The 119,469-nt window shown below is 47.1% G+C and overlaps 1 protein-coding gene and 1 long non-coding RNA gene across 2 annotated transcripts; one reads left to right on the top strand and one right to left on the bottom strand.

The window, feature by feature from the left end:
• Positions 1–8,482: 8,482 nt before the first annotated feature.
• LOC142313158 (uncharacterized) lies at positions 8,483–101,338 on the bottom strand. Its single transcript, XM_075352146.1, has 8 exons — positions 101,243–101,338; positions 100,968–101,058; positions 91,646–92,571; positions 63,950–64,147; positions 63,663–63,753; positions 60,264–61,390; positions 56,277–56,298; positions 8,483–9,157 (listed from the first exon to the last, which is right to left on the bottom strand). The coding sequence occupies exons 3-8, from the start codon at positions 92,537–92,539 to the stop codon at positions 8,808–8,810; spliced, it is 2,682 nt and encodes an 893-aa protein (XP_075208261.1). The 5' UTR covers positions 92,540–92,571; positions 100,968–101,058; positions 101,243–101,338; the 3' UTR covers positions 8,483–8,807.
• On the top strand, positions 30,239–33,427 carry LOC142312487 (uncharacterized). Its single transcript, XR_012754392.1, has 2 exons — positions 30,239–30,323; positions 32,568–33,427. It is a non-coding gene; the product is annotated as an uncharacterized LOC142312487 (long non-coding RNA).
• Positions 101,339–119,469: the final 18,131 nt, after the last annotated feature.

The raw sequence follows: 119,469 nt of genomic DNA, 5'->3' as shown, positions 1-119,469 counted from the left end.
AATGAACACAATTTTGATATTTGTTGATATAAAATCATAGAACATAAACATGTAATTTTTCAAAAACAAATGTGTTATTTCCACACAAATTCTTCAAATAAAAAAAAAAAAATGCCACTCGCAGAACAAAGTTAGCCTTTTTTTCTATTAGTATGCACACACATAATGCTCAACAACATTTCTTAGCTACATCATTTACCATATTGACTAATTTGTGTTCAACATATTTTTATAAATGGTAAAAGTAAAAAAAAAAAATATATCCTTTAGATTAAAATGAAATTTTTAATGCATAATATTAATTTGCATATTATGTTGCAATAATACAAATAATTTACACCTTTAGTTTTCAATTATTTATATTATTAGAAAGTAACTTTAGGAAATGTTCTGTCTAATAACATTTTTTCTTTTTTTTTTTTATTTTAAAAACAAATATAAAAAAAACCAAAAACTAATCAATTAAGTCCTCTAGACTTTCAACTGTATCCTGTGCTGATGGAATATTCGAATCATGTTCTGAGATTGCTTGGACAATTAATGTACTGGTATTAGTTTTAGTGGCGCATGTTGCTATATTGGGTTCCTGAGTAGCTGTAGTTTGTAAAATGTTTGATGAAGATGCATACATGGCTTGTGGGATAGCTTGTGAAAACATTAGTGGCTGCTGCATTTGTGGCTGATGTGAATATGATATATTTGTTGGATAATGTTGAGCTTGTAGAAACGGTTGATTGGCATTTTGGGCAAAAATGACAGATTGTGGGTATGTTTGTAATTGGCTAACTGGCTGTCTTGTTTGAAAGGTTGAGGTATTGATGAAATTTTGGCCTTGTGATGGTTGTTGTATGTAATTTATTGGGATATTTTGACTTGGATGTTGAGACATCATGTTGTCGATTTGTCCTGACACTATATTTGGAATTGTTGTGATAGGTCTATTAATGATGTTGGTTGTGTCAATATTTTGTGCAGTTTGGTGGGCAATGTTGGTTACAACTGATGATGATGTCTGGTTTGTCATATGTTGGGTTATGTTGGGTAATGAAGCATCAGTATTAGAAGCATTGTAGTTTGTCCTCCACTGTTCGATTGTTAATAGTACGTGGTTTGGCAATGGGCGTGTTTGGCAAGCTGAGATTAAAGTGAGTATGGCTGCCCTTAAGCGTTCCTGGTGGTCGGAATCAACTTTGGCCAAACATGGTGCTAGTGAGCGACAGAATCTTTCTATGTCATTTTCCGGCAATAAGGAATTCATAATTGACATGACTCTTGTGTCAATAATTTCTGGCAGTGATCTTAAATCTTCAGGACGTCTTATCCGACATGCCCGATATGTGTTGGTTTGAAAACGTTGGCCAGAATTCGATAGAGATGATGGTTGGACATTAACAGATGAAGATTGTGTTTGGGTTTGTGTTGGATTTGTTATTGTCTCAGTATCAGCCTCACTGGATACCTGTTCTGTATGTTCATTTTGTGTTTGTGGTATTTCTGCAGTGGGATGTGGCTGGTCCACCTCAGAAGCAGAAGTTGCAGGAGCTGATTGTGCAGCTGATGGGTTTTCATCTGATTCATCCATGTTGTCGTCAGTCCTGGTTTTTTTTTTTAAAAAAAAGGATAAAAAAAAATAACATTTCAGAATAAAACAAAACTCAAAAACAATGTCATTAGTATAATTAACAAATTATACTTACTGAGTCACCTCCATAATTGGTCATAGGAATTCTAGTTTTTCAAAATAAACATATCTTCTCTTTCATGGATTTGCTGATGTTGATGGAATTGGGTTGAACTCGCGTCTATACTGATCCCGGGCAGATCTCCATCGGCGTCGTACTAAATCAACTATTTTTTTTGTTGTTTTTATGTTTTATAATAAAAAAAAAGAAAACAAAATGAAAAAAATGAAAAAAAAAAAACTCACAATGCTATTTTTTTAATGTTTACAATAATTTAATTAAAATTTAATATTTAAAAAATTACTATGAAAAAAAAAAAAATTGTAAGGAAATTAAGTTCCATTTTCAATTAAATTTTTAGTTTGATGAATAAGTTATATTTTTTAATTAACAAATAAATCATAATGCCTTAGTATTTATTTGTTTATTTTTAACATATAAAATAATATTTATTAAAAAAAAAAAAAAAAAAAATTTAAAAAATAAAACACTCACCAAATCGTGTTTTTTTTTCCCTGGTGAACAACGGTCCCATCCATTGTTGGGGTAAAGTTCTGCAGCAACAACCTTCCATGTTCTGTCAACAATTGCCCGATCACGGTAGCCTTCAGATCGAGTGTCCCATAATTCTGGGTGACACTCAACCACAGAAATTATTTTCTCAGTATCAACACGTGGACCCATGGATCAAAAAGATTAGAATCCAAATGGGAACAAAAATCCAGCAGAGAATTAGGTAAACACTCCTTCCAACACTGGGTGTGGGCAGCTAAATGAACGGTAATAACAGCAAGTATCACATTACAGCCACCTGTTTCCAACTGAAGCAATCGCTGCCATAAATGATTAAAAAACGGACACGGACAACACGGAGATGCATCCGTGACACGTACGTGTACTCACGGACCCATAGACTTACATTGGGTGCGTGTATGCGTGATCCGTGAAGAAAACGGACATGCATCCGTGAGATACGCAGACACATACGTATCACGCACACGGACACACGGACCGTATGGAAAAACGCACGTGTAACTGCAAGCATTGAATAACATTGGTGCACGTTTGTCCGTGTCTTCGGTATATACGGAAACGGACCAAACACGCACGTGTTTCACGGACGTGTGAAGGGGGCCTTACAGAAACTTTGGGTAGATGGCCAAAACAATATGCCCCCAGTCCACGAGATCACAAACCGGGACGTTAGTTCAACTGCCACGATACCACGAGACTTACTGTCTCCCAACTTTTGGTTGGCCCACAGCTTTTGCGTCTCCCACCGGTAAGGTCTGCAGTCACAGCCTATGCTCCTCCACATGATGGATATCACAATTGTAGCGAGTATATCCAGCTTCAGCCGGCAACAACCGCCCATACTCTCGTCTGTGTCCTAAGTACCTTAAGGTTCCCCTCGGGGGCGAGCCCAGTCCCTGGGAAACACCCTCCCCAATTCCCTGAGACTGAGCCCCTCTCCGGGCACTGTATCACATGGACTCCACTCTACATCCATTAGTCCAATACTTTTTAGCATGCAGCCAGCTCCTCACAACCTCCACCTGGTCCTATGTGCAAAAGTAATTTCTCCCTTAGGTGCTGGACGACTAGTTAGGTAAGTTCAGCTGACAATTGGGTTCAGTTTCACTAGGACTTCAAGCCATGATTACTGCCAAACTTGATGAATATAAACAAGACTAAAATAGTAACTTTTTGGCAATGAGAATGAGATTGCAAGGTCTATATGAAGCCCACAGATATGATGCCACTTTCTAAAGAAAACTGAAATACAGATGCCAAATGAGGTCATTGAAATCTTTCTGCCTGGAAGGGGGGGGAATCATTCTCAAATGAGTAAAACTCAGATCCGTGGTCAACTTGTGTGGCCAGCCTACCAAAATTTCACCAAAAACACATTGATGCTTTATCTAGGTCTACACAACGGTCTCATCTTCTGGATTAGACTCCACTACTTTCTTCTATTGACATGCTAGGTACGGGGAAGTATCGAGCGAAAGGGAAACCCTGTGTCTAAGGAAAGGGGAGATGGTGACCCCTGAACAAACCTACCGCTAGTCCCTGGAGTCCCTCATCACCCTGGATAGGTTCTGCACCTATGCGCTGAGCTGGGTACCTGACCCAAGGTATTCCTAGTGTTGGACTCTAAATAGCGAACAGGTGGGATGAGCTTTTCGTCAATCCCACTAAACACTAGAGAAGACACAAGGAGGACTCACAGGGGCAAGTCACCTGCTGCAAACAGCGCTTGAATGACCTGAATAATATCACCAGCACATGTCCAGGGAGATGGCAGTATTTAATCACAAGGGGAATACTGATAATCAGTAGCTGTACAGAAGAGCTCCTCTGGGTCCCAAAGGGGAAGAGATAAAAACCCAGTTGTAAAGCTACCTAGTACAATAAATACTGACAGCAGGAACAATAGAAAGTCAAGAAGCATTTTGCACAGCTCAACGCTGTGACCTTCTATTGCCAGAAACCACATGACTGTCACTCGTTACTCATCCGTGACATCTATGGTCACCGGTGTTTGTTATGCTCCAAGTAAGATGCTTGGTGTGCCCCAATTACATAGTCATTAAAAAGCGTTTAAGGTGCATTTTAACACTTAGGTATTGAGTCAGTGGAGTGTGATCAGTTGCCATGTGTCTTTGACTGGACAACATCCAAGTTCCTTAAGCTGCATCTTCACCGCAAACTACTTTTGTGGCCTACTGGTTAACCTATCATTTGCTGTAAGCACACTGTTCGTATTACACTGCAATGAACACTGCAGACGCCTTTGATTTCTGCAACTTACATGTGTGTATTTCTTCAGATTTGCCATTTTCTTCATCATCTGCTCTCCTATCTTCATCTGCATTCCTTTTTCTGTGACTTTTGGTGTGTCCTGCCTCACTAGTATGTTTGCCACCCAGCATCACCTTTAGTCCATTTCCTCACTATTCAATGATCCTTTCAGCCTTCTATGCCAATGTGCTTGGTCGGCATTGCATATCCAGTGATAGAAGGTCCAGGAGATCACGTACCTGTAAAAAAAGATAACCAGCCTTAGGGGCACTTTGCACACTGCGACATCGCAGGCCGATGCTGCGATGCCGAGTGCGATAGTCCCCGCCCCTGTCGCAGCAGCGATATGTGGTGATAGCTGGCGTAGCGAAAATTATCGCTACGCCAGCTTCACACACACACTCACCTACCGTGCGACGTCCCTGTGGCCGGCGACCCGCCTCCTTGTTAAGGGGGCGGGTCGTGCGGCGTCACTGCGACGTCACACGGCAGGCGGCCAATCGGAGCGGAGGGGCGGAGATGAGCAGGATGTAAACATCCTGCCCACCTCCTTCCTTCCGCATATCCTACGGAAGCCGCGGTGACGCCTGTAGGAGATGTTCCTCGCTCCTGCGGCTTCACACACAGCGATGTGTGCTGCCGCAGGAGCGAGGAACAACATCGGACCGTCGCGTCAGCGTAATTATGAATTACGCCGACGCTGCACCGATGATACGATTACGACGCTTTTGCGCTCGTTAATCGTATCATCTAGGCTTTACACACTGCGATGTCGCATGCGATGCCGGATGTGCGTTACTTTCAATTTGACCCCACCGACATCGCACCTGCGATGTCGCAGTGTGCAAAGTGCCCCTAAGCTGTTTGTACAGCCTGCAATCCACTGAGTAGATGCTCTCAGACGGACATAATCCTCCCAGATGTATTGGTGATCCAGGGTGGTGAAAAAGTGAGCTTCCTGCTCTTAAATAGTTTGAAACCAGGCCAAGAGATGGCGTGTGGAAGTGATGCTGCGGCACTAAATAAATATCGCATCAGTCACTACATACACTCGCATACTCAGAAGTAATGTGGTTGGAACACCCCTTGCGTTCGTTTCACCAGAATATATGAATAGGTCTACGGAAGACGTACCTAAAGGATATACAGTGTGTCCACCTATATCCTGTCCACCGCCATTAACTTGAGAACGGCGGCAGCGATAGGCATAGAAGTGGTGTCTAGGTATAGTAAAGTAGCCATGCGCTACACAATGAAATCACCTATAGCGCCACCTGGTGGAAAATAACGGAGTTAGCATTCTTATCTCGTAAACGGAACGAGATAGAGAAAAAAAGTGAGTTACAAAGTTGTAGGACATCATCAATTCAATACGAATCGACAACTTGCATACAGAAATGCTATGAGTAGAACGTGTAAAACTCACAAGGCTGTGGACGTGAAGCGATACCTCATGGAGACCTTCCTACAAGTCATTGGGTATGGTGGCTGTGTGGAGTGGCCTCCACGCTCACCTGATCTGACCCCATTGGACTTCTTTCTGTGAGGTCACATCAAACAGCAGGTGTATGCGACCCCTCCTCCAACATTGCAGGACCTACGACGACGTATCACAGATTCTTGTGCAAACGTGTCACCTACGTGCAACAAGCAAACAAACGTGTCACCTACGTGTCACCAAACGTGTCACAACGTGCAGCAAGATACAGTATGCTGTCCAGAGTCCAGATGTGCATTGCAGCTGACGGGGGCCACTTTGAGCATCAGACTTAAATGAGCGACATATGCGTGACCAGCATTCAATGTTTTGGGGGGTCAAGTGTTTCAGATCATAGCATTTCTGTATGCAAGATGTCGATTCGTATTGAATTGATGATGCCCTACAACTTTGTAATTCATTGTTTTTCTCTATCTCATTCCGTTTTCGAGATAAAAATGCTAACTCCGTTGTTTTCCACCAGGTGGCGCTATAGGTGATTTCATTGCGTAGCGCATGGCTATTTTACTATACCTAGACACCACTTCTATGCCTATAGCTGCCGCCGTTCTCAAGTTAATGGCGGTAGAAAGGATATGGGTGGACACACTGTATAGATGCTATCCGAGGGTGATGTCGGTAAAGCACCTCCCTCATACATCTATCAGGGATGTTCTACCCTGGGCACGTCATAGTGAATAACGTGTACCGGAAGTGACGATAGGGAAACAGAAATGAGGCACCTCTATCTAATTGACATAGGTTCCTGCCTTATTGGTTCCACGCGCAATATCATGGGCTGGACATAGATCTCTATGAGAATCTCACTCCAGCTGAGCTAATTATAAATGAGTAAGAGCCTTACCAGTGTGAGACATGTAAATCAGGACAGCAGACTGTCAGTCTTTACACGTCTCACACTAATAAAGAAAGTGGCTTCTGCTGTGCGCATATTTCCCAAATGTCACAGATTGAGGGGAACAGTTCTGCTTTCGGGAAGATGTCCCACAGTCCTGGGTGGTCAAGGCTATGTCCTGATTTCACTCACTATTTCTGTGATGTCTCTTGCTAAAGGCTGCTTTACACGCTGCGACATCGCTAAAGCGATGTCGTTGGGGTCACGGAATTCGTGACGCACATCGGGCCGCGTTAGCGATGTCGTTGCATGTGACACCTACGTGAGATCGAAAATCGTTGCAAACACGTGCAAAATCGCTAATCGTTGACATGCTCCCCTATTCCCAATTATCGTTGCTGCTGCAGGTACGATGTTGTTCGTAGTTCCTGCGGCAGCACACATCGCTATGTGTGACACCGCAGGAACGAGGAACCTCACCTTAGCTGTGGCCGCCAGCAATGAGGAAGGAGGTGGGCGGGATGTTCGGCTCACTCATCTCCGCCCCTCCGCTTTGATTGGGTGGCCGCTTAGTGACGTTGCGGTCATGCCGAACGAACTGCCCCCTTAGAAAGGAGGCAGTTCGCCGGTCACAGCGACGTCGCTAGGCAGGTTAGTGTGACGGGTCCGAACGATTTTGTGCGCCACGGGCAGCGAATTGCCCGTGACACACAAACGATGGGGGCGGGTATGCACGCTAGCGAGATCGCAGTGTGTAAAGCGGCCTTTAGAGTTGAGCAAGTACCTAGCTATTCATATTTGCTATACTCATAACGAGTACTGTCTACTTCTCGCGTATTCATTCCGAATAGCATGTGCAATGCAAATCAATGGGGAAAAACTCGCAATGTAACGAGTAACCCGAATTCCGCTCTATTCGCTATGCGCACGAATGTTGCGGCATTCGGGTTACTCTTTACTTTGCGAGATTTCCCCATTGACTTGCATTGCACACGCTATTCGGAATGAATACATGAGTAGTAGACAGTACTCGTCATGAGTATAGTGAGTATAAATAATTAGGTACTCGCTCAACTCTACTCTTGCTGTGTTGGCTTCACTTTGTTCTGAGTAATTCTTCTCCTTTCCTGAAATCTGATCTCCCCTGGATTCGAACTCCCAACGTACAACATTGGAGGAAGCAGCAAAACCCTTGCCCAACAAGCTGCACTGTCAAGGAGAATTTTCTATACTTGAATGCAGAATATACTGGTCTATAGAGATACATCTCTATATTCCAGTGCATTTCTTTGTGCCTGTATATTAGGAGGTTAAATTTAAATTCTGAGATTTTTTTTTCCATTCCTTTAAATTTAGTACAAAATAATGTAAAAAATGACAAATTACAATTTTGAATGCACTTTTTTAAAAAAAAAAAAAATAAACATCACAAATCAGCAAATAACATGGACATAATTGGAATTTCTGTAATTGTAACAAAACATACAACACATTGAACAGATAATTTATGGTGATTGGTAAATGTGGTAAAAAAAAAAAGTGTGATTTGATTTGGTATTTAAAAATACAACGGTTTTTTAGATGATTTTTTTCCAGCTCCCAATACTAGCTATAGTATAGTATATATAAAAAAAAAAAAAAAAAAAAAAAAAAAAAAAAAAAAAAAAAAAAAATCGCACAGTTCAACAGCATCTTCATACATACTGTAGGCGGATATTTTGCATGACATCACATCCAATCCTGAATACAGCCTCAGATTTCAGTCTACTAACTGCAGTCTTGGGCATCTGCTGAATGTCCCCCACTGCCACCGCCCCTCTGACATCTCCTCCTACCAGAGTAGAAAGAAATGGCTGAGCAAGACAAGTTTTTGCCCCTATTTTGCTTCTGTAAAGGATGGGTGGTATGAAGGTGTGAGATTTTTAATGATTATTAAGACGCGATACCTTGGTAAAACATTTCCCACATTCTTGGCATGAAAATGGTTTCACTGCTTGTGAATTTTTAGATGTCTAACTAGATCTGATTTCTGGCTAAAACATTTTCCACATTGTGAACAGGAGAATGGCTTTAGCCCCGTGTGAATTTTACTATGTTTACCAAGTGTTGATTTCTGCCTAAAACATTTTCCGCATTCTGAACATGAATACGGTTTCTCCCCTGTGTGAATTCTTTGGTGTTTAAAAAGAACTGATTTTTCCCTAAAACATTTCCCACATTCTTCACAGGAAAATGGCTTCTCTCCTGTGTGACTTCTTTTATGTTTAATAAGTGTTGATTTCCAGACAAAACATTTCCCACACTCTGGACATGAATATGGCTTCTCCACTGTGTGATCTATTTGAGTTGGGACACCTTTTCCATGGTGGATATTTTTCTTAACTTCCTGTGATGAATCAGAAGTTAGGATATGTTTGAAAGGATCAGATGATAGATCTTGTCTATGAAGGGTTATAGTTGGTATTACAGTATGCTCTTCACACGCATCTTGTGTGATACCACCATCGTCTGCTTTACAATGTAAAGACATCCAATGTCCCTCTGAGATTCTGGAATAGCCATCTGCCAAGAATAAAACCAATTGTATTACTTAAAATAATATCACTTGAAATTTATACTAAATGTTATATGACATTTATATATAAAAACATCCACACAAATTACAAGGCATACAGCAACCTTTTTTTGTACTAAGACAGTGATGAAAAACTGATTCACAATCTAACAATAGATCTCAAAAGAAACATTATGCTGTCCTGTACAGTGGAGAAAATAATTATTTGATACACTGCTGATTTTGCATATTTTGCACACACTCAATTAATTACACTCCAACCTCTACACCATGGCCAAGACCAAAGAGCTGTCTAAGTACACCAGGGTCAAAATTCTACACCTGCACAAAATTGGGTGGGCTACAGGACAATAGCCAAGCAGCTTGGTGAGAAGGCAACAACTGTTGGTGCAATTATTAGAAAATGGAAGAAGCATAGAGTGACTGTTAATCTTACTTAGAGTAGGGTTTCTTGCCCGATCTCACCTTGTGGGGTAAGGATTTTTCTGAGAAAGGCCAAGAATAAGCCCAGAGCTACACAGGAGGACCTGGCCAATGTCCTGAAGAGAACTGGGACCACAGTCTCAAAGATCACCATTAGTAATAAACTACACCTTCATGGATTAAAATCCTTCAGGGCAGGCAAGGTCCCCCTGCTCATGCCCAGTGTGATGAAGTTTGTCAATGACCATCTGGATGATCCAGAGGAGGCATGGGAAAAGCTCATGTGGTCTGTTGAGACCAAAATAGACCTTTTTAGTATCAATGTTTGGAGAAGGATGAGTACAACCCCAAGAACACCGTCCCAACTGTGAAGCATGGAAATGGAAACATCATACTTACAATTGCACATTTTGCTTTTCTACCCATTTAATTCTTCCCTTTTCCATTAGGTCTATGACATCACGTGATTAAAAAAAGGCTAGATCTATCTGTCTAAGCTCTATGTAGTAACAGGAAGTCTCGATTTAACCAGTATGAGCCACGCACAGAAATCTCTAAACTTACAGTCTGGCCTCTATGAGTGAAGTAATTAATAATTGTCTAAGGAATTTTTTGCAAGGACTAATGCACTTGGGCAAATAATCAGGAACCGCTGCTGGCAGCTCCTGTGTAATCATCGACCAATGACGTCACCTATGTGCTCTATGGAGACAAGTCCCGAGATGCTGCAGCCATGGGAGCATGTTTAGGTTGCAAGCGACATGAAGCCTGGTGTCGTTTTGAAAACTAGTTACTGGGCCTTTTTTGAGATATAGTTGTAGCAATGCTTCCTTGTCCAAATCAATGTATTGCTGATTTAGCAGTGCACCTGATATGAAGACTTCAGAGGTATGGCTATTTTTCATCATGTTAACCCAAATGAAAGTTCTGAGAATAGGATAATTTCCTCGTGAAGGGTTAATGGCATTGCCAACATGATCTCCAGGCCACTCTCTGGCTATGATTGAGTCCATGACAAAAGCGGACTCATCACTGATGAGGACAGAGCTCTACTTCATCTGGCTCTGCAGCATAATAGCCTTTGAAATGTGGTGGTGTAAAGTCAATGGATGATGGACGTCAGCGTCTGGCTCTCAGCCCAATGTTGTGCAAATGCCGTCTGATAGTTTGTGTAGATAGTTTCATGACTTAACCTTGGTGGGTGTGTGATGAATACTTCTAATTTGACGATACGTCTGTGCACAGGTTGTCATTGCAGTTTATCATCGTTCTTCCAACCACTGGGACATGCAACGTTTAACTTTATTACATCTTGGTCTGTGATAAACTAAGATCGCTCAATTCAAGAATTCTGTCCCTCTCAGTTTCTGATAAATGGTAATTAATGACATGTTGTCAAATAGGAGGCACCACAAAATCAACCAAGTTTGCTTTCAATCTGTCTATTATGGTCTTCTCACATGCCACAATGCAATTTCAATGTTGAGAAGTGTATATTCCCAAGAGAAGAATCTGTGACCTCTCTGCATTTAGTGGTCACTACTCACCTGAGTAGTCATAGGTAGAAATCGCCTCTTTACACCACTCATCACCCCTCACATATGTCTCTGTAGTATTAATATGGGTCAGATCTTCCCCCTGAAACAAATATTGTAAAAGTCACAGACAGATGGAGAAGTCCCATCTATGATCAGCTCTAATCCTGCCATCTCCACCGCTCTCATTACACAAGTATAACACATATAATACTGGAGGATAAAACAAGACTGAGCACAAGACCTTCACAGCCGTCTACACATCATAGGGAAATTTCATGGCTCCTTCTCTCCATCTACCTGATGATCCTGAGGAACATCGGGAGCTTCTTGTTTACAGTCCTGTGGGAGAAGATGATGGAGACATCTCTCTGGTGTTGTCCTCTTACTGGATAGAACTGAAGGAAACACATCCTGAGGAACATCGGCACCTTCTTGTTTACAGTCCTGTGGGAGAAGAGGACGGGGACATCTCTCTGGTGTTGTCCTCTTACTGGATAGAACTGGAGGAAACACATCCTGAGGAACATCGGGGTCTTCTTGTTTACAGTCCTGTGGGAGAAGAGGACGGGGACATCTCTCTGGTGTTGTCCTCTTACTGGATAGAACTGGAGGAGACACATACAGGGACTGAATTCATGCCTTACATACAGATAATTATAGGCCGTGTGTATTTAGTCCTGTCTATTACCTGGTGATGTGAGGGGCTGGGGATCCTCCATCATGGCGTCCTTGTACAGATCTTTGTGTCCTTCTAAATACTCCCACTCCTCCATGGAGAAATAGACGGTGACGTCCTGACACCTTATAGGAACCTGACACATACAATGATACCGTCACCCCCGATCCCTTCATAGCGTTACTGTATAATGTCCCAGCATTCCCAGCAGTGTCACCTCTCCAGTCAGCAGCTCAATCATCTTGTAGGTGAGTTCTAGGATCTTCTGGTCATTGATGTCCTCATGTATCGGGGAGTGAGGTGGAGGCCCCGTGATTGGGCTCAGGGGTCTTCCCCATCCATCAGACACAGGGGCCTTATAGCGCTCACTAGAGGTCTTCACTACTATGTAATCCTGGTTATGGAGAGACACAGTAATAAATCTCACTCCAGACATTTCCAGAGTCCTCACCTCTCCAGTTCTGTCCATCTGTTATTCCCATAGATAAGAATGATGTAATGTGACGTCATCAGAATCTCTCACCTCTCCAGTAAGCCGGAAGAGGATCTCTAGGGTGAGGTGTAATATCCTCTCCGCCATCTTGTCCCTGTCTCTAGCCATCCTCAAAGGGTCAGTCCAGAAAATTCTCTTATTTAGAAGATCTCCACTGAGACGATCAGATACTATAGTAACCTGAATTTAAAAAAAAAGATGAGTCGGTGTTAAAAAGTGCAAAATACCATGTAAAATATACAATTCCTAGAGCTATGATGCTGGTACAAAGCAGTAATGTGTTAGCACACTCTCGGATACACCCTGGAAAACTGGCTTTTGTTCCCGCATTGTCGTTTCACTGAGTGTCCATGGACCAGTTAGTGCCGGCATTCGGCGCAATAATCCTTTGCAGGCCGATTCCCCTGTTGCAGTGAATGGATTTTAGACTCAGCTAAAGATGATTTGTCTAGATCCTCTAGAAACCTCATGCTTTTCGATCCACACTCGAGTGCGAGATTACAATTCCCACCCGCTGTGCCTCACTACCATAGGAGTGGGACGTAAACTGAAGTACAATTTACATGCTTCTCTAAAAGCAACAAACCTGCTGTTACGCTTCGGGGTTCTCCTGAGTCTTGAACCGCACGTGCCAGGCCTCCATCCCCTTCCCTGGTTCCTGCAGACTCTCCCGGGCCACCTGTTTGCCACTCCAGGCGCCTGGCTGCTGTGCATCAGGTGTCCAGGGTCTCTGTGTCTGTTGCGGTTAAAGTCCCTGAATTGCCCTACCGCGCTACTGCGCATGCTCGTGATGTCACCGATGACACAGCGGTCTCTGATTGGCTGCCGCTTACGTCACCAGTGATGTGGCTGTCTCTGATTGGTCGCTGCCAGCGCCATTGCTATCTGGCGCCGGACCTAGGGGCAGGATTTAGCCTTAAAAGGACACTGGATGACGCACATGGCTGCGCATGCATTATTGCTGCTCTACTGAGTGCTTCGGAGCTGTGTAGGATTGAGTACCAGGTCAGGGCTAGGCGTCGAAGGACAGACGGTTAACTGACCATGTGGGCACCCTCAGTAAGCTGTTGGTTCCAAGGGGCACGCCACAAGCGGTCTGTACCTTCATAGGGTTAGAGCTAGCCGGGTAGGCAGTTTTGGTTCTCTCTATTAGGGCCTTCCCTGTGTTCCTTTCCTGTGCGTGCGGATAGCACAATAGTCACTTGCATACTGTGCATGCCAAATACCACCTTCTGTGAGGTAACAGAGGCTCAGGCAGTTCAGTGGCATTAACTGAGCTGTATCTCCTTTCCAGGAGTGCCCCGTTCGTGAACGGGCAGTCACCTGCAGGATCCTCTCTGTGCAATTAACAAGAGAGGTCTTGTTTGCTGCGTGTGTGACATTAACACCGCCTAGTGTGTTTTGTGTTCTCTGAAGCTGTGTCTTTCCGTTTGTCCATCTGTAGCCTTACCACCTGCTCAGTGGAACTTGGAAGACATTTGAACTTTTACTATTATTTTTCTCAAACCGTCCTCCCGCGTAACACCGGCTGCGCTCCAACGAAAATCCTTCCAATATATGCAGTTTGGATTGGGATGATCCAGCGACCAGAACAGATTGCGCCGATGTGGCAGACTGCGCTTGTTGCTGTACCGCAACCTTTAATTCATCCTCCCGGAGAGACAACAGGGTCCATTCTGGGCTATAACTTCGGGCCAGCCATAATGTCACAATTACTTTGAGATAGCGGGGAACCCGGACTCCTAAGCTGTCCCTCAAGCTAGGTGACCCTATGCCAGTGATGACTACGGTAACCTATGACATGATGAGCCATTTTTGCTGACATGCAGGTGGCCGCATCCCGATTTATAAGACAAGCTGCGGCCACCGGTGATTTAACTAAAACCGCATGTGCGGCTAAACTGCGTCGAAACTGTTCCAAAATGACCGGCCAGGGGGGAAGGGGGCCGCACATGCAGTTCTAGTTACAGACCTGGTCTTTATCCCCCTCTGCTCAATCTCTTACTTTGACAACTCACCTCTTCCCCCTCTCTGACCACAACATCCTCTCCTTCAAGCTCACAAACCCTCATCTACCCCAGCACACTCCCACCTATCACACATTTAGAAACCTACAGGCCATTGACTCTCAAACACTTACAGACTCTCTACACTCATCACTGTCCCCTATCTCCTCACTTTCCTGTCCTGATCTGGCTGTAAACCACTACAATGACACACTCAAAAGAACTGTGGACCAAGTAGCACCCCTCACCCTCAGAACCTTCAAACACAGAGTAAAACAGCCTTGGCCCACATCCCAAACTCGATTTCTCCAGCGATGCTCTAGGAGTGCTGAATGCCTATGGAGGAAAACCCGCACACCAGAAAACTTCATCCACTACAAGTTCATGTTAAGAACCTACAACTCTTCCCTTCACCTCGCCAAACAGACCTTATTCACCACCCTTATCTCCTCACTAGCCAACAATCCAAAAAAGCTCTTTGTAACCTTTCACTCCCTCCTCGGTCCCAAAGTACAGACCCCTATCACAGACCTTCATGCTGATGACCTGGCCTCGTATTTCACAGAGAAAATAGAAAACATCCACCGAGAGATCAGCTCCCAGTTATCAAGCGTTGTGAATCCGATCCCTCCCCTTATCCCATCCAGCTCACTTTCCACATTTGACCCAGTCACAGAGGAGGAAGTCTTCAGGCTCCTCTCTTCTTCTTGTGCTACCACTTGCCCTATCGATCCCTTCCTCACACCTACTCCAGTCCCTCTCTTCAGTTGTCACCACTCACCTAACCAAAATCTTCAATCTCTCTCTCTCTCTTCTGGTATCTTCCCTTCCTCCCTCAAACACTCTATCATTACTCCATTATTAAAAAAAACCTTCTCTTGATCCATCCTGCACAAGCAACTACAGACCAGTCTCCAATCTCCCCTTCATCTCCAAACTCTTGGAGCGCCTTGTTTATTCTCGCCTTACCCGCTACCTCTCCACTCACTCTCTTCTAGATACTTTAGTCTGGCTTCCACCCTTTACACTCAACAGAAACGAACCCTTGTCAAAGTGACCAATGACCTATTGACAGCAAAACATAACGGTGACCACTCTCTGCTTATCCTTCTTGACCTCTCTGCCGCCTTCGACACTGTTGACCACCATTTCCTTCTCTCTATGCTCCATTCTCTCGGCCTAAAGAACACTGTTCTTTCCTGGTTTTCTTCCTATCTTTCTGGCCGCTCGTTCAGTGTATCATTTGCTGGCTCCACATCTTCTCTTCCTCTCACTGTTGGGGTTCCTCAAGGTTCCGTCCTCGGCCCTCTTCTTTTCTCCCTCTACACTGCCCCAATTGGACAGACCATCAGCAGATTTGGCTTTCAGTACCATCTCTATGCTGATGACACACAGCTATACACCTCATCCCCTGAGCTCACCCCCACTGTACTACAGAACACAAGTTACTGCCTGACTGCAGTTTGCAACATCATGTCTGCTCTCTATCTGAAACTTAACCTTTCCAAAACGGAACTTCTGCTTTTCCCTCCGTCTTCTAACCTTCCTAAACCTGACATCTCCCTCTCTGTGTGTGGCACAACGATAAATCCTAGGCAGCAGGCCCGCTGTCTGGGGGTTATACTTGACACCGATCTCTCCTTCACCTCCCACATACACTCTCTTGCCCGCTCCTGCCGCTTCCACCTCAAGAACATAGCTAGAATCCGCCCCTTTCTCACAATGGAAACGACAAAAACCCTCACCATGGCCCTGATCCACTCGCCTTGACTACTGTAACTCTCTATTAATTGGTCTCCCCCTAACTAGACTCTCTCCTCTACAGTCCATCCTTAAAGCAGCAGCCAGGGTCACCTATCTGGCTAACCGCTACTCGGATGCCTCTGCTCTGTGCCAGTCATTGCACTGGCTGCCCATATATCACAGGATCCAATTCAAACTGCTTGTTCTCACCCACAAAGCCCTCCACAGTGCGGCACCCCCTACATCTCCACCCTCATCTCTATCACCACAAAGCCCTCCACAGTGCGGCACCCCCTACACCTCCGTCCTCATCTCTGTCTGTTACCCCACCCATTCTCTTAGCTATGCAAATGACTTTTGACTATCATCCACACTAATTCAAACCTCCCACTCCTGGATCCAAGACTTCTTCCGAGCTGCACCAATCCTCTGGAGCATGCTACCCCAAGAAGTTTGGACGAATCACAACTTACTCAGCTTCAGACGCACGCTAAAAACGCATCTTTTTAGGGCGGCCTATCACACTCCCTAGCTGAACTAAATTCACAAAGTCCCTCCACGCCTCCTCAGAACATAACCCCAAGTCAAACTCCATGGCACCCAAATGCATCTCAAGGTTCTGGCCAACTGGTCCAGGAAGCCATTATCTATGCCCCATTTCCTTGAGATGGCTGGATTGTCATTGTAAATAAGCTCTTGTACTATAACTGTTACTTGTGTATATATGATCCTACTGAATTGTAAAGCGCTGCGGAATATGTTGGCGCTATAGAAATAAAGATTATTATTATTACCATCACCAGCGGCCGCAGCTTCTCTTAAAGATCAGGATGCGATCGCCGGTGATTTTTGTTCTGTACCTTTAATCAGGGTCCTGAGTAAGGGGTGCTTACGTACCATGCAGTATGTAACACGCCTCTCTCTAACCCAGGATTCTCAAACATGCAGCCGGCAGGCCCCTGACGAACGCAGCCCTATGCCGGGGGCCGCAGCCATCAGCGCTTTACTTTAGATGATTGTCGCCGCCGCACACAGTCACGAACTCTCTGCTGAACTTCATCAAAGTTAGACATCGGCCAATTAGAGGCCAGCAGGTGACGTCGTAGTATGACGTCACCTGCTGGCCTCTAATTGGTCGGCGACTACCATTGGTAACGCCTGGCAGAGAGTTCTCCTGTGCTGCGCTGGATATCATCTGATGTAAAGCACAAATGGCTGCGATCCCCGCATAGGGCCGCAATCGTCAGGGTGCTGTGGGCCACAAGAAGCAGAAAAGAGGACACAGAGGACAGGTAAGAAGAATCTTTTTTTTTAATGTGTGTATGTGAAAACGGCATTGTGTGGCATAAATAGGGGACATTACTGCAGGAAGGATGGGATATTAATAAAAGAAGGGGACAAGGATGGCACAAAAATGCACACATTACTGCAAGGATAACAAGATGGGCACATTACTACAGGGAACAAAGATGGACACATTACTACAGGATGGGGACAAGATGGGCACAAGAATGTATACATTACTACAGGATGGGGACAAGAAGGGCATATTACTACAGAAAGGGGACAAGATGGGCACTTTACTACAGGAAGGGGACAAGATGGGTACATTATTACAGGAAGGGGACAAGATGGATACAAGAATGGATACATTACTACAGGATAGGGACAAGATGGGCACATTACTACAGAGGACAAGATGGGCATATTACTACAGAGAACAAGATGGGCACATTACTACAGGATGGGGACAAAGATGGGCACATTACTACAGTGGACAAGATAGGCAGATTACTACAGGAGACAGTGATGAACAGATTACTACAGGATGGGGATAAGGATGGGAACAGTACAACATGATGGGGACTAGATAAGCACATTACTACAGGATGGGGACAAGATGGGCACATTACTACAGGATGGGGACAAGATGGGCACATTACTACAAGAAGGGGACCAGGATGGGCACATTTCTACAGGATTGGGACAAGGATAGGCACATTACTACAGGATGGGGACATAGATGGGAACATTACTACAGGATGGGGACAAAATAAGCACATTACTACAGAGGACAAAGGATGGGCACATTACTGCAGTATGGGGACATGGATGGGCACATTACTACATGATGGGGACAAGATAGGCACATTACCACATGATGGGGACAAGATCGGCACATTACTACAAAGGACAAGGATGGGCACATTACTACAGAAGACAAAATGGGCACTTTATTAACAGGATGGGGACGAGGATAGACACATTACTAAAGAAAACAAAATGGGCACATTACTACAGGATGGGGACAAGGATGGTCACATTACTACAGAGGACAAGGATGGACACATTACTATAGAGGACAAGGATGGGCACATTACTACAGGATGGGGACATGGATGGGCACATTACCCCATCTTATAGTAATGTGCCCATCAATTAACCCATCTTGTAGTAATGTGCCCATCCATGGCCCATCTTGTAGTAATGGATGGGCACGTTACTACAGGATGGGCACATTACTCCAGGATGGAGACAAGGATGGACACATTAATACAGAAAACAAGATAGCCAGATTACTACAGGAGACACAGATGGGCAGATTACTACAGGATGGGGACAAGTATGGAAACATTACTACAGGATAAGGACAGGATGGGCACATTACTACACGAAGGGGACCAGGATGGGCACATTTCTACAGGATGGGGACAAGGATGGACACATTAATACAGAGGACAAGATAGGCAGATTACTATGGGAGACAAAGATGGGCAGATTACTACAGGATGGGGACATAACTACAGGATGGGAACACGGATGGGAACATTTCTACAGGATGGAGACAATATTAGCACATTACAGGATGGGGACAAGGATGGGAACATTACAACAGGATGGGGACAAGATAAGAACATTACTACAGAGGACAAAGGATGGGCACATTACTGCAGGATGGGGACATGGATGAGCACATTACTACAGGGGACATGGATGGGCGCATTACTACAGAGGAGTTTTGACACACCAAGCTCAAAAGGTTAGCCTAGCCATCACTGCCCTATGCTATCCTTATTCTCCGGGATACTCCTAATGGTGGAAAGGCCCAAGTCTCCTTCCTGGCCCTACTTCTGAGCAGTCCTGATCTAATTCCCCCTCCACCAGGGAGGGTCGTGACAGGAGTGTATTTAAACCACAGAAAAAGATAGACTAGGGAAAAACTAAAACTCTGTCACACAGCATGCACATACACAGGATAGAACAATAAGAGATTTAGGAGGAAAACAAGAGCAGGAAGGAAGCTACAAAACAACAAGGCTAAACTCCACAACTGCACCAAGCAAAAAGCACAACTGTCACCAGAGAGTCTGGGACACCACACCTCACAGACCATCACAGAATAAACTATAGCTGGGTTGAGTAGAAGGAAGCCAACAGTTTAAATAATATGCAGTCATATGTATGCCGACACACACAATAGAGAAAATGAAAAAATTAAGTTTTCTGTCTTCTCCGCACATGTTATATGAATCTCTTATGCGAGAGAATCGGATCACAGTAAACTGACACCAGGTTCAAATTGTGATCTGTTTAAACCAAGATAGGCACATATGACTGTGTCCTTGTCTGTTTGGATCTCTGTTCAGAATGGTCTGGGACTGGTCTTGTGCCTAGTCAACCGCAAATAACGGCTGTCAAATATGATCTAGCAGAAATGGAAAGGTATCATTCACTAAAACATGGAAATCGAGTATTTGTGGAAAAAACCATGAGGAAAAGGATCATTCCAAATCCAATTAGCTGCCAGAACCTTGGTTAAACTGGAAGGAAAGCCTACTGAAGGTACTGTGATTGGCCAGCCACATTGCGTCACCAGCTCTTATATGAGACCCAGAGGCATGATGCTGTTGAGGAGAGCCATAAGATGAAATACTTAAAAGGAGTTGTCCGACATTAGCTTACCAACAAATTTTGAGTTTATCTGTGCTGTATTGTCACATAAAACACTTCTACATTGTTATTTTTTGTTTTCTATCTTTTGTTCCTCTTGAATTATCCCTTTATTCTCTGCAGCTCTTTGTTTACATTCAGCTCCAGCAAACTGACCACTTCCTGTGCAAAACCTCACAGTCAGAGCTGGCACCGCCCGGCCTTACTGTCCAGCCTCGCCCCCTGCCCGCCCTCACTGTCCAGCCTTGCCCCCTGCCCACCCTCACTGTCCAGCCTTGCCCCCTGCCCGCCATCACTGTCCAGCCTCGCCCCCTGCCCGCCCTCACTGTCCAGCCTCGCCCCCTGCCCGCCCTGACTGTCCAGCCTCGCCCCCTGCCCACCCTCACTGTCCAGCCTCGCCCCCTGCCCGCCCTCACTGTCCAGCCTCGCCCCCTGCCCGCCCTCCCTGTCCAGCCTCGCCCCCTGCCCGCCCTCACTGTCCAGCCTCGCCCCCTGCCCGCCCTCACTGTCCAGCCTCGCCCCCTGCCCGTCCTCACTGTCCAGCCTCGCCCCCTGCCCGCCCTCACTGTCCAGCCTCGCCCCCTGCCCGCCCTCACTGTCCAGCCTCGCCCCCTGCCCGCCCTCACTGTCCAGCCTCGCCCCCTGCCCGCCATCACTGTCCAGCCTCGCCCCCTGCCCGCCATCACTGTCCAGCCTCGCCCCCTGCCCGCCATCACTGTCCAGCCTCGCCCCCTGCCTGCCCTCACTGTCCAGCCTCGCCCCCTTGCCGCCCTCTGCCCACCCCCTGCACACACATTCCCTGTCAGTTTTCTGCCCAGCACCTGACCTGTTATTACTCTAGCAATGGAAATAACAGCCCCACATCGGGCTCTGCACCACACACACACACACATTGAACTCTGCACCCCACATCACATCAGGCTCTGCAACCCTCCCCCCACCCACACAAACACACACACGGCGCTCTGTACCGACCCCCCCCCCCCCCTCACCATCGTTCTGTACCGACCCCTACCCCCATAGGGAACACATGTGGGCTACATTCACATGACTGTTCCGTTTTTGCGGTCCGCAAAAAACGGTCCATTTTTTCACAGATGCATCCGTGTCTCATCCATGTACCTTCCGTTTTTTTTGCGGACCGCAAAAAACGGAAGCAGCAAGAAACATAAATAGATGAGTAGATATAGAGATGAATAGATAGATACAGAGACAAAGATAGAGGGATGAATGAATGAATGAATGAATAGAGGGATAGATAGACAGATAAATAATGAATAGATGAATAGATAGATGAAAAAGACATATAATGTCCTACCCCCCTGCATATTCTAAGCTGGAACCCTTTAGTGACTTTCATGTGGCACTAAAGGGTGCTTAGCCTTGTATTTAGCCAAAAAAAAAATAATAATTAAAAAAAAAAGAAACGACATGGGGTCCCCCCTATCTTTTGTAGCCAGCTAGGGTAAAGCAGACGGCTGCAGCCTGCAGACCACAGCTGGCAGCTTCACCTTGGCTGATAATCCAAAACAGAGGGCATCCCACGCTATTTTAAATTAAATAAATAATTTAATACAAAAAACATGGGGTCCCCCCCAAATTGGATCATCAGCCGAGGTAAAGCAGACAGTTGGGGTCTGGTAATCTCAGACTAGGGAGGTCCACTGTTATTGGACACTCCCCAGCCTAAAAATAGCAGGCCGCAGCCGCCCCAGAAGTGGCGCATCGCTTTTCCCCAACTCATCCCATTGGCCTGGTGCGGTGGCAAACGGGGTAATATATGGGGTTGATGTCAGATGTGTAATGTCACCTGGCATCAAGCCCTGGGGTTAGTGATGTCACGCATTATCAGATACCCGACATCACCAACCCAGTCACTAATAAAAAAAATAGACAACAAAAAAAGTTTTATTTGAAAAAACACTCCCCACATTTCCTCTTTCACCAATTTATTGAAAAGAACAATTAAAATCTGGGTCCGGCGTAATCCAATAAGGGGGACACATGACTAACCATACCATAGTCACTGTCCCAGTCAATGAAGAACAGAATGTTCCCCATTGGCTGGGAGAGCAATGCAGTGACCTGAGCTAACATCAATAGGTCAGCTCAGGTCACTGCAGGGGATGACGAGCGCTGCCAGGAGGCAGATGAGATCATTACCTGTGGTGACGATCTTCCCTTCACTCCTGTCAGTGATGTCACTGCCGCCTATGCCCGCCGCGTTCTCAGCAGTATCGCCCGTGATGTCACCGCTAGTGACGTGAGAACGCAGCGGGCATAGGCGGCAGTGACCGCGCTGACAGGAGTGAAGAGGAGATCGTCACAGCAGGTAATGATGTCATCTAACCTCCTGGCAGCAGCGTTCGTCAGCCCCGCGGCAGCCAGCACTGCAGGGTGAGAATCTGCATGCGGGCAGACACACACTGCAATGAAGGCTGGAGCGGGACACAGACTGCACGGGCACTCCTACAATCCTGAGCAGGGGCCCTGGTGCTGGCGGTGACACCGTGGGCGGGGAGAGTACGGGGTGCGGGGGAATGTGTGGGAGGGTGCAGAGTAGGGGGGCGGTGACTCCACGCACTGTAGCCGCCCAGCAGGGCGGCAACAAGCTGTTCCAGATTTGCATGTCAACATGGTAATGCCCATGTTGACATGAAATGACCGTAAGCAGCAAAATCGCGGCAGGAGCAGTCACATGACCGCTCTAAGCCGGGGGAGAGAGGCTGACAGCAGGGCAGGTAAGTGGTCTCTATCTACTTACCTGCCCCAATGTAGCCTAATAGTGTAATAATAAAAAAAAGTCAAAATAAGCCGGATAACCCCTTTAATTAACCTCTGGACATAGAGCACTGTGAGAATTGTGTTCAATTAAATGAATTCTCTATACATAAGCCAGTCACTCTTCAGAGGAACCCAAGATGGCCCCCGATGACATCACAGACCCTACCATCAGCATGGATCCACCAGATGACGTCCCTCCCATCACCATGGATTCATCCACCGAAGTCAGACCCGCCCATCAACAGCAACACAGATCTCCCCATTGGCTAGCCCATGAACTGTCCACTAAATGGGCATATCTGAACTTGTGTACGCCCCTAGCCTATATCAAGAGGACGCATGCTCTGTGCTCTCTCTGTTCGGTGCCATCTTTACTGTGATCAAGAAGAGATTTCACATCCGACTTTGTCTGGCGTGAATTCTTTACGCATGAACTTGGTCCACACCAATTAGGCCAGGCAGTAGGCAACTAGTGATCTCTGGTTAAGAGTTCACCCTAACAATGATTCAAAACTGTCCTCTCGAAGAAGTTCAGGGAGAGTTGATGTAGGAGGGAGAATTTAGAACAGGCGTATACGATGTGTTGTACTGTCATGCGTTGTCCAGATCTGCACTTGTGGATGACAGCAATGGCGTCGGACCCTGTTCACATTGCAGACTTGGACAGGTAACCTGGTTTCTCTTTTATGTTCAGCTCTGCCGGGTGTCGGCTGAGTTGAGTCCATTGCTCCCAGCCATGTAGGAGTTAATCCTTCTCTGAGTCAGGTTACTGATTACCATCCACAGCTATTTAAGGCTGGGGAGTTTGTTAGGAGGTCGCTGAAGATAGCATCTGCTTGTAAACTTGCGAACAGCCGGTGCCCTTGGCAATACTCTTTGGTGACCTGCAATCTGCCGCTAGTGTGGTGTGTAAGTATTCCTTGGTGTGCATTACTTCCTCCCCTATATTTTATTCCCCCTTTATTGTCTTCCCTTTGTGGTTGTTTGCAAAGTGAACAAGTTTCTGTTCTTTCCCCTGTCCAAGTCTTTTGGGAGGGGTTTATCTTGGTGTGTCCTGCCCACCCCGGGGGTTAGGTCAGGCAATGAACAAGAGACAGGGACACATGGGGTCCCCCTTATTTTTGATAATTAGCCAAGGTAAAACCTATAGCTGCAAGCTGGCATTACCATGCTGGGAATGCCCATGGTTATTTGGCATTTACTAGCATAAAAATGGCAGCCTGAAGCTGCTCCAGAATTGGTGCATCCCTTTGTTGCACCAATTGTGGTACTTTGCCACTGCTCTTCCCGGTTACCCCTGTGTGGTCGTAATCAGATTTGTATTATTGGGGGTTGATATCAGCTGGCGTCAAGCCAAAGGGTTAGTAATGGAGAGACGTCTATCAGACACCCCCACTACTAACCCTTAAAGTGAACAAAAACAAGACAAACAGGGAAAAAAAATCGCTTATTTGAAGAAAGCCCCCCCCCCCCCCCCAACTATCCCTCGTTCACCAATTTATTATTTTAACAAATCCCCAAAAGTCCATGTTTTTTTCACTTTACACATACGGGGTTAGTAATAGCGGTGTCTGATAGACAACTATCTATTACTAATCGCTGGGCTTGATGCCATTTCACATTACACAGCTCGAATCAACACAAAAAATCTGACATTGATTGCCCCCGCACCAGGTTGATTGGGATGAGCTGGGTCGAACTAATATGGTCTCTGGCCCTATACCCAGATCTAGCAGTAAAAAGGTGACCCTTCCAGCAGCAGAACGGGCGACCCTTCCAGCAGTAGAACGGGCGACCCTTCCAGCAGTAGAACGGGCGACCCTTCCAGCAGTAGAACGGGCGACCCTTCCAGCAGTAGAACGGGCGACCCTTCCAGCAGTAGAACGGGCGACCCTTCCAGCAGTGGAACAGTCGACTCCGTAATCGTACCCAGACAGTCCAGCAGTGCTCGGCTATTTCCTGTGCTTCCATAGATAATGAATGTAGTGGAGGCCGCGCACAAACCTCCGATACATCCAGGACCAGCGGCCAGAAAAGGAGATATATACTAGATATATAATACCCTGCACCTACCTCCACCTGCAGAGCCGCACACTAGATATATAATACCCTGCACCTACCTCCTCCTGCAGAGCCGCACACTAGATATATAATACCCTGCACCTACCTCCACCTGCAGAGCCGCACACAGATATATAATACCCTGCACCTACCTCCACCTGCAGAGCCGCACACTAGATATATAATACCCTGCACCTACCTCCACCTGCAGAGCCGCACACTAGATATGTAATACCCTGCACCTACCTCCACCTGCAGAGCCGCACACTAGATATGTAATACCCTGCACCTACCTCCACCTGCAGAGCCGCACACTAGATATATAATACCCTGCACCTACCTCCACCTGCAGAGCCGCACACTAGATATATAATACCCTGCACCTACCTCCACCTGCAGAGCCGCACACTAGATATATAATACCCTGCACCTACCTCCACCTGCAGAGCCGCACACTAGATATATAATACCCTGCACCTACCTCCACCTGCAGAGCCGCACACTAGATATATAATACCCTGCACCTACCTCCACCTGCAGAGCCGCACACTAGATATATAATACCCTGCACCTACCTCCACCTGCAGAGCCGCACACTAGATATATAATACCCTGCACCTACCTCCACCTGCAGAGCCGCACACTAGATATATAATAACCTGCACCTACCTCCACCTGCAGAGCCGCACACTAGATATATAATACCCTGCCCCTACCTCCACCTGCAGAGCCGCACACTAGATATATAATACCCTGCACCTACCTCCACCTGCAGAGCCGCACACTAGATATATAATACCCTGCACCTACCTCCACCTGCAGAGCCGCACACTAGATATATAATAACCTGCACCTACCTCCACCTGCAGAGCCGCACACTAGATATATAATACCCTGCACCTACCTCCACCTGCAGAGCCGCACACTAGATATATAATACCCTGCACCTACCTCCACCTGCAGAGCCGCACACTAGATATATAATACCCTGCACCTACCTCCACCTGCAGAGCCGCACACTAGATATAATACCCTGCACCTACCTCCACCTGCAGAGCCGCACACTAGATATATAATACCCTGCACCTACCTCCACCTGCAGAGCCGCACACTAGATATATAATACCCTGCACCTACCTCCACCTGCAGAGCCGCACACTAGATATATAATACCCTGCACCTACCTCCACCTGCAGAGCCGCACACTAGATATATAATACCCTGCACCTACCTCCACCTGCAGAGCCGCACACTAGATATATAATACCCTGCACCTACCTCCACCTGCAGAGCCGCACACTAGATATATAATACCCTGCACCTACCTCCTCCTGCAGAGCCGCACACTAGATATATAATACCCTGCACCTACCTCCACCTGCAGAGCCGCACACTAGATATATAATACCCTGCACCTACCTCCACCTGCAGAGCCGCACACTAGATATATAATACCCTGCACCTACCTCCACCTGCAGAGCCGCACACTAGATATATAATACCCTGCACCTACCTCCACCTGCAGAGCCGCACACTAGATATATAATACCCTGCACCTACCTCCACCTGCAGAGCCGCACACTAGATATATAATACCCTGCACCTACCTCCACCTGCAGAGCCGCACACTAGATATATAATACCCTGCACCTACCTCCACCTGCAGAGCCGCACACTAGATATATAATACCCTGCACCTACCTCCACCTGCAGAGCCGCACACTAGATATATAATACCCTGCACCTACCTCCACCTGCAGAGCCGCACACTAGATATATAATACCCTGCACCTACCTCCACCTGCAGAGCCGCACACTAGATATATAATACCCTGCACCTACCTCCACCTGCAGAGCCGCACACTAGATATATAATAACCCTGCACCTACCTCCACCTGCAGAGCCGCACACTAGATATATAATACCCTGCACCTACCTCCACCTGCAGAGCCGCACACTAGATATATAATATCCTGCACCTACCTCCACCTGCAGAGCCGCACACTAGATATATAATACCCTGCACCTACCTCCACCTGCAGAGCCGCACACTAGATATATAATACCCTGCACCTACCTCCACCTGCAGAGCCGCACACAGATATATAATACCCTGCACCTACCTCCACCTGCAGAGCCGCACACAGATATATAATACCCTGCACCTACCTCCACCTGCAGAGCCGCACACTAGATATATAATACCCTGCACCTACCTCCACCTGCAGAGCCGCACACTAGATATATAATACCCTGCACCTACCTCCACCTGCAGAGCCGCACACTAGATATATAATACCCTGCACCTACCTCCACCTGCAGAGCCGCACACTAGATATATAATACCCTGCACCTACCTCCACCTGCAGAGCCGCACACTAGATATATAATAACCCTGCACCTACCTCCACCTGCAGAGCCGCACACTAGATATATAATACCCTGCACCTACCTCCACCTGCAGAGCCGCACACTAGATATATAATACCCTGCACCTACCTCCACCTGCAGAGCCGCACACTAGATATATAATACCCTGCACCTACCTCCACCTGCAGAGCCGCACACTAGATATATAATACCCTGCACCTACCTCCACCTGCAGAGCCGCACACTAGATATATAATACCCTGCACCTACCTCCACCTGCAGAGCCGCACACTAGATATATAATACCCTGCACCTACCTCCACCTGCAGAGCCGCACACTAGATATATAATAACCTGCACCTACCTCCACCTGCAGAGCCGCACACTAGATATATAATACCCTGCCCCTACCTCCACCTGCAGAGCCGCACACTAGATATATAATACCCTGCCCCTACCTCCACCTGCAGAGCCGCACACTAGATATATAATACCCTGCACCTACCTCCACCTGCAGAGCCGCACACTAGATATATAATAACCTGCACCTACCTCCACCTGCAGAGCCGCACACTAGATATATAATACCCTGCACCTACCTCCACCTGCAGAGCCGCACACTAGATATATAATACCCTGCACCTACCTCCACCTGCAGAGCCGCACACTAGATATATAATACCCTGCACCTACCTCCACCTGCAGAGCCGCCACACTAGATATAATACCCTGCACCTACCTCCACCTGCAGAGCCGCACACTAGATATATAATACCCTGCACCTACCTCCACCTGCAGAGCCGCACACTAGATATATAATACCCTGCACCTACCTCCACCTGCAGAGCCGCGCACACTAGATATATAATACCCTGCACCTACCTCCACCTGCAGAGCCGCACACTAGATATATAATACCCTGCACCTACCTCCACCTGCAGAGCCGCACACTAGATATATAATACCCTGCACCTACCTCCACCTGCAGAGCCGCACACTAGATATATAATACCCTGCACCTACCTCCTCCTGCAGAGCCGCACACTAGATATATAATACCCTGCACCTACCTCCACCTGCAGAGCCGCACACTAGATATATAATACCCTGCACCTACCTCCACCTGCAGAGCCGCACACTAGATATATAATACCCTGCACCTACCTCCACCTGCAGAGCCGCACACTAGATATATAATACCCTGCACCTACCTCCACCTGCAGAGCCGCACACTAGATATATAATACCCTGCACCTTACCTCCACCTGCAGAGCCGCACACTAGATATATAATACCCTGCACCTACCTCCACCTGCAGAGCCGCACACTAGATATATAATACCCTGCACCTACCTCCACCTGCAGAGCCGCACACTAGATATATAATACCCTGCACCTACCTCCACCTGCAGAGCCGCACACTAGATATATAATACCCTGCACCTACCTCCACCTGCAGAGCCGCACACTAGATATATAATACCCTGCACCTACCTCCACCTGCAGAGCCGCACACTAGATATATAATACCCTGCACCTACCTCCACCTGCAGAGCCGCACACTAGATATATAATAACCTGCACCTACCTCCACCTGCAGAGCCGCACACTAGATATATAATACCCTGCACCTACCTCCACCTGCAGAGCCGCACACTAGATATATAATATCCTGCACCTACCTCCACCTGCAGAGCCGCACACTAGATATATAATACCCTGCACCTACCTCCACCTGCAGAGCCGCACACTAGATATATAATACCCTGCACCTACCTCCACCTGCAGAGCCGCACACAGATATAATACCCTGCACCTACCTCCACCTGCAGAGCCGCACACTAGATATATAATACCCTGCACCTACCTCCACCTGCAGAGCCGCACACTAGATATATTAATACCCTTCACCTACCTCCACCTGCAGAGCGCACACTAGATATATAATACCCTGCACCTACCTCACACCTGCAGAGCCGCACACTAGATATATAATACCCTGCACCTACTCCACCTGCAGAGCCGCACACTAGATATATAATAACCTGCACCTACCTCCACCTGCAGAGCCGCACACTAGATATATAATACCCTGCACCTACCTCCACCTGCAGAGACCGCCACACTAGATATATAATACCCTGCACCTACCTCCACCTGCAGAGCCGCACCTAGATATATAATACCCTGCACCTACCTCCACCTGCAGAGCCGCACACTAGATATATAATACCCTGCACCTACCTCCACCTGCAGAGCCGCACACTAGATATATAATACCCTGCACCTACCTCCACCTGCAGAGCCGCACACTAGATATATAATACCCCCTGCACCATACCCTCCACCTGCAGAGCCGCACACTAGATATATAATACCCTGCACCTACCTCCACCTGCAGAGCCGCACACTAGATATATAATACCCTGCACCTAATCCCCTGCAGAGCCGCACTAGATATATAATACCCTGCACCTACCTCCCACCTGCAGAGCCGCACACTAGATATATAATACCCTGCACCTACCTCCACCTGCAGAGCCGCACACAGATATATAATACCCTGCACCTACCTCCACCTGCAGAGCCGCACACTAGATATATAATACCCTGCACCTACCTCCACCTGCAGAGCCGCACACTAGATATATAATACCCTGCACCTACCTCCACCTGCAGAGCCGCACACTAGATATATGGTCGAGTCTAGATCCCAGTGGCCAGAAGGACCTCTGCTGACGTCACGCCCATGTGACCGGCCTCTTGTGTGGGAGGAGCCTGTAGTTCCCGGCAGTCAGTGCGCAGTTGCTGTACAAGCAGCAGGATGTTTCCCCTCTTCCCTGTTTCTGCTGTTTCCAGCCCTGGGTGTGATGTAACAGGAGGTAATATCTGATGGAGCTTATCATGTATGAGCCTCAGGGGGAAATAAAAAAGGGATTGTAGGTCACCGTCTCTGGGTGCAATAGTCTGCAGCAGTAGGTGCGATGCTCTGCCTGGGGGAAGGGGGGGAGAGAGAGGGTGCGATGCTCTGCCTGGGGGAAGGGGGGGAGAGAGAGGGTGCGATGCTCTGCCTGGGGGAATTGGGAGAGAGAGGGTGCGATGCTCTGCCTGTGGGAAGGGGGGGAGAGAGAGGGTGCGATGCTCTGCCTGGGGGAAGGGGGGGACAGAGGGTGCGATGCTCTGCCTGGGGGAAGGGGGGGACAGAGGGTGCGATGCTCTGCCTGGGGGAAGGGGGGGGATTGAGAGAGGGTGCGATGCTCTGCCTGTGGGAAGGGGGATAGAGAGAGGGTGCGATGCTCTGCCTGGGGGAAGGGGGGGGAGAGAGGGTGCGATGCACTGCCTGGGGGAAGGGGGGGAGAGAGAGGGTGCGATGCTCTGCCTGGGGGAAGGGGGGGAGAGAGGGTGCGATGCACTGCCTGGGGGAAGGGGGGGAGAGAGAGAGGGTGCGATGCTCTGCCTGGGGGAAGGGGGGGGAGAGAGAGGGTGCGATGCTCTGCCTGGGGGAATTGGGGAGAGAGAGGGTGCGATGCTCTGCCTGGGGGAAGGGGGGGAGAGAGAGGGTGCGATGCTCTGCCTGGGAGAAGGGGGGGACAGAGGGTGCGATGCTCTGCCTGGGGGAAGGGGGGGGGAGAGAGAGGGTGCGATGCTCTGCCTGGGGGAAGGGGGATAGAGAGAGGGTGCGATGCTCTGCCTGGGGGAAGGGGGGGGACAGAGGGTGCGATGCTCTGCCTGGGGGAAGGGGGGGAGAGAGAGGGTGCGATACTCTGCCTGGGGGAAGGGGGGGAGAGAGAGGGTGAGATGCTCTGCCTGGGGGAAGGGGGGGAGAGAGAGGGTGAGATGCTCTGCCTGGGGGAAGGGGGGGAGAGAGAGGGTGAGATGCTCTGCCTGGGGGAAGGGGGGGAGAGAGAGGGTGAGATGCTCTGCCTGGGGGAAGGGGGGGGAGAGAGAGGGTGAGATGCTCTGCCTGGGGGAAGGGGGGGAGAGAGAGGGTGAGATGCTCTGCCTGGGGGAAGGGGGGGGGAGAGAGAGGGTGCGATGCTCTGCCTGGGGGAAGGGGGGGGAGAGAGAGGGTGCGATGCTCTGCCTGGGGGAAGGGGGGGGGGGGAGAGAGGGTGTGATGCTCTGCCTGGGGGAAGGGGGGGGAGAGAGGGTGCGATGCTCTGCCTGTGGGAAGGGGGGGAGAGAGAGGGTGCTATGCTCTGCCTGTGGGAAGGGGGGGAGAGGAGAGGGTGCGATGCTCTGCCTGGGGGAAGGGGGGGAGAGAGAGGGTGCGATGCTCTGCCTGGGGGAAGGGGGGGGAGAGAGAGGGTGCGATGCTCTGCCTGGGGGAAGGGGGGGGGGAAGAGAGGGTGCGATGCTCTGCCTGGGGGAAGGGGGGGGGGGAAGAGAGGGTGCGATGCTCTGCCTGGGGGAAGGGGGGGGGGGAAGAGAGGGTGCGATGCTCTGCCTGGGGGAAGGGGGGGGAGAGAGAGGGTGCGATGCTCTGCCTGGGGGAAGGGGGGGGAGAGAGAGGGTGCGATGCTCTGCCTGGGGGAAGGGGGGGGAGAGAGAGGGTGCGATGCTCTGCCTGGGGGAAGGGGGGGGAGAGAGAGGGTGCGATGCTCTGCCTGGGGGGGAGAGAGAGGGTGCGATGCTCTGCTGGGGGGAAGGGGGGGAGAGGGAGAGAGAGGGTGCGATGCTCTGCCTGGGGGAAGGGGGGGAGAGGGAGAGAGAGGGTGCGATGCTCTGCCTGGGGGAAGGGGGGGAGAGGGAGAGAGAGGGTGCGATGCTCTGCCTGGGGGAAGGGGGGGGAATGCAATGCTCTGTCTGTGGGGGAGTCGCAGAGCAGCACCCGGTGTCCCTTTCCTCTTTTCCTGTTAGAGGCATGGAGCGGGGGGATAGATCCAGGAGGAGGGGATTGGAGCAGTCGCTGTATATAAGGGAAGCCATTGGATATTAAAGCTGGAGCCAGAGATCACAAAGGGCTGAATTCCACAATGATCTGTGACTGATACTGATGGGTTTATTAGCAGGTGATTATCAGCGCATTCATTATACACAGTTTATGGGAATTTGTGGCATTATTATTATTATTATTATTATTATTATTATTATTATTACTAATTATTGGTCATTTTTCTTTATAGAGTTCGGGGCAATGTCGGCTCCACAGAGAATTCTTCCTCATCCACTGAATATGAAGGTTTCATCTATTGGAGAGAATCCCACAAGTGACATAAGAGGATATCTCTGTGTATATTCTCTGTACTGTGTATTATATGGGGTGTACTTATATATTCTCTGTGCTGTGTATTATATGGGGTGTACTTATATATTCTCTGTGCTGTGTATTATAAGGGGTGTACTTATATAATGTTTGTATTGATGCTTCTCTGTGTATATTCTCTGTACTGTGTATTATATGGGGTGTACTTATATATTCTCTGTGCTGTGTATTATATGGGGTGTACTTATATATTCTCTGTGCTGTGTATTATATGGGTTGTACTTATATATTCCCTGTACTGTGTATTATATGGGGTGTACTTGTATATTCTCTGTACTGTGTATTATATGGGGTGTACTTATATATTCTCTGTACTGTGTATTATATGGGGTGTACTTATATATTCTCTGTGCTGTGTATTATATGGGGTGTACTTATATAATGTTTGTATTGATGCTTCTCTGTGTATATTCTCTGTGCTGTGTATTATATGGGGTGTACTTATATATTCTCTGTGCTGTGTATTATATGGGGTGTACTTATATAATGTTTGTATTGATGCTTCTTGGAATCTCCTATCATTGTAGTTGTCATTTGCTCGTGTCTTGGTGATTTGATGATTCGGTGACGGTGTTTGTCCCCCCTCAGAGGTTGTGTGGGATTTATAAGTGGCCGCATTCACTTTGCTATTGTCATGTAAGAGCAGTCATCTGTGTGAGACGTGGTGATGGACAGGGTGTCCTTTTTTTCACTGTCTTTAATAAAGTTTCTTTTAATTAAGCTGTTGCTGGATTTCCTCTCTTCTATGGGGTCTCATAGATGCTACCATCACTAATTTAGGACTTAGTGGCAGCTATGGGCTGCTATTAACTCCTTATTACCCTGAGTACTATCACACCAGGGCAATCAAGATGATCCAGGTAAAGTGCTGGGATTGTCACATCTAATGGATGCAGCGATCCGGGAGGCTGCAGGCTGATATTTTTAGGCTGGGGGGGCAGGCTAATAACCATAGGCATCCCCAGTCTGAGAATACCAGCCACCAGTTGTGAGGCTTTACCTTAGCTGGGTATCAAAATTGAGGGGACTGCACGCTGTTATTTTACTGTACAATATAGACCCACCGGCGGCTGTGATTGGTTGCAGTCAGACAGCTGTCAGTCAGTGTGGGGGTGCATCTGACTGCAACCAATCACAGCCACCAGTGGGCAGGGGAAGCCGTGAATATGTATGAGCCTAATGAGCGGCCCAGGAAGAAGAATGAGAGACCGCAGGAGCAGTGTGACAGCCGCGCCGGTGATCAGGGAGTATGAAGTGCTTGCTCCTACTGCTTTGTGCCGGATTCTGGTCCCCATAGACTTTTTATGGGGACCAGCATCTGACCAGACACCGGGGATCAATCCCCCGCTGACCTGGAGCCAGCGGGTGATTAATCTGCCAGTCCTCCAAAACACAGAAAGAAGTGACATGCTGCTGCTTTTTCCTTCCACAAAAACTGCAAGGAACAAAGAAGCGACGTGTGCACAGCCTGTCTGAGTTCTCATAGACTTTGCTGGGGAAGACAATCCATGCAGTTTTGGGCAACAAACCACCAAAAAAACGTGGCAAAATACGCAGCGTGCGCACAGGGCCTAAAGATGGGATTGCTGTTAGTTAACTTCCCAGACCTGTCACAGTGGCCGGTGTGTAATGTGTGGCAGATGGACAGGAGGTATGAGAACGGCCTCTGACCGCACCACAGCCTTAGCTTTTCATTATATTACCTGGCCGGTGTGTAATGTGTGGCAGATGGACAGGAGGTGTGAGAACGGCCTCTGACCGCACCACAGCCTTAGCTTTTCATTATATTACCTGGCCGGTGTGTAATGTGTGGCAGATGGACAGGAGGTGTGAGAACGGCCCCTGACCGCACCACAGCCTTAGCTCTTCATTATATTACCTGGCCGGTGTGTAATGTGTGGCAGATGGACAGGAGGTATGAGAACGGCCCCTGACCGCACCACATCCTCAGCTCTTCATTGTATTACCTGGCCGGTGTGTAATGTGTGGCAGACGGACAGGAGGTAGAGAATGGCCTCTGACTGCACCACAGCCTTAGCTCTTCATTATATTACCTGGCCAGTGTGTAATGTGTGGCAGACGGACAGGAGGTATGAGAACGGCCTCTACCCCACCACATCCTTAGCTCTTCATTATATTACCTGGCCGGTGTGTAATGTGTGACAGATGGACAGGAGGTATGAGAACGGCCTCTGACTGCACCACAGCCTTAGCTCTTCATTATATTACCTGGCCGGTGTGTAATGTGTGGCAGATGGAAAGGAGGTATGAGAACGGCCTCTGACTGCACCACAGCCTTAGCTCTTCATTATATTACCTGGCCGGTGTGTAATGTGTGGCAGATGGACAGGAGGTATGAGAACGGCCTCTGACCACACCACATCCTTAGCTCTTCATTATATTACCTGGCCGGTGTGTAATGTGTGGCAGACGGACAGGAGGTATGAGAACGGCCTCTGACTGCACCACAGCCTTAGCTCTTCATTTTTTTACCTGGCCGGTGTGTAATGTGTGGCAGATGGACAGGAGGTATGAGAACGGCCTCTGACTGCACCACAGCCTTAGCTCTTCATTATATTACCTGGCCGGTGTGTAATGTGTGGCAGATGGACAGGAGGTGTGAGAACGGCCTCTGACTGCACCACAGCCTTAGCTCTTCATTATATTACCTGGCCGGTGTGTAATGTGTGACAGATGGACAGGAGGTATGAGAACGGCCTCTGACCGCACCACATCCTTAGCTCTTCATTATATTACCTGGCCGGTGTGTAATGTGTGGCAGACGGACAGGAGGTATGAGAACGGCCTCTGACCGCACCACATCCTTAGCTCTTCATTTTATTACCTGGCCGGTGTGTAATGTGTGGTAGACGGACAGGAGGTGTGAGAACGGCCTCTGACTGCACCACAGCCTTAGCTCTTCATTATATTACCTGGCCAGTGTGTAATGTGTGGCAGACGGACAGGAGGTATGAGAACGGCCTCTGACCGCACCACATCGTTAGCTCTTCATTGTATTACCTGGCCGGTGTGTAATGTGTGGCAGATGGACAGGAGGTATGAGAACAGCCTCTGACCGCACCACATCCTTAGCTCTTCATTATATTACCTGGCTGGTGTGTAATGTGTGGCAGATGGACAGGAGGAATGAGCACGGCCTCTGACCGCACCACATCCTTAGCTCTTCATTGTATTACCTGGCCGGTGTGTAATGTGTGGCAGACGGACAGGAGGTGTGAGAACGGCCTCTGACCGCACCACATCCTTAGCTCTTCATTGTATTACCTGGCCGGTGTGTAATGTGTGGCAGACGGACAGGAGGTATGAGAACGGCCTCTGACCGCACCACATCCTTAGCTCTTCATTGTATTACCTGGCCGGTGTGTAATGTGTGGCAGATGGACAGGAGGTATGAGAACGGCCTGTACCGCACCACATCCTTAGCTCTTCATTGTATTACCTGGCCGGTGTGTAATGTGTGGCAGATGGACAGGAGGTATGAGAACGGCCTGTACCGCACCACATCCTTAGCTCTTCATTATATTACCTGGCCGGTGTGTAATGTGTGGCAGATGAACAGGAGGTATGAGAACGGCCTCTGACCGCACCACATCCTTAGCTCTTCATTATATTACCTGGCCAGTGTGTAATGTGTGACAGACGGACAGGAGGTGTGAGAACGGCCTCTGACCGCACCACATCCTTAGCTCTTCATTATATTACCTGGCCAGTGTGTAATGTGTGACAGACGGACAGGAGGTGTGAGAACGGCCTCTGACCGCACCACATCCATAGCTCTTCATTATATTACCTGGCCGGTGTGTAATGTGTGGCAGATGGACAGGAGGTATGAGAACGGCCTCTGACCGCACCACAGCCTTAGCTCTTCATTATATTACCTGGCCGGTGTGTAATGTGTGGCAGACGGACAGGAGGTATGAGAACGGCCTCTACCGCACCACATCCTTACCTCTTCATTATATTACCTGGCCGGTGTGTAATGTGTGGCAGACGGACAGGAGGTATGAGAACGGCCTCTGACCGCACCACAGCCTTAGCTCTTCATTATATTACCTGGCCGGTGTGTAATGTGTGGCAGACGGACAGGAGGTATGAGAACGGCCTCTGACCGCACCACAGCCTTAGCTCTTCATTGTATTACCTGGCCGGTGTGTAATGTGTGGCAGATGGACAGGAGGTATGAGAACGGCCTCTGACCGCACCACAGCCTTAGCTCCTCATTGTATTACCTGGCCGGTGTGTAATGTGTGGCAGACGGACAGGAGGTATGAGAACGGCCTCTGACCGCACCACAGCCTTAGCTCTTCATTATATTACCTGGCCGGTGTGTAATGTGTGGCAGACGGACAGGAGGTATGAGAACGGCCTCTACCGCACCACATCCTTACCTCTTCATTATATTACCTGGCCGGTGTGTAATGTGTGGCAGACGGACAGGAGGTATGAGAACGGCCTCTGACCGCACCACAGCCTTAGCTCTTCATTATATTACCTGGCCGGTGTGTAATGTGTGGCAGACGGACAGGAGGTATGAGAACGGCCTCTGACCGCACCACAGCCTTAGCTCTTCATTGTATTACCTGGCCGGTGTGTAATGTGTGGCAGATGGACAGGAGGTATGAGAACGGCCTCTGACCGCACCACAGCCTTAGCTCCTCATTGTATTACCTGGCCGGTGTGTAATGTGTGGCAGACGGACAGGAGGTATGAGAACGGCCTCTGACCGCACCACAGCCTTAGCTCTTCATTTTATTACCTGGCATAACACTACTCACTAGTGATTGATGGCCCTGACAGAAGTTATGAAGCATTGAACGACCGCCCTATTACATGGAATACATTACAAGCTGCGGTCAGACACATTTCACCTATATGGTGATTATGGCAGCTTGTACATCATTGTGAATAGATTTATTTCATAAAATAACCACTTTAAAGGGAATAAACCTTACATAGCAAAGTTTGTAATAGTGAGTTGAAAGAAAAAAAACATCTGCAAAGGGCGCCCTGCAACTAAAGGTCTTATCCTGATTAACTACTCATTAATTTTTTTTCTTTCCTTCGACTCCATGTGTAACAGAACAAGAAACTTTAGTAACGTTCAGAAGTGTCTTCATCAAGACATTGGTCTCTTCCAGCCAATCACTGACCTCAGCAACTCGTTCCAGCTACATCGGATGAGCCAAGGAGATCTGTGATTGGCTGCAGCAATGTTGACGTGATGTCACAGCCAAACAGCATAGAACATCACCGCAGTGAAGACGGTGCTCAATCTGGTTTGGGGGTGTACATTTACACCGCGTGCAGAATTATTAGGCAAGTTGTATTTTAGAGGATTTTTTTTATTATTGATCTACAACTATGTTCTCAATCAATCCAAAAGACTCATAAATATCAAAGCTTAATATTTTTGGCAGTTGGAGTGGTTTTTTTTTTAGATTTGGCTATCTTAGGAGGATATCTGTTTGTGCAGGTAACTATTACTGTGCAGAATTATTAGGCAACTTAATAAAAACCAAATATATCCCCATCTCACTTGTTTATTTTCACCAGGTAAACCAATATAACTGCACAAAATTTAGAAATAAACATTTCTGACATGCAAAAACAAAACCCCAAAAAATGAGTGACCAATATAGCCACCTTTCTTTATGATGACACTAAGCAGCCGACCATCCATAGATGCTGTCAGTTGCTTGATCTGTTTACGATCAACATTGCATGCAGCAGCCACCACAGCCTCCCAGACACTGTTCCGAGAGGTGCACTGTTTTCCCTCCCTGTAGATCTAACATTTTATGAGGGACCACAGGTTCTCTATGGGGTTCAGATCAGGTGAACAAGGGGGCCATGTCATTATTTTTTTCATCTTTTAGATCTTTACTGGCCAGCCACGCTGTGGAGTAGTTGGATGCATGTGATAGAGCAATGTCCTGCATGAAAATCATGTTTTTCTTGAACGATACCGACTTCTTCCTGTACCACTGCTTGAGGTTGTCTTCCAGAAACTGGCAGTAAGTCTGGGAGTTGAGCTTCACTCCATCCTCAATTCGAAAAGGTCCCACAAGTTCATCTTTGATGATACCAGCCCATACCAGTTCCCCACCTCCACCTTGCTGGCGTCTGAGTCGGAGTAGAGCTCTCTGCCCTTTACTGATCCAGCATCTGGCCCATCAAGAGTCACACTCATTTCATCAGTCCATAAAACCTTTGAAAAACCAGTCTTAAGATATTTCTTGGCCCAGTCTTGACGTTTTATCTTATGTTTCTTGTTCAGAGGTGGTGGTTTTTCAGCCTTCCTTACCTTGGCCATGTCCCTGAGTATGGCACACCTTGTGCTTTTTGATACTCCAGTAACGTTGCAGTCTGAAATATGACCAAACTAGTGGCAAATGGCATCTTGGCAGCTTTACGCTTGATTTTCATCAATTCATGGGCAGCTATTTTGCGCCTTTTTTGCCCAGCACGGTGCTTGCGACCCTGTTGGCTATTTGACATGAAACGCTTGATTGTTCGGTGATCAAGCTTCAAAAGTTTGTCAGTTTCAAGACTGCTGCATCCCTCTGAAAGACATCTCACAATTTTGGACTTTTCAAAGACCGTCAAATCTCTCTTCTGACCCATTTTGCCAAAGGAAAGGAAGTTGCCTAATAATTAAGCACACCTTATATAGGTTGTTAATGTCATTACACCAGACCCCTCCTCATTACAGAGATGCACATCACCTGATTTACTTAATTTGATAGTTGGCTCTCAAGCCTATACAACTTGTAGTAGGACAACATGTATAAAAAGCATCATGTGATCAAAATACTCATTTGCCTAATAATTCTGCACACAGTGTATTTGCACAGTCAGTGTTTGCAACGTTTTGGAAGTAGCGTGTTTGTTTGCATACAGAATGCTGCGTTCTACAGTACAAGCACAGTGGATGGATTTATAGAAATCTCTTGCCCACGGTGCTTCTTTTCTCTGCTCCGTAAACTTACATGTGGCGCGGCTTTCCAAGCTGCAGCATGTCAATTTATGTTCCTGTGCCCAGAATGTTCTCCATAGGGAGAAAAAAGCAAAAGTAGGTAGCACACTGAACCCTGATAGTAGGCGCGGACTGCTGCATTCTCCTGCAGAGCACACTCACATTTCCACAGGCGGGCTGACACTGCGTCAGCTGCTGTACATGCAACCTAAGAGCTTACTTTGTAGTCTTCCATATCACTTAGTCAATGTGAAAAAAAATAATGTGAACACTTTCAAATCTAGTACCACTAATATACTAATCGCATACTGATAGATGACAGACTGAACATGAGTCAACAGTGTGATGCAGCAGCAAAAAAGACAAGCACAATTTTGCAATGTATTAACAGAAGCACAGATAATAATAATTTTTATTTCTATAGCGCCAACATATTCCACAGCGCTTTACAATTCAGAGGGGACATGTACAGACAATATGAGAATACAAAATAACAAAATTAAGATACCAGGAGGAGTGAGGGCCCTGCTCGTAAGCTTACATTCTATGAGGAAATAGGGGAGACACAAAAGGTGAATAGGGGGAGAAAAGCTTGTCATATATGGTCCAGCCATCGATCACGTGAAGTAATTATCACCCTCTACTCCTCTTTGGTCAGACCTCATCTGCAATTCTGAGCACCACGTCTTAAAAAAAGACATCAACAAATTGGAGCAAGTTCACAGAAGAGCAGCCAGAATGGTGACCGGTCTATAAACTGTCCGATGAGGAATGGTTACAGGATTTGGGAATGTTTAGCTTGAAAAAAAGAAAACGGAGAGGAATCTTAATAGCCGTCTGCAAATATCTCAAAGGCTGTCGAACTAGGGTTGACAAGGACAAGGAAAGAATAGAAGCAATGGAATGAAACTGATTGGGATGCGTCACAGATTAGATTTTGGAATAAAAACCTTTTGACAGTGAGGGTGATCAATGACTGGAACTACAAGAGGTAATGAGTTCCCCTTCAAGGGAAGATGTAAAAAGGAGACTGGACAGACACCTGTGTGGGATGATATAGTGAATCTTGCTTTGAGCAGGGAGTTGAACCTGATGACCCTGGAGGTCCCGTCCAACTATAACATTCTATCATTCTACTGCAGATAATCTACAGATACAGTAGAATAAAGCCCAATTGGCATGATAACATGGTTTTTAGCCAAGTGTGTCCATTTTAAAAACGCCCCTAGGGACCTGGTCCTTTAGCCCACTAGAGTTTAGCATTTTCATAGAGAGCAGGCTAAATCCTAGTGGGCAGAAGGACCTGGTCCATTAGATCACTAAGTCTTGTATTAAAACAGTTATTGGGACCTGGTCCTTTAGCCCACTAGGAATTAGCTTTCTCATAGAGAGCAGGATAAATCCCAGTTGGCAGAAGGACCTGGTCCTTTTTTCTCCATTACGAGTTGTATTAAAACACTCATTAGGACCAGGTTCTTTAGCCCACTAGGAATTAGCTTTCTTATGTAGAGCAGGCTAAATCCCAGTGGGCAGAAGGACCTGGTCCTTTTTCCCCACTAAAAATTGTATTAAAACACTCATTAGGACCTGGTCCTTTAGCCCACTAGGAATTAGCTTTCTCATAGAGAGCAGGCTAAATCCCAGTGGGCAGAAGGACCTGGTCCTTTTTTCCCACTAAAAATCGTATTAAAACACTCATTAGGACCTGGTCCTTTAGCCCACTAGGAATTAGCTTTCTCATAGAGAGCAGGATAAATCCCAGTGGGCAGAAGGACCTGGTCCTTTTTTCTCCATTACGAGTTGTATTAAAACACTCATTAGGACCAGGTTCTTTAGCCCACTAGGAATTAGCTTTCTTATGTAGAGCAGGCTAAATCCCAGTGGGCAGAAGGACCTGGTCCTTTTTTCCCACTAAAAGTCGTATTAAAACACTCATTAGGACCTGGTCCTTTAGCCCACTAGGAATTAGCTTTCTCATAGAGAGCAGGCTAAATCCCAGTGGGCAGAAGGACCTGGTCCTTTTTTTCCCACTAAAAATCGTATTAAAACACTCATTAGGACCTGGTCCTTTAGCCCACTAGGAATTAGCTTTCTCATAGAGAGCAGGCTAAATCCCAGTGGGCAGAAGGACCTGGTCCTTTTTTCCCACTAAAAATCGTATTAAAACACTCATTAGGACCTGGTCCTTTAGCCCACTAGGAATTAGCTTTCTCATAGAGAGCAGGCTAAATCCCAGTGGGCAGAAGGACCTGGTCCTTTTTTCCCACTAAAAATCGTATTAAAACACTCATTAGAACCTGGTCCTTTAGCCCACTAGGAATTAGCTTTCTCATACAGAGCAGGATAAATCCCAGTTGGCAGAAGGACCTGGTCCTTTTTTCCCCATTACGAGTTGTATTAAAACACTCATTAAGACCTGGTCCTTTAGCCCACTAGGATTTAGCTTTCTTATGTAGAGCAGGCTAAATCCCGGTGGACAGAAGGACCTGGTCATTTTTCCCACTAAAAGTCGTATTAAAACACTCATTAGGACCTGGTCCTTTTGCCCACTAGGAATTAGCTTTCTCATAGAGAGCAAGCTAAATCCCAGTGGGCAGAATGACCCGGTCCTTTTTTCCCCACTAAAAATCGTATTAAAACACTCATTAGGACCTGGTCCTTTAGCCCACTACTAATTAGCTTTCTCATAGAGAGCAGGCTATATCCCAGTGGGCAGAAGGTCCTGGTCCTTTTTTCCCACTAAAAATCGTATTAAAACACTCATTAGGACCTGGTCCTTTAGCCCACTAGGAATTAGCTTTCTCATAGAGAGCAGGCTAAATCCCAGTGGGCAGAAGGACCTGGTCCTTTTTTCCCACTAAAAATCGTATTAAAACACTCATTAGGACCTGGTCCTTTAGCCCACTAGGAATTAGCTTTCTCATAGAGAGCAGGCTAAATCCCAGTGGGCAGAAGGACCTGGTCCTTTTTCCCACTAAAAATCGTATTAAAACACTCATTAGGACCTGGTCCTTTAGCCCACTAGGAATTAGCTTTCTCATAGAGAGCAGGCTAAATCCCAGTGGGCAGAAGGGACCTGGTCCTTTTTTCCCACTAAAAATCGTATTAAAATACTCATTAGGACCTGGTCCTTTAGCCCACTAGGAATTAGCTTTCTCATACAGAGCAGGATAAATCCCAGTTGGCAGAAGGACCTGGTCCTTTTTTCCCCATTACGAGTTGTATTAAAACACTCATTAAGACCTGGTCCTTTAGCCCACTAGGATTTAGCTTTCTTATGTAGAGCAGGCTAAATCCCGGTGGACAGAAGGACCTGGTCATTTTTCCCACTAAAAGTCGTATTAAAACACTCATTAGGACCTGGTCCTTTTGCCCACTAGGAATTAGCTTTCTCATAGAGAGCAAGCTAAATCCCAGTGGGCAGAATGACCCGGTCCTTTTTTCCCCACTAAAAATCGTATTAAAACACTCATTAGGACCTGGTCCTTTAGCCCACTACTAATTAGCTTTCTCATAGAGAGCAGGCTATATCCCAGTGGGCAGAAGGACCTGGTCCTTTTTTCCCACTAAAAATCGTATTAAAACACTCATTAGGACCTGGTCCTTTAGCCCACTAGGAATTAGCTTTCTCATAGAGAGCAGGCTAAATCCCAGTGGGCAGAAGGACCTGGTCCTTTTTTCCCACTAAAAATCGTATTAAAACACTCATTAGGACCTGGTCCTTTAGCCCACTAGGAATTAGCTTTCTCATAGAGAGCAGGCTAAATCCCAGTGGGCAGAAGGACCTGGTCCTTTTTCCCACTAAAAATCGTATTAAAACACTCATTAGGACCTGGTCCTTTAGCCCACTAGGAATTAGCTTTCTCATAGAGAGCAGGCTAAATCCCAGTGGGCAGAAGGAACTGGTCCTTTTTTTCCCACTAAAAATCGTATTAAAACACTCATTAGGACCTGGTCCTTTAGCCCACTAGGAATTAGCTTTCTCATAGAGAGCAGGCTAAATCCCAGTGGCTAGAAGGACCTGGTCCTTTTTTCCAACTAAAAATCGTATTAAAACACTCATTAGGACCTGGTCCTTTAGCCCACTAGGAATTAGCTTTCTCATAGAGAGCAGGCTAAATCCCAGTGGGCAGAAGGACCTGGTCCTTTTTTCCCACTAAAAATCGTATTAAAATACTCATTAGGACCTGGTCCTTTAGCCCACTAGGAATTAGCTTTCTCATACAGAGCAGGATAAATCCCAGTTGGCAGAAGGACCTGGTCATTTTTTCCTCATTACGAGTTGTATTAAAACACTCATTAGGACCTGGTCCTTTAGCCCACTAGGAATTAGCTTTCTCATAGAGAGCAGGCTAAATCCCAGTGGCTAGAAGGACCTGGTCCTTTTTTCCAACTAAAAATCGTATTAAAACACTCATTAGGACCTGGTCCTTTAGCCCACTAGGAATTAGCTTTCTCATAGAGAGCAGGCTAAATCCCAGTGGGCAGAAGGACCTGGTCCTTTTTTCCCACTAAAAATCGTATTAAAACACTCATTAGGACCTGGTCCTTTAGCCCACTAGGAATTAGCTTTCTCATAGAGAGCAGGCTAAATCCCAGTGGGCAGAAGGACCTGGTCCTTTTTCCCACTAAAAATCGTATTAAAACACTCATTAGGACCTGGTCCTTTAGCCCACTAGGAATTAGCTTTCTCATAGAGAGCAGGCTAAATCCCAGTGGGCAGAAGGGACCTGGTCCTTTTTTCCCACTAAAAATCGTATTAAAATACTCATTAGGACCTGGTCCTTTAGCCCACTAGGAATTAGCTTTCTCATACAGAGCAGGATAAATCCCAGTTGGCAGAAGGACCTGGTCCTTTTTTCCCCATTACGAGTTGTATTAAAACACTCATTAAGACCTGGTCCTTTAGCCCACTAGGATTTAGCTTTCTTATGTAGAGCAGGCTAAATCCCGGTGGACAGAAGGACCTGGTCATTTTTCCCACTAAAAGTCGTATTAAAACACTCATTAGGACCTGGTCCTTTTGCCCACTAGGAATTAGCTTTCTCATAGAGAGCAAGCTAAATCCCAGTGGGCAGAATGACCCGGTCCTTTTTTCCCCACTAAAAATCGTATTAAAACACTCATTAGGACCTGGTCCTTTAGCCCACTACTAATTAGCTTTCTCATAGAGAGCAGGCTATATCCCAGTGGGCAGAAGGACCTGGTCCTTTTTTCCCACTAAAAATCGTATTAAAACACTCATTAGGACCTGGTCCTTTAGCCCACTAGGAATTAGCTTTCTCATAGAGAGCAGGCTAAATCCCAGTGGGCAGAAGGACCTGGTCCTTTTTTCCCACTAAAAATCGTATTAAAACACTCATTAGGACCTGGTCCTTTAGCCCACTAGGAATTAGCTTTCTCATAGAGAGCAGGCTAAATCCCAGTGGGCAGAAGGACCTGGTCCTTTTTCCCACTAAAAATCGTATTAAAACACTCATTAGGACCTGGTCCTTTAGCCCACTAGGAATTAGCTTTCTCATAGAGAGCAGGCTAAATCCCAGTGGGCAGAAGGAACTGGTCCTTTTTTTCCCACTAAAAATCGTATTAAAACACTCATTAGGACCTGGTCCTTTAGCCCACTAGGAATTAGCTTTCTCATAGAGAGCAGGCTAAATCCCAGTGGCTAGAAGGACCTGGTCCTTTTTTCCAACTAAAAATCGTATTAAAACACTCATTAGGACCTGGTCCTTTAGCCCACTAGGAATTAGCTTTCTCATAGAGAGCAGGCTAAATCCCAGTGGGCAGAAGGACCTGGTCCTTTTTTCCCACTAAAAATCGTATTAAAATACTCATTAGGACCTGGTCCTTTAGCCCACTAGGAATTAGCTTTCTCATACAGAGCAGGATAAATCCCAGTTGGCAGAAGGACCTGGTCATTTTTTCCTCATTACGAGTTGTATTAAAACACTCATTAGGACCTGGTCCTTTAGCCCACTAGGAATTAGCTTTCTCATAGAGAGCAGGCTAAATCCCAGTGGCTAGAAGGACCTGGTCCTTTTTTCCAACTAAAAATCGTATTAAAACACTCATTAGGACCTGGTCCTTTAGCCCACTAGGAATTAGCTTTCTCATAGAGAGCAGGCTAAATCCCAGTGGGCAGAAGGACCTGGTCCTTTTTTCCCACTAAAAATCGTATTAAAACACTCATTAGGACCTGGTCCTTTAGCCCACTAGGAATTAGCTTTCTCATAGAGAGCAGGCTAAATCCCAGTGGGCAGAAGGACCTGGTCCTTTTTCCCACTAAAAATCGTATTAAAACACTCATTAGGACCTGGTCCTTTAGCCCACTAGGAATTAGCTTTCTCATAGAGAGCAGGCTAAATCCCAGTGGGCAGAAGGGACCTGGTCCTTTTTTCCCACTAAAAATCGTATTAAAATACTCATTAGGACCTGGTCCTTTAGCCCACTAGGAATTAGCTTTCTCATACAGAGCAGGATAAATCCCAGTTGGCAGAAGGACCTGGTCCTTTTTTCCCCATTACGAGTTGTATTAAAACACTCATTAAGACCTGGTCCTTTAGCCCACTAGGATTTAGCTTTCTTATGTAGAGCAGGCTAAATCCCGGTGGACAGAAGGACCTGGTCATTTTTCCCACTAAAAGTCGTATTAAAACACTCATTAGGACCTGGTCCTTTTGCCCACTAGGAATTAGCTTTCTCATAGAGAGCAAGCTAAATCCCAGTGGGCAGAATGACCCGGTCCTTTTTTCCCCACTAAAAATCGTATTAAAACACTCATTAGGACCTGGTCCTTTAGCCCACTACTAATTAGCTTTCTCATAGAGAGCAGGCTATATCCCAGTGGGCAGAAGGACCTGGTCCTTTTTTCCCACTAAAAATCGTATTAAAACACTCATTAGGACCTGGTCCTTTAGCCCACTAGGAATTAGCTTTCTCATAGAGAGCAGGCTAAATCCCAGTGGGCAGAAGGACCTGGTCCTTTTTTCCCACTAAAAATCGTATTAAAACACTCATTAGGACCTGGTCCTTTAGCCCACTAGGAATTAGCTTTCTCATAGAGAGCAGGCTAAATCCCAGTGGGCAGAAGGACCTGGTCCTTTTTCCCACTAAAAATCGTATTAAAACACTCATTAGGACCTGGTCCTTTAGCCCACTAGGAATTAGCTTTCTCATAGAGAGCAGGCTAAATCCCAGTGGGCAGAAGGAACTGGTCCTTTTTTTCCCACTAAAAATCGTATTAAAACACTCATTAGGACCTGGTCCTTTAGCCCACTAGGAATTAGCTTTCTCATAGAGAGCAGGCTAAATCCCAGTGGCTAGAAGGACCTGGTCCTTTTTTCCAACTAAAAATCGTATTAAAACACTCATTAGGACCTGGTCCTTTAGCCCACTAGGAATTAGCTTTCTCATAGAGAGCAGGCTAAATCCCAGTGGGCAGAAGGACCTGGTCCTTTTTTCCCACTAAAAATCGTATTAAAATACTCATTAGGACCTGGTCCTTTAGCCCACTAGGAATTAGCTTTCTCATAGAGAGCAGGCTAAATCCCAGTTGGCAGAAGGACCTGGTCATTTTTTCCTCATTACGAGTTGTATTAAAACACTCATTAAGACCTGGTCCTTTAGCCCACTAGGATTTAGCTTTCTTATGTACAGCAGGCTAAATCCCGGTGGACAGAAGGACCTGGTCATTTTTCCCACTAAAAATCGTATTAAAACACTCATTAGGACCTGGTCCCTCTGCCCACTGGGAAATAGCCGGCTCTGGATAGAGAAAGCTAAATCCCAGTGGAAGGAGGGACCTGGTCCTTTAGCCCACTGGGATTTAGCTTTCTCTCTATAGAGTAGGCTATTTCCCAGTGGGCAGAGGGACCAGGTCCTTCTAGCCACTGGGATTTAGCCACGACCCTAGATATATGGCTGCTCTGTGCTTACAGGACCTGTGATGATGTCACATGGAGGGGAGGAGTCAGGGGTCACATGATCAGCTCCTCAGTGTATGCAGGACTCTGCTGTGCTGGTTGTCATGGTGCTGGATGAGGGGAAGTTTATGTGTGGGGTCAGGAGGGGTTTACAGTGTGGATGTAGCAGAGCCGTGTGTGTACGAGGTGTACTGAGCGGAGCCGTGTGTGTACGGAGCAGAGCCGTGTGTGTACGAGGTGTACGGAGCGGAGCCGTGTGTGTACGAGGTGTACGGAGCGGAGCCGTGTGTGTACGAGGTGTACGGAGCAGAGCCGTGTGTGTACGGAGCAGAGCCGTGTGTGTACGAGGTGTACGGAGCGGAGCCGTGTGTGTACGAGGTGTACGGAGCGGAGCCGTGTGTGTACGAGGTGTACGGAGCGGAGCCGTGTGTGTGTACGAGGTGTGTGGAGCGGAGCCGTGTGTGTACGAGGTGTACGGAGCGCAGTCGTGTGTGTACGAGGTGTAGGGAGTGGAGCCGTGTGTGTACGAGGTGTGCGGAGCGGAGCCGTGTGTGTACGAGGTGTACGGAGCGGAGCCGTGTGTGTACGAGGTGTACGGAGCGGAGCCGTGTGTGTGTACAAGGTGTACGGAGCGGAGCCGTGTGTGTACGAGGTGTACGGAGCAGAGCCGTGTGTGTACAAGATGTACGGAGCGGAGCCGTGTGTGTGTACAAGGTGTACGGAGCGGAGCCGTGTGTGTGTACAAGATGTACGGAGCGGAGCCGTGTGTGTACGAGGTGTACAGAGCAGAGCCGTGTGTGTACGAGGTGTACGGAGCGGAGCCGTGTGTGTACGAGGTGTACGGAGCGGAGCCGTGTGTGTACGAGGTGTGCGGAGCGGAGCCGTGTGTGTACGAGGTGTAGGGAGCGGAGCCGTGTGTGTACGAGCTGTACGGAGCGGAGCCGTGTGTGTACGAGGTGTACGGATTAGAGCCGTGTGTGTACGAGGTGTACGGAGCAGAGCAGTGTGTGTACGAGGTGTACGGAGCGGAGCCGTGTGTGTACAAGGTGTACGGAGCGGAGCTGCGTGTGTACGAGGTGTACGGAGCAGAGCCATGTGTGTACGGAGCAAAGCCGTGTGTGTACGAGGTGTACGGAGCGGAGCCATGTGTGTACGGAGTGGAGCCGTGTGTGTACGAGGTGTACGGAGCATAGCCGTGTGTGTACAAGGTGTACGGAGCAGAGCTGTGTGTGTACGAGGAGTACGGAGCAGAGCCGTGTGTGTACGAGGAGTACGGAGCAGAGCCGTGTGTTTACGAGGTGTACGGAGCGGAGCCGTGTGTGTACGAGGTGTACGGAGCGGAGCCATGTGTGTACGGAGCAAAGCCGTGTCTGTACAAGGTGTACGGAGCAGAGCTGCGTGTGTACGAGGTGTACGGAGCGGAGCCATGTGTGTACGGAGCAAAGCCGTGTGTGTACGAGGTGTACGGAGCGGAGCCATGTGTGTACGGAGCAAAGCCGTGTGTGTACGAGGTGTATGGAGCAGAGCCGTGTGTGCACAATGTGTACGGAACAGAACCATGTGTGTACAACGTGTACAGAGCCGTGTGTATAATGTATATGGAGCGCAGCCACATGTATAAGACATGAACAGAGCACAGCCGCGTGTGTTTGATGTGTACGGAGCCGTGTGTGTACGGAGCCGTGTGTGTACGGAGCCGTGTGTACGATGTGTATGGAGTGGAGCCGTGTGTATACAGGGTGTACGGAGCGGAGCCGTGTGTATACAGGGTGTATGGAGCAGAGCCGGTTTGCACCAGTTCAGACCTTAAGTTTAGGAAGTGCCGGCCATTCTTCTAGTTTGTATTATGGAGTCCTGTCCTTTGTCTGTGTGGCGCCCTGGACTAGCCAGGTCGTCACAGGTACTACAGCACAACACCCCCACCCCGAGACAGGCACATCAGTCAGACACAAATCCTTGTTGCCTCCCTCCAGGGGCTGATGTCCACACCAGGTGGGGTAGAGCCAGGCGGTTGGCCCCACCCACTGAGGAGTTCACAGTCCTGGAGGCGGGAGAAGGAAGTTAGTTGAGAGGAGTTAGGAAAGTGAGAAGGACTGAAGGAGTAGTAGAGGAGTAAACTGACCGTGTCCGGGTACGTGGCCCGGGCACCAAGAGCAAGGTTGACAGACGGTGGTGGCCGTCTGCAGGAGAGGCAGATCGATGCGGAACCGTAGGACCGGGGACGGGCGGTGGCCCGCCGGTACGGAACCGGGGAGCGAAGTGAAGCCAGCACAAACCGGCAGGGCCTGCAGACCCCGACCAGGCTTGGAGTCGCCGTTAAACAGGTCAAATCCGTCAGTGACCGGAACCCCAGGGGTTTCCAAACAGCCAAGACCCGATTGAAGGCAACCGTCCAAACAGCAAAAGGGAAATACAGCTACCGCCACAGCTAGAGTTCCCAGGGCCAGAGCCTGCGGGCAAAAGGGCTCCTCCAGCCCATATACACGCTGGGGAGCGGGTTACCGGTGGGAAGCCATCGGGACCGAAGATACACAAAAGGTGCAGGAAAGGCAGCCACCACCAACCGTCCGGGAGAAACCACAGCAGCCGGCTGCGGGACCCGTCCATCCAGCCGTTTGTTTTACCAGAGACTTGCATCCATTTGTGGCTGAGTGAGTACTACCGTGCCATCCGGCACCGCGCTGACCAGCCAAGCGACCCTGCACCTTGCCAACCCTGCCTCCCCGTCACCTCACCGGGCCCCGGGACCACCAACCCCTACTCACTGAGGGGGAAACAACATCCCAGCTGCTCCCTGCCATCGCTCCCGGGATCCCCGTCAATACCAGCGGTGGTGCTCCAACCTCACCACAACCCGTGGGTGGCGTCACGGACCAAATCCCGAAACCAAACTACTCCCCTTTCACTCACTGGCGAGGAGCGCCGCTCGAGTCCCCGGATCCGGCCCACCGCTCGAGCCACCGAGCAGCCATCGCAGCAGCAGCGCTGGACCCGAGCGTGGTGAGCGCAGCGCCCTCCCCGCCCGCGACATCTGTTCTTCCTCTCAGTTTCTTCAGGTGTTAATTTTCCTTTTGCAGGTTCTTTTCAGCCCATATAAGAGGTCAGTTCTGACACAAAGAGGCATAAAATTAGAGTAGGACCCAGATGAGTTACGCCTTGGCATGGTAACTGGGCTCAAGCAAATTTGGCCATTTTTATTTGCAAAGTAATTCAGTTTTTCTAAAAAATGTTTTCATGTTTTCTGGGCAGTAATGCAGATTCACATTTCAGTGTTCACTATTTACATCCTCCAGTTTTTCCCCTCCCCTTTACTTGAGTGCAACTGTTATTTTCCACACTATATGTTACTAGCTGTAGTACCCGGCATTGCCCTGGATAGTAACGGTCTCTCACTCTCTCTGACTGTCTCCCTCTGTCTGTATCTCTCCCTCTCTTTATGTCTGTGTACAGTTAGGTCCAGAAATCTTTGGACAGTGACACAATTTTGGCGAGTTGGGCTCTGCATGCCACCACATTGGATTTGAAATGAAACCTCTACAACAGAATTCAAGTGCAGATTGTAACGTTTAATTTGAAGGTTTGAACAAAAATATCTGATAGAAATTGTAGGAATTGTCACATTTCTTTACAAACACTCCACATTTTAGGAGGTCAAAAGTAATTGGACAAATAAACCAAACCCAAACAAAATATTTTTATTTTCAATATTTTGTTGCGAATCCTTTGGAGGCAATCACTGCCTTAAGTCTGGAACCCATGGACATCACCAAACGCTGGGTTTCCTCCTTCTTAATGCTTTGCCAGGCCTTTACAGCCGCAGCCTTCAGGTCTTGCTTGTTTGTGGGTCTTTCCGTCTTCAGTCTGGATTTGAGCAAGTGAAATGCATGCTCAATTGGGTTAAGATCTGGTGATTGACTTGGCCATTGCAGAATGTTCCACTTTTTTGCACTCATGAACTCCTGGGTAGCTTTGGCTGTATGCTTGGGGTCATTGTCCATCTGTACTATGAAGCGCCGTCCGATCAACTTTGCGGCATTTGGCTGAATCTGGGCTGAAAGTATATCCCGGTACACTTCAGAATTCATCCGGCTACTCTTGTCTGCTGGTATGTCATCAATAAACACAAGTGACCCAGTGCCATTGAAAGCCATGCATGCCCATGCCATCACGTTGCCTCCACCATGTTTTACAGAGGATGTGGTGTGCCTTGGATCATGTGCCGTTCCCTTTCTTCTCAAAACTTTTTTCTTCCCATCATTCTGGTACAGGTTGATCTTTGTCTCATCTGTCCATAGAATACTTTTCCAGAACTGAGCTGGCTTCATGAGGTGTTTTTCAGCAAATGTAACTCTGGCCTGTCTATTTTTGGAATTGATGAATGGTTTGCATCTAGATGTGAACCCTTTGTATTTACTTTCATGGAGTCTTCTCTTTACTGTTGACTTAGAGACAGATACACCTACTTCACTGAGAGTGTTCTGGACTTCAGTTGATGTTGTGAACGGGTTCTTCTTCACCAAAGAAAGTATGCGGCGATCATCCACCACTGTTGTCATCCGTGGACGCCCAGGCCTTTTTGAGTTCCCAAGCTCACCAGTCAATTCCTTTTTTCTCAGAATGTACCCGACTGTTGATTTTGCTACTCCAAGCATGTCTGCTATCTCTCTGATGGATTTTTTCAGCCTCAGGATGTTCTGCTTCACCTCAATTGAGAGCTCCTTAGACCGCATGTTGTCTGGTCACAGCAACAGCTTCCAAATGCAAAACCACACACATGTAATCAACCCCAGACCTTTTAACTACTTCATTGATTACAGGCTAACGAGGGAGACGCCTTCAGAGTTAATTGCAGCCCTTAAGCCCGCTACACATGCTTCAATATATCTCACAATCCGTCGTTGGGGTCAAGTTGTAAGTGACGCACATCCGGCACCGTTTGTGAGGTATCTGCGTGTGACAGCTACGTGCGATCAGGATTGAACGCAAAACCGTTGAATGCAAACACATCGTATCTTTGTCTAGAATTGAGCGTTTTGTTGCACGAACCTAGTCAATTGTAACGTGTGACATCCCTTATACGATTTTGATGTCTGATGCTATGTGCGCAGGTGTGCGCTCTGCACCGCAGCTTAAAAAAGGTCCGCTTCAGAGCGCAGCTGAAAAGCTGCGTTCTGAAGCACCTCACAATGTCTGTCATTCACTAATCTCTGTCAGTCGGTCACTATCTCTGTCCCTCACTCTCTGTCCATGTCAGTCTATCCCCCTCTCTCATATACTCACCGATCCCCGGCGCTGCACAGCATTCACACTGCTCCGGCGGCTTTTACTGTTTTGAAAAAGCCGGCCGCCCATTAAACAATCTCGTATTCCCTGCTATTCCCGCCCACCGGCGCCTATGATTGGTTACAGTGAGACACGCCCCCACGCTGAGTGACAGGTATTACACTGCACCCAATCACAGCAGCCAGTGGGCGTGTCTATACTGTGTAGTGAAATAAATAATTAAATAATTAAAAAAAACGGCGTGCGGTCCCCCCCAATTTTAAAACCAGCCAGATAAAGCCATACGGCTGAAGGCTGGTATTCTCAGTATGGGGAGCTCCACGTTATGGGGAGCCCCCCAGCCTAACAATATCAGCCAACAGCCGCCCAGAATTGCCGCATACATTAGATGAGACAGTTCTGGGACTGTACCCGGCTCTTCCCGATTTGCCCTGGTGCGTTGGCAAATCGGGGTAATAAGGAGTTATTGGCAGCCCATAGCTGCCAATAAGTCCTAGAGTCCTAGATTAATCATGTCAGGCGTCTATGAGACACCCTCCATGATTAATCTGTAAGTTACAGTAAATAAACACACACAGCTGAAAAAATCCTTTATTAGAAACAGCTGAGCTGTCACTGAGGTTACCCGCTGTCACTGGATCCAGCGGTGGATCCAGCGGTGGCAGCGGGTAACCTCAGTGACAGCTCAGCTGATCGCGCTACTCACCTCAGTTGCTGCGTGGAGGTGAGAGGAGCGGCAGTGAGTAGCGCGATCAGCTGAGCTGTCACTGAGGTTACCCGCGGCCACCGCTGCATCCACCGCTGGATCCAGTGACAGCGGGTAACCTCAGTGACAGCTCAGCTGATCGCGCGGCTGTCTTCATTAGCTGCGTGGAGGTGACAGGAGCGGATGTGTCTTCTGCTGCTCCGGTCACCTCCATGCAGCTGCGCTGGAAGCGACGCTGGACCATCCTGGATTCCGCCGGACATGGAGGGCTTTTTTGGGCTGATTAAAGTGGTGAACCAGGGTATATGTTTGTGTTTTTTATTTCTAATAAAGGATTTTTTAGGGTGTGTGTGTTTATTTACTGTAATTTACAGATTAATCATGGAGGGTGTCTCATAGACGCCTGACATGATTAATCTAGGACTTATTGGCAGCTATGGGTTGCCATTAACTCCTTATTACCCCGATTTATCAACGCACCAGGGCAAATCGGGAAGAGCCGGGTACAGTCCCAGAACTGTCGCATATAATGTATGCGTCAATTCTGGGCGGTTGTTGGCTGATATTGTTAGGCTGGGGGGCTCCCCATAACGTGGAGCTCCCCATCCTGAGAATACCAGCCTTCAGCCGTATGGCTTTATCTGGCTGGTTTTAAAATTGGGGGGGACCGCACGCCGTTTTTTTTAATTATTTATTTCACTACACAGTATAGACACGCCCACCGGCTGCTGTGATTGGGTGCAGTGTGACACCTGTCACTCAGCGTGGGGGCGTGTCTCACTGTAACCAATCATAGGTGCCGGTGGGCAGGGAATACGAGATTGTTTAATGGGCGGCCGGCTTTTTGAAAATAGTAAAAGCCGCCGGAGCAGTGTGAATGCCGTGCAGCGCCGGGGATCGAGGATCGGTGAGTATATGAGAGAGAGGGCTGCTCAATTCAGTTACTCAGGAGTTTAGCGGTCACCGGTGAGCCCTTCACAGGTGACCGCTAATCAGGGCGCGACTCAGACAGAGCCGCAGCATGACCGTGAAGTCGGGTGAAGTTCACCCGAGTTCATTCTGACAGTGCGGCTCTGTCTGTGTCTGCTGTCACCTGCCATTCAGCTCTGCTGCATGGCTGTCTGTGTCTGCTGTCAGCGGCCATGTAGCAGAGCTGAATGGCAGATGACATAGTAAAAACGCATCCCTACACAGTACACACGCTTGTCAAGTCAATAATAAATAAAAAAAAAAAAAAAAAAAGGGTGCCCAATGCATACGTCACAGAACACATGATCTAAAGGATCGCACACAAAATTGATCAATTTAACATAGACTACTAACGCACGTGTGACAGCAAATGAACGACCTACGTGCAATCTCATAAGATCCCGTATGCAACCTGGGCGTGTCACATCGCAAATGCGATTGTACAACTAATTGCAACGTGTAAAGCAGGCTTTAGAGTCCCTTGTCCAATTACTTTTGGTCCCTTGAAAAAGAGGAGGCTATGCATTACAGAGCTATGATTCCTAAACCCTTTCTCCGATTTGGATGTGAAAACTCTCATATTGCAGCTGGGAGTGTGCACTTTCAGCCCATATTATATATATAATTGTATTTGTGAACATGTTTTTGTAAACAGCTAAAATAACAAAACTTGTGTCACTGTCCAAATATTTCTGGCCCTGACTGTATGTGTCTCAGTCTCTGTGTCCATCTCTGTGTGTCTGTGTTTCTGCGTGTATGTGTGTCTTTGCATATCTTTGTATCAGTCTCTATTTTGTCTCTGTGTGTGTGTCTGTCTTTGTTTTTCTGCCTTTGTCTGTCTCTGTGTCTCTCTGTATCTGTCTGCTAACCTTACCTTCCGTTCCATCGCAGGCCTCCTGGGTCTTGTAGTTCGCTGCGAGGACGTCGCGATGTACCCGGGAACTACAAGAACCATGAGCCCGGCGGTGGAACGGAAGGTAAGGTGAGGATAATACTGTATGTGTGTGCGTGCGTGTGTGTTTGTACGTGCATGTGTGTGCTTGTGTAGACTGCAAGTGCAGGTCAGAGCGCGGTGGATGGACGGAACCGGAAGTGTGTGCGGTGAGGATTTCGCTTGTACAGCAAGGCTTTCTCGTAAATCGAGTTATAAATTTACAGAAAGCTTTGCTTGTTAAGCGAAATTCTCGTTAAGTGGGTTACTCGTTAAGCGAGGTTCCACTGTAGCATATTTTATCATCTTCTTCCCTGGGTAATCTTTAACCCCTTATGTTATATTGCTCTTTTCTGGTCTGAATTATATTGTATTGATTGCCATGATATATCTATTGGGCAATTATTTCTCTAATAGGAATTAGCGATATGTTCTTGTTACTTTCCTATTTTTCTTGTGTCTAAGGCCGGTTTCACACATCCGGCTTTTCGCCGGTTTACCGGATCCGGCGCTCTCCCGTACAGACAATACAGTGCAGTGACAGCGCTGTAACTTCTGGGTCACATGCGCCGGTCACATGACAGCATGTACTGTAGTCACTGTATGGGAGAGCGCCGGATCCGGCAAACCGGCAAAAAGCCGGATGTGTGAAACCTGTAAAAATAAATCAATAGCGCAATCTAAGAGCACCCGATGTATTTGTGTTAGATTAGTGTAGTTAGAAGCTGCTCACCTTCTATGGTTGTGCGCCCTCGCACAACCTCGGTGATGAGCGTGTAATTCCTCTGGTTTTGAGGGGCTGTGGTAACTGGTGTCATCTCACCTGAGGAAAGCAAGGGGATCTTGCTGAAACGCGTTGTGAAGTGATAACAAGAGCTTTATCTTTTTAACAATAAAGCCTAATCCTCAAAAGAACATTTAGAATCTGATCCATCATTAGCGCTCAAAGACCGGTTTCATCACCATTATCTACATTGGATGTGTGAAACCGGCCTTATCCTGCAAAATTTATTTTTGTATATGTGAATTGTTTTCATGATTGCCATTTGATACTCACATAGAAATAGGGGAGACCTATTATTTAATGGAATTGAATTTTTTCCATTATATTAATGATTTTTTTCCATTATATTAATGTAGGTTACATACCATGTATCATGTAATATGCATTTCCAGCTATTTGTAATAATGGGAGACAGCATATAAACTTCCCCCGTATATTGTGTGTGTCTGTGGTCTGCGAGTATCATTTTTGCATGCAATTGAATTTTGATCACTCATCTGTGATCTGTTTGTGCAAATCTTGTGCTCTAAAGACACATATGTGGCAATCTTCAAGTATAAAAATAAATTAATTCACTGCAAAATCTTAGGGTACAGTGAGGGACAGCCGACGCGGATTGGGGGCGCCCAAAAAAGTTATGGTGTCATACCCTCCGTTGTCAGGCAGGAATAAGATCCCATAGGGCACTATAGGGATCCCGTATATCTAGTACCCTCAATTTGTTCCCTTACGTGTTCACTGGCACTGGGTGTGATTTAATAACTTTTTAATATTTTTTAATAAAGATGATATTTTATTAGGATTGAGGATTTTCTGTACACAATTAAAACTCAGTTCGTCCGCATTGTTTATAGTTTTGTTCAGAAGCGACCAGTGTTTCAAAGATGCATCCAGGCGTTTTCCCCATGCTGTTCCCATTCAATTTCAGCACTTTTACATCCTCGGCAAACATGCTCAGAGGGTCCTCCGGAAAATTATTTGCATTTCCCATTGACTTTCATTAGATTTATTATTTGTGACAAGCATATACTCAAAACAAAAAATACGAACCCGAATATTTCACTAATCGCCCAATTGTAGACCTCAAAAGAATCATCATGATGATCTGTAGCACTATTTACTTAAATAAGTCAATAGCGTCACAGGTTCATGTTTCAGTGCTGCGTGTGATCAGTATTTTGTAGTTAAAGAAGCACTCCCGTCAAAATTTTTATCCTCTTAATATATTGCCGTCATCATATTATATAGCATTGTGTACTTACAATTGCTCATTTTGCCCTTCTACCCAGTTAATTCTTCCATTGTCTACTCCTGGATTTTGGTTAGAAAGGCTCAGTGAGAGCTGTGGATTTTCTTTCCTCACGGAACTTTTGAATAAGCTGTGACCTGCTGTACCGAGCCCCTTCTGTGGGCAGAGAGCTCGCTCCTGTCCTGGATTTGTTCACTGGAAAACATTGTGTGAATTGTGCCGACTTGAACTGTAAAGGCCCCGTCACACACAGAGATAAATCTTTGGCAGATCTGTGGTTGCAGTGAAATCATGGACATTTGTACACAGCCACAAACCTGGCACCGATTGTCCACAATTAAACTGCAACCACAGACCTGCCGCAGATTTATCTCTGTGTGTGACAGGGCCTTAACTTGTTGTGAAGATTTGAGGTTGTGGGTTGTATTAATCACCTGGACAGGTTAACGATGTAATTATTTTTATTCTTCCGTCCACAGTCTTACAGCAACTTTGGGTAGATAGCCAAAACAATAAGTCCCCAGTCCACGAGATCCCAAACCGGGACGTTAGTTCCACTTCCACCATACCAAGCGAAACATACCATCTCCCAACTTTTGGTTGGCCTACAGCTTCTGCGTCTCCCACCGGTATGGTGTGCAGTCTCAGCCTACGCTCCTCCAGATGATGGATTTCACAATCGTAGCAAGTATATCCAGCTCCAGCCAGCAACAACCGCCCATACTCTCGTCAGTGTCCTAACAACCCAAAGCTTCCCCTCGGGTTCAAGCCCAGTCCGTGGGAACCCCACCCCGCTCCTTAATGCTGTGTATTTGTGGAGGTATTTCCCTGAGACCGAGCTCCTCACCTGGCACTGCATCGCATGGACTCTGCTCTACGGCCATTGGTCCAATAGTTTTTAGCACGCAGCCTGCTCCTCTCAAGCTCTACCTGGTCCTATGTGGAAAAGTAAAGGTGAAAAATAGGGAAACCCTTTGTCTAAGAAAGGGGGAGATGGTGACCTCTGACCAAACCTACTGCTGGTCCCCGGGGTCCCTCACTACCCTAAATAGGTTTTGCACCTATGCGCTGAGCCGAATACCTGATCCTAGGTATCCCTAGTGTTGGACTCTAAATAGGGAACAGGTGGAATGAGCTTTTCGTCAACCCCACTAATGAACTGAATAATATCACCACCACAAGTCCCGGGAGATAGGAATATTTAAGCGGCTGCATGTGACCACATGTTACTTACCTTGATTCCATTGAACTGTATTGCACTGTACCGCATTTGTGCCGGATCCAGCATTGCGGCAGAATACTGCTGATGTGAAGGCGGCCTTAAAGGGAGCCTGTCAGCATAGCATTACCATTCATACGTGTAAATAAAGATAACCAGCCTATGCTGTTTGTATAGCCTGTAATCCACTGAGTAGATGCTCTCAGGACATAATCCTCCCAGATGTACTGGTGATCCAGAGTGGTAATAAAATGAGCCTCCAACTCTTAAATGCTTTAAAACCGGGGCGAGAGATGGCGTGCGTAAGTGATGCAGTGGCGCTGAATACATATCCCATCAGTCACCACGTACACCCAGATACCCGAAAGTAATATGGGTGATACGCAACTTTCGCTCCATCCAGATATATGAATAGGTCTATACAAGACGTACCTGAAGCATATATAGATGCTATCCGAGGGTGATGTCCATCGGGAATGTTCTACCCTGGGCGTGTCATAGTGAATGTAATGCTGATGGGGGAACAGAAATGATGCACCCCTATCCAATTGACAGAGGTTCCTGCCTTATTGGTTCCAGGCGCAATATAATAGGCTGGACATAGATCTCTCTGAGCATCTCATTCCAGCTGAGCTTGTTATAAATTAATAGGGGTCTTACCAGTGTGAGACATGTAAATCAGCATAGCAGACTTTACATGTCTCAGAATGGTAATGAAAGTGGCTTCTGCTGCGTGCATATTTCCCACACATCACAGATTGAGAGGGACAATCCTGATTTATGGAAGCTGTCCCACAGTCCAGGGTGGTCAAGGCTACGTCCTGATTTCACTCACTCTGTGATGTCTCTTGCTGTTTTGGCTTCACTTTGTTCTGAGCAGTTCCTCCTCTCCACCCCCCACATCTGTGCTCTATACATAATTACAATAAAATAACTAATTCTTCTCATTTTCTGAAATCTGATCTCCCCTGGATTCAAACTCCCAACCTGCAACATTGGAGGAAGCAGCAAAATCCTTGCCCAACAAGCTGCACTGTGAAGGAGAATTTTCTATACTTGAATGCAGAATATACTGGTCTATAGAGATATATCTCTATATTCCAGTGCTATTTTATGTACCTGTATATGAAAGGTAAAATTAAAATTTAATTTTTTTTTACTTTAAATTAGTAGGAAATATATGTTAAAAATTACAAATGACAATTTTTAATGGACTTTTTTTTCAAACAAACATCAAATAATGAATAGGTTTGGTATTTCTATAATTGTAACAAAACATACAATACATTGAACAGATTATTTATGGTGACTGGTAAATGTGGTAAAAAAAAGTGTGATTCAATTCTGTATTTAAAAATACAACTGTGTTTTTTACAGTATGAAGGTGTGAAATTTTTTATGATTATTAAGACGTGATTTCTTGGTAAAATATTCCTCACATTCTGGGCACGAAAATGGTTTCACTATTTGTGAATTTTTCGATGTCTAACTAGAACTGATTTCTGGCTAAAACATTTTCCACATTCTGAACAGGAGAACGGCTTCTCCCCTGTGTGAACCCGCTGATGTTGAAGAAGACTTGATTGAGCCTTAAAAGATTTTTCACATTCAGAACATGAATATGGCTTTGCTTTGCTGTGAATATTTTGATGTGTAACAAGAGATGATTTATCCTTATAGTGTTTCCCATATTCGGAACATGAAAACAGTTTTAGTCCTGTGTGAATATTTTGATGTTTAATAAGAGATGATCTAGCAGTAAAGCTCATCCCACATTGTGAACATGAAAATGGCTTTACTCCTGTGTGAATATTTTGATGTTTAATAAGAGATGATTTAGCAGAAAAGCACATCCCACATTGTGAACAGCAGAACGGCTTCTCCCCTGTGTGAACCCGCTGATGTTGAAGAAGACTTGATTTAGCATTAAAAGATTTTTCACATTCGGAACATGAATATGGCTTTGCTCCGCTGTGGATATTTAGATGTGTAACAAGAGATGATTTCTCACTATAGTGTTTCCCACATTCGGAACATGAAAACGGCTTTACTCCTGTGTGAATATTTTGGTGTTTAATAAGAGATGATTTACATGTAAAAAATTTCCCACATTCTTCACAAAAAAATGGCTTTACCCCCGTGTGAATTTTCCTATGTTTACCAAGAGTTGATCTCTGCCTAAAACATTTTCCACATTCTGAACATGAATACGGCTTCTCACCTGTGTGAATTCTTTGATGTCTAAGAAGAACTGATTTTTCAGCAAAACATTTCCCACAATCTTCACAGGAAAATGGCTTCTCTCCTGTGTGACTTCTTTTATGTTTAATAAGTGCTGATTTCCAGTCAAAACGTTTCCCACACTCTGTACATGAATATGGCTTCTCCACTGTGTGATCTATTTGATCTAGGACCCCTTTTCCATGGTGGATATTTTTCTTAACTTCCTGAGATGAATCAGAAGACAGGATCTGTTTCAAAGATTCAGATGATAGCTCTTGTATATGAAGGGTTATATTTGGGATTACAACATGCTCTTCACATGTATCTTGTGTGATACCACCATCATCTGCTTTACAATTTAAAGACATCCAATGTCCCTCGGAGCTTCTGGAATAGTCATCTGCCAAGAATTAAAACAATTGTATTACTTAAAATGATATCACTTGACATTTATACTGATGTTTTATGACATATACAGTATATATAAAAACATCCACGCAAATTACAAGGCATGCAGCAACTTTTTTTTGTACTAAGACAGTGATGCAAAATTGATCACAATCTAACAGTAGACTTCAAAAGATGTATCATGATGGTAGTCTACATGCTGTCCTGTCCAGTTAGGTAAATAAGTATTTGATTCTCTGCCGATTTGGTAAGTTTTCGCACTTACAAAGAATGGAGAGGCCTGTAATTCTTATTGTTGTCACACTTCAAATGTGACAGACAGAATCCCCCAAAATTCCAGAAAATCACATTGTATGATTTTTAAATAATTAATTTGCATATTATTCCATGAAATAAGTATTTAATCACTGACATACCAGCGAGAATTCTGGCTCTCACAGACCTGTTATATTTTCTTTAATAAGCTCCTACTCTGCACTCATTACCTGTATTAATTGCACCTCTCTGAACCCATTACCTGTATAAAAGACCCCTGTTCAGTTTCAATCAATCACACGCCAACTGCTCCACCATGGCCAAGACCAAAAAGCTGTCTAACGACATCAGGGTCAAAATTGTAGACTTGCACAAGGCTTGGATGGGCTACAGGAAAATAGGCAAGCAGCTTGGTAAGAAGGCAACAACTGTTGGCGCAATTATTAGAAAATGAAAGAAACACAAGATGACTGTCAATCCTACGCTGTGTAGAGCTCCATGTCAGATCTCACCTCGTGGGGTAAGGATGATTCTGAGAAAGGCCAGGAATCAGCCTAGAGCTACACATGAGGACCTGGTCAATGAGCTAAAGAAAACTGGGACCACAGTCTCAAAGATTTCCATTAGTAACACACTACGCCATCATGGATTAAAGTCCTGCAGGGCACACAAGGTCCCACAGCTCATGCCAGGTATGACTAACATTTGCCAATGACCATCTGGATGATCCAGAGTAGGCAGGGGAGAAGGTCATGTGGTCAGATAAAAGCAAAATAGAACTTTTTGGTATCAACCTCACACGCTCTGTTTGGAGGAAGAAGGGTGCATACAACCCCAAGAACACCGTCCCAACAGTGAAACATGGGGATGAAAACATCATACTTACAATGCTCATTTTGTTTTTCTACCCAGTTAATTCTTCCCTTTTCCATTAGGTCTATGACATCATGTGATTAAAAAAAAGACCAGCTGTATCTTTCTAAGGTCTATGTAGCAACATGAAGTCTCGATTTAACCAGTATGAGCCACGCACAGAAATCTCTGCAGTTACGGTCTTGGCTTCTATGAGTGAAGTTATTAATAGCTGAGTGAGGAATTTTCTGCCGTAACGAATGCACTTGGGCAAAAAATCAGGATCTGCTGCTGGTAGCTCCTGTGTAATCACTGCCAATGACATCTCCTACGTGCTCGATGGAGACAAGACATAGAACAAGCAACATGCAGCCTGGTGTTGTTTTGAAAAATGGCTACTGGACCTTTTCGAGATATGGCTGTACCAATAATACCTTGTCCAAATCAATGTATTGCTTAGTTAGTAGTGCATGTGGTGTAAAGATTTAAGAGGTCTCGCTATTGTACATTATGCCACCCCACACCAAAATTCTGAGGATAGGATAATTTCTTCACGAAGGCTTAATGATGTTGCCCACTTGATCTCCAGACTAATCTCTAGCTATGATTGAGTCCATGACAAATGCGGGACGTATCGCTAATGAGGATAGACCTCCACTCCATCTGGCTCTACAGCATAATAGCCTTTGAAATGCGGTGGTGTAAGGTCAATTGATGATGGACGTCTGCGCCTGGCTCTCAGCCCAATGTTGTGCAAATGCCATCTGATACTGTTTCATGACTTAACCTTGGTGGGTGTGTGATGAATACTTCTAATTTGATGATACGTCTGTGCACAGGTTGTCATTGCAGGTTGTCATCGTTCTCCCAACCACTGGGACAAGCAATGTTTAACTTTACTTACATCTCGGTCTATGTAATAAACGAAGATCCCTCAAATCAAGAATTCTGTCCCTCTCAGTTTGTGATAAATGGCGATTAATGACGTTGTCAAATAGGAGGCACCACAAAATCAACCTTTTTTGACGTTTCATGTGGCTAAAAAAGTTTGCTTTCAATCTGTCTGTTATGCTCCTCCCACATGACATATTATTGAAAAGTGTATATTCTCAATAGAAGAATCTGAGACTTCTCTGCATTTAGTGGTCACTACTCACCTGGGCGGATATCTGTAGGAATCTCCTCTTTACTCCGCTCATCACCCCTCACATATGTCTCTGTAGTATTAATATGGGGCAGATCTTCCCCCTGAAACAAATATTGTAAAAGTCACAGACAGATGAAGAAGTTCCATCTATGATCAGCTCTAATCCTGCCATCTCCACCGCTCTCATTACACAAGTATAACACATATAATACTGGAGGATAAAACAAGACTGAGCACAAGACCTTCACAGCCGTCTACACATCATAGGGAGATTTCATGCACCTTCTCTCCATCTACCTGATGATCCTGAGGAACATCGGGGTCTTCTTGTTTACAGTCCTGTGGGAGAAGAGGACGGGGACATCTCTCTGGTGTTGTCCTCTTCCTCGATAAAACTAGAGGAAACACATCCTGAGGAACATCGGGATCTTCTTGGTTACAGTCCTGTGGGAGAAGAGGACTGGGACATCTCTCTGGTGTTGTCCTCTTACTGGATAGAACTGGAGGAGACACATACAGGGACTGAATTCATTCCTTACATACAGATAATTATATGCCGTGTGTATTTAGTCCTGTCTATTACCTGGTGATGTGAGGGGCTGGGGATCCTCCATCATGGCGTCCTTGTACAGATCTTTGTGTTCTTCTAAATACTCCCACTCCTCCATGGAGAAATAGACGGTGACGTCCTGACACCTTATAGGAACCTGACACATACAATGATACCGTCACCCCCGATCCCTTCATAGCGTTACTGTATAATGTCCCAGCATTCCCAGCAGTGTCACCTCTCCAGTCAGCAGCTCAATCATCTTGTAGGTGAGATCTATGATCTTCTGGTCATTGATGTCCTCATGTATCGGGGGGTGAGGTGGAGGCCCCGTGATTGGGCTCAGGGGTCTTCCCCATCCCTCAGACACAGGGGCCTGACAGCGCTCACTAGAGGTCTTCTTCACTACTGTGTAATCCTGGTTATGGAGAGACACAGTAATAAATCTCACTCCAGACATTTCCAGAGTCCTCACCTCTCCAGTTCTGTCCATCTGTTATTCCCATAGATAAGAATGGTGTAATGTGACGTCATCAGAATCTCTCACCTCTCCAGTAAGCCGGAAGAGGATCTCTAGGGTGAGGTGTAATATCCTCTCCACCATCTTGTCCCTGTCCATATTCATCCTTGAAGGGTCAATCTGTAAAATTCTCTTATATAGAAGATCTCCAATGAGAGGATTGGATATTGTACGGATCTGAATTTAACAAAAGATGAGCTGGTGTTAAAACGTGCAAAATACCATGTATAATATACAATTCCTAGAGCTGTGATGCCAGTATAAAGCAGTAGTGTGTTAGAGTACTTCATACGTTTAGATATCAGATACAGATAGCTCTGCCAAAAACAGCGATCAATACATATTACGAGAGACATGGCACACTCAAGAGAATGAGAAGTTTCATACATTACCAATGCCTCCTTAACCCTCTCGGATACACCCTGGAAAACTGGCTTTTGAGTGTGCAGGGTCGTTTTTCTCATTGTCCATGGACTAGTGCCGGAATTCGGCACAATAATCCTCTGTAGGCTGATTCTCCTGTTGCAGGGAACGGATTTTAGACTCGGCTAAAGATACTTTGTCTGGATCATCATAGATGAGCCCGAGTGCTAAGAAAACTCCGTCCACTGACAAAAAAAAAACCCAGTGACTCGGGGTAAGGAAAAAGCTTGTGCTTTTGGGTTCTAGCTTAAGGGTATGTGCGCACGTTGCTTTTTACCTGCTTTTTACCTGCTTTTTTGCTGCTTTTTCTTCTGCGCTGTTTAATGCCAAAATGGATGTGTTCTTCTATTCAAGCAAAGTCTATGGGAATTTGGGTTTCTTGTTCACACTATGTTGTTCAAAATGCTGCCTTTTTGTGGCAGAACTTTGGTCAAAAACTCAGCTTTGCAATGCAAAACCCAAATGGCAAAAACAATTGACATGTTGCTTCTTTGAAAAGCTGAGTTTTTGACCAAAGTTCTGCCACAAAAAGGCAGCATTTTGAACAACATAGTGTGAACAAGAAACCCAAATTCCCATAGACTTTGCTTGAATAGAAGAACACATCCATTTTGGCATTAAACAGCGCAGAAGAAAAAGCAGCAAAAAAGCAGGTAAAAAGCAGGTAAAAAGCAACGTGCGCACATGCGATATCACAATTCCCACCCGCTGTGCCTCCCTACCAGAGGAGTGGGGACGTAAACGGAAATACAATTTACATGCTTCTGTTAGGCTAAGTTCACACTTCAGTTGTTTTGCATCAGTCACATGCGTTGCTTGACGCATGTGACTGATGCGTTGTACAACGGATGACAAAGAAAAGAATTTCTTTGTCGGACTGCGTTGTGTGCTGGGGGTGGAGTTTGGGGGGCGGAGCTGAGGACGTCAGTGCCGCGGTCTGCATGGCTGGGGACAGGTGAGTGAGTGAGTGTGAGTGTGTGTGTGAGTGCGTGTGTACATGCGGAGTGCGGAAGGGGGCGGAGCCGAGTGGTGAAGTGTCCGCCTCCTTGCACACTGTATCCAGGGTAAATATCGGGTAACTAAAAGCAAAGCACTTTTTGCTTGGTTACCCGATATTTATCTTGGATACCAGCTTAGTGCGGGCTCCCTGCACCCGTAACCACTGTAAATATCGGGTAACTAACCAAAGCGCATTGCTTGGTTACCCGATGTTTATCCTGGTTACGGGGGCGGGGAGCCAGAGAGCGCATGCGCAGCGAAATCCTACGGATCACGCTGCTCAAAAAACGTTACAGGCTGCGTTGCTCCCGCCCGGCGGTCAGTTAAAAAACGACTGACCGCGACGCAGCGGATGCAACGCAGCATCATCAGTCATAATCCGTCACTAAAAGAAGCCTATGGGGAAAAACAGGATTCCTGTAAAATATTTTGCAGGATACCGTAATTCCTCAACGCTACAGATTGTGACTGATGCAAAACAACGGAAGTGTGAACTTAGCCTTAGGCGTGGTCTTGTGCCTAGTCAACCGCAAATAACTGATGTTAGATATGATCTAGAAGAATTGGAAAGGTATCATTCACTAAAACATGGAAATCGGGTATTTGTGTAATAAAACATGAGGAAAAGGACCATTCTAAGTCCAATTAGCTACTGCAATGTTGGTTAAACTAGAATGAAAGCCTACTGACTGTACTGTGATTGGCTAGCTATATTGTGTCATCCACTCTTATAGACCCAGAGGCATGATGTTGAAAAACTGTCCTCTGGAAGAAGTTCAGGGAGAGTTGATGTAGGAGGGAGAATTTAGATTAGAACAGGCGTATACGCTGTATTGTACTGTCATGCGTTGTCCAGATCTACACTTATGGATTACAGAAATGGCGTCGGACCCTGTTCACATTGCAGACTCCGACAGGTAACCTGGTTTCTCTTTTATGGTCAGCTCTGCCGGGCGTCGGCTGAGTTGTGTCCATTGCTCCCAGCCATGTAGAAGTTAATCCTTCTGTGAGAGTCAGGTTGCTGATTACCATCTACAGCTTTGTCTCTCCCTATTTAAGGCTGGTGAGTTTGTTAGGAGGTTGCCGAAGACAGCATCTGCTTGTGCACTTGGCAATCCTCTTTGGTGATCTGCAATCTGTTGCTTGTGTGGTGTGGAAGTATTCCTTGGTGTGCATTACTTCCTCCCTTATTTTATTTTTCCCCTGTGCCTTTATTGTCTTCCCTTTGTGGTTGTTTGCAGAGTGAATGAGTTTCAGTTCTTTCCCCTGTCCAACTTTTTTGGGAGGGGAGGGTTACCTTGGTGTGTTCTGCCTACCCCGAGGGTGGGGAGAGTGCAGAGTTAAGTCAGGGTGTAAACAGGAGACAGGGATACGTGGGGTTCCCCTTATTTTTTGATAACCAGCCAAGGTAAAGCCTACAGCTGCAAGCTGGCATTACAAGGCTGGGAATCCCCATGGTTATTTGGCATTTCCTAGCATAAAAATAGCAGCCTGCAGCTTCCTCAGGATCGGCGCATCACTTTGTTGAACCAATTGTGGTGCTTTGCCACTGCTCTTCCCGGTTACCCTTGTGTGGTGGTAATCAGACTTGTATTTTTGGGGGTTGATATCAGCTGGCAAGAAGACAAAGGGTTAGTATTGGAGAAGCGACTACTAGACTTCCCTATTACTAACCCAGAAAGTGTAAAGTGAAAAAAAAAAAACAGACACACACAGGGAAAAATAGCTTATTTGAAGAAAGACTCCCCCACACTATCCCTCGTGCAGCCAATTTTATTATTTTAACAAATCCCAAAAACTCCATGTTTTTTTTCACTTTACAATTACTGGGTTAGTAATAGCAGTGTCTCATAGACGCCTCTCCATTACTAATCCCTGGGCTTGATGCAATTTCACATTACACAGCAAGCATCAACCTCAAAAAAAATATAACCCCGATTGCCCCCACACTGTTACGGTTGCTGTGGCACTGGAGACTATGTTCGGATTTCTTGCTACTGCACATGTGCAAGCGCTGGAGACTATGTTCGGATTTCTTGCTATTGCACATGTGCAAGCGCTGGAGACTAAGTCCTATCTTGGAGCCATTGCACATGTGCGGGTGACATCATCGCTGACACGAGGTCACATGTCTCTGACACCTTCTAAGCTGATTGGCCGCTGGTCATGTGCTTGTGACACGTGGTCACATGTCTCTGACACCTTCTATGCCGATTGGTCGCTGGTCATGTGCTTGTGACGCTTTGCTCGGTGATAGGCCAGCGTGACGTCATTGCTGTCATTCTAGCAGCGGATTGGCTCTGGTGTCCTCCATCTTGGATGAGGCACAGAGTCTATATAAGACCCTGACGCACGCCGCCCGGTGCACAGTCCTCTTGGTTCATGCATGAGAGTAGACGCCCTGTGCACGTCCCTCTAGGCATCTCTCTGTCTATGCTAGGTGATCGCTACCGGCAAGGTAGCGTTCTTATACCTTACAGCTTCGGCTGCGGTCCGTATCCTTACATCTTAGTGGAGCGGACATAGGCAGGTGCCTGAGGCATATGGTCCGGCTGGGCCTTGTGATTCTACTCGTAGGTGGACGTTGCTGCTAGGGTAATGTTCCTTATACTGCGTCTGGCAGTTGTTCGTATCCTCGCACACTAGGGGAGCGAACATAGGTAGGAGCTTTGAGCGGCTTATGCTGCTGTCCGTCTCTTTTGCACCAGTAGTGGAGCGGACCTAGGTAGGTGCCATATCTAGAGGTTCGTGTCCTCGCACACTAGTGGAGCAAACGCAGGTAGGAGCTTTGTGCGGCTTACGCTGCTGTCCGTCTCCTGGCACCGCTAGAGGAACGGACCTAGGTAGACCATTAACAGAGACCAAACCACTCACCCTCCAAGTAAGGGAGGAATTGCTTTATTTCCTAATTATATTCCTCTGTGAGTTTAACAGAGGTATTGCACTCTGCACTTGTGCTACTACTATTTACAGTGGCACACTTATATATCCCTTATCCTCTGCCATAGTCTGCAGCAGAGTCTTTGCACGGTGGACTCTGACTGTCTGATATTCCTTTGGGTTTTATTATCAGACAGCCCCCCGTAACACACACCAGGTTAAGTGCGATGAGCTGGGTCGAAGTACCAGAATTGGCACAGCTAATGTGATGCACCAATTCTGGAGCGGCTGCTTACTGGTATTTTTAAGTATACAAGAATTGAGGGACGGTATATTCCAAGTAATCATACAATTAAGAGTAGATATATTATTAGTAATGATTGAGGTAATTTTACTTCTGGCTAAGAGACTAATGCAATATTCTTCACAGGCTTATAAATTTTCTGCAGAAGAGTTAATATGGTCTCTGGACCTATACCCAGATCCAGCCCTGAAGAGGCGACCCTTCCAGCAGTAGAACAGGCGACCCTTCCAGCAGTAGAACAGGCGACCCTCCCAGCAGTAGAACAGGCGGCTCTAACACCGTAATCGTACCCAGAAAGTCTGGCAGTGCTGCCATAGATAATGAATGTAGCGGAGGTCGAGCACAAACCTCAGATACATCCAGGACCAGAGGACCGAAAAGGAGAGAGGAAAGCGGGGTATTTTTGGAAATAAACAATATAATGAAGGATTCAAAACCAGCTGAGTGGACCGGTCGCCAGCCAGAATTTATACAGGCACAGAGTGTAAAAAGTACATGAAGAGGAATGCAACCAGAAGATACAGGGGACAGGAACAGGAAAAAAAAATAGTTAAGGGCCGAAAGGGACTAAATTAGATGATAGGTGATAGGCTAGTCTAAAGAAATGCGTTTTTAAGGCCCGCTTAAAAGTGTGGATGTTTGGAATTAATCGAATTGTTCTTGGTAGTGTGTTCCAGAGAATTGGCACAGCTCGTGAGAAATCTTGAAGATGGGAGTGGGAGGTTCGAATTATTGAGGATGTCAGTCTTAGGTCATTAGTAGAACTGAGGGCACTGGTGGGGTGATAGACAGAGATGAGGGAGGTGATGTAGGGCGGTGCAGAACTGTGGAGCGCTTTGTGGGTCAGAGTGATAAGTTTAGGGAGGTGATGTAGGGGGGTGCAGAACTGTGGAGAGGACAGGTGGGGTGATAGACAGAGATGAGGGAGGAGATGTAGGGGGGTGCAGAACTGTGGAGGGCACTGGTTGGGTGATAGACAGAGATGAGGGAGGTGATGTAGGGCGGTGCAGAACTGTGGAGCGCTTTGTGGGTCAGAGTGATAAGTTTATATTGGACTCTAGGGTGAAGTCATACCCATGTGACCATAAGGGGCGGGGCCTCAGCCAACAAAAAAATGTTGCTTCCTGATATCAGCTTTGTTGGCTGAAGCCCTGCCCCTTCTGGTGACATGGGTATGACCTCACCACAGCTCCTGCTAGGTCGATTGTATAATACTTATGCTAATTCTAACAGGAGGAGATAACTATGCATACCCCCCAGATATTAGCTGATCCTCAGCTGCTGTCACTCAAAAAGCTGATGATTTTATAAACTTTACTTTTTTGGATTTCAAAACTTATACATCCGAGCTGACCACTACAGGTATGTATAGAATCAGCCTGATAGTGTCAGTATAGCACTGGCTTGGTGCGCTTTAAGTAATGGGTGTATGCTAGAATGTTTGAAGGAGGAAGGAAAGACCCCAGAAGAGAGAGAGAGAGATATTGAATATGGTGACAGCTGGGGTGACAGATTTAAGGAGATGTGAGGGAATAGGGTCACTGGTGCAGGTAGTAGGGCGAGAAGATGCAATGAGTCTAGTAACTTCTTCCTCTGTGACCGGATCATAGAGTGAAAGTGAGCTAGATGAAGTGTAGGAGGGCAGACAATGTGTGGTGTTCTGAGGCTGGGAGAACATTTCCTGGCGTATATTGTCAACTTTTTCTTTAAAATAATTGGCCAAGTTTTCCCCGCTCAAGTTGGTGGTTGGGGCCAGAACTCTAGGTCTGAGGAGGGAGTGAAAAGTATCAAAGAGTCGTTTAGGATTGTTGGCTAGAGAGGTAATGAGGGTGTTAAAGCAATCTTATTTGGAGAGGTGAGGGGCAGTATTGTATTTTTTGAGCATAAACGTATAATGGATGAAATCTTCGGCTAGATTGGATTTTCTCCACAGACGTTCAGCGCACCTGGAACACCGCTGGAGAAAACGTGTGCCAGGGCTGCTGCCGTCTGTGCCAACTTGCTCTGCATGTAGCAGGGGCAGCGTCATCCAGTGCTGCTGCCGTCTGTGCTGAATTGCTCTGCATGTAGCAGGGGCAGCATCATCCAGTGCTGCTGCCGTCTGTGCTGAATTGCTCTGCATGTAGCAGGGGCACCGTCATCCAGTGCTGCTGCCGTCTGTGCTGAATTGCTCTGCATGTAGCAGGGGCAGCATCATCCAGTGCTGCTGCCGTCTGTGCTGAATTGCTCTGCATGTAGCAGGGGCAGCATCATCCAGTGCTGCTGCCGTCTGTGCTGAATTGCTCTGCATGTAGCAGGGGCAGCGTCATCCAGTGCTGCTGCCGTCTGTGCTGAATTGCTCTGCATGTAGCAGGGGCAGCATCATCCAGTGCTGCTGCAGTCTGTGCTGAATTGCTCTGCATGTAGCAGGGGCAGCTTCATCCAGGGATGCCGCCATCTGTGCCGACTTGCTCTGTGTGTAGCAGGGGCAGCTTCATCCAGAGCTGCCGTCTGTGCTGAATTGCTCTGCATGTAGCAGGGGCACCGTCATCCAGGGCTGCCGCCGTCTGTGCCGAGTTGCTCTGCATGTAGCAGGGGCACAGTCATCCAGGGCTACCGCCGTCTGTGCCGAGTTGCTCTGCATGTAGCAGGGGCACCGTCATCCAGGGCTGCCGCCGTCTGTGCCGAGTTGCTCTGCGTGTAGCAGGGGCACCGTCATCCAGGGCTGCCGCCGTCTGTGCCGAGTTGCTCTGCATGTAGCAGGGGCACCGTCATCCAGGGCTGCCGCCGTCTGTGCCGAGTTGCTCTGCATGTAGCAGGGGCACCGTCATCCAGGGCTGCCGCCGTCTGTGGTGAGTGGCTCTGTGTGTAGTAGGTGCAGCTTCATCAAGGGCTGCTGCTGTCAATGCAGAGTTGTTTTGCATGTAGCAGGAGCAGCTTCATCTAGGGCGCTCTGTAGGGTGTCATTATAATGTTTTACAGCAGAGTCAGGACATGAGAGGGAGGAGATTGGGGCCAGTGATCACTACAACTTCTTCAGAAATTTCTGGGTGTTAATGGTGTGTATATTTCTATACGGGTAGTAAGTGGGGGCATCCTGGGGGCATTGACAGTTATTGACCAAGAATGAAAGAAGGTTGTGGTCAGAGAGTGGGAGAGAGAAGTTAGTAAGATCATGCACTGAGCAGAGACGGGAGAAGACCAGGTCCAGCCTATTCCCGACTTCAGGTGTAGGAGAGTTAGTTAGTTATCAAAGGCCAAGAGAGGAGGTTAGAGATAAAAGATGAGTGGCAGCTGGGGAGAGGGGAAGGGATCAACAATAGGGATGTTAAAGTCCCCCATGACAAGAGTGGGTAGGTTACAGGCTAGGAAATTTGGAAGCCAGGTGTCGAAATGATCCAAGAACTGACAGGGGGGCCTGGAGGGCGATAGGCAACTGCTACTTGCAGGGAGAAGGGTCTGTAAAGCCTGACAGTGTGGACCTCAAAAGAAGGGAAGATAAGTGAGGGGACAGGGATGACCAGAAAAGTGCAGTTTGGGGAAAGCAGCAGACCAACACCTCCCCCTGATCTGTTCTCAAGTCTAGGAGTGTGAGAAAATTGTAGGCCACCATATGAGAAAGCAGCAGCTGTGGTGGTGTCTGACTGCTGAATCCAGGTCTCAGTAAGAGCCAGGAGGTTAAGGGAATAGGAAAGGAAAGAGTCATGGATGAAGGAGAGTTTGTTACATGCTGAGCGGGAGGTCCAAAGGGCACAGTTAAAGGAGGCAGAAGGCATGCAAGGAATATTAATGAGATTTAGGAGTTTTCTGAGTATGCCAGGGAAGGAATTGATCTTAAACATACAAAAAATGGATGAAAAGATGAAGAAACATATTTTTTTGCTTAGAGGAAATGGACGTGAGTGTGAATAGCGACTAATCCTGAGAGAGAATAACCTGCACCTACCTCCACCTGCAGAGCCGCACACAGATATATAATACCCTGCACCTACCTCCACCTGCAGAGCCGCACACTAGATATATAATACCCTGCACCTACCTCCACCTGCAGAGCCGCACACTAGATATATAATACCCTGCACCTACCTCCACCTGCAGAGCCGCACACTAGATATATAATACCCTGCACCTACCTCCACCTGCAGAGCCGCACACTAGATATATAATACCCTGCACCTACCTCCACCTGCAGAGCCGCACACAGATATATAATAACCTGCACCTACCTCCACCTGCAGAGCCGCACACTAGATATATAATACCCTGCACCTACCTCCACCTGCAGAGCCGCACACTAGATATATAATACCCTGCACCTACCTCCACCTGCAGAGCCGCACACTAGATATATAATACCCTGCACCTACCTCCACCTGCAGAGCCGCACACAGATATATAATACCCTGCACCTACCTCCTCCTGCAGAGCCGCACACTAGATATATAATACCCTGCACCTACCTCCACCTGCAGAGCCGCACACTAGATATATAATACCCTGCACCTACCTCCACCTGCAGAGCCGCACACTAGATATATAATACCCTGCACCTACCTCCACCTGCAGAGCCGCACACTAGATATATAATACCCTGCACCTACCTCCACCTGCAGAGCCGCACACAGATATATAATACCCTGCACCTACCTCCACCTGCAGAGCCGCACACTAGATATATAATACCCTGCACCTACCTCCACCTGCAGAGCCGCACACTAGATATACAATACCCTGCACCTACCTCCACCTGCAGAGCCGCACACTAGATATATAATACCCTGCACCTACCTCCACCTGCAGAGCCGCACACTAGATATATAATACCCTGCACCTACCTCCACCTGCAGAGCCGCACACTAGATATATAATACCCTGCACCTACCTCCACCTGCAGAGCCGCACACAGATATATAATACCCTGCACCTACCTCCTCCTGCAGAGCCGCACACTAGATATATAATACCCTGCACCTACCTCCACCTGCAGAGCCGCACACTAGATATATAATACCCTGCACCTACCTCCACCTGCAGAGCCGCACACTAGATATATAATACCCTGCACCTACCTCCACCTGCAGAGCCGCACACTAGATATATAATACCCTGCACCTACCTCCACCTGCAGAGCCGCACACTAGATATATAATACCCTGCACCTACCTCCACCTGCAGAGCCGCACACTAGATATATAATACCCTGCACCTACCTCCACCTGCAGAGCCGCACACAGATATATAATACCCTGCACCTACCTCCACCTGCAGAGCCGCACACTAGATATATAATACCCTGCACCTACCTCCACCTGCAGAGCCGCACACTAGATATATAATACCCTGCACCTACCTCCACCTGCAGAGCCGCACACAGATATATAATACCCTGCACCTACCTCCACCTGCAGAGCCGCACACAGATATATAATACCCTGCACCTACCTCCACCTGCAGAGCCGCACACTAGATATATAATACCCTGCACCTACCTCCACCTGCAGAGCCGCACACTAGATATATAATACCCTGCACCTACCTCCACCTGCAGAGCCGCACACTAGATATATAATACCCTGCACCTACCTCCACCTGCAGAGCCGCACACTAGATATATAATAACCTGCACCTACCTCCACCTGCAGAGCCGCACACTAGATATATAATACCCTGCACCTACCTCCTCCTGCAGAGCCGCACACTAGATATATAATACCCTGCACCTACCTCCACCTGCAGAGCCGCACACAGATATATAATACCCTGCACCTACCTCCACCTGCAGAGCCGCACACTAGATATATAATACCCTGCACCTACCTCCACCTGCAGAGCCGCACACTAGATATATAATACCCTGCACCTACCTCCACCTGCAGAGCAGCACACTAGATATATAATACCCTGCACCTACCTCCACCTGCAGAGCCGCACACTAGATATATAATACCCTGCACCTACCTCCTCCTGCAGAGCCGCACACAGATATATAATACCCTGCACCTACCTCCACCTGCAGAGCCGCACACAGATATATAATACCCTGCACCTACCTCCACCTGCAGAGCCGCACACTAGATATATAATACCCTGCACCTACCTCCACCTGCAGAGCCGCACACTAGATATATAATAACCTGCACCTACCTCCACCTGCAGAGCCGCACACTAGATATATAATACCCTGCACCTACCTCCACCTGCAGAGCCGCACACAGATATATAATACCCTGCACCTACCTCCACCTGCAGAGCCGCACACTAGATATATAATACCCTGCACCTACCTCCACCTGCAGAGCCGCACACTAGATATATAATACCCTGCACCTACCTCCACCTGCAGAGCCGCACACTAGATATATAATACCCTGCACCTACCTCCACCTGCAGAGCCGCACACTAGATATATAATACCCTGCACCTACCTCCACCTGCAGAGCCGCACACTAGATATATAATACCCTGCACCTACCTCCACCTGCAGAGCCGCACACTAGATATATAATACCCTGCACCTACCTCCACCTGCAGAGCCGCACACTAGATATATAATACCCTGCACCTACCTCCACCTGCAGAGCCGCACACTAGATATATAATACCCTGCACCTACCTCCACCTGCAGAGCCGCACACTAGATATATAATACCCTGCACCTACCTCCACCTGCAGAGCCGCACACTAGATATATAATACCCTGCACCTACCTCCACCTGCAGAGCCGCACACTAGATATATAATAACCTGCACCTACCTCCACCTGCAGAGCCGCACACTAGATATATAATACCCTGCACCTACCTCCTCCTGCAGAGCCGCACACTAGATATATAATACCCTGCACCTACCTCCACCTGCAGAGCCGCACACTAGATATATAATAACCTGCACCTACCTCCACCTGCAGAGCCGCACACTAGATATATAATACCCTGCACCTACCTCCACCTGCAGAGCTGCACACAGATATATAATACCCTGCACCTACCTCCACCTGCAGAGCCGCACACAGATATATAATACCCTGCACCTACCTCCACCTGCAGAGCCGCACACTAGATATATAATACCCTGCACCTACCTCCACCTGCAGAGCCGCACACTAGATATATAATACCCTGCACCTACCTCCACCTGCAGAGCCGCACACTAGATATATAATACCCTGCACCTACCTCCACCTGCAGAGCCGCACACTAGATATATAATACCCTGCACCTACCTCCACCTGCAGAGCCGCACACTAGATATATAATACCCTGCACCTACCTCCACCTGCAGAGCCGCACACTAGATATATAATACCCTGCACCTACCTCCACCTGCAGAGCCGCACACTAGATATATAATACCCTGCACCTGCCTCCACCTGCAGAGCCGCACACTAGATATATAATACCCTGCACCTGCCTCCACCTGCAGAGCCGCACACTAGATATATAATACCCTGCACCTACCTCCACCTGCAGAGCCGCACACTAGATATATAATACCCTGCACCTACCTCCACCTGCAGAGCCGCACACTAGATATATAATAACCTGCACCTACCTCCACCTGCAGAGCCGCACACTAGATATATAATACCCTGCACCTACCTCCACCTGCAGAGCCGCACACTAGATATATAATACCCTGCACCTACCTCCACCTGCAGAGCCGCACACTAGATATATAATACCCTGCACCTACCTCCACCTGCAGAGCCGCACACTAGATATATAATACCCTGCACCTACCTCCACCTGCAGAGCCGCACACTAGATATATAATACCCTGCACCTACCTCCACCTGCAGAGCCGCACACTAGATATATAATACCCTGCACCTACCTCCACCTGCAGAGCCGCACACTAGATATATAATACCCTGCACCTACCTCCACCTGCAGAGCCGCACACTAGATATATAATAACCTGCACCTACCTCCACCTGCAGAGCCGCACACTAGATATATAATACCCTGCACCTACCTCCACCTGCAGAGCCGCACACTAGATATATAATACCCTGCACCTACCTCCACCTGCAGAGCCGCACACTAGATATATAATACCCTGCACCTACCTCCACCTGCAGAGCCGCACACTAGATATATAATACCCTGCACCTACCTCCACCTGCAGAGCCGCACACTAGATATATAATACCCTGCACCTACCTCCACCTGCAGAGCCGCACACTAGATATATAATACCCTGCACCTACCTCCACCTGCAGAGCCGCACACTAGATATATAATACCCTGCACCTACCTCCACCTGCAGAGCCGCACACTAGATATATAATAACCTGCACCTACCTCCACCTGCAGAGCCGCACACTAGATATATAATACCCTGCACCTACCTCCACCTGCAGAGCCGCACACTAGATATATAATACCCTGCACCTACCTCCACCTGCAGAGCCGCACACTAGATATATAATACCCTGCACCTACCTCCACCTGCAGAGCCGCACACTAGATATATAATACCCTGCACCTACCTCCACCTGCAGAGCCGCACACTAGATATATAATACCCTGCACCTACCTCCACCTGCAGAGCCGCACACTAGATATATAATACCCTGCACCTACCTCCACCTGCAGAGCCGCACACTAGATATATAATACCCTGCACCTACCTCCACCTGCAGAGCCGCACACTAGATATATAATACCCTGCACCTACCTCCACCTGCAGAGCCGCACACTAGATATATAATACCCTGCACCTACCTCCTCCTGCAGAGCCGCACACTAGATATATAATACCCTGCACCTACCTCCACCTGCAGAGCCGCACACTAGATATATAATACCCTGCACCTACCTCCACCTGCAGAGCCGCACACAGATATATAATAACCTGCACCTACCTCCACCTGCAGAGCCGCACACTAGATATATAATAACCTGCACCTACCTCCACCTGCAGAGCCGCACACTAGATATATGGCTGCTCTGTGCTTACAGGACCTGTGATGATGTCACATGGAGGGGAGGAGTCAGGGTCACATGATCAGCTCCTCAGTGTATGCAGGGCTCTGCTGTGCTGGTTGTCATGGTGCTGGATGAGGGGAAGTTTATGTGTGGGGTCCGGAGGGGTTTACAGTGTGGATGTAGCGGAGCCGTGTGTGTACGAGGTGTACGGAGCAGAGCCGTGAGTGTACGAGGTGTACGGAGCAGAGCCGTGTGTGTACGAGGTGTACGGAGCAGAGCCGTGAGTGTACGAGGTGTACGGAGCAGAGCCGTGTGTGTACGAGGTGTACGGAGCGGAGCCGTGTGTGTATGAGGTGTACGGAGCGGAGCCGCATGTGTACAAGGTGTACGGAGCGGAGCCGCGTGTGTACGAGGTGTACGGAGCAGAGCCGTGTGTGTACGAGGTGTACGGAGCAGAGCCGTGTGTGTACGAGGTGTACGGAGCGGAGCCGTGTGTGTACGAGGTGTACGGAGCGGAGACATGTGTGTACGAGGTGTACGGAGCGGAGACGTGTGTGTACGAGGTGTACGGAGCGGAGACGTGTGTGTATGAGGTGTACGGAGCGGAGACGTGTGTGTACGAGGTGTACGGAGCAGAGCCGTGTGTGTGCGAGGTGTACGGAGCGGAGACGTGTGTGTACGAGGTGTACGGAGCAGAGCCGTGTGTGTGCGAGGTGTACGGAGCGGAGACGTGTGTGTATGAGGTGTACGGAGCGGAGCCGCATGTGTACAAGGTGTACGGAGCGGAGCCGCGTGTGTACGAGGTGTACGGAGCGGAGCCGTGTGTGTACGAGGTGTACGGAGCGGAGACATGTGTGTATGAGGTGTACGGAGCGGAGACGTGTGTGTACGAGGTGTACGGAGCGGAGACGTGTGTGTACGAGGTGTACGGAGCGGAGACGTGTGTGTATGAGGTGTACGGAGCAGAGACGTGTGTGTACGAGGTGTACGGAGCCGTGTGTGTACGAGGTGTACGGAGCCGTGTGTGTACGAGGTGTACGGAGCGGAGCCGTGTGTGTACGAGGTGTACGGAGCAGAGCCATGTGTGTACAAGGTGTACGGAGCGGAGCCGCGTGTGTACGAGGTGTACGGAGCAGAGCCGTGTGTGTACGAGGTGTACGGAGCAGAGCCGTGAGTGTACGAGGTGTACGGAGCAGAGCCGTGTGTGTACGAGGTGTACGGAGCGGAGCCGTGTGTGTATGAGGTGTACGGAGCGGAGCCGCATGTGTACAAGGTGTACGGAGCGGAGCCGCGTGTGTACGAGGTGTACGGAGCAGAGCCGTGTGTGTACGAGGTGTACGGAGCAGAGCCGTGTGTGTACGAGGTGTACGGAGCGGAGCCGTGTGTGTACGAGGTGTACGGAGCGGAGACGTGTGTGTACGAGGTGTACGGAGCGGAGACGTGTGTGTACGAGGTGTACGGAGCGGAGACGTGTGTGTATGAGGTGTACGGAGCGGAGACGTGTGTGTACGAGGTGTACGGAGCAGAGCCGTGTGTGTGCGAGGTGTACGGAGCGGAGACGTGTGTGTACGAGGTGTACGGAGCAGAGCCGTGTGTGTGCGAGGTGTACGGAGCGGAGACGTGTGTGTATGAGGTGTACGGAGCGGAGCCGCATGTGTACAAGGTGTACGGAGCGGAGCCGCGTGTGTACGAGGTGTACGGAGCGGAGCCGCGTGTGTACGAGGTGTACGGAGCAGAGCCGCGTGTGTACGAGGTGTACGGAGCAGAGCCGTGTGTGTACGAGGTGTACGGAGCAGAGCCGTGTGTGTACGAGGTGTACGGAGCAGAGCCGTGTGTTTGCGAGGTGTACGGAGCAGAGCCGTGTGTGTACGAGGTGTACGGAGCAGAGCCGTGTGTGTACGAGGTGTACGGAGCGGAGACATGTGTGTATGAGGTGTACGGAGCGGAGACGTGTGTGTACGAGGTGTACGGAGCGGAGACGTGTGTGTATGAGGTGTACGGAGCGGAGACGTGTGTGTACGAGGTGTACGGAGCCGTGTGTGTACGAGGTGTACGGAGCCGTGTGTGTACGAGGTGTACGGAGCGGAGCCGTGTGTGTACGAGGTGTACGGAGCAGAGCCATGTGTGTACAAGGTGTACGGAGCGGAGCCGCGTGTGTACGAGGTGTACGGAGCAGAGCCGTGTGTGTACGAGGTGTACGGAGCAGAGCCGTGTGTGTACGAGGTGTACGGAGCGGAGCCGTGTGTGTACGAGGTGTACGGAGCGGAGACATGTGTGTACGAGGTGTACGGAGCGGAGACGTGTGTGTACGAGGTGTACGGAGCGGAGACGTGTGTGTATGAGGTGTACGGAGCGGAGACGTGTGTGTACGAGGTGTACGGAGCAGAGCCGTGTGTGTGCGAGGTGTACGGAGCGGAGACGTGTGTGTACGAGGTGTACGGAGCAGAGCCGTGTGTGTGCGAGGTGTACGGAGCGGAGACGTGTGTGTATGAGGTGTACGGAGCGGAGCCGCATGTGTACAAGGTGTACGGAGCGGAGCCGCGTGTGTACGAGGTGTACGGAGCAGAGCCGCGTGTGTACGAGGTGTACGGAGCAGAGCCGTGTGTGTACGAGGTGTACGGAGCAGAGCCGTGTGTGTACGAGGTGTACGGAGCAGAGCCGTGTGTGTGCGAGGTGTACGGAGCAGAGCCGTGTGTGTACGAGGTGTACGGAGCGGAGCCGTGTGTGTACGAGGTGTACGGAGCGGAGACATGTGTGTATGAGGTGTACGGAGCGGAGACGTGTGTGTACGAGGTGTACGGAGCGGAGACGTGTGTGTACGAGGTGTACGGAGCGGAGACGTGTGTGTATGAGGTGTACGGAGCGGAGACGTGTGTGTACGAGGTGTACGGAGCCGTGTGTGTACGAGGTGTACGGAGCGGAGCCGTGTGTGTACGAGGTGTACGGAGCAGAGCCGTGAGTGTACGAGGTGTACGGAGCAGAGCCGTGTGTGTACGAGGTGTACGGAGCGGAGCCGTGTGTGTATGAGGTGTACGGAGCGGAGCCGCATGTGTACAAGGTGTATGGAGCGGAGCCGCGTGTGTACGAGGTGTACGGAGCAGAGCCGCGTGTGTACGAGGTGTACGGAGCAGAGCCGTGTGTGTACGAGGTGTACGGAGCGGAGCCGTGTGTGTACGAGGTGTACGGAGCGGAGACATGTGTGTACGAGGTGTACGGAGCGGAGACGTGTGTGTACGAGGTGTACGGAGCGGAGACGTGTGTGTACGAGGTGTACGGAGCGGAGACGTGTGTGTATGAGGTGTACGGAGCGGAGACGTGTGTGTACGAGGTGTACGGAGCCGTGTGTGTACGAGGTGTACGGAGCCGTGTGTGTACGAGGTGTACGGAGCGGAGCCGTGTGTGTACGAGGTGTACGGAGCAGAGCCATGTGTGTACGAGGTGTACGGAGCGGAGCCGTGTGTGTACGAGGTGTACGGAGCGGAGACATGTGTGTATGAGGTGTACGGAGCGGAGACGTGTGTGTACGAGGTGTACGGAGCGGAGCCGTGTGTGTACGAGGTGTACGGAGCGGAGACGTGTGTGTACGAGGTGTACGGAGCGGAGCCGTGTGTGTATGAGGTGTACGGAGCAGAGCCGTGTGTGTACGAGGTGTACGGAGCAGAGCCGTGTGTGTGCGAGGTGTACGGAGCGGAGACGTGTGTGTACGAGGTGTACGGAGCGGAGACGTGTGTGTACGAGGTGTACGGAGCGGAGACGTGTGTGTACGAGGTGTACGGAGCGGAGACATGTGTGTATGAGGTGTACGGAGCGGAGACGTGTGTGTACAGGGTGTATGTGACGCCCTGGACCCCAGGGGTCACAGTACACTAACAACACACACACACACCCCCTCCCCCGGCCAGGTACATCAGTCAAACAAAATCCTTGTTGCCTCCCTCCAGGGTCTGATGTCCACACCAGGTGGGGCAGAGCCAGGCGGAGGAGGAGGAGTTCACAGGCCTGGAGGCGGGAAAAAGTCAGTTAGTTGAAGGGAGAGTTGAAGTTGAGAGGTGGAAGTGAGAGGAGTAAAAACTGTGCGTGTTTGGGTTGGAGCCCAGGCATGATCAGCAAGGTCGGCAGACGGTGGTGGCCGTCTGCAGGAGTTGGTGGAGGTCAGCGGAACCGTAGGACCGGGGTCGGGTGGTGGCCCGCCGGTACCGAACTGGGGAGCAGATTGAAGCCAAGCACCAAGGCAGGATACTTAGACCCCGACTAGGCTCGGAGCCGCTGAAAAGTTCAAATTCACTGATTACGGTCTGGACCTCAGGGGTTCATTCCCAAACAAGTCCCGTCAGAAGGCAACAGCCCAACCCGTCCGGATAATAGCCACCGCCAAGGGCCAGAGATCCAAGGGCCAGCGCCTGCGGGCAAAACGGGCTCTCCCGACACGTACACGCCGGGGAGCGGACTACCCGGGGGAAGCCATAGGAGTCAAACACATAAACACAGGTGCAGGGAAACGACAGCCACCATCAACCCGTCCGGGGAGAGTGAAAACACCGCAGCCGGTTGTGGGCCCCTTCCATCCAGCTGTTTGGTTTACCAGAGACTCTGTCCTTCTGTGTCTGAGTGAGTACAACAGTGCCATCCGGCACCGCGCTGCATCGCAACCTTGCACCCGCGCCCACGCTGCCTCCCCGCATCCGGCACCTGCACCTATACCTTCCCTCCCCAACCGGGACCAACAACCCCTACTCACGGAGGGGCCAACACCTCAGCTGCTCTCCGCCATTGCTCCCGGGAACCCCCATCACCAGCAGCGGTGGTGCCCACCATCACCACAACCCGTGGGTGGCGTCACAACCGACATCCCACCACAAACCTCCCCTTTTCACTCGTGGGCGAGGAGGCGCTGCTCGAACCCCCGGGTCCGGCCCCGTGCTCGAGCCACCAAGGAGCAGCAGCACCGGACCCGAGCGCCAGCGATTCCCAGGCGAGCGGCGTTCCCAACCCCTCCGCCCGCGACATGTACAGAGCGGAGCCGCATGTGTACGAGGTTTACGGAGCGGAGCCGTGTGTGTACAATGTGCGCAGAGTGGAGCCGTGTGCATGCAGGATGTACAGAGTAGTCGGTTTGCACCAGTTCAGACCTTAAGTTTAGGTAGTGCCGGCCATTCTTCTAGTTTGTATTATGCAGTCCTGTGCTTTGTCTGTTCCTCTCAGTTTCTTCAGGTGTTTTAATTTTTCTTTTCCAGGTTATATTCAGTCCATATAAGAGGTCAGTTCTGACATGAAGAGAGGCATAAAATTACATGAGGACCCAGGTGAGAGTTACACCTTGGCGTGGTAACTGGACTCAAGTAAATTTGGCCATTTTTATTTGCAAAGTAACTCATTTTTAAAAAAAAAACAAAAAACGTTTTTCATGTCCTCTGGGCAGTAATGCAGATTCACATTTCAATGTTCACTATTTACAGTTGTGCTCAAAAGTTTACACACCCCGGCAGATTTTTTTTCCTTTCTTCGCCATTTTTCAGAGAATATGAATGATAACACACAATCTTTTTTTTTCCACTCATGGTTTGTGGTCGGGTGAAACCATTTATTGTCAATCTACTGTGTTTTCTCTTTTTAAACCATAATGAAAACCAAAAACATCCAAATGACCCTGATGAACAGTTCCCATCCCCTGGTGATTTCGGCCCGATAACATGCACACAAGATGACACAACTGTACATCCTTCCGTTTTTTCCCCCCTCCCCTTTACTTGAGTGCAACTGTTATTTTGGATAATATATGTTATGTTCAGTTTACACCAGTTCAGACCTGCAGCCCCCAGCTGTCTTCTTTACCTGTGCTGGTTATTACAAATAGGCGGGGAATTATATTGCACTGTGTACTTATGTTGAGGGGGGGCCATTGGATCAAATACTTAATCAATCATCCTTGAGACGTAGGACGTTGTGGGAAATCACTGATGAAAAGTATTATTTCACCTTACATAGTTCAGATATATCACTTTAAAGATGGCTGCCATTTACGGTTCTCCACACTTGGCTTTGGTACGCAAAGAATGTCCAGATGGAAGAAGAATCATCATATAAGGGAAAAGACCCTCTTCCCAACCTAGAGGACCACCCCACTGATAACCTCATGGAACAACCCCATTGATAACCTCACAGACCAACCCACTGACCGGCCAATGGATCAACCCATGAACTAGTCCATTGGCCAACCCACCGGCCAATGGATCAACCCATGGACTAGCCCATTGACCAACCCACCGGCCAATGGTCATATCCGAACATGACTACTACAGAGTTAACAACATCCCATACCCTAGTTTATATAAGTTGCAGCTCTGACAAATACAGCTCTCTTGGGGCTAACCTCTGATCGAGGAAAGATTCCCATCCAACTGTGTGTGTGTCTGATGTCATTCTTTCAAGCATGCACTTGATCCACACGTTCATGAGCAGGCAACTGGTGAACCTTAGAGTATTCACCCTAAAGCCCGCTTTACACACAGCGACATCGCTAGCGATGTCACTCGTGAAAGCACCCGCCCCCGTCGTTTGTGCGTCACGGGCAAATCGCTGCCCGTGGCGCACAATATCGCTAGTACCTGTCACAAGAACTTACCTGCCTAACGACGTCGCTGTGGCCGGTGAACTGCCTCTTTTCTAAGGGGGCGGTTCATGCGCCGTCACACGGCAGGCGTCCAATAGAAGCGGAGGGGCGGAATGCAGCCGAATGAAAGTCACGCCCACCTTGTTGCCGGAGGACGCAAGTACGGTGTTGTTTGTCGTTCCTGGGGTGTCACACGTAGCGATGTGTGCTGCCTCAGGAACGACAAGCAACCTGCGTCCTGCAACAGCAACGATATTTGGGATTTGAACGACGTGTCAACGATTAGGTGAGTATTTTTGATCACTAGCGGTCGCTCGTACGTTTCACACGCAACGACGTCGCTAACGAGGCCGGATATGCATCACGAATTCCATGACCCCAACGACATCTCGTTGCGTGTAAAGCCCCCTTAACACTTACAATTGCTCATTTTGCCCTTCCTTCTACTCAGTTAATTCTACTTCTGAATTTTGGTTAGAAAGGTTCAGCGAGAGCTCTGGATGTTCTTTCCTCACGGAACTTTGGCCTAATTTTTAGCTTAGCCGCTGGACCACCAGGTAGCTAAATTCAACTGACAATTGTGTTCAGTTTCACTAGGACTCCGAGCCATGATTACTGCCAAACTTGATGAATCAAAACAAGAATTAAATAGAACTTTTTGGCAATGGGAATGATATTGCAAGGTCTCAAAAAAAACACACAGATATGATGCCACTTTCTAAAGAAAACTGAAATACCGATGCCAAATGAGGTAATTGAAATCTTCCAGTCTGGAAAGGATGGGAGTCATTCTCAAATGAGCAAAACTCAGAATCGTGGTGGCTAGCCTACCAAAATTTCAACAAAAATCATTGATAATTTATCTTGTGTTACGCATGTGTCTCTTCTTCTGGATTGGACTCCACTTCATTCTTCTATTGACACGCTAGGTACGGGGAAGTACTGAGTGAAAAAGAAAACCTGTGTCTAGGGAAAGGGGAGATGGTGACCCCTGACCAACTTTTGGTTGGCCTACAGCTTCTGCGTCTCCCACCGGTATGGTGTGCAGTCTCAGCCTACGCTCCTCCAGATGATGGATTTCACAATCGTAGCAAGTGTATCCAGCTCCAGCCAGCAACAACCGCCCATACTCTCGTCAGTGTCCTAACAACCCAAAGCTTCCCCTCGGGTTCAAGCCCAGTCCCTGGGAACCCCACCCCGCACCTTAATGCTGTGTATTTGTGGAGGTATTTCCCTGAGACCGAGCTCCTCACCTGGCACTGCATCGCATGGACTCTGCTCTACGGCAATTGGTCCAATAGTTTTTAGCACGCAGCCAGCTCCTCTCAAGCTCTACCTGGTCCTATGTGGAAAAGTAAAGGTGAAAAATAGGGAAACCCTTTGTCTAAGAAAGGGGGAGATGGTGACCTCTGACCAAACCTACTGCTGGTCCCTGGAGTCCCTCACCACTCTAGACAGGTTTTGCACCTATGCGCAGGGCCGGATACCTGACCCTAGGTATCCATTGTGTTGGACTCTAAATAGGGAACGTGTGGAATGAGCTTTTCGTCAACCCCACTAAACACTATAGAAGACACAAGGATAATATCACTAGCACAAGTCCAGGGAAAATGGGAGCTTTTAAGCACAAGGGGAATACTGATAATCAGTAGCTGGACAGGAGCGCTTCCATGGATCCTAAAGGGGGAAGAGATGAAAACCCAGTTGTAAAGCTACCTAGTACAATGAATACTAACAGCAGGAACAATAGAATGTCAGGGAGCATTTTTCACAGCCAAATGCGGTGACCTTCTTTTATCCATAAACCTCATGACTGTATGTCAACCATTACACATCCGTGACATCTACGGTCACCGGTTTTTGCTATACTCCAACTAAGATGCTTAGTGTGCCTCAATTACATAGTCATTAAAGGGCTTTTAAGGAGCACTTAGACACTTAGGGATTGGGTCAGTGGAGTGTGATCAGTTGCCATGCGTCTTGGAATGGATAAAATTCAAGTTCCTTAAGTTGAATTTTTGCCGCAAACTGCTTTTGTGGCCTACTGGTTAACCTATCATTTGCTGTAAGCATTATTAGAGACTGTTCGTATTACACTGCAACCAACACTGCAGATGCCTTTGATCTTTGCAACTTGCATGTGTGTAGTTCTTCAGCTTTCACAGTTTGTTCATCATCTGGTCTCCTATCTTCATCTGCATTCCTGGTTCTGTGACTTTTGATGTGTCCTGCCTCACTAGTGTGTTTGCCACCCGTAGTCAGTTTACTCACTATTCAATGATCCTTTCAGCCTTCTATGCCAATGCCCTTGGTCAGTGTATTCACCCTGACCTGTGGCCTTGTGAATCCACCTCACCAGATGATCTCTAACATCTAGGAGGTCACAAAAGAACCCAGATGATCATATACAGTGTGTCCACCCATATCCTGGTGTCGATTTGTACTGAATTGATGATGCCCTACAACTTTGTAATTCACTTTTTTTCTCTATCTCGCTCCGTTTTCGAAATAAAAATAACTCCGTTGTTTTCCACCAGGTGGCGCTATAGGTGGCTTCATTGCGTAGCGCATGGCTACTTTACTATACCTAGACACCACTTCTATGCCTATAGCTGCCGCCGTTCTCAAGTTAATGGCGGTGGACAGGATATGGGTGGACACACTGTATAGAACTGAATTCCTCAATTAAAGGGTGTGTGTCTGCACAGAATTGCTGTACAAACCACGTATCACTTTTGTCATGGCCAAATATTTCAGTGCACCTTCCCACCGATTCATCCCTACTCTGGCTCTATAAATAAAGTCAAAGCTGTCAATCAAAGAAGAGGGTGATGAAGATGAAGGGAAAACAAGTAGGTGGTAAAATGCACTTACATGTTTGGCCACGCCAAGGGTGCACCGAATGCCTGTTATTGATTTGAACAATTATTCTGTGCCGACAAGAGTCCTTTTACGATCAATGTACACAATTCCAAAATTAGCAATATACTGGGCCAAAATTGCATTTATGAGAGAGGTTTGGAAACCATGGCTAACCTAAAACAACGTAAAGGCTTGTCTCACGTTTGTGACAAATATCTAGATAATCCTCAAGATGCAATGATGATGTTGCACCAGTTTGGCTAATCAAAAGAACTGGGAATGCTGGGAGGTAAGAAGATTTGCAGGCCTCTAATCCATCAGCCACAGATTACATACCTGGCCAATGGACTGGAGTTCTGTGAGTCAATTGTCTCATCTCTAGTCCCAAAACATCCAACACTTCAGACCATCATAAAAACATCACATCAAGAATCAAACGAAGTAGTGTAAAAATGTGGGGCTGCTTCGACAGGACATGGTTGAGTTTTGACAATTGATGGAATGATGAATTCAGATCTTTTTCACAATGTCACACAAATAAGTCCATGGCTAGATCAAAAGTTACAAAATTAAAAGGGATCCAGTCACCAAGATTTTCGTATATAACCTAAATCCAGTGCTATACTGGCACGATCAGGCTGATTCTATACATACCTGTGGTGGTTAGCTCGGATGTATAGGTTTTGAAACCCAAGAAAGTAAAGTTTATAAAATCGGCAGCTTCTTGAGTGACAGCAGCTGAGGATCAGATAATATCTGGGGGGGGAAAGTCCAAGGAAGCCAAATTAAAAGAGGAAAATGCCCAAAAATTCTTCCAAAGTGATGAATCAAAAATGTTTTGCACATTATTGCAAACAATTCGTTGCTTTCATTTAGGGAAGAAATAATTTTTTCACGAGAGAGATCATTTTTAATTTTTTTTTTTTTTAAATGTATCAATAAATAGAATGATCAGCTGTATTATCTATAACGCACATACTGGCATCCCTGCATGGCCTTGCCCCTCTCCCTCGGCAGGGACATCGGTTGTTTCACCTGTCTGTTCCTTCTCCAATAGCAACTCTGTTCCTTTCCCATGCTGCTGTCTCTCGGAGACTGCATTCTCATCACAGGTTTTTTGCTTCTGCTCTAGGATATCACGCGTGGCCACACCCACTTTCTTAAAGGGCCAGCATACCCTTAACCTGGAAGTGCCTCTCAGGTCAGCTGAGAGGCTACAGGTATATAAGGTGCTTCCCTCCTCTAGGAAGTGCCTGGGCAATGAGTCTAATACGTTGCTAGTTCTCAGGTCCCCTAGCACTGTGCTGCTGCTGTTACATTGTGCTAGTTTCCGCTGCTGATAAATGTTTGTGTTTCAGTATACTGCTGCTGAAATCCTAACATGCTGCTGCTGCTCAAGCTGCCATGTCGGCCTCCAGCCATGATACCCACTGCTACCACATCCATACCAGTCAAAACCTCAATGCCTGCTGCTGCTGTTATCTATCTCCAGAGACTGTCGCTCCTGTACCCCTGACCAGTCTTCCCGAGTGCCACCCAGTCTCACACCTGCAGCATAACACCCTCATCGTCAGAGGCTCTGGTGAAATCCAGGTGTGGTTCAGCAGTCAAGCCCCTCTGGGATTTCTGTGTGTCACATGTATAGGGACAGGCTCATCTGGGACCATGCACTTTAAATGTAGTTTTTTCTGTGAGTACATTAAAGGTTAATTCCTTCTCTGGTGCAGTAGCAGACTTTCTCAGCTGGCAGCAGTCCGGGATTTAAGCCCTCTGCTTCCTGGACTTGATGCTGGTTATTCTATTCAGTTAGGAGCTAACCTGGGAGCAGAGAGGACGTGGTTGTTGCTGCCTGCTGCGGTTTGTTGCCAGTTTTGTTTTTGATCTACATTTTTTCCGCTGTTATCCCTTACCTGTTCATCCTTGGTTTTAACCTGGTGCAGGTTTTAGGTGTTCATGAGGTTTTATTTTACTTCTTGTAGTTCTTCTTATTGTACTTACTTCTTATTGTAGTTCTTTGTTGTAGGGGTTTAGGGGATGTCTGTCCTTGTCAGTCCCCTGGGTGGTGGGAACTTTGTCATCAGGGACAGGACAGGAGTTTAGGGCCAAGTTGGGGGCCTGGACTTTCCTACCTTCAAGGGTACCTCCAGGTCAGAGGGTGAGCTCAGTGATCCCAGCATTGGGGTCTGCATAGGTTCCTCTGTGTTCCCTGGCCATCCATTACACACCCTTGTTAAATTGTGGCCAAGTGGGTTCACTAAATCCCTGCTTGCCCGGCGAGCATAACATTATCTTTATCTTACAGTAGAAGTAGTTGTATGATCAAACTAGTAAAAATAGAATAAAACTACTGAAGGTCAATATCTTATGCCCAGCACTTTACATTTAGAAGTTCTTGACCAACATTTGAGCTCCAAATCATGAAGGTGCTTATGCCAGACTGGAATTTGGGCATAAATGCACATCACTTAATCTTAATAAATTTGGCTGTCTGTGTTCTACGTTGCTATTATTTCAATGACATGCGACTTTAGTTAACTTACAACTGTTGTATTTTTATTTTACTAATCGTTTTAAATATGAGATCATTTTTATTACCAAATTAATTATAACATTCTCTAGACTTTCATGAATTTACAAAAAAAAAACAACAAAACAAACAAGCACCCCCAATCTCTACTGCAATCTCAGGAAAAGACTTCCCTTGTGCTGCAAAAGTTCTCTTGAATGCACTACCTCAAACAATCCAGTAAATTCCCAGTTCCACTGTTTTAAGATACATCTTTTTAGACTGGCCTATAACCTAATCATTAAGCTCCAAAGTAGGGCCCTCACTGCTCTTGTTACTCAATGAATATGTTACTCTGTAATATTCAATATTACTTGTACATGTCCACTCTGATTTGTTACATGTTGCGGAATATGTTGGCACCATAGAAATAAAATTATATTATTAGGACACGGTCACGGTGGTCTCTCTGCATATAGAGACCTGTGACAGTTTCAGGGCTTGAGTCTCATTCTGTTGGGAGATTCTTCACAGTAAGTAGTTTTTTCCTTTGGTAGGGTGAATGTCAGTTTTGTTGCCAGCAGGTTTCCGGCAGTCCATGTCAGGTGCAGCTGCTTTGTTATCACGCCCCTCACCTTTAAGTAGTGGCTTTAATCAGCAACCGTTGCTGTTGAGAGAATTAATTCTACTCTGGCCACCTTGGTGAAAGGAGCTGCTGGGGTTCTGAACTGAGCCCATCCATCTTCTGTATTGGAGTCTGGCTGCAGCTGTGGAGTTTGTATTGTATTTTTTTCCCCCTGTGTGTCTACCTTTCCCTTGTGCTGTATTTGTGCAGCGGTGGGACTAGTGATCCTCACTTGCCAGCTCACTAGCTAGGGTTACTGCAGGGTTTTCCTAGGGTTTCAGGTATCCTGCTCAGGGACAGGTGTGGAACCTGTATTGGGCTGGCTAGAAGGGTAGGGTACAGCTGCAGGTGAGTGTAGGTGTCCTATCTTCCATCTCTCTAGCGCCATGGCCCACCGTTGTTATAGTGTTCTCGAGGTTTCCCCTTTTGGTTGTGGCGTTTTTGTAGTGCGCCAGACAATTGTAAGTCTGAGTACAACTGTCACGCTGTGTACACGGACTTATCCTACTCCGTGAATGACAGACACCTCCACTGTACTGTGTATAACTAAAAAAAGTGTGGAAAAAAAAAAGGTACCTCTCTGTCTGTGTCCTTTGATATTTAAAAGCTGTGATTTGTATAGAAACCGTCAAACATTATGGACATGCAATTTTTTTTCCTTTGTGACATTTACTATGGACATTTAGAGCTGGGTTTTGGTTCAAACATTTTCCACATACAGAAAGTGCATTCTGCTACGTGTGAAGTTTTTTTTTTTTTACATTATTTAGAACTGATTCCTCAGTTAAATATTTCACACAATTTATCGAGAAAATGGCTTCTCCCCTGTGTGAATTCTTAGATGTCTAACAAGACTTGAATTCAGACTAAAGCATTTCCCACATTCTGAACATGAAAATGCCTTTACTCCAGTGTGAATTATCTGATGTCTATAAAGAGCAGATTTCTGATTAAAACATCTTTCACATTCTGAACATGAATACGGCTTTGCGCCTGTGTGAATTCTTTGATGTCTAAAAAGATCTGATTTCTCAATAAAACATTTCCCACATTCTTCACAAGAAAATGGCTTCTCCCCTGTGTGACTTTTCTTATGTTTCATAAGACTCGAATTCCGATTAAAACATTTTCCACATTCCAAACATACAAACGGCTTCACTCCGCTGTGTATAGTTTGATGCATAATAAGAGCCGATTTATCACTAAAAAGTGACTCACATTCTGAACATGAAAATGGCTTCAGCCCTGTGTGAACCCACTGATGTCGAACAAGATTTGCTTTTTTATTAAAAGGTTTCCCACATTGGTGACATGAATACGGCTTCTCCCCTGTGTGAATACTCTGATGTCTAAAAAGATCTGATTTTTCGCTATAACATTTCCCACAATCTTTACAAGAAAATGGCTTCTCTCCTGTGTGAATCTTCTGATGTCTAAAAAAATTTGATTTCCATTCAAAACATTTCCCACATTCCGAACATGAAAATGGTTTCCCTCCTGAGTGACCTCTTTGTTTCATGACTCCTTTCCTGTACAGTTTATTGTTCATAACATTCTGTGATGAATTGGAAGATAAGACCTGTTTAGAAGGATCAGATGATAGATCTTTTCCGTGAAGGGCTAGATTTTGAATTATGACCTGTTCTTCACATATATCTCGTGTGATACCACAATCCACTGCTTTATAATCTAAAGACATCCAATGTTCCTCTGAGCTCCAGGTACATTCATCTGCCAAAAAAAAATTTTTTTATTACTTTTGAATAGGATCACCTAAAATTTCAAGGCGTGCTGCAAAATTAATTTTTTAACGAAGACCGTGATGCAAAGCAGATTATAATCGAACAGTCTAACAGTAGACCCTCAAAACCAGCAAGGCTGAATTTTAGGCAAATTTGAGCCCTGAGTAAAATTGAAAGTAGGGCCTCCCCATTCTAAAATGCTTGGCCAACCACACTGTCACAATCAACTCATTATATTAAAAGAAAACACAATTATATTGACGAGAGCATTATAACCACCTGTATCGAGACACTAGTTGCCTGCATTGCTCAGGTGGGATTTTGGCCCATTCTTACACACAAACACTCATCCTGCAGGTTCCGAGCTTTTTCTATGAACTCTGAGCTTTAGTTCCTTCCATATATTTTTTTTATTGAATTCAGCTCCGGTGATCAACTCAGCCAGTCTAGCAGATTTATTTTCTTTCTCTGAAAACAATTGAGAGTTTCCTTGGCTGTGTGTTTGGGATCATTGTCTTGCTGAAATCTGCACCCTCATTTCATCTTCATCATCCTGGTAGATGGCAGCAGATTTTTATTAAGAATATCTCTGTACATTTGTCCATTCATCCTTCCTTCAATTAATAGAAGTTTGCCAGTGTCGTATGCTGAAAAACAGCCCCACACCATGATGTTCCCACCTCCATACTTCTCTTTTGGGGTGATTTGCTTTTTAGCTTCTAATTATGGTGTGAGAGTCCAATTTTGGTCTCATCTGACCAGACTATATTCTTCCAGTATTACAGGCTTGTCTTAAAAATTTTGAACAAACATAAAACGCATTTGAATATGTTTTTTGTTCAATAATGGAGTCCTGTGATGTGAGCGTGCATATTGGCCATGGAGGGGGAGTTGTTATGGTCAGGAGACCGCAAACGATCTTACAAAAATCCCATAAAAAATAGTAGAAGATAATGCACAAGAGTAGTTGGAAACTTAGCTGGCTGCAATCCACTGACAACACAAACACAACAAGAAGAATTGCGGTGGAGCGTTCCTAACAAACCTAGACGCCTCGTCACCACCACAGAACTAAATAACCTCAAAGATGAAATGAGGAATCCTGACTTGCTTCAAAGCAGCTTCAAAGGAAAGTCAAAAGCCCCCAACATATAACAACGGTGATGTAAGAAAAAAACAACACACAGATGGTAAATATAGAGTTAAGCAAAGTGAGGCCCTGCTAGCTAGACACAAAAGTATAGGATAGATTGCTGGTTGCAGCCTGTAAAAACCCTGAAAAACACCAACACCTGATAATCAAATTCCCTTAAAAGATCACAAGATCTATCCTCCCACTATATCAGGAACTCTTGTGCAAATACATTTAAATAGAAAATGCAAATATAATAAAAAAGATCTTTACTAAAAAAAACACATGAGATAAAAAATACAAACTCCAGATCAGACAGGGAGCAAAACTCACTTTCTTGCTGGGAATAAATCGTCCTTCAAAAATAGTGCAGGAGGAGCTCGTATTTACATGCAAGAAACAATAGGGGATTATTCTCAAACACAGATTTAGAAAAAGACTTAGATTAAGCAGAAACGCCCTTCAGTGCAAATTCAGCCTTTAACCAAGCCCAGACTAAGAGAAAAAACCCTCAGAAGGAAAAACCACTGAGATTGCACAGTTTCCATAAACTGCAAACAAAAGGACAGAAATATGTATGACAACTAATTAAATCTCAGGATGAGAAAACAAAAATACTTATCAGGCATAGCTGCAGACTCAGGATGACATGGAAACAAAACCGATGCAAAGGAATGAAAAGCCACTGTAGAAATCATTCATGGAGAATCCAAAAAAAAAAGGAGCAGAAAAAAAAAGCAAAAACAGAACCTACAGGGAAAGGCAAAAAGCCTAAAGGCTTGAGGACAAAACTTCAGGACATCTTCACATGGAGCAGAAACAATTATCAACAGCAAAGTTTAGGCAGAGACTGCCCCTACTATATCTCCCTAGGCTGGACTCCATAGGCTTACTGAAACAGCAATCATCTTCCACACCTGTCTGAATGACAGATGCAGAATCAGACTCACTACCAGCACTAGCCACCAGAAGGTGTCCAAAAACACTCCCGGGAACAGCACCATCTCTGATGATATTCATAACAGGGAGTGCATTATTTATTGTTTTCTGTGAAACAATTGTACCTGTTGATTCCAGGCCTTTCTGTAACTCTCCACAGTTGGTTTTTGGCCCTTGGACAACTCTTCTGATAATTATTTTTACTCCTCTGTTTGAAATCTTGTGGGAAGCACCTGGTCATGGTCTCATTAATGGTGAAATGATGTTCTTTCCACTTTCGGATTATGACCCCAACAGTGCTCAATGGAATAATTAGTAGCTTCTGTTACCAATATCATCAGCATGCTTTCCAACAATAAAGTTGGGAAGGTTTTGAGTCAACTCACTGGTTTTACCCATCATGAGATGTTTATTGTGATGCCTTGGTAATAAGACTTATTTTCACTGGCCATCAGTTGAAGCAGTTTTCCAAAAGGTTTCAGGATTGCTTTCTAATTACTGATAGAGTTCAGCTGGTGTCAGGACTTTCCATGGCTTTTTGCATCTCTCTTTCTTCATATGTTCAATACTTTTTTCCTGTGCCATTTATCATTATTACACATCACTAAATTTAGACATCTATGGTTTGATTTCTTTGCCCGTGTGGATTGGATGGGATTTTACCGACAACTGGTGAGACATTGACGTCAACAGCACCTATAGAAATATATTTACGTGGAAAATTGGTGTCGTGTTCAATACTTATTTCACCCAGTCCGCATATATATTATATATATTTTTTATTATTATATATAGGTTTTATAAGTTTGAACACCCTCTTACAATTGAGGATGAGGTTGTGTTCCGAATTAACCAATCACATTTACACTCATGTTATATAGTAGTCAGTACACAGTTGCCTTCATTTACAGGGAGTCTGGTTAGAGGGAATCAGTCAGCAGGTGTTTGCTATTTAACCTCATAACGACGGCCGTACGACTTAAAGCGGCGGCAAAACAGGGTACTTATTCTGTTCCGCCGCTTTAAAGCGGCGGCCCGAAAAAACCCTGTAGCGCCCCCCAGCGACCGAAAATCTCGGGGGTTTCAGCTACCGGGGGTAGCTGAGACCCCCCAGATTATGAATCGGGGTGTTTTTTTTGGACCCCGATCATGTGATCGGCGGTATACACCGTATACCGACGAACACATGAAAAAAAAAGAAATGGCCGGTAAAACTGATTTCTTTTTCATCTGACATGATCAAACATGTCAGATGAGAAAGAAATCTAACCCCCTAGTGCCCCCAAAGCCCCCGGTACCGGAGAGTCCCCCCACCCCCACCCCTACCCCCACCGGACATCCAAAATGGCGCCGAAGCGCACAGAAAACTGCAGCCGCCGCCGGCTCTGCAGTCATTTCCCTCCGATCTGAAATGATCAAACATTTCAGATCGGAGGGAAATGTCCTCCCCCTGACCCCTCCTCCGGTCCACCGGAGCCCTCTGGTCACCGGAGCCCCCTCCGGTTCTCCAGAGCCACCACCCCCCTCCCCCCTCCGGAGCGTGGAAGATGGCGGCGCACAGCGCGCGGCCGCCTTCATTCTGCTCTTTCTGCCGCATGTGACACGTCACATGCGGCAGAAAGGTGTCCCCAGGTCCCACTAGGTAACCCCCCGTAACCCCCCCCACCCCCAAGCCCCCGGTTATACGTTACCTGTCTGCCGCTCCGGGCCCGCGATCGCCGCCTCCTTCTTCAATGCTGGCGGCGCATGCGCAGACAGCGGCTGTCAGCTGGATCCCTGGAAGCAGGGATCCTGCTGACGTCGCTGATGCACAGGCTCCACTGTGGACCGGGGGAGGGTGAGTGCAGTGATCTGCAGCCACACTCCTCACATGGAGAGGCTGCTGTTCCAGAAAATGGGGGGTACGTTCTGTGAGCGTGCCCCTCATATTCTGGAATGAGGTTACTGCAGGTCACTCTGCCCTAGGTTGGACCGGGGCAGTGTGAGTGCAGTATTCTCAGATTACTGCACCCACACTGCTCATGGAGAGCTTGCTCTTCCAGAAAATGGGGGATACGTTCCCTGAACGTGCCCCCCATATTCTAGAAGATCCAGAGTCGCCGAGGGACCTCCAAAATGGATTACAGCGACCGGAATTTCTTTTTTTTCAATAAATTGGTAAAAGAGGAATGTTTCGGGGAGTGTTTTTTCAAATAAATTTTTTTTTTGTCTTTTTTTTTTCTATTACTGACTGGGTTAGTGATGTCGGGTATCTGTTCAGATGCCGTGACATCACTAACCCCAGGGCTTGATGCCAGGTGACATTACAGCTGGTATCAACCCCATATATTACCCCGTCTGCCACCGCACCAGGGCGCGGGATGAGCTGGGGCGAAGCGCCAGGATTGGCGCATCTAATGGATGCGCCACTTCTGGGGCGGCTGCGGCCTGCTATTTTTAGGCTGGGAAGAGTCCAATAACCATGGCTCTTCCCACCCTGAGAATACCAGACCCCAGCTGTCCGCTTCACCTTGGCTGGTGATCTAATTTGGGGGGGACCCCACGTTTTGGTTTTTTTTTAAAAAACGCCTGGGGAGCCCTCCAAATTGATCACCAGCCAAGGTGAAGCTGTCAGCTGTGGTTTGCAGGCTACAGCTGTCTGCTTTACCCTAGCTGGCTATCAAAAATAGGGGGGACCCCACGTCGTTTATTTTAATTATTAATTTTTTGGGGGGCTAAATACAAGGCTAGGTACCCTTTAGTGCCACATGAAAGGCACTAAAGGGCGCCAGCTTAGAATATGCAGGGGAATGGGACGTTATATTTGTTTGACATCTATCCATTCATCCATTGTAGCATTTTACGCTGTGTGCCCACAATCAGGGTTTGCAGCGTTTTGGGCGCAGAGTGTTTTCCCTGCGTCCATAGCGCTGCGTTGTGCAGTAGAAGCACAGTGGAAGGATTTTTAGAAATCCCATGCCCAATGTGCTTCTTTTCTCCGCAGCATAAACCGACCTGTGGCGCAGCTTCCCGAGCCTCAGCATGTCAATTTATGCTGCGGAGATGAGTGTTCTCTGCAGGTAGCATAGAGCTCCACAGCGGCCTGAACCCAAATCGTGGGCTTGGGCAGCTGCGTTCTCCCGTGGACAACACTCACATCTCTGCAGGAAGGCTGACACTGTGTACTAGATGCCGTGTCGCTGGATCATGGCCACATAGCCTAACAGTGAGACATTTGTTGCTACAGCAACATTTTTGTGAAGTACCTGTGGATTCAAAATGCTTACTATACTCCTGAATAAAATCCAGTTTCCAAAATGGGGTCACTTGTGGGGGGTTTCTGATGTATAGGTACCCAAGGGGCCCTGCTAATGTGACATGGTGCGCGCAATTTATTTCAGCTTTTCCAGAATTCAAATGGTGCTCCCTCCATTCCAAGCCCTCCCATTTATCCAAACAGAGGTTTTTGGCCACATGTGGAGTATCCCTGTGCTCATAAGACATTGGATAACAACCTGTGGGGTCCACGGTTTGTTGTTGTCTCTTGAAAAAGTGAGAAATTTGATGCTAAAGCAACAGTTTTGTGAAAAAAATGAAAATTTTCAATATGGCAACCTAAGCTTATCAAATTCTGTGAAGTACTCGTGGATTCAAACTGCTCACTATACACCTTGATAAAAGCCTTGAGGTGTCTTGTTTCCAGAATGGAGTCACTTTTGGGGGACCGCCACTGTTTAGGCACCTCAGGGGCTCTCCAAATGCAACCTGGCGTCCGCTATTGATTCCAGCCAATTTTGCAGTCAAATGGCACTCCTTCCCTTCCGAGCCCTGCCATGCGCCCAAACAGTTGATTTCCACCACATATAAGGTATCACCAAACTCAGGAGAAATTGCACAATAAATGTTATGCTGAATTTTTTCCTTTTACTCTTGTAAAAAAAAAAGCTACCTGGTTGAAATAACAATTTTGTGGTAAAATTTTATTTTTTTTTTTCATGGCTCAACGTTATAAAATTCTGTGAAGCACCTGAGGGTTCAGGGTACTCACCAAACATCTAGATAAATTCCTTGAGGGGCCTAGTTTCCAAAATGGGGCCACTTGTGCGGGGTTTCTGCTGTTTAGGTACCTTAGGGGACCTCCAAATGCGACATGGTGCCCGCAATCTTTTTCAGCCAAATTTCCTTTCTAAAATTCAAATATTGCTCCTTTCGTTCCAAGCCCTCCCATTTGTCCAAACAAAGGTTTCAGACCACATGTGAGGTATCACCGCGCTCATAAAAAAGTGGTTAACAAACCTTGAGGTCAAATTTTTGGAATTACCTCTTGAAAAAGTGAGAAAATTGATGCTAAAGCAACATTTTTGAGAAAATTATTAAAATTTTCAATATGACAACGTAACGTTAACAAAATCTGTGAAGTACCTGTGGATCTAAAATGCTCACTATACCCCTAGATAGAAGCCTTGAGGGGTCTAGTTTCCAAAATGGTGTCACTTGTGAGGGATTTCTTCTGTTTAGGTACCTTAGCGGACCTGTAAATGCAACATGGTGCCCGCAATCTATTTCAGCCAAATTTGCTTTCCAAAATTCAAATATTGCTCCTTCTGTTCCGAGCCCTCCCATTTGTCCAAACAGAGGTTTCTGACCACATGTGGGGTATCAGCGCGCTCATAAGAAAGTGGGTAACAAGTTTTGAGGTCCATTTTGTTGTGTTATTTCTTCTAAAAGTGAATAAATTTGGGTTAGAGCAACATTTTTAGGTAAAATTTAATTTTTGCTTTTTTTCATTCCACATTGCTTTTGTTCATGTGAAGCACCTGAAGGGTTAATAAACTTCTTGAATGTGGTTTTGAGTACTTTGGGGGGTGCAGTTTTTAGAATGGTGTCACTTTTGGGTATTTTCTGTCATCTAGGCCTATTGAAGTCACTTCAAATGTGATGTGGTCCCTAAAAAACTGGTTTTGTAAATTTTGATGTAAAAATGAGAAATTGCTGATAAACTTTGAACCCCTCTAACTTCCTAACAAAAAAAAATTTTGTTTCCAAAATTGTGCTGATGTAAAGTAGACATGTGGGAAATGTTATTTATTAACTATTTTGTGTCACAGAAATCTCTGGTTTAACGGTATAAAAATTCAAAAGTTGAAAATTGCTAAATTTTCAAAATTTTTGCCAATATTCAATTTTTTTCATAAATAAACACAAAAAATATTGTCCTAAATTTGGTACTAACATGAAGTCCAATATGTGACGAAAAAACAATCTCAGAATCACCGGGATCCGTTGAAGCGTTCCAGAGTTATAACCTCATGAAGTGACACTGGTCAGAATTGCAAAATTTGGTCTGGTCATTAAGGTGAAAATTAGCTCCGTCACTAAAGGGTTAATATGAAAGCAGGATAACATAGGGCAAGAGAGTCTGACTACAGTGATATGTCACTTATTAAATGGTGCTATAGTCTCAATATAATCAGTGATTTATCATCAAAAGATTATCACTGTCTGACTAGGTCACATGTACAGGTCAGTCCAGCTGATCTGCATAGCCATTAGATGTACTATGTGGCACTGTGAATACATCATTAAGAAGTGGCTTAAATTTTGAACCTAGGACTAGACGCCCTTCAAAAATTGATGAAAAGTCAAGAAGGTTGCCAATAGTCCTACAGCAACATTAAAGGCGCTGCAGAAATTTATGGAAAGTCCTGGTTGTGTACTGCATATGACAACAATCTAACATATTTTTCATATGCTGGCCAGTGGAATAGGTTGGCAAGACGGAAAACATTTCTTACAAAGAAAACCACCCAAGCCCATCTATGTTTTGCCAAAAACCCACATCAAGTCTGTGAAAAGAATGTGTGTTATGACTGAGGAGACGAAGGTTAAACATTTTATCCATAATTCCAAAAGATATATTTGCTGCAAGGCCAACACTGTAAAACACCAAAAGAATAGCATACCCACATTAAGGCATGGTGGAGGCAACATTAGGCTATGTAGCTGTTCTTTTGGCAACTGGAGCCAGACCTTTATGAAAAGTTCCAAATATTAGTTAATTTTATAACAAAACCTTTAGGTCGCTGCTAAAGAGCTGAAAATTGATAAGAATTTCAGCATGACACCAACCCCAAGTATACCTCCAAATCAACAAAAGATGGGATTGGCCAGAAGACAACCAATTTTGGAATGGCCCAGCCAGTGCCCAGACCTGAATCCAATTGAAAATCTGTGGTTTCATCTAAAGAGGGCGCTGTACACAAGAGATGCCCTCAAATTGTACATTCCCATGAGAAGAATATGTGATGTCTCTGCATTTCGTGGTTACTACTCACCTATGCGGCTATCTGTAGGAATCTCTTCTTTACTCCGCTCATCACCCCTCACATATGTTCCTTTACTATTAATAAGGATCAGATCTTCACCCTGAAAAGTCACAGACAGATGGAGAAGTCCCATCTATGATCAGCTCTAATCCTGCCATCTCCACCGCTCTCATTACACAAGTATAACACATATAATACTGGAGGATAAAACAAGACTGAGCACAAGACCTTCACAGCCGTCTACACATCATAGGGAGATTTCATGGCTCCTTCTCTCCATCTACCTGATGATCCTGAGGAACATCGGGGTCTTCTTGTTTACAGTCCTGTGGGAGAAGAGGACGGGGACATCTCTCTGGTGTTGTCCTCTTACTGGATAGAACTGGAGGGGACACATACAGGGACTGAATTCATTCCTTACATACAGATAATTATAGGCCGTGTGTATTTAGTCCTGTCTATTACCTGGTGATGTGAGGGGCTGGGGATCCTCCATCATGACGTCCTTGTACAGATCTTTGTGTCCTTCTAAATACTCCCACTCCTCCATGGAGAAATAGACGGTGACGTCCTGACACCTTATAGGAACCTGACACATACAATGATACCGTCACCCCCGATCCCTTCATAGCGTTACTGTATAATGTCCCAGCATTCCCAGCAGTGTCACCTCTCCAGTCAGCAGCTCAATCATCTTGTAGGTGAGTTCTAGAATCGTCTGGTCATTGATGTCCTCATGTATCGGGGGGTGAGGTGGAGGCCCCGTGATTGGGCTCAGGGGTCTTCCCCATCCCTCAGACACAGGGGCCTGACAGCGCTCACTAGAGGTCTTCTTCACTACTGTGTAATCCTGGTTATGGAGAGACACAGTAATAAATCTCACTCCAGACATTTCCAGAGTCCTCACCTCTCCAGTTCTGTCCATCTGTTATTCCCATAGATAAGAATGATGTAATGTGACGTCATCAGAATCTCTCACCTCTCCAGTAAGCCGGAAGAGGATCTCTAGGGTGAGGTGGAATATCCTCTCCGCCATCTTGTCCCTGTCCATCTCCATCCTTCACGGGTCACAAAAATTATACAAACATAAATGGAAAAAAGATGAGCTGTTGTAAAAACATTCAAAATATCATGTAAAACAATACTACTGGAATAAAGTAATAATATGTTAGATGACTTCGTACGAGTATATCTAGAAGACAGACGGAGAAGACATTTGTACTTTCAGTTGGAATCTCGAGAATTAGAAATACATTCAGATTATGTTTCCGATATTTAACGATATTAAGAATTCAACAGTTATTAAAACCAATAAAATGTAGTAACAGTTCATTTGTATAGATCTCATTACTTCATGATGAGTTCTGGAAAGACTCTTTGGTTGAAAAAGTTCGCAAAAAACGCTCATTCTTCTCGGTTGCTATAAGCTATGGGTGCACCATTCAGGACAAACTTTCCTCAATCATTTGAAGTGGACTTCACATCTGACCCCCTGACAAAGTTGGAAAGCGAAACCAATTGGACATCGTCTAGCAGCTTTTCTCCACTAGATAGCAAGTTACAGCCTCTGAGTTGAAGCCCTAATGAGCTTTATTTTACATACTTCCTTTTTGATAGTGCTGTAAAAAAAAATCATTCCACAATTGTAACCTGTAGGGTGAAGCTAAGTGTCTAATGTCAGGTATGCCAAAAAATATATATAACATTCCTGAAATGGAGCACAATTGTGTTCTGACTAGAGATTCGAGGACCAGTAGAATTTCGCCTTTAGTGGATTAAGCTGAACTTTAGACAAGGTTCAGTTCGGGACCCGGACTTGACCTGAACCCCAATGACAGGATCTTTTCTTATTTATCAATTAGAGAGGCCGAACACATCTGCTCCTTTTGAAGACTTTATTCTCATATATATGTAGAGAGCTCAAAAAGCACCTTTCGGAAGCAAAATATAAGTGTATGACTTCTAAAATTACATCTTTTTTGTTTTACAGCAATACTTCAAACGAACAGCTGCAAACAATGACATATCACCCTAGCCTTAAAACATAAAACCTTTAATTCCCATCTCACCAGATAAGGAACTTGTAACCATTATCTATCTATTATAATTCTTTGTTTGACCTTGAATAAATCTTTATTTTCTTCCCTATAGCCCAGGCAGGAGAAGCCTAGATAAACAAAGTCTGAGGGAATAGCTGTTTCCCAAATACAGAATCATGAGTACAGAGAACTACAATTACTTATAATATCCACCCATTAATACAAGAATATAATTCCTATAACACGACTTATAATGAATACAGACTATTGAATATTAATGAGATTAAAATTCTTATAACACCCGATGCAAGTCAACGATTGGGCAGTTTGGTTCTCTCCCAACATACAGTCAGTCATAAACAGAGCATTTCCAGGGAAGGGCATTTTTTGTACACACTACATTCAAAACTGTTTTTACCCCCAGTAAGAGCCATTCAGAGACTGCAAGCGGCTCGCACTGGGCCGAGCACCGAGCGTACCCGCGCACGCTGATGCTCAATCAAGTGGTCAGCATACAGACAACAATCGAACTCCGAAATCGGATAGTAATTTTCATGTTCGGTAAGAACCCTGAACCTTACAGTTCGGGTTCGTTCATCTCTAACTCTAATGATTAAAGGATGTTTGGTCTGAATCTTGTCCCATAGGTTACACCAAAAGGCGAAAAACACAGACTTTCTTGACCATGCAGAGGAATAGCAGCCGTAGTTACAATGACTTGTCTTCCCAGGACCTATCATGGAGTGGTAAGATGTACGGTTTAGGCGGCTTTCACACTACGTTTTTTTAACATGCGTCCTGAACGTTTTTTTAACGCAAAAACGGATCCAGTGCAAATGCGTTTTCATTTCAACGCATTTGCAATGGACTCGCGTCAACATGCGTTCACCTGCGTTTGCGTGCGTTATAGTAAGGATCCAGCGACTTGCAGTTTTTTAACATTTTTCAAAAACGCTACTTGTAGCGTTTTTGAGCTGCGTCCAACTACTGCAAATTGCTGGATCCTGACTATACTCCACGCAAACGTATGTGAACGCTGGCATGCTGATAGACAGGATCCTGCTTGCTCTACTGAGCATGCCCAGAAACCAGCCTGGCGTGATCAGTCTCTCTTTCCCCCTCCCTCTCTCCCCCGCCTGAGAGCTGCGGAGGCTCGTAAGCAAGGTAAACATCGGGTAACTTGCTTGGATACCCGATGTTTACCTTGGTTACGTGTGCAGGGAGCCCGGCTCCTAGCAGCTGCAGACGCTCGTAACCAAGGTAAATATCGGGTATCCAAGCAAATTACCCGATGTTTACCTTGGTTACGTGTTCAGGGAGCCCGGCTCCTAGCAGCTGCAGACGCTCGTAACCAAGGTAAATATCGGGTATCCAAGGAAATTACCCGATGTTTACCTTGGTTACGTGTGCAGGGAGCCCGGCTCCTAGCAGCTGCAGATGCTCGTAACCAAGGTAAATATCGGGTATCCAAGCAAATTACCCGATGTTTACCTTGGTTACGTGTGCAGGGAGCCCGGCTCCTAGCAGCTGCAGACGCTCGTAACCAAGGTAAATATCGGGTATCCAAGCAAATTACCCGATGTTTACCTTGGTTACGTGTGCAGGGAGCCCGGCTCCTAGCAGCTGCAGACGCTCGTAACCAAGGTAAATATCGGGTATCCAAGCAAATTACCCGATGTTTACCTTGGTTACGTGTGCAGGGAGCCCGGCTCCTAGCAGCTGCAGACGCTCGTAACCAAGGTAAATATCGGGTATCCAAGCAAATTACCCGATGTTTACCTTGGTTACATGTGCATTCCGCCCACCTCCTTCTCATTGCCGGCGGCCACAGGTACGATGTAGGTAGTCGTTCCTGGGGTGTCACACGTAGCGATGTGTGCTGCCTCGGGAATGACGAACAACCTCCGTCCTGCAACAATCAACGATTTTATGAAAATGAACGACCAACGATAAGGTGAGTATTTTTGATCGTTAACGTTCGCTCGTTAGTGTCACACGCAACGATGTTGCTAACAATGCCAGATGTGCGCCACGGAATCCGTGACCCCGGCGATATATCGTTAGACACGTCGTTGCGTGTAACGGGGCCTGCAGAGGCAGGTGGCAGCTGTTCAACACAGCCAGAACCTGTGCTGTGTGGAACGGGCTCAGCTACTGCGTCTGCCCCACAAACAAGCACCCAGTAGGTTTCGTACGTGTACATCTCGTGCTAGGCTAGTTTCACGCTTCCGTTGGGCGAAATCCGCTGGGTCCGTTGCTGCGTCGTTTTGACGCATCCGTTATTTTTGTGGTCTCAACGGATGCAACAGATCCATTATTTCATAGGAATCCGTTAGCGGATTCCTGTGAAATAACGGACCGTTGCATCCGTTTGGCGTCCGCCTAACGGAATGCGTCGGCCCTGGTTTTTTTTTTTCATTCTGGGCATGCTCACTAGAACTTAGCGGAATCCAGCAGCGGATTCCGTTGTAAAGCACTTTGCAACGGAATCCGCTACCATAGGGAGCCATTATAAATTTTAACGAAAGCAACGCAATCCACTGGTCGGCGTCATTTTGACGCAAGCAAATAACGTGACATTCAGAGCGTCGGCTAACGGAAGTAACGCAGGTACTTTTGGCACAATCCGTCATCAATGCAAGTCTATGGGAAACAGCGGAATCCGTTAACGGATTCCGCTGATTCCCAAGACAGAGGATTGCGCCAAAAAAAAACAAAAAAGGAAGGGGGGTCAGTATGTCATTTTCTAGTGATACATTCCCATTACTGATCAATGCGCCCCATTAAAACATTATATACATATCAGTGAGGTCCTCGTTTCCCAAGGACAGCAAAAAAAGCACATTATATTCTAGGAAAGGAGACAAGACCGGAGACGCTGCAGCCACGGTAGTACGTTTAGGCCATATAAGATGCTCGGAGCATGTGGTTCCTCCTGATGAAGAGGTGAGATGATTTTGAAACGCATTGACAATAATCCATCTCTCCTCCTGGGATTATTTGGGACCTCCTTCAGTAACACAGAATGTCCACCTATATTCATCTGCTTTTTTAAGCCGCGGACACACAGCTCCTCCCTGCACTATTAGGTCTCTCTCCACCAGATAAGACCCTATTGCTCTTTTTATTCCTCAGTATATTTGTGTGTTTGAAAGTGACTTGTCCCAGGCGTGATACCATCATTAGATGGCGTCTCCTGTGCCAATGGAGCCTCAGACCGGAGCAGACATTGAGGTAACAGCGAAAGGTCAGCCATTTTTAATTATGGTCAGTACTTGTGGTGGCAGCACCATAGTGTGTGTGGGCTGCTGGGCTATCAAACTGTAGGGTTTTCATACTGTATTGGAGGCTGTGGGGTCCCTCATACTACGCCCTTTTATTGCATGTTGGAGCTGTAGGGGACATTATATTACGTGTGGACTGCCGGGCTATGCTCCATACTATGTGTGGGGTTCTCATACTGTGTGGAGGGTTACCACATGTTGGAGCTGTGGGGGGCATTATATTGTGCGTCAGTGATCTCATACTTTGAGAGAGGGCTGTAGGCAATATATTGTGTATAGACACCTTCACACTGCCTTTAGGATCTGTGGGGACATCATATTGTGTATGTGAGACTAATACTATCTGGTCCCCACATAGCTTCTCATACAGCCAGATCAGATACCCACACTTTGCACTGACGAGGGGCAATAAACCCGAAACACCGTGTCTGCAAATTGGGATTCTGATCTGGCATATATCCTCGGTCATATGAAAAGGATCGTTAAAAGGCCAATTTTGACTTTTAGAATCGCTACTTCCAATAGGTGGCGCTAGACTTTGTCTCCTTTACTGGAGAGACAATTTGAATACTACTACCTGTGGGATATATACGGTTTATGGTGCTGTGGGGGGTCTTCATACTGTGTGGAGGGTTGTGGGGGCCCTCCTAATGCATGATGGAGCTGTGGGGGACATCCTATTGTATGTCAGGGGTCTCATACTGTGTAATGGGGGCTTTGAGAGATACACTGTGTATGGGGACCTTCACACTGCCTGTGGGGTGAAATTGGTTAAATTCACTGTGTGGGTATGACGCAGTATATGGGGCAACATTTTGAGGGCATTATATTCTATAACGGCCATAAAAGCGGTGGATGGGATCACTAAGGGGCGTTAGTATATTCATTATTACTATGTACCTGCAATACTGGAAACAGCTCCACCTGCAGAGCCGCACACAGATATATAATACCCTGCACCTACCTCCACCTGCAGAGCCGCACACTAGATATATAATACCCTGCACCTACCTCCACCTGCAGAGCCGCACACTAGATATATAATACCCTGCACCTACCTCCACCTGCAGAGCCGCACACAGATATATAATACCCTGCACCTACCTCCACCTGCAGAGCCGCACACTAGATATATAATACCCTGCACCTACCTCCACCTGCAGAGCCGCACACTAGATATATAATACCCTGCACCTACCTCCACCTGCAGAGCCGCACACTAGATATATAATACCCTGCACCTACCTCCACCTGCAGAGCCGCACACTAGATATATAATACCCTGCACCTACCTCCACCTGCAGAGCCGCACACTAGATATATAATACCCTGCACCTACCTCCACCTGCAGAGCCGCACACTAGATATATAATACCCTGCACCTACCTCCACCTGCAGAGCCGCACACTAGATATATAATACCCTGCACCTACCTCCACCTGCAGAGCCGCACACAGATATATAATAACCTGCACCTACCTCCACCTGCAGAGCCGCACACTAGATATATAATAACCTGCACCTACCTCCACCTGCAGAGCCGCACACAGATATATAATACCCTGCACCTACCTCCACCTGCAGAGCCGCACACTAGATATATAATACCCTGCACCTACCTCCACCTGCAGAGCCGCACACTAGATATATAATACCCTGCACCTACCTCCACCTGCAGAGCCGCACACTAGATATATAATACCCTGCACCTACCTCCTCCTGCAGAGCCACACACTAGATATATAATACCCTGCACCTACCTCCACCTGCAGAGCCGCACACAGATATATAATAACCTGCACCTGCCTCCACCTGCAGAGCCGCACACTAGATATATAATAACCTGCACCTACCTCCACCTGCAGAGCCGCACACTAGATATATAATACCCTGCACCTACCTCCACCTGCAGAGCCGCACACTAGATATATAATACCCTGCACCTACCTCCACCTGCAGAGCCGCACACTAGATATATAATACCCTGCACCTACCTCCACCTGCAGAGCCGCACACTAGATATATAATACCCTGCACCTACCTCCACCTGCAGAGCCGCACACTAGATATATAATACCCTGCACCTACCTCCACCTGCAGAGCCGCACACTAGATATATAATACCCTGCACCTACCTCCACCTGCAGAGCCGCACACAGATATATAATAACCTGCACCTACCTCCACCTGCAGAGCCACACACTAGATATGTAATACCCTGCACCTACCTCCACCTGCAGAGCCGCACACTAGATATATAATACCCTGCACCTACCTCCACCTGCAGAGCCGCACACTAGATATATAATACCCTGCACCTACCTCCACCTGCAGAGCCGCACACTAGATATATAATAACCTGCACCTACCTCCACCTGCAGAGCCGCACACAGATATATAATACCCTGCACCTACCTCCACCTGCAGAGCCGCACACTAGATATATAATACCCTGCACCTACCTCCACCTGCAGAGCCGCACACTAGATATATAATACCCTGCACCTACCTCCACCTGCAGAGCCGCACACTAGATATATAATAACCTGCACCTACCTCCTCCTGCAGAGCCGCACACTAGATATATAATACCCTGCACCTACCTCCACCTGCAGAGCCGCACACTAGATATATAATAACCTGCACCTACCTCCACCTGCAGAGCCGCACACTAGATATATAATACCCTGCACCTACCTCCACCTGCAGAGCCGCACACTAGATATATAATACCCTGCACCTACCTCCACCTGCAGAGCCGCACACTAGATATATAATAACCTGCACCTACCTCCACCTGCAGAGCCGCACACTAGATATATAATACCCTGCACCTACCTCCACCTGCAGAGCCGCACACTAGATATATAATACCCTGCACCTACCTCCACCTGCAGAGCCGCACACTAGATATATAATACCCTGCACCTACCTCCACCTGCAGAGCCGCACACTAGATATATAATACCCTGCACCTACCTCCACCTGCAGAGCCGCACACTAGATATATAATACCCTGCACCTACCTCCACCTGCAGACCCGCACACTAGATATATAATACCCTGCACCTACCTCCACCTGCAGAGCCGCACACTAGATATATAATACCCTGCACCTACCTCCACCTGCAGAGCCGCACACTAGATATATAATACCCTGCACCTACCTCCACCTGCAGAGCCGCACACAGATATATAATACCCTGCACCTACCTCCACCTGCAGAGCCGCACACAGATATATAATAACCTGCACCTACCTCCACCTGCAGAGCCGCACACTAGATATATAATACCCTGCACCTACCTCCACCTGCAGAGCCGCACACTAGATATATAATACCCTGCACCTACCTCCACCTGCAGAGCCGCACACTAGATATATAATACCCTGCACCTACCTCCACCTGCAGAGCTGCACACAGAGATATAATACCCTGCACCTACCTCCACCTGCAGAGCCGCACACTAGATATATAATACCCTGCACCTACCTCCACCTGCAGAGCCGCACACTAGATATATAATACCCTGCACCTACCTCCACCTGCAGAGCCGCACACTAGATATATAATACCCTGCACCTACCTCCACCTGCAGAGCCGCACACTAGATATATAATACCCTGCACCTACCTCCACCTGCAGAGCCGCACACTAGATATATAATACCCTGCACCTACCTCCACCTGCAGAGCCACACACAGATATATAATACCCTGCACCTACCTCCACCTGCAGAGCCGCACACTAGATATATAATACCCTGCACCTACCTCCACCTGCAGAGCCGCACACTAGATATATAATACCCTGCACCTACCTCCACCTGCAGAGCCGCACACTAGATATATAATACCCTGCACCTACCTCCACCTGCAGAGCCGCACACTAGATATATAATACCCTGCACCTACCTCCACCTGCAGAGCCGCACACTAGATATATAATACCCTGCACCTACCTCCACCTGCAGAGCCGCACACTAGATATATAATACTCTGCACCTACCTCCACCTGCAGAGCCGCACACTAGATATATAATAACCTGCACCTACCTCCACCTGCAGAGCCACACACAGATATATAATACCCTGCACCTACCTCCACCTGCAGAGCCGCACACTAGATATATAATACCCTGCACCTACCTCCACCTGCAGAGCCGCACACTAGATATATAATACCCTGCACCTACCTCCACCTGCAGAGCCGCACACAGATATATAATACCCTGCACCTACCTCCACCTGCAGAGCCGCACACTAGATATATAATACCCTGCACCTACCTCCACCTGCAGAGCCGCACACTAGATATATAATACCCTGCACCTACCTCCACCTGCAGAGCCGCACACTAGATATATAATACCCTGCACCTACCTCCACCTGCAGAGCCGCACACTAGATATATAATACCCTGCACCTACCTCCACCTGCAGAGCCGCACACTAGATATATAATACCCTGCACCTACCTCCACCTGCAGAGCCGCACACTAGATATATAATACCCTGCACCTACCTCCACCTGCAGAGCCGCACACTAGATATATAATACCCTGCACCTACCTCCACCTGCAGAGCCGCACACTAGATATATAATACCCTGCACCTACCTCCACCTGCAGAGCCGCACACTAGATATATAATACCCTGCACCTACCTCCACCTGCAGAGCCGCACACTAGATATATAATACCCTGCACCTACCTCCACCTGCAGAGCCGCACACTAGATATATAATACCCTGCACCTACCTCCACCTGCAGAGCCGCACACTAGATATATAATACCCTGCACCTACCTCCACCTGCAGAGCCGCACACCAGATATATAATACCCTGCACCTACCTCCACCTGCAGAGCCGCACACCAGATATATAATACCCTGCACCTACCTCCACCTGCAGAGCCGCACACTAGATATATAATACCCTGCACCTACCTCCACCTGCAGAGCCGCACACTAGATATATAATACCCTGCACCTACCTCCACCTGCAGAGCCGCACACTAGATATATAATACCCTGCACCTACCTCCACCTGCAGAGCCGCACACAGATATATAATACTCTGCACCTACCTCCACCTGCAGAGCCGCACACTAGATATATAATACCCTGCACCTACCTCCACCTGCAGAGCCGCACACTAGATATATAATACCCTGCACCTACCTCCACCTGCAGAGCCGCACACTAGATATATAATACCCTGCACCTACCTCCACCTGCAGAGCCGCACACAGATATATAATACTCTGCACCTACCTCCACCTGCAGAGCCGCACACTAGATATATAATACCCTGCACCTACCTCCACCTGCAGAGCCGCACACTAGATATATAATACCCTGCACCTACCTCCTCCTGCAGAGCCGCACACTAGATATATAATACCCTGCACCTACCTCCACCTGCAGAGCCGCACACTAGATATATAATACCCTGCACCTACCTCCACCTGCAGAGCCGCACACTAGATATATAATACCCTGCACCTACCTCCACCTGCAGAGCCGCACACTAGATATATAATACCCTGCACCTACCTCCACCTGCAGAGCCGCACACTAGATATATAATACCCTGCACCTACCTCCACCTGCAGAGCCGCACACTAGATATATAATACCCTGCACCTACCTCCACCTGCAGAGCCGCACACAGATATATAATACCCTGCACCTACCTCCACCTGCAGAGCCGCACACTAGATATATAATACCCTGCACCTACCTCCACCTGCAGAGCCGCACACTAGATATATAATACCCTGCACCTACCTCCACCTGCAGAGCCGCACACTAGATATATAATACCCTGCACCTACCTCCACCTGCAGAGCCGCACACTAGATATATAATACCCTGCACCTACCTCCACCTGCAGAGCCGCACACTAGATATATAATACCCTGCACCTACCTCCACCTGCAGAGCCGCACACTAGATATATAATACCCTGCACCTCCCTCCACCTGCAGAGCCGCACACTAGATATATAATACCCTGCACCTCCCTCCACCTGCAGAGCCGCACACTAGATATATAATACCCTGCACCTACCTCCACCTGCAGAGCCGCACACTAGATATATAATACCCTGCACCTACCTCCACCTGCAGAGCCGCACACTAGATATATAATACCCTGCACCTACCTCCACCTGCAGAGCCGCACACTAGATATATAATACCCTGCACCTACCTCCACCTGCAGAGCCGCACACTAGATATATAATACCCTGCACCTACCTCCACCTGCAGAGCCGCACACTAGATATATAATACCCTGCACCTACCTCCTCCTGCAGAGCCGCACACTAGATATATAATACCCTGCACCTACCTCCACCTGCAGAGCCGCACACAGATATATAATACCCTGCACCTACCTCCACCTGCAGAGCCGCACACTAGATATATAATACCCTGCACCTACCTCCACCTGCAGAGCCGCACACTAGATATATAATACCCTGCACCTACCTCCACCTGCAGAGCCGCACACTAGATATATAATACCCTGCACCTACCTCCACCTGCAGAGCCGCACACTAGATATATAATACCCTGCACCTACCTCCACCTGCAGAGCCGCACACTAGATATATAATACCCTGCACCTACCTCCACCTGCAGAGCCGCACACTAGATATATGGCTGCTCTGTGCTTACAGGACCTGTGATGATGTCACATGGAGGGGAGGAGTCAGGGGTCACATGATCAGCTCCTCAGTGTATGCAGGGCTCTGCTGTGCTGGTTGTCATGGTGCTGGATGAGGGGAAGTTTATGTGTGGATGTAGCAGAGCCGTGTGTGTACGAGGTGTACGGAGCAGAGCTGTGTGTGTACGAGGTGTACGGAGCAGAGCCGTGTGTGTACGAGGTGTACGGAGCAGAGCCGTGTGTGTACGAGGTGTACGGAGCAGAGCCGTGTGTGTACGAGGTGTACAGAGCAGAGCCGTGTGTGTTCGAGGTGTACGGAGCCGAGCCGTGTGTGTACGAGGTGTACGGAGCGAAGTCATGTGTGTACGAGGTGTACGGAGCAGAGCCGCGCGTGTACGGAGCGGAGCCGTGTGTGTACGAGGTGTACGGAGCAGAGCCGCGCGTGTACGGAGCGGAGCCGTGTGTGTACGAGGTGTACAGAGCAGAGCCGTGTGTGTACGAGGTGTACAGAGCAGAGCCGTGTGTGTACGAGGTGTACGGAAAAGAGTTGTGTGTACGAGGTGTACAGAGCAGAGCTGTGAGTGTACGAGGTGTATGGAGCAAACCCGTGCGTGTACGACATGTACGGAGCAGAGCAGAATGTAAACAAGGTGTACGGAGCGGACCAATGTGTGTATGGGGTGTACGGAACAGAGCAGTGTGTGTACGAGGTGTTCAGAGCCATGAGTGTGACGGGCATGGAGCTGAGACACGTGTGCGATGAGAGCCGTGTGTGTAAGATGTGTATGGAGCGGATGGGATGATGTACTAAGTAATAAAAGTACACAAAGCAAATGGGAGACTTTTATGAGCATCCTGAATAGGGCTTGTGCAGAAAATATACCCTATGGGAACAAACATGCTAGAAATAGGAGGAAACCCCTATGGCTAAATAGAGCTGTAAGGGAAGCAATAAAAGAAAAACAGAAAGCCTTAAAAGAATTAAAGAGGGTAGGTACTGATGAGGCATTATATAATTATAGAAAATTAAATAAAATATGTAAAAAGCAAATTAAGCTAGCTAAGTTTGAGACAGAGAGACTCATTGCGAGAGAAAGTAAAAATAATCCTAAAATATTCTTTAACTACATAAACAGTAAAAAACTGAAAAGCGATAGTGTTGGCCCCCTTAAAAATAGTCTTGGTGAAATGGTGGAAGGGGATGAGGGTAAAGCCAACCTGCTGAATGACTTTTTTTCTACGGTTTTTATACAAGAAAATGCCATGGCAGATGACATGACCAGTGATACCATAAATTCACCCTTGAATATTACCTGCTTAACCCAGCAGGAAGTACGCCGCCGCCTCGAAATCACTAAGGGTGACAAATCTCCGGGCCCGGATGGCATACACCCCAGAGTACTACAGGAATTGAGTTCTGTGATAGATAGACCATTATTTTTAATCTTCTCAGATTCCTTAATAACAGGGTCGGTACCGCAGGACTGGCGCATAGCAAATGTGGTGCCAATATTCAAAAAGGGGACAAAAACTGAGCCGGGAAATTATAGGCCGGTAAGTTTAACCTCTACGGTTGGTAAAATCCTTGAGGGTTTCTTGAGAGATGCTATACTGGAGTATCTCAAGAAAAATAACCTTATGACAGAGATCAACATGGGTTTATGAGGGATCGATCCTGTCAAACTAATTTGATCATCTTCTATGAAGAGGTAAGTTCAAGTCTGGACCAGGGAAATGCAGTGGATGTTGTGTATATGGACTTTTCAAAAGCTTTTGATACGGTGCCACACAAAAGGTTGGTACATAAAATGAGAATAATGGGGATAGGGGAAAATATGTGTAACTGGGTTAAAAACTGGCTCAGTGATAGGAAACAAAGGGTGGTTATTAATGGTACGTACTCGGACTGGGTCTCAGTTCATAGTGGGGTACCACAGGGGTCAGTATTGGGCCCGCTTCTTTTCAACATATTTATTAATGACTTTATTGGGGGCATGCGGAGTAGAATTTCAATATTTGCAGATGATACTAAACTCTGCAGGGTAATCAATACAGAGGAGGATAATTTTATATTACAGGGAGATTTATGTAAATTGGAGGATTGGGCTGAGAAGTGGCAATTGAAGTTTAATGTAGATAAATGTAAGGTCATGCACTTGGGTAGAGGAAATAACATTTATGATTATGTACTTAATTGTAGAACACTGGGTAAAACAGACACAGAAAAAGACTTGGGTGTATGGGTGGATGGTAAACTTCACTTTAGTGGACAGTGTCAGGCAGCTGCTGCCAGGGCTAATAAAATAATGGGATGTATTAAAAGAGGTATAAGTGTTCATGAAAAAAATATAGTTCTACCTCTGTACAAGTCACTAGTGCGACCGCACGTAGAATACTGTGTACAATTCTGGTCACCGATATATAAGAAGGACATAGCTGAAGTGGAGAGGGTGCAGAGAAGAGCCACCAAGATTATTAGAGGAATGGGTGGGCTGCAATACCAAGACAGGAAAAACGAAGGCTTAGGGGGATCTAATCACAATGTATAAACATATGAGGGGACAGTACAGAGACCTTTCCAAAGATCTATTTACACCTAGGCCTGCGACTGGAACACGGGGGCATCCGCTACGTCTTGAGGAAAGAAGGTTTAATCATAATCAGAGACGAGGATTCTTTACTGTACGAGCAGTGAGACTATGGAACTCTCTGCCGCATGATGTTGTAATGAGTGATTCACTACTAACATTTAAGCAGAGCCTGGATGCCTTTCTTGAAAAATGTAATATTACCAGTTATGTATATTAGATTTTATGACAGGGTGTTGATCCAGGGAACTAGTCTGATTGCCGGATGTGGAGTCAGGAAGGAAATTTGTTCCCCATTGGAACTTGTTCGCCACATTGGGGTTTTTTTTGCCTTCCTCTGGATAAACATGTTAGGCTACAGGTTGAACTAGATGGACTTAGAGTCTCCCTTCAACCTTAAAAACTATGATACTATGATACTATGATGCTATGAGCCATCATGTCCGGAGCAGAGCCGTGTGTACAGAGCTGTAGGTGTGTGCCATGTGCTGAGCGGAGGCGTGTGTTTACAACATATACGGAGCAGAGTCATGTGGCCAAATGGCCAGGTGACAAAATCCAATCAAGACTAAGGAAGCGTTCCTGAGTATATCCAGGCTCCCTGCTTTCTAGGGTATTCAGCCAGAGAGATGGGCAGGCAACTACAAGTTTTACAAAAAAACATAGAAAAGAGTCAATGACACTACCTTGATGCAAAAAATAGTATATAAATTTTATTAGCCAGAAATTGAGGCCATTTGGAGCGACAGATCCCACGAGCACAATCCAACGGCATTCCATTTCAGCTAAACGCCGTTGTAAATCGCCTCCACGGATGCCTCCGTGTAGGCAATCAATGCCTCAGATTTTCAAAAACTTGGGATTGCAGTCGTGGAAGCTATAAAAATCAATGGATTTTCCCCCGTACGCTACTTTGTCTATGTATTCTTGACTTCTTGGACGATGAAAAACAACACTCTTCCTGTGGGACCATCTATAAATATCAGCCGTCTGCCTTTTTGCATTTATGTGCACTGATTCATGTAATTATTGTCTAGCACTAGGGTCCTGCCTGATACTATTCATGCTCCCCAGTTATTGACCTTCCCATCATGGCGTCGGTTTGCATTCCTGCTGGGTGCGACCTTCCCATGATGGCCTCTGTTTGGTTCATCTCCAATCGCTGGTGACGCTGTGCGCATGCGCGCTTGGCCAGCGTCGCCTTGTCGCTGCAGACGCCTCCGCTTAGTAACGGGCCGGATGTGACGTCTGAAGGGGTTTTTCCTCCCGGACCCAGACACTTTAGTGCCGACGCAGCTTCCGGGCGACTCGTCCAGGCTGACCGCGCATGCGCCATTATATGCGTCGCCACCGCGTGTGATTTGAAACAGCTGATCTGTGGGTATTTATACCCTGGGAATGACACTATTTCTTGCGACCCCCTTGTGAAGAAGCCCTCGCGAAACGCGTTGGGCTCTGTGGAGCTGCACCTCTATCTTGCTGACTTGGCTATTATGGGTATGTGTCCTTCTTAACCCTTTATAAATGTATGCCTCTGTTGGTTACCGGTACGGGCAGCAGTGGAATTGAGTTCCCCCCCTTTTTTCATTCTGTGAGCGATATGCTCTGCATAATAGACACTTTTTACTGGCCCTCTGCCTAGCATTTATTACATCTCTGCATTATGCTGCACTTTATGTACTCTATAGGGTAACCACTGAGTGCCTCTTTTAGTGTTACCACTTATGACACGGATTTCCCAGCCAAAGGCTGATTTACCTACTATATATATAGCCAGCAGTGTGGTACATGTTCCACCATTTTTTGTATCCTTACCAGCACGTCTTGAACCTTTTAATTGCGCTTGTTTATATTAGTGTTTAATAAAATTTATATACTGTTTTTTGCATCAAGGTAGTGTCATTGACTCTTTTCTATGGTTTTTTGAACATGTTTATGGAGTCTCTACCAGGGATTACGTATCCTTTTTGTCCTGTATTGGGGTTATGGTGATCAGTTGTGACCACCAAAAATTTCCCCCACATGGTTTTGTTCAGATGTTGTTTATACAAGTTTTACAAGCAGCTCCAAACAAAAATCTCTGACTTTGAAACTCCTGTGTAAGAGCTACAATATTAGGGAGTGACTCGCTACTAAATATAGGGCAGGTAAATTTCTGGCTTCACGGCTACGAGACGCATATCACACATTTTCTATTAATAGTATGACATGCGAATCGGCTAAAAATGAATAACTGAGGGAAGCCCACAAACCTATCATGTTTCATAACTATGGATAGATCAAATCATAACTAGAAAGATAATGGCCATATCTCCCACGTGGGACACTCAGAGGCGGAGATGAGAGGAAAACTGCCAATTCATAAATTTCTGGAAACCATGTCCAGCCCAGTCTTAGGGTACAAGGTGGAAGGGGACATGGGAAGTACGTAGGTTCATAAGAATCAAAGTGGACATTTTGAAAGTTTTTTTTTTTCTCGCGTGCAGTACACATGTGGGGAGTCCTAGGAAAACCATTGGCTCCACAGCGCCTGCCCTGTGCCGAGCTAGTACCAAGGCTAGTCATAAGGAACAAAGAGAACGTAACTGACTAAAGGCCACTTTACACATTGCGATCTCGCTAGCGAGCATACCCGCCCCCGTCGGTTGTGCATCACGGGCAAATCGCTGCCCGTGGCGCACAACATCGCTCGGACCCGTCACACTACTTACCTGCCTAGCGACGTTGCTGTGACCGGCGAACTGCCTCCTTTCTAAGGGGACGGTTCGTTCGGCGTCACACCGACGTCACTAAGGGGCCCGCCCAGTAGAAGCGGAGGGGCGGAGAAGAGCGGGACGAACATCCCGCCCACCTCCTTCCTGTAGAAGCAGAGGGGCGGAGATGAGAGGACGAACATCCCACCCACCTCCTTCCTTCCTCATTGCGGGCGGCCGCAGGTAAGGTGACAGCGTGTCAACGATCAACGAGGTGAGTATTTTTGATCGTTATCGGTGGCTCGTACGTGTCACACGCAACGACGTTGCTAACGAGAACGGATGTGCGTCACGAATTCCATGACCCCCAATGACATCTCGTTAGCGATGTTGTTGCGTGTAAAGCAGCCTTTAGGCTATGTTCACATTTCCGTTGTTTTGCTTCCATCAGGTCCGTCGTTGCGACATGACGGATCCGACATTTTTGAGTTGTCAACTGACACAGCGGACACAATGTGAAAAAACTGATCCGTCACGTCCGTTACATGCGTTGTGCATCCATTTTTTTTTACAGATCCGTCGTGATCCGTTTGTGTTTGGGACAGCCCAGTGGGTGTGCCAAACATGCTGGGCATACTCAAGAGCATGACGGAATCCAGCACCATAGACATCCATTATAGCTTGTGACGGATGGCGACAGACACCTGCGGAGAGTGTTGTTTTGCCGCTGCAAAAAAAGTTACATTCAGCATTGCTCCCGCCTGACGGTCAGTCACTAAAGGACTGATCCGTCACGCGGCGGATGCAACGTAGGGCCATCCTTCGTAATCCGTCGCTAATAGAACTCTGTGGGGAAAAAACGGGTTCCTGCAAAATATTTTGCAGGATACCGTATTTCCTCAAGGCGACGGATTGCAACAGAAGCAAAACAACGGAAATGTGAACATAGCCTTATCTGTATCTGCGTGCAACCATAACTTATCTGTACTTCTGACGCAATATCTGTAAATTCCATCTTGTATATAGTGTATCATCTTGTGTGTCCTTAAGGCGATTAAATATATAATTTAATCTTGGACTGTTTTCCTTTATCTCGATCCCCAAACCCCATGTCCGTGAGCTTGGTTAAATATTACACGCTACCTGGGCTGGTTTACGGACCAGGCCTATATATAACAAGGCACTGGTGGCAGACTACTTTACCGGACCGGCAGAATCCTGTTCCACTGGGGCTA

Source organism: Anomaloglossus baeobatrachus, chromosome 5 (assembly GCF_048569485.1).
Source record: "Anomaloglossus baeobatrachus isolate aAnoBae1 chromosome 5, aAnoBae1.hap1, whole genome shotgun sequence".
Lineage (NCBI taxonomy): Eukaryota > Metazoa > Chordata > Amphibia > Anura > Aromobatidae > Anomaloglossus > Anomaloglossus baeobatrachus.
The sequence above is the reverse complement of the archived record's forward strand: the minus strand, read 5'-3'. Positions and strand labels throughout refer to the sequence as shown.

What these genes read in the sequence shown, in the direction of transcription:
- LOC142313158 (XM_075352146.1), bottom strand. Translation starts at nt 92,539, where the DNA reads ATGTCTTTAGATTATAAAGCAGTGGATTGTGGTATCACACGAGATATA. An exon ending in AATGTTTTAGCCAGAAATCA is followed by an intron (nt 56,299 to 60,263) that starts GTTCTAGTTAGA and finishes TCAAAACCAGAG; the next exon opens with GAATTACACGCTCATCACCG. An exon ending in ATTACACGCTCATCACCGAG is followed by an intron (nt 9,158 to 56,276) that starts GTTGTGCGAGGG and finishes CAACTCAAATAG; the next exon opens with ATCACACAGTGGAGAAGCCA.